Here is a 142,690-nt window from a genome sequence, read left to right as displayed (position 1 = left end):
AACCCTGTTAGAAAGACAACCCCAAGCATGACTCGTGGATAATGTACCAGGATCTTTCATTGTGCAGACAAGAGTGCTACTACATTCTTACTTTATGTGAGAGTAAACACAGAAAAATATGGGTGGCTCTAATGAATCAGAGGTCGTGGGTCCAAAGATCTCTAGGGCTTTACTTTTAGCTCCCAAGAGTGTAGCTGAGAGAGAAAGCTTCATACGTGTGATGTATATATGACGGTCACACAGTCCATTTCTACTTACCCTCACGAGGGAGACAAGCCATGTGGATATCTCTAGACAAAAGATAATACAAATATCACTCATATTTAGTTTGGAATAGATGATACAATGTAGGGACAACAGATTGTCCTTCTTAATTACGCCTTTCTTTAGCTAGCAGTGATATTAGTGAGCATCCTCTGAACATGCTGACTGATGGCAGGAAAAAGAGCCCAAATGCTCAGCTGGATAAGGAAGAGAGGAAGTTCAGGATTAAGCATGTGTCAGGGATAATCCACAGAAGAGAGATAATCCATCCCCATAAATCAAAAGCTAGCAGTAGCCTGCTAATTACTGAGTTGCCACTATCATTGTTAGAAAATAGAATTGCAAGTCATTGGTTGTCTCTGTCTCTCCACTCTCCTGTTTAATCCAGGTATAACTTAATCCTGGAGGCCAGTCTTAGGGACACCTTCTGGCCAGGTTATCCCTGGCCTCTTCTCCCTAGTGTCATCTGCACACTTATGCTCAATTGTGGTAGATGAATCGTGTCCCCATAGTGCTTCAGGGTAAGGTCCAAACTCTCAAGATCTAAAGTCTCCTGGGGCCTACATTGTACTGATCATCCAGTGAGTGCCTAATAATAATATGCCCATTGACTGACTGAAGTCAGTAAGGAGTTTTGAATAACAAAGAATTACCATTTTCTCCCCCAATCTGACAAAAATCAGCTCCCAGTCATTAGAAAAACTCTCTGAAAAATGGGAATAGAGAGAAACTTTCTCAACTTGCTGAAAGGCATCCATAAAACCCTACATCTAACAGTACCCTTAATGGTGAAAGACTGGATGTTTTCTCCCCAAAACCAAGGAAAGGCCAGAGTGCCCACTCCAGCACCCTGTCCAGCACCCCACTGGAAAGTCCACCAATGCAATAAAACAAGAAAAGGAAATACGAGCACACAGTTTGGAAAGCATGATTTAAAATGGTCCCTATGGTTGCATAATAGACAATCCCAAGGAATCCACAAAACAAACAAAAGTCCTAGAATTAATAGGTCTGTTAGCAAGGTTACTGGGCAAAAGATAAACATGCAAACTTAACTATACCACCATGTACTATCAATGAGCAAGTGGACACCAAAATTTAAAATGCAATACACTTTATAATCACTCAAGAAGGAGGAGGAAAAAACATTTAGGTATAAACGTAACAAAACGTGTAAGTTACTTGTATGCTCAAAGTGCTGATGAAAAAAGAGACCAAAAAACTAAATAACTGAATAGAGATAACCTTGTCCATGGGTTAGAAAACAATGTTATGAAGATGTCACTTCTCCCCAAATTGATGTATAAGCTATAAGAAACCCAGCGATACTTTTTGTATATCTAGACAAGATTATTCTCAAATGCATATAGAATAATAAACTAGTATATCTAAGATTTTTGAAAAAGAAAAATGAAATAGGAGAAATCAGTCTACCTGATTTCAAGATTGGTTATACAATAGTAACCAAGGCTACCTGGAATTAGTGAAGGAACAGATAGAGACACAGACAATGGAACAGAACACAGATATTCCCAACTGAGATTAGATCAAGCTGCAAAGGAGATTCATCAGAGGAAAGATGATCTTTTCAACAAATGGAGCTGAATAAACTGGCATATGCTTAAACAAGCAAATAAAAAAGAACCTCAATCTAGTTTCACAACTTATACAAAATGGGTCATGGTCTTATATATGGAAACTACAAAACTTGTAGGAAAAAAAGAGAGAAAACACTTAAAACCTAAGGCTAGGAAAGAGTTCTTAGGCAACAAAAGAATTAGCCAGAAAAGAAAAAAAATGGATCAATTGGACTTCATCAAATTTTAAAAGTTTGCTGTGTGAAAGACCCTGTTAAGAGGATGAAGACTGAGAGAAAATATTTGCAAATCATCTAATCATCTGACAAAGAACTAGTTTCTAGAATATATAAAGAACTCTCAAAGCTGAACAAACTCTTTTAAAAACACAATTTAAAAATTAGAAAATGGTCAGAAGACATAAAGAGACATTTAACTGAAAAGACTATACAGATGGCAAATAAGAAACTTAGGGAGACTCTGCCTCAAAATAAAAAATAAAAACAAAGGCCTGGGGATGTGGCTCAGTAGTTAAGTGCTCCAGGGTTTAATCCTTGGTACCAAAAAGATGATCAAAATCCATTAGGAAAACACAAATGAAAATCACAATGAGCTGCCACTGCACACCTATCAGAACGACTAAAATGACAAGTAGTGACATCATCAAATGCTGGGGAGGGTGCCAGTTGTGCCTTGTGGCAGGATTATAAAGCAGTGGGCCTCTCTACACAGTCAGCTACCACACAGCTATCCCTGGGCATTTGTCCCAGAGGGGAAAAACATGTTCACACAAAAACCTGCACGTGAGTATCTCTACCAGCTCCATGTGTCATAGCCCCACGCTGCCAGCCACGCAGATGCCCTTCCACAGCAGAAACGCTGGACATGGTGATTCATCCGTCCACACCATAGACTGCTATGCAGCCATGAAAGAGAACCAACTTGACACAGGCCGTGCCTGGGATGGACCTCCAGAGAGCTGTGCTGGGGAAGCAAGTCGAGGCTGGCGTCCTGCATGGTCCCCTTCATAGGAAAGTCTTGCAAAGAGCTATGGATGGAAGAAGGTGGGGAGAGAAGGGAAGGCAGTGTAGCTCTAAAGGAACAGCTCAAGGGACCTGCGTGGTGGTGGAGATGTTCTGAGTCTCCAGCAGATCAGTGTTGGTATCCTGCTTGTGATATTGTGCACGAGTTCTGAGGATGTTCCCATGGGGGGAAGCTGGTACACAGCTCTCTATGACTGCATGTAATCTACAATTATCTCAAAGTGAAAAGTTTAATTAAAAAGTAATCATCCCTTATTAAAAAATAATCACCTTCTGCAGAGAGGTGTTCACACCCAGAGACTCAGATCTGTGGAGACCCATGACTGCCCCCTCTTCGTCCTTCTCAGACAGCAGCAATCGAACCCTGGAGAAGGCGGCTGTACCGGGAACTGCTCCAAGGAGGCGACTGTCCCTGGTGGTGGGACCACCTGCCAGCATGGGCCATCAGGGCAGCAGCAGTGGTCACGAGGGTGTGGAGAAAGGCTAGGGCCCAGCAGGGGCTTCACTTCAGGAAGCTGGGTTAGAGATAGGTCAGCAAACAAGAAGATACTCAGGCATCTTAAAGTAAGTATTCACCAAGAATAAGGTCTGGCGCCTCCCTGGGGCCTCGGGGCCACAGCTTAGTCAAGTCGAGGCTGTGCTGAGCAGAACAAATGTGCACGTTTACACCACCTCATGTGTCTGACAAACGTCTCGTGAGGAACTACCAGGGGCCAAGCTCCAAGGCAGGTGTCAGGACACAGACCTGGCCACCTGAGCCAACTGCCACCATCTACTAGAGGAAGCAGACAGCCAGGGTGCGAGAAGCAGCTGGGTTCCATGCCAGGACCATTAGACAACACCTTCTGCAAGGAAGTGACATGGGAGGTAGGACAGAGGGGAGTCAGATGAGAGGTCCAGATGATCCGCATAGATGGGGCAGTCTGCAGAGACTGGGCATCAGGAGCCAAGAACCAGGGTGGTGTTCATGGGCAGCCCCAGCCAGGCCAGGGCTCAAGTCAAGGAAGCGCAGAGCAGGTACTGCAGAATGTTCTCATGCAGTGGGTCAGGAGGAACTGAAGACCCAGAGAGCCCAGGACCCGGGATTGTTCCAAGGACAGTCAGAGCTCTGAAAACCTATGAAGCCCAGTGAAGTCTTTTATCCTTGGAGCTCCAGGTCCACCTGATGGCCCTGCTGCATCTGCCCCAGAGCTTCCGCTGTCAAATGGGCCCCCACACCATGAAGTCATTGACTCCGTGGAGCTGGGGGCATTTAATCCTCTCAATAGTGTTCTGTCTCCACAACTCATAGAAGGCATCCCCTAGCCTGTCTGGCAACTCATAATCCCAGGGGGTCCTCAGGGGGCAGGAGCTCTCTTCCTCTGACAGCTCATTTCCTGGGGACCTTCACACTTGGCCCATGACCAAGGCTGTAGTAGTGCCAGGAGGCGATGGGTCAGGAGTTACTCACTCTTTGGAAACCAAGAGTCCCAAAGCTGGAGTAACAGAGTAACCCATTAACACACCCCGCAAGTGCTTATTACCTGTTCTCAACCCGCGCCAGCCCTGCTGACGAAGAGTGAGCAAATCAGGCTCTCGGCATGTAGCCATGCCCTGCTGAGTCAGTCAGAGCCTCAAGACGCTTTTAGATGGAATACGAGAGCAGCAAGAACCTCAGAGCAAGAAGGCTGAAACAAGATGGCACTTCACTTCCCTCACACGCTGGTTAAAGGGCAAGCAGTCGAGACCTGGTGTCTTCCATCCTGTTGCTTTGACATCTGAGTGGGTGGCTTCTCGGTTGACCAAAGTCAGTTAGTGCCACATCCACAGCCCAGTGTGAGAGAATGAAAGGAAGGCACAAGTCCCTCCCCCAAGGACCCAGAAGTCACAGGCACCAACTCTGTCCTCACTGCTTTCACAGAGATCATTCCGTGACCAGGCAGGCTGCAGGGTGCCTAGGAAGAGGGCTCTTCAAGGGGCAGCCAGAAGCCCAGCTGTGCTTTCAAGCATGGGAAGGAGGCCAGTGGGATGTGGACAGCAGACCAGGGAGTGGGGATTTTCTAATTAAGCAAGTTGTTGAGTAACAAGAGGACACAGCTCTCTACAAATAAAAGTCAGTGAGTGGCCCAAAGCTGGGAAAAATCACACCCGCACAAAACTAAAGGGCGGGAGAAAGGAGCCAGCAACCAAGGCAGGGGGATGCTGCTCCAGACCCAGGCTTGGGAATAGCCGGGAGCTTCTTCTGCATTTCCTCCTGAGAGGGGCTTGCCCCATGCATACCAGCAGCCCAGCACATCCTGTTGGGAAGCTGGGGAAGGGGGACCCCTGGGCAGCTCTGATGAAGTGTGCTCCCTAACTGTGAAAAGTCACTGAGAAGACTAACTGTGCTGCCCATCAGCCACGCCAACGTGCTGCCCTGCCAACCTTCCTAATGGCCGAGATGATGTGGATGCTGATGACACTGGTGATGATGGATGCACTATTTGCCTCACGGAGATAGCAGTGGATTTCCTCAATGTCCTCGGCCATGCTAGCCTCCAAGGGAGACATTCACACTACACCTAAGCCCCTCTCCTGTGGAGCTGGAGATGGAACGAGAGCAAAGCCACTCAGATGGTATGCAAGCCAGGGACTGGGGTGCACTCGTCTCCCAGCTTAGCCCCTGGCATGTCTCAGACTTCAATAGCGTTTGATATTTCCATGTAAAATGCACAATAATATCTAAGAACAGCATCCAGTGATGGAGGAAGAAATCCTTGGGGTCACATGTGCTAAGCATGCAATAGCATTTACAAAATGCCTTTGCACCCCTCATTTAGTCCGTGCTCCATGGAGTACAGTGGCAGAGCTATTCCCATGAGCTCTGTGAGGGAGGAAGTCTTGTATTTCTTTGTACCTGAGGAAAAGGGCCAGGGGTTACCCAAGATCAGCACCAGCCCACCGAGCGGGCAGTGCCAGTCCATGCTCCCTGCCAGCCACATCCACTGAGCCAGCTCTGGTAGTACCTGTAGGTTTGTTTCTGGGGTTTCTCCTCCAGAGCCACCTGGAGCACTTTTTGCATAGTAATTCTAAGATGGGTCACAAATCTCAGCAAAGGCAGGCTCCACTCACTGAAAACCCTAACGTATCACAGAGAAAGTAGAAGGCAACCCTTCTGTTGGAAAGATGATTCACAGTTGTCTTAACTAGTGGGGTCCTCTAGAGCAATTACAATCTGTCACACCCTAGAAGAGCCCCCTTTCCATTCCTGTTCAGGCACTCACCTGCTACAGGGAGGAAGCGCCATGGAGAACTCAACGGGAGTGGGCTGGGCCATGTAGCAGCGGCTCAGGGAGATGAACAGGAGCTGCCCTGGTGTTGATACTTGGGATTTTTTTTCCCCCTATAATTCTCAGCCAGTAGTACTGGGTAGCATGAAGTTGGGTTGAACTTCAGTCCTGTTCCTCTGTGATCTCCCAGGAGCATGTGACCCCAAGGATTTCTTCCTCCTTGAGACTCTTCCTCTCCTCTCCAGGAATTTCTGTCTGTTTTGTCCACTGCTATTCTCCTCACCCCATCTGGCCTGGCCTGGTGCTTGGGCTTGGCCGTAGCAGGCCCAGAGCAATAAATTCGTGTTAGATAAGAATTGAATGAATGACGCTTAGCTTGTTTCTCTTCAGCAGGACACTGGTCTCCCTAGAGTCCCTTTCCACTTCTGGTAATGAAGATGGGAAAGTCTACCTGGGTGTGGGTGCAAAGCCAGCTCAGACCTGCTGAGTGATTGTTCCTTGAGATTGTCACCGACTGAGTAACCCTTATCCAAAATGCTTGGGAGATTTTTCAGATTTGGGATTACTTCAGATTTTGGAATTTTTGCATATGCACAGTAAGATATCCTGGGGATGGGACCTACGTCTAAACTCGCAACTCATTTAGACTTCACATACACCTTGTACGCGAAGCCTGAAGGTAAATTTTCACAGTGCCTTTGCTGCACCTGTTTGACTGTGACCTTTCACCGGGAGTCAGGGCTGGAATTTTCCGTATGTGGTGTCTTGTCAGTGCTCAAAAAGGTTCAGATTTTGCAAAATTTCAAATATTGGATTTTCAGATTAGAGAAGCTTATCTGCACTATGATTTCAGAGGAAGATGGAGCCACTGAGAATACACAACACTAAACCCAGGAGGCCAAAGGCATGGAGCAGACCCTGAGCCCTTCACCTGGTTATCATTACCTGGAGCCTTCCCTGCCACAGGGTGGATCCAGGCTATAAGGAGCCCCTTGCCACTCTGTTCAAGAACTCAATGCAGCTGGGCACATTGGTGCACGCCTATAATCCCAGTGGCTCAGGAGGCTGAGGCAGGAGGATCACAAGTTCAGCCAAAGCTAGGGGCTAAATAATTCAGTGAGACCCTGTATCTAAATAAGATACAAAATAGGGATGGGGATGTGGCTCAGTGGTTGAGTGCCCCTGAGTTCAATCCCCAGTATCTAAAAAAAACCCCAAAAAACAAAACTCAACCACAATTCATCCACTCATGCAAGCAGCCATATTTATGGTATCTCAGAACCTAGGGTACAAAGAAATACAAGGCTTCCTCCCTCACAGAGCTCAAAGACCCTCATAGTATGGTCAGCCACAGATGTTTAGGAGCAGGTCTATCACCTATATAACACCCTTCACCCCTACCCCCAGCTACAACCTTGCATACAATCATGAAAACAAGGCAAAAATGTGATGCACAATGGCCCACCTGGTGGCAGGTATGCTAACTATTGATGGCAGAGAAGCTGACTAGTGAGAACTTAGACGAACAGGAACTTGAGGGCCCCATGGTGCCCAGAGCCAGAGGTCAGGTACCTCCACCCCAGGGCTTCACCTGCTATTCACAGTCTTGCACTCAGAGGAGCTGGCCCAGAGCACAGCAAAGGCCACAGGAGGGGGCTTTGGGGGCCTCTGTGAGTCCACCCAGGAGCTTTAGCAGAGGCCAGGATGCTCCCAGCCTGGGCCAGCCTCCCTGGTTAAGCCTGGAGAGTTCGTGCACTCAAGCCTCATCTGGCCACAGCTTCCAGTCCCCCATCTTCTCAGGGACAGCTGCCTGCCTGGGTCCAGAGATGGGTGTTGAAGATACAGACTCACAGGCCTGGGGCCACTCACTCCCAGCTCCTTGGCCCTGCTCCAAAGCGTCCCTGCTCCCCTTCATTTTCAAGCTGCTATTTCCCAGGGCCAAGGTGCCCCCCAAAAAATGGTTCATGGGAAGAATGCATAGGATGGCCTTGGGTAGGAGGGCTTTTGGATCCCCTGTGAATGTTTGAGTCAGAAGCAAAACCTGCCACCAAAGTGAGGTACAGGTGCCACTCTTCCCTTTCTGCCAAATCCTGAAAGCCCTCATTTTACTCAGGTGTCCCTCCATGGGTACAAATGCCAACTGTCCTACAGATCCCACTGGATAAGACAGGGCCGGGAGAGGGCAGGATGGGGGGTATAGGGGTTCTGGTTGGCAGCCTGCAGAACATTCTGGCTCTCCAGTGCTCTTGCTGTCATGCTCAGCTGGCTTCCTCTCACAGAACCCTCCCACCAGCACACCAGAGAGCATGTGGTTGGTGGAGGTTTACCCCCTTATGCAGCACTCCTCTGCAGCAGTGAGGGGCCAACCTCCTTGAGTCTGCTGGGCTGACCCACCATTGGAGCTTCCCTGAGCCACCCTGTAAACAGTGGACCACCTGGGGTTTGGAGTCGTGTTGGTGACTTCAGGTCCCCAAATGCATACAGGTTCTGAACTCATCATCCTGGCTTCCTCCAGAGAATGTCAAGTGTGGGTGTGTCGGTGGCAACAGGGGAGGAAGCTGGGCCTGCAGCTTCCCCACAAGGCCAGGGTCTGAAGAGTGGGGAGAGTCTGGACTTGCCATATCAGGTGGCTGTGCTCACATCTTCGCAGCTGTTGACCCTGGGTGAGTCATGGCGGTGCTGTGACTCAGCTGGAAGCGTGGTGTGGCATGGAAGACCAGTGTTGTGCCAGGCTGGAGGAGGCCTGGGCCTGCAGCAGCTAAGAGCATGGGGGACAGGGAAGTGCCAGGGAGTGGCACGTGCTGCCCCTGCTGTGTGAGGAGGCTCTGGAGGTGGCAGCCAGCTGTGTCCCACCAGGTGAACCCTGCAGTGCGGCTCACTCCTGCCCTTCCTGTCGTGAGTCTCCTCTACCTCCACTGGGACTCCTGGGCACACTTGTGTCGTGCCCCCCATGTCTTACCCTCTGGGGGTTGGCATTTATCTTTCCCACTAGTCACCAACAGCTGTGGTCAGTGTTGTCCCCTCAGTTCCAGTCCCCTTCGCTAATAGAGGGGCCCAGAAAACGTGAATGTGGCCCTCAGCCCCTGCTCCGCCTCAGAAGCAGCCAGCAGCAGGGGCCAGTGCCAGGCAGGGCCATGCATCTCTGGAAGGCCACCTCTTCATCATCATCACACACCTCACTCCTGTGAAGCGCTGGTGAGGTCATTGCTCATCAGCTGCAGGGAGGCAGGCGATTTATCAAGGGTCACTTACTAAATTAACAACAGAACCAGAATGCCAGTGTGTCAGCACCTGGAGCTCAGAGCCATGCTTGGGTGGTCCACACCACACTGCTTCCAAGGACAAATGGTGGACACCATGTGCTCCCGACAGATGTCACCTCCTGGAGCAGAGAAATTCTCGTCTAGACCTGGAACTGAGACAGGTGTGTCCAGTCTGTTTCAGCATGCACCCCCAGAAGGCTTTGCCTAACCCCAGAATCTGAGTTAGCGTTCCCTTGACCTACTCTGTCCACAGCCTGGAGCTCTCTAGCATATGCTTGCCATATAAATCATGTTTATTTTATTTGCAAACTTACCTGTTCAATAGCCAACTGTCCTCTATGCTGATGGATACGAGGATGGGGATGCATCCAAAGGGGTTAGCTTGCTAGCAAGTGTATTTTAAGCTCTCTCTTTATTCATTCAACAAGTAGTCATTAAGGTCTTCCACATGGAACAAATACTGTTCTAGATGTTAGTGAATAAAAACGACACAGGTGGATAAATGGATAATTTGTTACATTCACACAAGAAAACCAAATTGAACCATAAGGTTTTATCTGTATCCTATTGCTGCTATAACAAATTGCCACAAATCTGGTGGTTTCAAATAACATAAATTGACTTGCTGGAAGTGAAGCTCATTTACTGGGCTGAGAGCAAGGTATTGGTAGGCCTGATTCCTTCTGGAGGCTCTGAGGAGAGAATCTGTGTCCTCACCTTTCCCAGTTTCTAGAAGCAACACACACTCCTGATTCAGTTTCAAAACCAGAAGCTGCTCATCTGAAGCTCCCTCCCTCTGACCTGCTTCCCTCCTCCATGTCTAACTCGGACCCTTAAGATGACCTCGGCCCAGCCAGGTAGTCTGAAATGGTCTCCTGTACACATCTGCAAAGCCCTTCACCATGTCAAATCATAGCCCACAGGTTCTCAGGATTAGGATGTGGCCGTCTTTGAGGGGCCATTATTCAGCCCACCCCTCGGACCTAGGAAGAATATCTGGAAACCTTTGAATAAAAGAGTCTTCCTAAATTCCAAGCCTCAGATGCTTTAGTAAATCACACATCCTATACTTGTAATCATGTCTTACTCAAATCTCAGCCTTCATTTTCTCACCCACTTACATATTTATGAAATGGACATGTGATCTGATGATCTGCCTAGGAGCAAAGGGACCCCTTCTGTTGTGTGTTGAATTGTGGCCCCCAAAAGATATGTTGATGGCCCGGTCCTGGTACCTGTCGTTGACTCTATTTGGAAACAGGGTCTTTGTAGATGTGAGAAGTCGAGGTGAGGTTGAGGCGGTGGGCTGCGGCCTGAGTACTGCCAGGGCACCAGGAGCCAGGAAAGGCAGGAAGGACCCCCCCCCCCCCAGGGCTTCTGGAAGGGGCGTGACTCTGTGACACACTGATTGCAGATTCTGGCCTGTGGAAATGTGGGAGAATCAGTGTCGATTGTGTGTGCCCCCCAGTTTGTGGCAGTGTGTTGGAGGAGCTCCGGGAAACTCATGCCCCTATCCATGCTCTGCAGCCCCTGCGCCCCCTGGGAAGCCCACTAGGACAGCAGCGAGGCCACGCCGACCCTTCCGTGTCTCAGCCTCCCAGAATAGGGGCTGGCTCTGTGGCTGGGAGGGAGCCGGCCCCCCCTCTGCTTTCCCTGTCACACTCAAATTCACCACTGTGAGTTCAGCTTTCTCCTGGTTTCTTGGAAAGCACCTTCAGGACCGTTTCAAGAAAAACAAATTGTGAGGTTTGCCGGGGATCTACTTAAAGCGAATCATCAGTTCCAGTTCCAACAACAAACCAGAGGCCAGTTAGGTCTTTCAGACAAGACTGGAGCCACTGTAAGCCTGTGCGTAACCACAGGTCAGGAGGATCTCTGCGCACATGGCTGGATGTGCCCCTGGTTCACTTGGTCAGAGCTCTGCCTAAAATGGACACAGGCTCCAGTCCCCAATGTGAACCTCCAAGCAGTTTTGAAGTAAGGTCACCACCAAGGCAAGCTCAGCGGGAACATTTTGAACCTGGAGAGCGCCTTTCACCCAGAGATCCCAACCGCTCAGTTGTAGCTGGGTCGTGCGTGGCAGTCCTCCAGGGGCTGAGCACACAGAGTGCCTGCACCGCGCAAACCTGGAAGGGCAACAGAGGCCGGTGCCTGCGGGGCTGAGAGCGAGCCAAGAGCTGATTTTATTTCAACATTGGCAAGTTGTCCTCCATGGAGTGGCAGCAGAATGGACCAGTGATTGGTTCTTCACCCGCTCACGTGAGCACCACCGCAGGCCAGGCACTGGCGGTACCCTGTGAAACCATTTCCCTGCAGACATCTGCTGAAGAAGGGAAAGTAGGACAAAAAGGTAAAAACAAAAGCTAAGCAGACTAGCGAGTAGACACCAAGGTCCTGGGGCAGAAAAGCCATTTGCCAGTGTTGAAGGACCTGGAAGGAGATAGGTGTGACACGAGTGTGGAGCACCGGAGCTGGGGGTGTGCGGGGATCAGACCACATAGAGTTTTACTCCATGTGGAGTTTTCTCTAAGTGTAATGGGAAACCACTGAAGGGGCTCCATCTCCTTCTCCTTCTCCTTCTCTTTCTTTGATGATACCGGGGATTGAACCCAGGGCGCTTAACCACTGAGCCTTACCCCAGGCCTTTTAGTTTTTGAGACAGGGACTCGCTGAGTTATATGGGGCCTCACTAAGTTGCTGAGGCTGGCTTTGAACTCACAATCCTCCTGCCCCGAAATCCTGAGCAGCGGCGCTAAAGGATCTTAACTGGGGGGGAGGGTGATGGTGTAGGTCCCCCCTTCCTCCTCCATCTCATCTTCTCCTTCTTCTCCATCCACCTCTTCCTCCTTCTCAGATAATGGCTTGAGCAGCCACATGGAGAGTAGCCTAGAGGTGGGCGTCAACACATGCAGGAGGCCTTTCAGAGCAGATGCGGCAGGATAGACAGGCAGCTGCTGGGAGGAGAGGGCACAGTCAGATGTGTGCTGGAGGTGGGACTGGCAGGCCTTGCTGGTAGACTCAGGAGAGAGGGTCTCAGGAGCAGCCTGTGCTTGCCTGCCCACCCAGAGGGGCACACCCAGCTCACAGGCTCGTGGGGACCCAAGGAAGCTGTGGGGCTGGCTGTCAGGGACCTGCCCAAGCCTCACCCTGGACAGCTCTGCTTTTCTCTGGAGCCCCTCGGCTCTGGGGACAGTGACTGCAGAGCACTTGCCTCCTGTGGAGTGGGCAGCATTGTTCCCCAAATCTGATGTCCTCCTTTGCACATGATGGGGCCACCCTTCACTTCTTAACTGCCAGAGAAGATCTGGGTCTCCCTCAGAATGGATGATAGGCTGATAAACCAGCTGTCCGGGGCAGGAGGATGAAAAATCAAGCCCCGATTTGCTGTATCTGTGCTTCCGTGGTGTAAATACCCCACCGTGGCTACTTTCAAGCTATCAATGGCTAACTGACTCACAAAATTCCTGAACAGTGAAGGACTGGCTCTACCTGGTCTGTGGAGCCAACCCTAGGACAGGCTTGTAGGACTGCTGGCCCAGAACTCTTTACCAAGCCATTTCCCCAGCTTCTCCATGTGCCTGGCGGCCCAGGTCAGAGACAGTCTCAGGAAATGTGGTGATGGACATGGAAATTCACTCGGTGACCCACTGGGTGCTCAAGTGTCTGGAGAAGTAACCTCAAGCCAAACCTGTGACTCCAGGCAACTGCTCTGCCCTGGCAAGGGACATTGACCTGGCAGAACATTCCTGTTCAGTAGATTGGGAGAGTGAATGGAAGTCAGGAAATCTGGGTGACAGCTCAGGTTTTGCTGCTAGTCACCTCAGTGACCTCAGGCAATTTACCTACCCTCAGAGTCTCAGCCTTCAGGTCCCCTCATGAGAGGCAGATAATCACTGGGACTCGAGCTCGCAACACATGGTTGGGCCTGAGACTCTGTCCCCCAGTCTCCTGGGGATCTGCCTCTGTCCTGGGCACCTTGCAGAGCTTGTTCTAGACCATAGCCTGGCAGTATGACACTAGGGCCTCCCCCACAGGTGCCTCTTTCTCCTTAACAAGTATTCCTGACTCAGACAAGTGTCACAGAGGAGAATGGGAGGGGAGATGGAGACAGGGAGATGGAGGGAGGAGTGACAAGATGTGGTGGCCTTGCTGGTTTGGGAAATGCAGACAGGCAGGAACTCTGGCCAGCTTTCAAGAGTGCAGAGCCGACAGTTCCCCTGGCCGTGTGTGCAGCACCCTCTGGGTTTCCCGCACAGGAGAACTATGTTCCATGACTGCAGAGCCTGCACCTTCCAGAGATGATGAAGAACTTCCTAGAACATCACCCAGCACCCATCCCTGAGATGGGACCACACAGCTGTGACCTCATCCAGGGGCTGCGTGTGACAGCTGCTGCGGCCCGGTGAGCTGTGAGAGGCCATGAAGGTAGCTGCACGGGCTTTACTCCCCCAAGACCAGAGACCTCCGCTGGCAGACAGATCCCGCTGCCCCTGCCTGTTGCTTCCTCCCCACATGCACCCTGGAATGCCTTCCTCGTCCTGTACTCTGTGCACATAACATCCTCTTCTGCAACAGAGTCCTCTCCCTCTGAAGCTGAACCCGTGTGGCTGGCAGGGGCCTGGGAGATGCTGGGAGAGTGGGGGCGGAGCCTCTTTTCCTTCCTAGTTCTCAGACTTTGTGCACAGAATGGAGACACTGGCTGTTGACCCAGGAGCCTTGTTGATGCCCTTGGCACCTTATTTGGGTGAACGTGCCTTTTCAAAGTCAAGATTTTTTTTCCCCAATAAAAAACATGAAAATATCCCCAAAACAGAAAGGAGTACCAAGGGCAGCCACATAAAAACAATTTAAGCTGAGAAAATAACCCAATCCTGCCAAGACCCAGAGTGAACCTTGGTTTCCACGGGACAGCAGCGAAGCGCATTTCTCCTGGCAGTGGGTGAACAGCCCTGCTCTCAGTCCAGAGAAGCAAACATCCCTTGGATTGTGCTCCCAGGCCGTGCTTCCAGTGGCTTCCTGCCTCAGCCCTCCCCAGAACGTCTTCAACAGACTCCTTATTTTCATCCCCCACCTCAAGAAGCACAGACTTGCCTGTGTGAGTGTCTCGCAGGGAGACAGAAGCAACGGGCGTAAGACGTGAGGAGGGAGGAGATGCATCTCCTTGGAAATTTTCCAGCTCCAGCATTTTTTTTTTAATTCCCAAGATAAATGGGTTTTTACTCATAGGACTGAGAGCTCCATTATTTTTCAAATACTTTTTGCTGCTGCCAAGGAACCAAGAAAATTGGTCATGCACCTGGCCAGCTGATCCAACCTCAAAGCTCTTCCAACCTTCATGCAAAGGCCCTAATTTTTCTTCGCCTTTAATAAATGCTTCCTTTCTTCTTCCCAGTGGTGGTCGTCATGCATGTGGGGCCATTCAGGGCAGCCAGTTTATGCAAATGGGCGGGACACCTGTTCAGTGTTCCCCCCACTACCCCCAATCCAGGGATCCTCACTCCAGAGAGGGACCATGGGAGGAGAGCAGGTTCCTCAGGACTCCATCTCCAGGTGAGCACATTATGCCATGGATTTGAGTGTTTACACATCTACGTGTAAAACACGTATGTTAAAAGATCAACTTCTTAGAGACACCATCCAAAAAGCAAATACAGGTGAAGAGCATTCCCTGGCTCTGTGGATGCATCTGTTCTGCCTCCAGCACCAAAGAAGAGTAGCAAAGATGCGAATGCACCCAGGGTACAGCCCTTGAAGCCCTTTCCCAGGAGTGGATCACAGCCCCTGGGGCTGGGACAGGCAGCTGCTGTGAAATCTGGCTGCCAGGGCAATTTCAAGGTGATCAGCCCGCTGAGCTTCCTCTCTGCTCAGCTAAGCTCCGTCCCACTGGGTGCCGGCTCCAGGTAACTAATTATGACTGAGTACATGAAGCAGGAGGGTCTTTGCACATCTGTAATTACTACCTGGCAAGTTCCTGCAGAACCCGGGAGTTTCCCACAAGGCCAGTTGGGCCATTTCTGGAGATACATCAAGGTGGGTCCTGTGAGCAAGATCTAACCCAAGGAGCCAGAATGACAACTTGATATAACTTGACCCATACTTTGTCACTTAGCAGAAGGCTCAGAGTCACAGTTCCCGGGCTACTAAGCTGCTGAAAAACCTGGTTGAAATGCTCACATACATCTCTGTGTCTCAAAATAAACACAGCATGATTGCCTTAAAGCAGTGCTGTCCCATAGAGGCACAGTGTGAGCCACATATGTCATTTTTAATTTTTAGAAGCCCGGTGAAAGAAGAAACAGGTGAGACTAATAATATGTGAAACGCAATTGACCTAAAATACATGACTTCATCATGTAATCAATGTAAAATTTATCAGTAAGACATTTTGTATTTTTTCCATGCAAGCCCTTCCAGATCTGGGTGTGTGCTGCCTGTGTGGCACTCCTGGTTTGGACCCATGTGTTTCCAGTGTGAGAACTCAAGCCTGTGCATGCAGAACAGCGTCACTTCAGAGATGGGGGCTTCAGAAGAGCCCCTGGGCCACCGTAGTAGTCTCTTAAACACATTACATAGAATGAATGAAACTGCCACATGGGAAATTTGCTTTGATTTAAAATTCTAGTGTGCTTAATAAAATAAGAATTTCCAAAAATTGTTTTCAAACAACACAAGCAGGTCTGAAGCACAGACTTGGTTGGTGCTGTCTGTGCTGATAGCAGCAACCAAAGTATCCCAACTGAGGTTAATAATTTATCACCCCTCACAGTGGAAAAATAAATAAACCTGGATGCTGGCCACTCCGCCCTTTGGAGCCACGCACCCAGGCCTGGAGCAGCACACACATGTTCCTGAGCTCTCTGCCCTGGGCACAAACAACATCCTCAAGGACAGCACAGCCCAGGGATGGTCAAGCGGACCAAACATCTGGCTGTGTGAGGGCAGCACATTTCCTGGACAAGAGGCTCCAGCCCTGGATCCTGAGCAGGCCTGAGAGCTCCCCTGGAGAGGCAGGAAGGAACCCCAGGTGGTTGGACCCGCTGGTGTGGAAGCTTGCAACTGTCCAGCAGGACGGGGTCCCGTGGGCCTGGAAAGAGCCAGGCCATCATGGGGACAGTGTGGAGTGGTGCTGTCCAAACAAAGCACAATACAAGACACATGTGGCATTTTTTAGCAACTACATTTTAAAAGGACCAAGAGACAGATACAATTAATTTCACTAGCATATTTTACTTAACCCACTTTGTCTAAAATATTATCATTATGCATGAGATAATTCATGTTGTTTTTTTCCCTAAGCCTTTGAAATCCATGTGTAATAAGCATAGTTGTCCCCATTCAGCACCTCTGGGATTCAACTGCTACACCTCCACTCGGGGTATTGACCACCCGGGTTCAAACACGGGTGTGTATAATGAAGGATAACCTCTGCTCCAATTCTTAGGTCCCAAAGGGAGGTCACAGGAGAGGGCTAAAGATGAAAAGCAGAGACAGAGTCTCCAGTGTCTTCCAAGGGGCCAGGAGAAGGGTGAGGCGTGATGGCCAGGGTTGGAACGGGAGCTGGAGGCTTCTCCCATGGGCTCCCTGGAGTGTCCATGTAAATAGTGTAACTACGAAACACAGCCTGAGAAACACTTGCTAAATTTTGCCAAGTGCCTGGACACCAGATCACAAGGCTGACCCAGAAAAGAGCAAGTGCACCTGGGGGGGGAGACTGCCTGGGGCCACCCTGGGTCAGCGGGCGCCTCCCCTGCCGCCAGGGAGGAACGCAGCTGCCTAATGTGGAAATGTTTGGATATGGAGCAGCAGCCGCAAGAGCCGCCAGGAGGAGGCCAGGGTGACGGGAACCAGCCACACTGGAGCGGACGATGGTGGGGCGCGCCTGCCAGGACCCTGGCAGCTTCTTTCCTAATAAGTCTGGCGCTGCCTGAGGCCCCCTCTGAAGAACGGCCTCTCCCTCCGCCCCTGTCTTCTGAAGGACGAGGAGAGCAGGCAGAGCCAGCAGGAACTTGGACACAAGCCTGATCTCCCTGGCCTCCACTCTGCTGACCACTGTGTGCACTGGGGATTTTTCTCACCCTGCTGCCCTCTACCCTGTGGACATGCAGTCCACACTCCACATGTTCAGCTGGACTGGGCCACTTCAGCCCTGCATGGAGAGAGGGCCCTTGGGAGTGCCCTCCATCCTTCCTCCCTCCCCTGGAAAGGAGCTACCACCTCATTTCACAAGGAGGTCCCCCTCCCTGCAGCCTTGGAACTGCTGCGTCCATAGCCACCCCGGCTGGCTGTGGATCCTGGCCACTGGGCCAGCTGCTCAGGCAGTTTTCCTAGTCAGATGTCCCAGCCCCACACACAGGGCATGCAGATGACACCACATGTGTGTTTGGGTCAGGAGCACTTTTAACTATGGCTCCAAGAAAGAACAGCTTGTTCAGCCACTCCGAGTCTCCCAGCAACAAGGAATGTACCATGGATCAGCCCTGGCTTGCAAAACAATTTTTTTTTTTTTAAAGTGCAGCCTGGTCTCATAATAAGGTCCTGGAGCAATAGTGGCTGGATCAGATCGAGAGGAACAGAGTGCCAACGTCACCCGCCGTTGAGCAGTTTATGACCTTGGTTGACTAATAAGCCCTTGTAACATGATTACCGGAGGGTTTTGTAGGCTCGTAGACTCAGGTGTGGTTGAAGGTCAGCTGCTGGGAGACAGGGCTGTCCTACCATTGGGAGAAGGTTCCAGAGAGTGATTTTCCTGCCCCAGGATTTGAAGATGATTAACGTGCTCCTGTCTGTTAACCAGAGAGTTAATCGTTATTCAAAGCACTGTTTGATAACAGGGGAGGGGTGGGGGGGGGTAAATGTGTTAACCATTAATCCAGGGAAGTGCCATAAAAATTAGAATGGGAAGCACTGGATCTGGGCGATGAATCCACAGGCCTGGGGAGTGGTCCTGGCAACACTAGTGGGAAGGTGCAGAGAGTGGCGCTGAGGGAGGCCTTAACACTCACACCCACTCGGAGCTGGGCTTTGCTGGTCTGGGGAGGGCGGGTGGAGGGTTTTTTTTTTTTTTTCTTTCTTTTTTTTTTTCCTTTTCCTGGTTTCATTACTGAGGAACGAGGGGAGGAGTGACGGAATCACTGACATGGGAACATTGCAAATAAACCTGGTTTTATTGGTCTTGTTTTGCTCCAGCTCCCCACAGTGAGCCTCAGGACTCGTTCCCTGCAGGACTGGCTCTCCAGCCTATGTGGGGAGCAGCGGAGGCCAGATACCCGCACTGGAGGGAAATGTGCCAGCTCTTCCAGGGAGAAAGGAGGAGGCAGGGCAGAGAGGCAGGGATGGCCGGGGGGTGTGCCAGGAAGAGGCGTTCAGTAGAGAAGAGAAAGGAACTGACCTCTGAAGGACGGGGGAGGCCACCTGTGGACCCCAGCCCTGGCACTGGGAGCTGAGGGGATGAGAACAAGCCAGTGAGTCCCTAGGTCACCAGGGTGGTCCCAGGCCATGAGCAAGAGACATGCCCCCAGAAGGACTTGGTCCTTGTCAGGGCAAGGATCAGGAGTCAGGGAAGGGAATATATGCTGGGTCCAGAGAACACCTGTGACTCAGGGGCACAGGTGTGGGGGGAACCTGGTGCCAGGGGGCTCTGCCTTGCCTACCCTGGGGAAGGGATGGGTCAGAGAATCACACACCTCTGGAGACGGGGAGGCCAATGGAAGCCATCCTGCTCTAGGGGAGCCTGTTGGCCTCCACGTAGGGCCAGGCCCTGTGCTGAGAGCATAGCAGGGAGGGCCAGGGCTCCCTGGGAAGGAGAAGAGCAGGCCTCTGATATGGCTGGAAGGAGTGGGGAGGACAGCGATGGCCCAGGACTCCTGCCTGGGTTCTGAGCAGGGAATCGGAAGTTGGCCAGACTGGGGGGGGGGCCAGGGCGAACGCAAGGAAGGGAGTCAGCTCAGCTGAAGGAGGAGCAGGAGCCAAGTTCCCAGGCTGGGAGCAGACCCCAGAGGGAAAGAAGAGCTGAGGGCAGGCAGGGCAGGGCTGCGGAGGGGCAGGAGAGACGGGGTGGGCAGCATCTGCTTTCATCCTGAGGGCAGCCGCGATGGTATCCTGGGGTGGAAGCAGGAGAGCGGGCAGATTTGTTGAGCAGCATCTCTCCGGCTGAAGTTTGAGAACTGGGCTGGAGGGACAAGCTGAGGGACGGTGCCAATGGGAAGAGGTCGAGGCCATCCTGACCAGGAGACTGAAGGCCAAAACTGGGGCTGTGGCTGTGGGGAGAGAGACCAGTGGGGCAGCCAACTGGAGGGACACTGGACTTGAAGAGCCTCCTGAGAGGTGCAATTGTGCTGGGGAAAGAGACATGGAAAAGAAACACGCTCGGAGAGAGAGGAATTTAGGCTTCAGTACATTGAATGCTTAGGAGACACTCCACGAAGCCAGCTGTCGAAAGCAGCTGGATGTCAGGGTTTGAGGTACAGGACACAGGGCTGGCCCCGCAGATGTTTGTGAACACATGAACATGTGGAGCCTGGGATTGGCACGATGTTCAGGGCAGAGCTGGGCGACACCCTCTGCTTAGGGGTGCAGGAAGGCAGGCCAGAGGCCTAGACTGGCAAGGGTAAATGAGTCAATCCAGTAGGAAGTCTGCAGTCAAAGAGGGAGACCCTGAGGCCAGGGCACTGGCTGTGAGGCAGTTTTGGGGCCCTGGGCATAGCAAGCCTTGGCTGGGGATGTGGCCCGAACGTAGTCATGGCAAGGCTGTGGGCATAGGCCCTGGGCAGGGCCACAGAACAGCTGGGGCATGACCAAAGAAGGGGGGGGGGTGTGCTCAGCTCACAGATGGAGGCTGAGGACACTGACATTGTCCAGGAGACCCCAAGGGAAACAGTGGGTGAGCCTCCAAGGCCTCAGAGGTCAAGAACAGGGATGAAAACTGGTGAGACCCTCCTAGGGACAGACACAGCACAGGTGCAGATGCCTTTGGACACACCCCAACATCTGGTTCCTGCAGGGGCACAAGCCAGGGCAAGCCAGCTTCAGAGAAGGCACACCTGAGAGCCACATTAACGGGGCATTTGGACAGCGACTGACCAACTTGTCAGGCAGACACTGCTTCTCTCTTGAGCTGCATCCCTGGCTGCTCCTGCATGAGGACCTCGGGTTTGCATCTATGCAGCAGGATGCTGAGTCCTGATGTCCACCTGCTGTGCATGGACCCCGTGGGTGTCACATGCTGCCCAAGTGCTCTGGGCAGGAACGTTAAAGGAACAACCCAGAAGTGAGTGCTCTCACTGCTGGATTTTCTTGGATGCTGATCAACTTAAGTGGAGAATAATGAATTCTTCCACCTATCTTTGTTGAGAGATTAAAAGAGAATCCCATGAGACGTGATTCTAGAATCCTCTGCTCTATAAAGGCTCTTTTAAGAAAAAGGTCTGAGCATGTGTTCAGGGCTCACAGATGCAGGAGGTGTCTCTGGAATACTTGGGTTTTAGATAAACCCAGAGCACTGAAGAGTGAGTGTAGGGCTGGCCAGGACTTTGGAACCACGTGCAGATGCAGGGTGGACCCAGATTTGCTTACTTGCTCACTTATTCATTTATTCCATAAAACTTTATCGAGCATTCATCATAGACTCCCTGCAAAACATCCGACTACCAGCCCTAGGACCCAGCTACCACGGGCTGGCTGCAGATCCAGGGGTCCCTTGCAGGACAAGCCAGGTTGCTAGCCTTGAGGCTTTACCCCACTCACAGGCTCCTCTCTGTGGTCCACAGGGTGGGACAGCTGCCAGGCAAGAGGAAGTGGTTCTTGGAGCAAGAGTGGTGTGTGATGCCTAACACCCATGGAGGAAAGGAGAGGGGCTCCAAGTGACCAGGGCACCTCTCCAGCACCCCAAGGTGAGACTTCTGGGTGATATGTGCAGTGATCTTTTCCAGGTAGAATTTCTCACCTACCTACTGAGAGTGTTAGTCTCTCAAGCTCAGGGTCTGAACACCTCGCCCTGCAGTGCTATTGGCCCATTCTTGAATGCCTTTGCATTCCTAGTCTGTGAAATGGGCTTGACAAATAGAACCCCAAGCAGTGACTCATTTAAAGGGTCACCACTTGCCAAAGTTTGTAAAGCAGAGTTCAGAAAGAACCAAACAGAAGTGCCCTCATCAGAGCCTCCCCAGCCTCTCTGACTGCCCGCTGTCTTGGCCAGGGTGGGGACTGAGCGCTGCATGGGACTCACCTGAGCAGTCAGTCTCTGTTTCACCTTAAGGAAGGACAGTTTGCAACCTGATCCACCAACAATAGAACAGGAGGCCTCCCAAAGCAGAAGCAGGTGGCCCCATGTTTGCTGGCAAAGGCCACTGTCCACCTGGGATGCCGTGAGAGGGCCCACACCCTGCTAAAGGGCCATGACAGCAGCCAATCTCCAGTGCCCCTTTCAACTAGAAGCTTCTCTGACTCCATGATTTCAGGTGATAGGACTTGGAGAATATGAAGGCAAGTCCATGGGAAAGAGTAGCCGAGAATCAAAACTGACTGGGTGTGTGGGCATCTTAGCTGACGGCCACCTCTCCAAACAACCCAGTTCATGGGGCAGAAATTGTTATTTGAATGGCTAAAAAAAAAAAAAAAAAAAAAAATCAACGGGCCAGGGCTCCGTTTCAGCGACAGGGCACAGCAATGGCTCCAGGTGGGTGGACACTGAGATCAGATTCTGCAGGGCCCCATCCTCCCTCCCAAGTACCTTCGCAGTGGAGGCGATGCAGGGGGCACAGGATGTGTGTGAAGGGCCTCAAGTAAAGTGGTTTTATGGCTCTGGCATGGTTTGTAAGCCGAGCAAACAGAAAAATCTCAGGAATAAAAGGGGCAATAAAATAATTACATAATGCTTTGAACTCACACTAAATAGCACCTGTATTTCAAGGCGTTCAATGTGTTTTACAGGCAAGTTTAGAGCTGTAGCTGTATCCCCTTTTATCAGGGGGGAAACTGAGTCACTGCTCAGCAGGAGCTGGGAGCCCACAGGGTTTGTTTCTGGGAGACCCGTTTGTTTCTGGGAGCCCTTCCGGGGGTGGGCCAGCAAGAGCGTGTTTCCCACCACACCTTTGTTCTGAGCATAAAGATACAAATGCCTATCTCTAGGCATAAACTCTGCCCACACAGCCCAGCCATGTCTGAGTTCCAGGGGTGGCTTGCTGATGCTGGCATTGACAATGAGATTAACACCAAGCATGGGTTTTGATGCTTGTGGACACGGGACCATTGGCCCTGCACCTCCTGCGAGGTTGGTGCTGTAGTTCTCATAGTGTAATGGAAGCATAAGAAGTCAATGCCTGTCCCCAGCAGCAGCAGCCTCAGAACCTGCACTTTCTCCACCAAGGACAACTACTTCCAAGAAAGAGCCCAGATCAACAGTTTTGCTCAGAAGCCAGAAATTTCCACCATCCCTCCTGTCTTCCTGAATATGGAGAAGGCCAGGACAGATTTAGACACATTTCTCCTGGACTCCAAGAGCTGTTTGGGAGATAAGAACAAAACCATAAAATGGGCCAGACAGGCATTTCTAAAATCATAAAGAGCTGCAAAAAAAAAAAAAAAAAAAATATGAGATTGCTAAAATAATGGAGAAAACTCCAGGATGACTAAAAAATTGTAAGATTGTTAAAATTATGGAAAAGATCTAAAGTATTTATTTCTCTTATTTTTTTTTAAAAAAACTACTCAATATTTGGGAATTGTCATATTGAATGCATTTTGATGGTCCACTGTGAGAACAACCCAGGAATTCCAAGATTATATGCCATTGGCTGAAGCACCCCCACTTTGGGTTCTGAGGTGCCCCCTATTTCTTGGCATGCCACAGTCCCTCCTAGCCCCAAGGAACTCTGCTAGCTGCTCAGTGTCTCCCTGAGCATGCCAGGCTCTGTTTCCCAGTCTCTGACAGCTGAGTACAAACATGTGACCGGATGTGCAGGTCAGAGAACTGTGCACTGGCCAAGGTGCCTCTACCAACGACCTATTAAACTTCCTGGCGATCCTCTCCCTCCCACTGTCTCTGCTGTCTGCCTCCTGGCTATCAACACCCCAGTGATCTTGGAAGACACTGAGGCTGGCAGAGTGGCTGGCCACCTGGACCCTGAGGAGCTAGGTGGAACCCATCCCTGGGCCCTGCCGCTGACAGAACATGATTGATCTGGCCTTAATTAATAGGTCCAACATGTATAAGTAACTGGTTCATGGACAGACGCTGGTCATCTGAGTGGCTAAAAAAAAAAAATTAACCACAAAACTGTTCCAGTGACAGTTACATTCTACAAAATGTAGTGACGAACAGCATTCTCTTAACTAGTAGGTAAATTACAGATAACAATCCACCCTCTCAGGCCAAAAATGAAAAATTCTACGATCACCTTTGTCTGTTGCCCCTCTGTGGTCAGTAAACAAGTCTGCATGACCCAACAGAGTGAAACCTGAGACTCAGGATACTGTGGGGCTCTCCTTCTTGTTGAATTTGTGGCCTGTGATACAACCCCACTTCTTCAATACCCTTCCTGGACACTCCAGACTGGGCACAACAAACTGGTCTCATCTGGAAGCCACCTCCAAGGGACTGTTGCTGCCTGTGCTAAGGATTCAGGCCAGGCAGGCTGAGCAGAAGGAGCAGCCATGTGAGCATCGGCCAGGGCGCAGGGAGGCACTGCCCGGGGTCACGCCCTCCAGTGTCCCCAGACGTCTAGAGGGGGCAAGTTCCTGCAGCATGGGCGGGGGTGCCTCACCCATCCTTCATCCCTTCACCCTCCTGAGGTCTACTGGATTAAAACTTCCAGCTGTGGGCCTCGGAAACCCCCAGGGACTGCCCAGAGCCAGGCAAAGGCAAATGGTCTGCACCCCAGGGCTGGGAGGCCCTGGCACCTTAGTTGCCTCCTGTGTAAACAGGGGCAATAGTGATGGATTAGGAGGATTAAATGACAAAGGTGGGCTTTGACTACATGGTCTTCTAGGAGTCCAAGAAGAGCTTTGTCCACAGCCATGATAAAGATCCCAGTCCCCAGCATGTCCAGATGCCCTGGCAGTACCACTGTACCTGCAACATGAAGGACTGGCTGGACGGTCTGCTCCCTGCTGACTGCTGCAGGCTGCTCTGCCTCAGCTCCATGCCCAAGCTGGGAAGGATCCTGGACAGGGAGCAGCCTGCTGAGAGGCACCTAGGGGGGACCCATGGCCAGCTTGATGAGGTCTGTGAAGTTACTGTGTGGGCATAGCAATGTGGTATGGTGATGAGAGCACATGTGGTCACAGTGCATTGTGAGGGAGCCGTGCTGACCAATCCTGGTGACATGGCACTGGGGAGTCTGTCTACCCTTCTGGCTTCCGGTCTCACGCTTTGTCTGTTTCCCCTCTGTGGTCAGTAAACAAGCCTCGATTCTGGATCTCTCAACAGCATGACGAGGGCAAAGGGAAAAGGTCTGGAGACTCTGCTCAGGCCAGCTGGTTCCTTCGGACACTGACCAAAGGTTCTCCTGACCCTCGAATATCACCAGGAAAGGGATGAGCTGAAGGGATACCAAGACTTATGGATCAGTGCAGAAGTTTCCTGGATGGGCAGAAGGGAAGCAAACCAGGCCAGGCTGCTCTGGCCCCTGCCAAGGTCATGCAGGGTAGACTGGCCATGCGGTGACCCTGAGGCCCTGACTTAGGGGTCACCCTGGCCCCGCAACACTGCACGAACAGACACAGGACACTGGGCCTTCACTGCCAACCACCAGGGAGGGCTATGGTGTCCCCGAGCTGTTTTTCCCCACTCAGTCCTCACCAGGAGGCCTAGGCAGGGCCTCCAGGGGGCCAAGCTTGGGTCCTGTGCCCGCACCTCACTTCTAGGTGCTAAGAAATCAGGTAGCCAGTCCTCTCTGTTTCCCTGGTGCGGAGCCCAAATATAAGAAGTGGGCTCAAAGACCATGTGGCCAGAAGCCAGTGCGTGCTTGCCACACATGCCTGGTTGGCTGTTTTCAGCTGGTCAACACACAGGAAAGCTGAAAAAAAAACCCAATTTTTCTGCTCTATTTGCTTGTCCCTCCATGGACCACTAAAACCAGGTGCTGGAGGACTATGCAGCCATGTAGCCTGGAAAAAAGACCATGGGTGGTTGTGGGCACAGATCTTGGTTGACTCTTCAAAAAGTGAAGCCTTTGCCCTTGGAGTGAGGTCTCAGCCAGAGGACCTCAGCCAGTCCCAGTGAACTGAGGGGGCCAGTGGTAACATGGGCCCCCCGGGCACTTGGGGGTCTGGACCTGCCTAACACAGTGCATTCTGCAGAGCTGCTCACCAGCCCAGGAGCCAGGAAGTCTGAGCTCTGGCCCTGCCCTACCCCTGCTCCTGGCATGGCTTTGAGGAGATCTTTCAACTCCTGTGACTCAGTTTACTCACCTGCCAAGTGAAGATAATCATGTGGAGCTCAAAGGACTTTTGTGAGACTCTAATGAGTATTTATAAAGCACTTTGTAGGAGTTTACAGTTATGTGAGCTGGGAAAGGAATTACAAATGATTCAGGGGTAAACAGTATTTAGAATCTGAGTTTTCAACAGCCAGCAGACTTTCCTGGGTGTTTATAAGGCCATGGAATCAGGACGCCCTGGGGTTCCCTCTGTGCAGACCAGCCTCTCCTCCTGAGCAGCTTGCCGCAGGCCCAGGAGGGCCGCTCAGCTCCAGGCCGTGCCTTGTGTGGGCAGGAGCCAGCAGAAGGACTGGACTCAGAGGCAGAAGGCAGACACGCAGCTGGGTTAAAAGTTCTTCCAGAGATCAGGATGATTAGACCATGGGGAGATACTCTGCGAGCAGATAAACCTGATTCCTCCCCAACTACCCACTTCCAGATCGGATATGTGCTGCATGCCTTCAAGGCTCCGCACTGCTCATGGTAGTAATAGATGCTCCTTCGTGAAAGAAAGCACCTTTCTTCCCCACAGGAGTTTGAAATTAAAAAAAAAAAAAACACAGTGAGCAGGAGCACAGGGAGACAAAGAATGAAATGTGGTGAGCCCACCCCAGAGGTCACACTATGGGTGTCCACTCACCCTTTCCCTCCCCTATTTTCAGGGCTCTGTAAGGGCAGATGGGCATTGCCGTCTCCATCCTTTGCCAGGGACGTGAATCTAAGAGAGGCGCGCTGTCTGTTAAAGGTGCAGACAGCCAGCACCCGGTGGAGCACGTGCTCCTGCCCTTCACCCATCTCTGTCCAGTTTCTGTTTCCTAGCTGCTGCTCCTGCTTGATCCCCATCTCTAGCTGGCTCCTAATGGTGCTGGACGGGTATCCCAAACTCTGCCCTCCTCTCTTGCCCCACAACAACACCCAAAGCTGCCGAGCAGAAGGATAGGCAAGATGGGGAGGGCAAGAGAAAGAAAGTGTCCATGGCAAACATCTGTGCCCTCTGGCTGTTCTTGGGATGCTGCAGGAAACTCGCTAAAGTTTTAATATTGGCAGAAGAGCCCACTCAGTTCTGGATGGAGCCTCTGCTTCAAAGGTCAGCCTGCCCTGTAGAACCATTCGCTGTAGGCTTCCCCGTTAACCAGAGGCAGGAGATCAGAGAGTCAGGTTTTATTCCATCTCGTTCCCAGGAGGAGGGACGGCTTTCTACTCCTGATCCCACTCAGAAGAAGGAACCCTGGGCAGAGTGTCCCCAAGCTCTCCAGAGGCAGCATCCTGTCCACACTGTGTTCTCACATGGACGATTCCATTCCCTGTAAGCATAAATGAGCAGGAGTATTTTGAAAAGAGAAAGAGGCCATTGCCAAAAGGAGCCAGGTGCAGAGAGCTTCCCACAAGGCCCTCAGCCTCACCCCCACCAAAAGAGTGCAAGGAATCAGGGTTCCACTTTATTATCCAGTATTCACTTGAAGCCACACGCCAACCGGGGGTCTTGAAGGGTGTGAGGAGGAGTCCCTGGCCTCCTGGGGCTATGGTCTCCAGGGAACAGAAAACAACCATACTACCAGGAAACCACCTTAAAAGAGAGATGAATGAGTTCCGTGGGAAGAGTATTTCATTCTGCTGGGTAAACCCGGTTCCTCCCTGCTTGGGGACCTTAGGGGTTGGTCTTCCAGCAGGAGCTCTTGCCTGGGATGGCTTTCAGCCTCTAGTTCCGGTCAGCCTCAGTCTTGTCCTGCACACCAAAGACACTGCCGCCCCCTCCAGGACACTGTTCTCTGGGCCCCACCTCTGGCTCTTGGTGAATCTCCTTCATGACACCTTTTACTTTCCTCCCGGTTGTTCCATGTGTGTGGTAAGGCCCACGTAGCATCACGGCATACTCAAGGGCAGGAATGTGTCCTGTATGCACCTCAATAATTGTTTGTGGGATTTAACTAAATCCTACTGGATATTTTATCAATCAAAATAACGAGGATGTGAAATTACATTTACTGGGATTAAAAGATTCCTATAGTGGAATATTGTTAACTTTAAAAATCAAGTTATACGATGGAATGTTCTAGGACGGCCACAGCTGTGTCTTGTCACAGGGTCCTGGCAGGAAGGAGTCATCAAGAAGTCCATTTATAGGAGCTTCAGGGAAGAGGCCTCCTGGAGAGTGGTGGGCAGAGTAAAGTGTGAAGACGGGAGGGCGACTCCAGACCCACCGGGCAGAACACATGCCACTGGAGCACAGACGGGAGAGGAGAGCGTGGGGGACGGGGGAGGCCAGAGTCTGCCAGGTGAGTCTAGCAGTGGGTTCTGAAGCCAGAAGGACTGGACTGGCTTACACGAAGCAGGGGACTGTCCCCCGCTTCTCAGCCGCAGGCTTTGTACCTGCCACACCTCTCTGCGCTGACCATAAAGGGAAGCCAGGAAAAGAACTTGAGTTATGCCAGGAAGTTCCCCCCCTGGGGACAGGGGGACAGAGCAGGGTGGAGGGGAATGGGTCAGGGTGGTGAGCAGAGGCCATTTAGAGCACGTGAAGGAGGGGTGTGGAAGGATGAGCCAGGTCCATGGAGAGGTGTCTGTGAGGGCCATTGGCTGTCCCCCATCCCATTCAACGAGCATGTACTGTTTCTATAATCAAGGGGAAAATAGGTCTTTGGTTCAACACTCCAGCCCTCCAGAAGTCCACACAGGGGTGAAAACTGCAGCAGCCCTCTTATAATAAACAGTGACCGGCACTTTCAAAGTCTCCTTCAAATATTTCTATCCCTGACCCAAGATGTTGAAGACACAGCTAACTGTTCGTGGGTTCATCTGCTCACTGACTTGTTCACTCAACAGTATTTCTGAAAGTGTTCCTGCTGAAGCTAGGCTGCTACTCCACAAGGCAGATGTGGTCCAGGACCCCGAAGCCTGCTGACGTAGCCCACGTTGGAGGGAAGGTGCAGGTGGCAGGTGGAGGTGCTGTTGGGGCCCTCCCACAGGAGAAAACAGAGCAGTGTCCCAACACCCAACATGATTTGCCTCTTCCCTGCTGGACAGGGACATGGGGCTGCCCCAGCATCAGATCAGGTGTGTCACCCTGTCTCTGTAAGGCTGAAGTCAAACAATAAGTGTGTACCTTCACTTCTCCTGAACTAATCATACAGACTCAGATTGGGTCCAAGCAACACCAAGATGAATTTAGGTTAAAATTTCATTTTAAGGGGCTGGGGTTGTGGCTCAGCGTTAGAATGCTCGCCTAGCATATGTGAGGCCCTGGGTTCGATCCTCAGCACCACATAAAAATAAAATAAAGGTATTGTGTCCAACTACAACTAAATAAACAAAATATTTTTTAAAATATTTTATTTTAAAAATCAGAGAACAGGCAGTGGAATGAGATGGACATCTTTAAGTACATGCATGAAGACATGAATGGTGTGACTCTACATTGTGTACAACTAGAGACATGAAAAATTGTACTCTATATGTGTAATGTGAATTGAAATGCATTCTGCTATCATATATAACAAATTAGAATAAATTTTTAAAAATCAGAGAACAAAGTGGGTTTTGCACAAGCATGAGAGTGCGCAATGGTTCAAGTCCCCCCAGGCAGAAGCCCCACTGTGTGTCTCTGCTCCTGCACCCCATGTGGGCCTGGGCCTTGTGGCCATCACAGAGTCAACCTTGATGTTCCTCTTTAGCAGCAACAACTTCCATATTCCCAATCATAGTGATCCTACATAAACCCCAAAATATGTCAGACCCCATGAAATGCTTGTTTATTCAATATTTCTTGTGTGTGTGTGTGTGTGTGCGCGCGTGTGTGTTTTGCTGGGGATTGAACCCAGGGCCTTGTGCATACTAGGGAAGCACTCTACCAATGGCACTATATCCCCAGCCCCTTTAATATTTCTTGATCAAGAAAATACCTAATGACAAAAGCCTATAATGAATTTAGCTATTTGTACAAATAAGCATGCATTTTATTAATTATAGCCATTCATTAATATTCAAAGATTAGTGGCTCACATGGGTAGGAGGTGGTGTTTCTCTACACAGGCAACACTTGTAGGGCACACATATTCTCACTTACCAGCCCAGATTGGAAATCTCCTAACTAGACCAAACCACAGAGTGCTACCCCATCGACTGTTGTCACTCAGAGCTGTGAAAAGAGGGCCCGGGGTCGATAGGGTACTGTCCTGGGTCCTACTGGAGGATGTTAGAGATGCTGGTGCCTGGAGCCATTGAGGTAAGCAAACAGGATCTCCTGACAGCCATCTGTCCAGAGGTCGCTGTTGGGCACACCCAGAATCTAACTCAGAGAGAATGGAAATTGCTGCTCACTTCTCAGTGTGGCCCCAGGTCCTTGGCCAGAAGGCTCCATCATAATCAAGACCAACCCAAGTGGGCCTGGAGCTCTATGGCAGACAGGGATGACTGGCTCTTCACCTCCCGTCAGCTCCACCATCCCCAAAGGGGCAGCTGGACCAATGGTCCTACAGACTAACACAACCTGACACTGATGGTCCCACTGCCCTTCATCTCCAAGCCAGCAGGCTCATTGCTAACCTGCCACAGCCATATGCTCGGGAAATGTTGCAAGAGAGGAAGTGAACTGTGAGGCGCTGAGCTCCAGGTCCTCCCTGAAGGATGTCCCTGAGCAGACTCAGGCAACTGGAGGCCTTACCTCCAGAGGCTGAAGCTACCTGTGCTGCGTACTGCTGCTGAGCACCCTGCGTGGGACCAGTTGGAGTTGTTCTCTGTGATTTTGGAAAGGATGCAGCTCCAATAAGCCTAACAAGAGCAAAGCCTGCTCCATCTGACCTGGAATGCAGTCACCATGTTGTATGCAGAGGCTTCAGCTCTCAATTCAGTCTTTTATCTAGATAAACACACAAATTTTCTTGGTACTCAATGTCGGATGCGGGAAGGAGGTAGCTACATGTGTTCAGGGGGCTGAGACTCCTACTCTGGAGGAAAAAACTGGCTTCCTGGACAAAGCACTAAGCAGGACAGAATGTGGATAAATCCCATGTTTGTGATTGACAAGATTTAAACCCACTCAACCAGACCCAACAGACTAGTGGGAGTCCAGGGACTCCAACTCCCCAGAGACAGGCAGATGCAGTGTGGAGTCTGAATTGGGTCCAATGTGGGCTTCTCTGTAACACTCCACCCACTCGCTTTTCTGCATCTGTCAAGTTAAATGCCCAGCCAGACCTCGGGCAGCAATTCCTTGTCAACAAGCTCTATGGCTCTCTGAGATCTGGATGGACAGTCTCTGCACTGCTGTGCTTACCAGTTCTTGTCCTCATTATTTGTTGTCAGAGCACAATACTAATCCTCAGTCTCCCCTCCCCCCACAGTGCTTGATCACACTGAATAAACTGGCCCAAACTTCACAGGAGGCCACAGGAGGCAACAGACGCCTCTGAAGGGAAGGTCTACTGAACATAAGGGGAAAGTGCTTCTGGAAGAGCCCTTGATACACGGCAACACTTCCAGGTGTGGCCAAGACAGGAATGGGTGTATCTGGGGACACTGCCAGGATGATGGGGGTTGTGAGTGAGTTGCTATGGGGTGGAAATATTTCTGAATGTCACCCAATAATGTGCCACTTACCACAAAGATAGTATCAGCATCTCTGTACAACCAAACACAGAGCCACCAAGATCTCCAGATTCCCAGCGTATCTGCCAAGGAATGTGCATCCCAGTACTTCAGTAAGTCCATCTTGGGTCATCTGTCCTCTGATGAGAAACCTTTTCCCAGACTGAGTAGGGATTTCAGAAACTAGGTAACTATTCACCAAGGAGCCATTGAGTATGTTTCCTTGCCTGTGAAATAGTTGCCATAGGAAAGGAATCAGCTATGGACCATCTGCACCTCATTAACCCAAGCGCTGAAAAGGAGGCCAAATTCACCAAGTGAACCCAAAAGCCTATGAGCAGGACTCATGCCTCCCTGGCCCAGAGCACTTAGCACTGAAGAGATTCCACATCTGTGGAGCCAGAGTCCTGGATGCTTCTCACTCCTCAGTGCTTCTCCTCAGTGGGAATTGGGAATGGAGGCACTTCTTTTCTTCCCAGAAAGAGAGGAAAACATTCCACAAGGATCATTGTGGCCAAAAATCTTCTCCTGTGCTGATGAAGGAAACAGGGGTAGCTGGCTCATAATGTGAAACTCACATGTGCTGAAGATCTCTAAGGAGCCTCCTCTGAAACGGTACAGAGAGAAGCCCCTCCCTGGAGATCTATGGGAGTCCTGGGGCCACAACCCCAAGAATGATGTAGGCAATGATTTTAGGAGGTGCAGAGATGAATGACTTTCTTGGTGAGAGTTGCATGTGCCCTAATAGTTGGGCATAACTAGCACACCCAACTTGTGGCTTCAAGATGTTGCCTGGGATTAAGATGGAAGGAACATAGATTAGAAATGTGTAAGTGCAATTGTTCAAACCTAGAGATATGTGCAAAGGTGGTGTGCAGAGAAGCAAAAGAGGAAAGCAGAAGATAGCACGCAAACGGCCCCAAATTGGGAAATGTTGTTGAGGACTGGCACCAGGTGGGTTCCACGGTGTGGGCAGTGGGGTGGTGCACAAATTCATTTTCACAGCCCAGTGCCTGACTGTCCACCCAGGACCTTGACGATGTTGCTAGAGCCACTTGGTTTTTTGCACCATGTTAGGAAGTCTTACCGTGAATGACGTGAGCCAAAGAGGAGATTCCTTTAATGATCCCCACGCTCTGGGCCCATGTCCTTGAGGTTGAAACAAGTGTCTTTAGTGCCCTGGGAGACCTTGAGGACTGCTCCTCTGGGTTAGCTTGGCTCCTGCATAGGGAAGGGTTCCTGCAGGCTTCTCACTCTTCCTCCCACCCCCTTGACCTCACCCCTGAGAGAACAATCAAGGGTTTGGGGACAAACCTGGTCCAATTCCAGGACATGAAGGTGCTCTGGTGAGAGCTGTGGGCACCTGATGGAGCCATGGGGTTTTGGAGTGCCTGAAGTTTGATGGGAAGGTAGGCATGGGGAGTGGCCCAGCATACCCCAGAAGAAAGTTAGAACATGATGTCTTTTTACTTATTGCTAAAGTTCTCATCTCTGGTCAGACAAACTGCAGCCCATACCCACAGTGGGGTAGTATGGAGCTGTTAAAAAAGTGTGTCAGAGCACATATGGAAACAGAAGGAAAGAAAGGGGGCTGCAGAATAGCATTTTAGCATGATTTGCTGTTATGCAAAATAAAAGCATCAACCTATGCTTACTTATAAGCATAGGGTGTTTCTAAACCAAAATCATCCCAGTGGTTATTTACCCGAATAGGCCTGGAGGATCAGGAAGAAACACTGAAGCCCCACTTTGTGTCTCCGTGTTGGCAATTTTTTCAGTGACCTATATTGCTTTTATAACAAAGTCCTTTTAAAATAATGGCAAACAATGGGGTAATATTTAAAATATTATGTCCATGGCTCAGAAGGTGTATTTCATGGGACCTACGTTAGAGTGAAGTGTCCATTCGCGTTGACGTAATAATCACAGTAGATAATACATGTTGCTTAGTAGTCATCATGACACAGACTCACATTTATGTAACCATCACCAGGCAGGATGCATATTGCATGATGGTCATTGTGAGGCCTCTTTAGATAGAAGCACAGAAGGACATGGAGCACTGACAGCAGTTGTGGGGGTGGGGGCGGCCGGCCCATCGTGGAGCAGGAGGTGAGTCGCACCTCACCTCAGCTCTGATGCCATAGCAGCTCTGAGAGGTCGAGTTCCATTTTCTTTGCCTCACAGATGGGGCCATTGAGGCTTTTAGATTTGGCCCAGTGGTCATGGCAGGGAAGCTAACTGTCTGGTTACACTCACGTGGTCCTTTCCCTAGTACAGAATAGTCACTGGGGTTACGTTTCCTAGCCCCCCGGCTCAAGGAAATGTGACTGGAAGGGATATGTGTCACTCTGGGCTAATGTGCTAAGACACACCACCTTCTCTCTCACCATCACCTCTAGGCAGAGGTCTCCGGGGCCTTAGGGGACTGTATAGCCACCAAGTGGAAGGATCCTGGATCCCTGAATGCTCACCTGGAGGAGATCCACTCAATGACCTAAATGAGGAGATGACATCCTGTCACATCTCTGAATAAGGGTGTGTTTGTTACTGCTGCTAGCTACAGGGTGGTGACAGAGTATCATTGGGTTTCAAGGGCTAAAGAGTAGCACCAGGACACCAGGACCATTAGACTTCAAAATCCATGCCCATTTTACCATACTGAAATACCCCCAAGCCATAAGCCTCCTCTGCTTGAACAAAGCCAAGTGGAGAATCCAGAGGCCTCAATGCAGATGGCCCTTGCTCATTACACACCACGTCCCCAACCACCCTTCTCTGCACAGGGCATGATCTGGGGGTGGGAAGGGCTTCCCAGAGGGCTTCCTGATCAGAAGCTTTCCAGCAGTATGGCCAGGCGTCTCTCTGCCAGGGAGGGCACCGAAAGTCCTGGCTTTACCTCTAGCCCTCCTGCACCTACCACCTTGGCACCCTCTCTGCCTGAGCTCCTGTTTACATAACCAGAACCCAGGCATGTCCACTTCCAAGAACTGCCACCCTCATTCATGTGCCCTGCCTGCTATGGTGGCTGAGCTGAGCTGGACCCCAGCCCACATCGGCTTCTGCCCCTGGTTCTTGTCCAATCACTCTCAGTGGAGGGATGTGATGAGCTCCTGGAGGAGTCAAGAAGGTGATCTAGTCTGAAAGGGTTTGGACATAGTGCATAGGGATTGGGTCTGCAAAAATCTTAACAATACTCTTTCCCTTATGAAGCTCCAATGCCAAACACATTTGACCCTCGGATGTTGATTGGTAGAACTGGATCTGACAAAAGAAACTCACCATTCTAATGCACTGCGATCCATCCGGGCTACTCTGTGAGCTCCAGGCATGTAGAATGTTGGTTCTGCCATTCACCAGCTTTGGCTCTGTAAGGGCAGAAATGGGTCTGTGTTTAGATGCCATGGCACCACAAGCTCCCAGGAGACTACCCACAACACTGAGAGGACTTGGAAATGCTCTTGTCAAGTGAGGCAGCCTCTCAAGGAGACACGGGAAATTGGAAAGCTGTCAATTTGAGGAACATCAAGTTTTTCTTCCACTACAGCTATCGTCTGGCTAATTTGTTCAAGCTAGTAACCCCCAAAGAAAGGGAAGACACAGGAGCGAGGAGGCAGGTGGTCCCAGATGACTTGGGGAGCACTGAGATGAAGCCTCAGTCTTTGGACTGATCATGAGCCCTGGCCCCGCCAGGCCACACAGCTTCCTACATGCTCTCTGGAGAAGCACTTGCTGGGGACAGACACCACATCTGTGCAGGCCCTGGAGGAGTTAGTGAGAGCTGCGTCAGAGACGGCATGACTGGCTAGCGGTCAGAAACCGGAAGTGGGCCTGAGCCCCAGAGACGAAAGAGGAACTCCCCAGTGGAAGCCAATCACAGACGGCAGAGAAGAAAGCAGCGTAGTGGTGTGGTAAGGCCGAGAGAGCATCTTTCCTCATATTTTCCAAGACCTAGGCTTTTTTTATCTTTTTTGAAATTATGCAGGGGAGTATCACACAGAGGCCCTCTTACCACAGTGGCTTCACAACCCTTGCGTCGTTTGCAGGGCCAGCACCAGCCCTCAACTGTGACAGAGAGCCAGTGTCTGCACACACCCAGAAGAAACAAGTGATTCACCTCTCCTGCAGTTGGAAGTACTTCACAGATGCATCCATAAAACCAGAGGGAATTTGCTAAGGAAGGAAGTTACTCAGATGATTTCAAAATAAAACACCAAATTAAATCTTTTTACAGAAAAAGAAGACAGGAGTAGATTCATACAGAATATTTCTCAACTAAGGAGCATGAGTACCTTTATGGGTAGTAGCATTTTTCAGTTTCTAACAAAGCAATCTGGCTGATTGTTATATCCAAAGATATGGACATGCCAGATACTCTGCCAACTATTTATAGATGTCCACATGTGGTTCCAGACTCCCCTCTGCCTGGGATGCAGTGGTGAACATTAGCCCTGTGGTACTTATATTCTGATGGCGTGGGAGGCTCACGCCCACTCCCAGACCACACTTGCTGTAAGTCAAATCCACATGCCCAGAAATCCAGGCATGGCCTTCCTCCTGACTTCAAGCCTTTCCCGGACTCCAGCCAGACAATCTAAGATGTTCTGGACAGATCTGAAATCTATTAGGTGAGTCTAAAGGCGTCTGTGGCATTAGTTCTTGGTGAGTGTCTGAGTGGTCCCAGAGGGGAGATTTGGGATGGCCCAGCTCAGAGCATGCCTCTGGGGGCACGTCCTGGGATGGACTGTCTGTCAGGCATCTGAACTGCAGGGACAGCAGGGCTCTCTGTGAGCTCATAAAAGCAACCTACCGAGGCCAGGGGGCTTTGTCATTCCAGCACTGTGTCCCCGTGGGATGTTTCTTTCATCTGGCCACCTCCCATCCAGGGGGCCACGAAGGCCTTTGGGGAGCAGCAGCCTCATTGGGTCTGTGGTCCCAACAGCTGACCAACATCATACCACGTGGACGTCTTCAAAGAGTGACACTAAAATGGTTGTGGGATTGCAAAGCTGAGGACCCAAGAAAAGCCAGCCAGCGTTCCTGGCCAAACTAGGTGGCGAGTCCGTCAGAGGCAAGGCAGGGGCTTCCTGTTTCTCCACAGCATATTTCCTCCCAGATGTAAGAGGACAGATTCTGTATGTATGATTTCACATTGGTCCTGGAGGACCCAAACTCACAGAGACCAAGCGGAGGGCAGCGGCCAGGGCCTGGGAGGAAGGGCACAGTTACATTCAGTGGGAACAGAGTTTCTTGGCAAAGACAGGAGAGTCCTGGAGGTGATCGGTGGCACATCATGTGAATGTACTCCACACCATTTAAAAATGTCTAAGATGGCGAATTTTATGTTTTACAATAAAAAGTGATGGAAATGTTTATTTTGAGCCTATGACTTAATGTGTGAATTCATTATGCCCCTTAGCATCCTCTCTCTATTGAAGGGCTGCCCACCTTGCAAGGAGCTAGTCTGTGAGATGCTGAGCAGGACTGTTTGCAGCTCTCCTTTGGTAGCCACATCACCTAGGACAGAGCCCTCTGCAGCATAGTGCTGGATGAACGCTGTTTGAAAGAAAAAACATGGATGAACAAGTGGGCTCAAAATCTCCATGGCACTGGATCGTGATTTTTCTAAAAGTATGTTCACAAAATAGTCACAGCAATGAGCATTATCAAGGGCTTTATATGAGAGTAAATAAGATTTTCAACACAAACAAACAAAAAAGGTAAGTACATATTTCTAGCCACGTTGAAAGTTCCTGTCTGAATCCCCCACGTGGCCCTCACCTCACTCTCCTGAGAGGTTGGGGTGAAATAATAACTTCCCTCCTGGTCCGAGTGCTGAGTTTTTCCCACTCTGAACACCAGGAGCATTTCACACAGTGAGATTTCACAGCCCCTAGACAGTTCGGGAAGCACCTCAAGTCGCTTCAGCTCAAGTGCTCCCCTCCTGGGTGTCTTCTTCCTACAGGACAAGGCAGGAAGTGACCACTGCTGCCTTCCCTGCTGATTCAGCTGTGACTCTTCCACAGAAACTCGACTTCAATTCTGCTGCTTCCTTGTGTGAAAGCGTGCTCATTTTCTGGTAAAGATATTTAAGGGATAGGAAACTCGACAGCAAAAGAAAGGAATACAAGAGAGAAATCCTGGCACGTGTAAAGTTGGAGAGCACATCTGGTGCAAGGGACCAAAATGTCCCCTCCTTCTGTTTCCTTGTCATTGCCGAGTAACATTCTGCATGTCCACAAATTCCTACCCTTTTTTTAAAAAACATCTGTCATTATGGTAACAATCCAACCACTGTGTGCTCCAGCCATTTTTAGCAAAGAATATATTAGTTGTTTTCTCTGCAGAACAAAACCAAAGTCTCATCTAAATAAAAATTGCCTACAAAAGTAAGTGCTATTTCCTGCTTAGTATAACAGACATGCCAGGAGTTTGGAAAGGGCTCCTGCCCTGCTTCCTGAGGTGTTCCCAACATCTGTGGAGATCTCAAAATATGAAACCACAGTGGGAAAGCTCTTCCTGTGCTTCAAGACGCAGAATGACAGAACCTATCACCCATGACAACATCACAAAAAAGAGTCTGAAAGACCTTTTGGCCACAAAACATCAAAATATGCCATATGAGAATAACAAAAACGGCCTTCAGTGCAAAGCAGGGCTGAAACCTAAGAAAGTGTTGGCACTTTGGCTGCCTGGGTAAGGGGGACCTGGAGGGGACAGTTTTCTCTTCCAGGTCCCCCTTACCTCAAGCTGCCTAACCATAGGCCACACTTCATATATGTTTGTAATTTTAATTTACTCACCTGTACAGCATGGAAACCCAAGTCAATTAATTAACATAAAGAGTCTTAGTCTATTCAGAGTGCTTGCTAAAGCAAATGAAAAATTTCCCTAAAGAAACAGAACTTCAAACTCTGTCACACAAGATTCCCCTGATAAACAGTCTTTGAAATATAAGCTTATGATTAAAAATCACAAAATGCTTTAAGAGGCATGAACAAGAGTCTGCTGTGAATAGAGGCAACAGACCCAACAAGTAAGGCAGGTCATGAACCCCAAGGACTCCAGGAACATTAAACGATACAACTGTCAGGAAGAGCCAGTGAGTGGTGGCTGAAATCGTTAAAATGTAAAGGGAGAAATCAGAATTATAAGAAAAGAACCAAACTCTATTTAAAAATACCAGACATGTTTGAAAAACAACCATATATACCTTCTAGTAGTGAAGTCTGTATCATTAAAAAATAAAAACTTAATGAATGGGCTAAAAGTCAGATTAGATCACCAAAGAGAGAATTGGTGATCCAGGGAATGCTCTGGAAAGAGATGACCTATAATACAGCATAAAAAGATAAAGAGATTCTTTAAATGAAAGAGAATCTGAAAACATAGAAGATAAAATGAGACACTCTAGTGTACCATTACATTGGAACTCCAAAAAGAAAGAATGAGCAAGAGAGGCAGAATTTTGAAAGATAGTGGCTAAGAACTTTTTAGAACAGGATAAAAACCAGATTCAGGAAGCACAATTAATTCAAATCAAGATACAAAACTCTAGACATAATGTTTGAAAAAACTGTCAAAGGACAAAAAAATCAATCAGGAAAAAGATTACTTTCAAAGAAACTGGGGTTTTTTTGACAGCAGACTTTTAAATAGCAACAATAGAAGCCAGAAGTCAGTGGAATATTTTCAAAGCACTCAGACTTAAGGAATGATCTTACTCAGTTTGCAAGCTAAAAATAATAAAGAGACAAACTAAGACTAAGCCACTGCACATGCCTAGATTTATTCATAACTTACATTTGTAGAAAGAACTGGATTGGCAGGGTGTGACCTGGCAGTTATAATAGTACTCTGCTCTTTATCAAATAATCAGCTGTCACCAACTTGAAATTTTTTATAATTTTTGAACAGAGAGCTTGGTAGTTCTATATTTCACTAGGGCTTAAAAATTATGCAGCCCGCTTGGTGAAGTGGCACTCACCTGTAAACCCAGTGGCTTTGGAGGCTGAGGCAGAAGGATCATGAGTTCAAAGCCAGCCTCAGCAAGTTAGCAAGGACCTAAGCAACTCAACGAGACCCTGTCTCTAAATAAAATATTAAAAAGGGCTAGGGATGTAGCTCAGTAATTAAGTCCTCCTGGGTTTAATCTCTAGTACCAAAAAACAACAACAAAAAAATTATGCAGTCAATCCTGTGTGTAGGCTCTAAGAACTGGTACCACTGAGAAACAAGCAAGCAAGCAGCATCCTGTACATTTACACAAATTCAATAACACAGAGCAAACCCTATGTAGAAAAATGGAGGTCTCAAAGCTGGGTAAACACAAAGAAGGGTTTGCACAAATGTTCTTGATGAAATTTTTCAATTAAAAATGCTCCAATCTCTTGTACATGGGGAGGGAAGAGGAACCAAGCACATCAGGGATAGTCCCTGGAAGGAGTGAGAGAGTCACCCACCTCCAATGTCTGTCAAGCCAGGTGACCTGCTCAGTGCAGAAAGGGTGTGAACACACAGAGGTGTGGGTAGAGAGAGAGAAAAAAAAAAAAAAAACACACAGAGAGTCAGAGAGACTATTGGCAGAAAGAAAAGCATCTTTCTCAAAAATGTCTGTATAAATGTTCATCATTAGCATCAATGGTGATACCTAAATATCAGTACAATTCATCTAGAAACACAATAGCACCAATAAAAAATCTAGAGGCAGTCCCCGTCTAGTGCCTCAGGTAAGACACAGATCTGGTAATGGCCACGATGAGGAAGAGCTTTTGTTGAAGTTTCAGTGATGGATCTAATTGCTCAGAAGAATTCTGTATCAGAAGAAGCTGGTGATATTAGAATGTGCCTTAAAAGGCTGGGGAAAGTAGCAGTATTAGAATGAAACTCTCTGATTCATTATTTTTTTCCCAAGATGAGTTTGTGGCCTTAAATGGTGATGGGTTCTGTCCATTAAAATACTTTTTCACTAACCTGACTTACAAAGAAATGTGCTAATTGGTCTTATTGTGTTATATTTGTAGACATCTTGGTCCATTAGACAAAAAAAAAATGGATCTAAACATCAATTAGACAGTAGTATTTTTTCAGACTAAAAATTCAGAGTTTCAAAATAGATAGCCTCGGGCTGAGGCTGGGTGGGGGCAGTGGTGGAGACTTGCCTCACATGTGTGAGGCACTGGGTTCGATCCTCAGCATCACTTATACATAAATGAATAAAATAAAGTCCATCCACAGCTAAAAAACATATTAAAAAAAGAAATAGATAGCCTTGTCATATCAAAACTAAAATGGAGACTTCACTGCTACTTCTGAGGTTGCGGAGTGGGTTGAAGATGACGAGTCGGGGTGAAGTGGCAGAGAGAGAATTGGATGGTTTCAGGTCTGTCTGGGTCCCTGGGGCCAAGTTCATGGTGGATCTGGAGACAGTTTCGGAGCATCACCTGTGCTCATGCTAGATGAGGTTGGAAGTGGAGATTTCCTGGGAAAGGAGACAGATGAGCTTTGATATAGAAAGGCTTTTCTTTCAATGGGTCATTTCTACATGGAACAGGGTGGGGGGACCTCCTTTCTCAGACATCTCTCAAAATGATTTAGCTCTTCAATGGTCCAGGACATGCTTCCCCAAGCGAAGGTGGCTTAAGGAGTGGACATCAGGAGGGACTCTTCATCAGAATCCACACCACGCCTGCATTTCTCCTCCTGCTCACATGCTCCTGTCCCGGGAGGACTCCCTGCCATGGCCCTCAGCCAGCCTCTCCCCGTCCCAGGACCTGCCACGCGTGGAAGTATATGCATGGAAGGTTCCAGTAGCAGACACCAAGGATCAGCTGTAGCTAAACACACAAGAAATGGTCTTTGCATTGTGGACTCTTGGACTTCCCCCTTGGAAGGCTCCTTCAGATTGGCTTTGGTGACAGGCCCACTCTTTCCTCTTTCAGGCTTTGTACAGAATCTTGAGTCCACAAGGGCACCCTTTCCAGTGTTTGCTTCTCTTTGTGTATTGTGGATGTACATTTTGGGGAAATAAAAATAGAGAAACTCCTTCAGTGTGCCCTCCCACTCAGGGAAGGCTGACGTCCAGCAGCAGTTAGCTCACTGGCTGTTAGCCAGATGCCCTGGGTGAACCGCACTGATGGCCCAAGACACTGCATGAGGCAAGCACTCTGCAGAAACGCTAAGGGTCAGGAGAAGAGGGCAAGATGAGGTAAGAAACAGGTCGTTAATATAATAAAGATGGGGGTGAAGGGAGGCAATTTCCAAGCACTGGCTTTGTGTCCTAGAAGAGACCTGGCCAGCACCTTCCTTCTCCCACACGGGGTCTGCTTGCTGAGGACAGCCACTCAGGGACAAACGGTCAAACTTCTAAACCCAAGACCCTAAAATGCTATCAGGAGCTGGTACCCACATGGCAGAGAGGGGTGTTTTCCAGAGGTGGTACTGGTATGTGCTGCGACATTTCCAGGTGGAACAAATCAGAAAGCAATTCCACGCTCACAGCTATTGATCATTTATTTTTAGCATATTTGCTGGCTGTGCCTGTTGCCCTGGCCACATTTGCAGGAAGGATGATAGTTTTTTGTTTTTTTTTAAAAAAGGAAGTTCCCGCTATCTGGACTCAGAGTCCCACCCCTGGGGACGTGCTCCAACGGCAAGCAGTTTCAGGATCACTTTGCAGGCTTGCACAGCTTTGCTCCCATTAAACCTCTGATTGCGTCTGTTGCCATTTGGAACAGAGATTCTTCGATCAAGTCTTCAACAACATGACACTGGATCTGGTAAGTGTGTGCGGACCAGTCATAGGTGTGCAGATGTCTTCCACTCGGACAGAAGATGGTAACCATGTCCACAGGCACTGCCACAGACTGTCAGGGACAAACATGTTGTTGCTATTATTTTTCAGCTAAAAAAATAAGCTCTTTACAATGCATAGTTGGAGGAGCTTAGTCCACAGATTCAAAGCCATAGAATTACATGTTCTTAAAGACTCACAGGAGACAACAAAGCAGAAAACACATGTAGTGTTTTGTGGAAAGTCCTGAGGGCTGTGTGTCAGGGCCAAGCTGAATGGGCAGGGGACTTGCTCCAGCCACCCCCCAGGGACCCAGCTCCAGCCCTGCCTGTCCTTCTTCCACTTCCCCTTTATCTGAAGCAGTGGACAAGAGAAGGAGGAGGTGCCAAAGGACACCAGGGGTCCTGGAGGAACTGAAGCCACCACGTGCTGCAGGTGGAGGAGCCTGTAACCTCTTAAGGAAGAGTGGTTAGAAACTGCGGCCCTGATTTGAATCCTGAGGGCCCTTCGTGACACTTTCACTTCCAACAGCCACCACCTGTGATGGTGTCCTGCTGTGACTCGGGACTAAGCAAATGTGATCCTGCCTGTTCCCAACCCTGGGAGGCCATGCCCAAGTCTTCACCCAAGTTTCCTCAGTAAGACTGGAAGAAGGTGGGGCAGCAAAGCCCCTTTGACAATGCATAGCAGGAGTGTGAGTCCCGTGTCACAAGGGGACTCACAGCTCTGACGCCTTGACCAGAACAAATGATGTTTCTGACAAGAGGACTTGACAAGATCCTCACGGAATCACACAGGATGTCACCTCCTGAGCTCTTCCAGAGCACAGAGATGGAAGGGACACCGGGATGGCGGGAAGGGAGGTTGGGAGCCAAGGATCATGGCAGTGTCCTCCAGACCCCTGGGTGTGGACTTGTTGGCCAATGCTTCTGCAAACAAGGGGGATGTAGGTGATCTCACTTTCCCAAGGGCAGTGCTCAAGGCCAGGGCCAGGCCAGGGCCAGGCTGAGCTCTTACGCTTGGCTTTTGCTCTGGAAAGTTCTCTCTTGGTGTGCTGCAGAGCACAGCCCTGAAGCACAGGATAGTGGACAAAACCCCCGTGACGGCCCAGGCTCCACCAGGCCAGCCTTCGCCCACTCAGAGCCAAGAGAAAGCAAACAGGCCTCTGGACAGCTGAGTGGAGGCTGCATGTTCTCCTCACACACCACTGACTTGCTGGGCCCAGAGCCTGTGCTGAGGATACCCCACACACCCAGGACCCAGGCTGGCTTCTGAGGAGCACCTGGAACAGCCAGCTGGGCAGTGGGCTCAAACTTCTCTGCCTTAGTCAACTTGATTTTGGATGGACTGAACATGTCATGTGGCATGTGAATGAGGGACCACCCCCCCGCCCCCGCCCCTTGCCCTCTACCTCTTGGCTCCTGGTGAGCACATTTGGATCATGACTGGCTAGAGCACAGTCCTCCCCACATCCCTCTGTCTCTGGAGCACCTCCACCCCACAAAGCTCTACTCGTTCTGCAACTCCCACCAGAAAGACGGTCATAGACTTCCTGATACTTCCTGGTGAGTGGTAGGCAAGGACCAGATCAATCAACCAATCAACCAACTAACCAACCAGCCAACCCAGATACTTGGGATGCATTTTCCCAAAGACAGAGCCTTGTGAGGGATGCCCAGGCCCAGATGCAGCCCCCAGGGCTCCACTCCACATCTGTGGAGCAACCAGAAATCATGGATCCATCTCAACCCCACAGATTCCTCACAGCTGAACTGGGGAGCCAGTGCCATTCACAGGGCAGAGACTGGGTTACTGAGCATGTCCCTGCCTGGCCTTTCCCGGCCAAGACTTGAGTGGTAGGAACCCAGATGGCTTATATCGGCAGGGCCTCCAGTCTTCTTTCAGGATGCCCCTGGGGCTTGTGAAGGCCAAAGAGACTTGCCAAGTGACAGGTGCATTCTGTGAGTCTGTTCGTTCCAAGGAAAATTTCTGGTTTCACTTGATTCTTATCCAGAATGAGGCTTAGGTGCTCGTCACTATCATGGGGCACTGAGGGGGCATTGTAACCACTTTGGAAAGGCAGTTTTTTTCCCTCCTGATTTGCTTCACAGTAAAGGTGGCACTGCAGCTAATGCAAAACGAGTAAACTGTGGCAAATGTCATCAGCAGGCTCCCCCACCAGGAACCCTCGCTTCTTTCAGACTCTGCTGAGTCCCTCTGGGGCACTCTTGTCCTCTAGAGCACTTTGAGATACATCATAGTGTCACTGTAAAGCCAAACCCTTGTCCCAGTGCGGCAGAGCATGACCAGGCCAGCTAGAACACAGCAAGCCAGGGCTGAGCCAAACAAGGGCACGCTGACCTGTCACCCTACAGAGGCCAAGGCCTGGTGCTCATGCCCACTCCTTATAGTGCCATGGCCCCCAATCCCCAGTATCCACCATCCTCGGACCTCAGCCTCCTGGGAAGCTGGGATTGCAGCCTGCAGAAATGGGCAGAAGGGAATGGCAGCGCAGACCCAAGGGCCAACCAATAGTGTCAGTGCTTTCCAAACCCGATTGGCATAAGTTTTAACCAATAGCTTTTAGTACTTTTCCAAACCTGATTAGCATAAGTATGGACCAATAGTGTTGACCCAAGTGCTATATAAACCCCTAGACCAACACACTCAGTAACCCACCTGCTACTGGTTACTCTCTTGTCTTTGAGTTCTGTTTCTATGCTTCACACTTGAATAAATCCTACATCTCTCACTCTTGCTTTCTGTTGTCCCATCAATCTCATTCTTTGGACTTGCTAAAAAGAACCCGGAAAGACGAGACGTTGACAGTGAGCTTCTGGGGTCTGTTGCACCCTGGAGAGCAGAGTCCCACATACAGCTGCAACACTGGGAGCTGAGCCCACCGTTCCACGGTAGTGGAGAAGAATATGGCTTTCCACCCTCGACCCTCAGAGCAAATGCTGAAGTGGTGAATTAAGTTTTATCTCAAACTCTGGTTTCACTGGTTCTTCAACTGGCTCCAAGGCTGTCCCCACAGCTACTCTGCCGTGCTCACCTTCCCAGAGGACCTCTCCCCATCCCTAAAGGTGGCGTGCCACCTCTGAACACAGCATGGCACACAACGCTTCTGGAAGTCTCTCTGAGAACAGTAAGTCAAAGTGCATGTTTCACTGAGCTCTTGCCAACAGCACTTATAAGCACAGAGCCCAAGTCCTGGCATGTGGTAGATGCTCTGGGGGACGTTGAAGAGGTGGCACATATTGCACAATGAACCCTCCTATTATGCTGAAAGTCATGGTCCTCCCACCAGCCTACCACCCTCGGAAATGTGTAGCCTGGGTCCCAGGGCCCAAGCCAGAGCTGACTCTCAGGCTCAGCTCATTATTCACATGCCGTCTCCTGGGGCACATCTGCATTGCCAAAGTTCTGAAAGGGTCCGACAGCTCTCAGATGCAGTCACTTGTGTTCTGACCACCCACCTACACACCCCATTTGCCTCTGAAGAGCTTGCTTAGTGAAGCCCATAAACACAATTCCCCTGTCGTAGCCAGGATTCTCCAGAGGAACACAACCGATAAGTTGTACATAGAGAGAGAAAATGAGATTGATCTTAAGAAATCGACTCAAGCAATCATGGAGGTTGGCAAGTTCAAAATCTCAGAGTAGGCCCAGGAAGGAGTGGAGGCAGCTCCAAGCTGAAAGCCATCTGCAGGTAGAGTTCCCTCTTCTTTGGGGGAGATCAGCCTCTTAAGGCCTTCAACTGATGGGATGAGGCCCACCTACATTATAGAGAGCAATGTACTTTATTCCAGGGCCACTGATTTCAATGTTAATCTCATCCAAAAAATACCTTCACAGCAACATCTAGACTGGTGATTGACCAACAATGGGGCACCACAGCCCGGCGAAGCTGACACATAAAAATAACCATCATGCCCTGTAGTGACCACAACCCTTGGAGCTGAGTGCAGCCAGTGTGGCTATAAAGAGGGCTGAAGTCTAGGAGATGAGGCAGGGCCTGCCCGGGGCAAAGTGCCTCATAGACCATGGGCTGCCAGAGGGGAGGGACCGTGGTGAAGTGGACGTGGGTCCCCTCTGCCAAGCCCAAGGCAGAGCACAAGACAGATGCTTCATGAGGAGTAAGGTACATCGTGGACTCTGCCCCCAAGTGGCCTGGGATCCATCCCCCTGTGCAGCAGGTGTGCTGTGCGATCGTGATCCAATTACTTGGCCTCTCTGTACTTCAGTTTCCTCACCTGAAAATAGAAATAATGAAAAGGAAACAATAATTGTTATGAGGATTAAATGAGTTAAGGTTTGTAAAAGGCTTCAGTGACCCTCCAGCTGCTTGTCAAGTAGAGTAAAAGCTTCCCTAGCTATGGACCGCAGATTTCATCACCAGTTGGGTTACACCAGCGTCCCCCCAAATCTAAGCCTATTCCCTGGGAGGCAAGTCAAGGCCCTCCTGGGACAGGTCCCTGCATGGCCCGTCCACAAAAGGAGTGTGCGGGTGCAGAGCGGGAGGGCTGGGTCTGGCCACACCTGCGCGTGCACAACCCAGTCGCTGACCGCACAGGCAGCCGCCTTGCCGTGGGCTTCTGCACAGGACAGCAGAGCTTCTCTTGTTTGACCCTCACAGAGCAGGGACATACAGCATGGCAGGTCCAGGAGTTGCCTCAATCTCTTCAAGGAATGTGCGACTAGTGGCCGCCTCTCAAGATAGCATTTCTGTCTCTAAAATTAAGTTTCCTCAAAATTGGTGTCAAACTGGGTGCATTTGTGAAGACTGAATATTTAGTTCAGCACTAGTAGGAATGGCAACAAGGATGACCAGGCTGGCCTCGGCCATCCCTGTCAGACAGAACCTAACGTGGGAGACAAAGGAGGAGCAGGAGGAAGAGGAGACCAACACGAGTCTTCTTATTTCTAGGATTCTTGGAAACATCTGAGTAAGACAGAAATAGGACTGTTGAACGCAGAAAGAAATCCAGCCAGCCTGAGAACAGAACTATTCGGTGCCTTCGGAGCCTGGGTTGAGCAATCCCTGAGCTTCTAATTCTTACCAGAGACAGTGCTGCTAACATGCACAGCGGGTGGGAGAACACTGTGGCCTCCTGTTAAGTTGTCCTCACCCCAGCTTTCTCCACTGCAGAGCCTCCGGCCCAAAGCCACTATGGTGACAAGCTGGAGGGGACCAGGATGGGCGGGGAGGCGAGCCACCCTTCCCATCTTTGCCTTGGCTCCCTCCAACCCTGAGTCCCTCTGAGCCTTCAGCACTCGAGGATGCCTCTTGCAGGGTGGGACCCCTCAGGTCCAGTGGGAGAAGGGGATGGAGCAGGGACGGGAGGGGTGCTGTTGCCCCTCCAATGCCCCCCCCCCATGAGAAGCTTAGAATACTTGATCTTTCTGACCACAGTCTCTTCGTAGCCCAGCTCTTTCTTCAAAGCAAAGCGGCATGGGAATCTGCAGGCAAAGCGGCCAAGGGCGGAGCTGCTCTCCTGAGCCGAGCGTCCAGTTCCTGCCACAGGACAGGTGCCTGCTAGCTGAGTGGCCTTGCACCGGTGAGTGCCCCCTGAGCCTGCATTCGCCCATCTGGGAAAGCAAAGAGGACACTTTGGAGTCTGCTTTGAGGGCAAATCAAGAGCCGCACAGATGGCTTGAAGCATGACGCTAGCACCCACCAGTAGCTCTACCCTTCCCTTATTTGTGGGCGGTGAAGGCGAAGAAGATCCTCAAGTTGCTGGGCACGGTAGTGCATGCTGTAATCCCAGCAGCTCAGGAAGCTGAGGCAGGAAGATTGCCAGTTCAAAACCAGCCTCAGCAATGGCAAGGTGCTAAGCAACTCAGTGAGACCCTGTCTCTAAATAAAATATAAAATTGTGCTGAGGATGTGGCTCAGTGGTTGAGTGCCCCTGAGTTCAATCCCCAGCACCACCCCACAAAAAAAGAGCCCCAAGTCCCCTATGAAACTCAAGTCTTTGGTTGAATAAACTATCAAACACGCCAGGCCTTGGGGTGTTGGGGCTGGATCTGCCTCCTGCCCTAGACCTACACCTGACCTGAGCAGAATATGCTTGCTATCTCTCCATGGCCCTCACAGGCCACCTGCCAAGGTCACTTTCTCCCTATCTCCAAGGAATCAGATGAGTGACTGATCCCTTTCTTTGCCCATTTTCTAAGAGAGGAGGCTGTTGGGGTGCTGGAGCTCAAGGCTAAGGACCAGGACCTAGGTCGCCAATGCCACCTGAGCTGGAGGACAGGCAGCCAAGTATAACCCTGCTTCCCACTGCGTCTGTCCCACTCCCCTGGGGACACTTCCCAGTTGTGCTCTGAGGCTTACAGGATCTAAACACAGACACGGCACCCCTGTCACGATTTTTCCCAAGCCACTGCTTGTGCTCTTACACATTTCTAATCTTGGTGCAGAGTAAGCTTCTGATATTGGGTTGCATCCTCCAATCCTACCTTCTGGAAGGACCCCTGATTTTCAAGAGGAGAACTCTGGCGCATCACACCCCATTACAGTTTGCTCAAATCCTATTTGGGGCTGCCTTCTAGAAGCTAGAATACCCAATATGGACACTTGCCCAAGTAACATTTTTCTTCATTAAATTAAAGGTTTTCTGAAAAAAAAAAAAAGATGACAAACAATGAGAGCTCCATAGCATGTCAACCGACAGGCTGGACAACGCTGCAGACACCAGCCCACTGGGGCCAGGCCAGGCAGCCACGCATCCTCCAGGAGGCTTGTTTTGGGTGCATTCTAGCTGCACGTGTTGACGGGATTTGTCGTTATGTACCGTACGTGCACACAACACAGCACCATCATTTGGCCAATATCACCCCCCAACACTTCCCTCCCTCCCCACCTCCCTCCCTCTGGTCCCTTTCCTCTGCTGATCACCCTATGAGTTTTAGGAGATTCACCCCCCCACACACCTTTCTTTTCCTTTGTCCTTTCTATTCTCCACATATGAGAAAATCCTTAACCTTCTGAGTTTGACTCATTTCACTTGACATGATGGTCTCTAGCTCCATCCATTTTCCTGCAAATGACATAATTTCATTTTTCTTTATGGCTGAATAAAACTCCATATATACCACATTTTCTTTACCCATTCGTCTGTTGATGGACACCTAGGCTGGTTCCATAGTTTGGCTATTGTGAATTGTGGTTGCTATAAACATGGGCCAGCATGTGTCACTGTGGTAAAATGGCCCTAATTCCTCAGGGAGAAATGCTGAGAAGTAGCACAGCTGGGTCATATGGTGGCTCCATGCCTGGTCTATCCAGGAGCCTCCCTGCTGATTTCCATAGTGGTTTTGTTAATTTATGATCCCACCAACGGTGTAAGAGTGGTCCTTTTCCTCCACATCCTCTCCAGCATTGATTATTATTTATATTCTTGATGATTGCCATTCTTTCTGACTGGTGTGAAATAAAATCTTAGTGTAATAGTGTAATTCAACAGTGTTTTTACAATGTCAATTCAATAAAATACCTTCAAATAAACTTGAAGGATACATGCATGAAATGTCTAAGAAAAAAATGTTAAAAAATCAAAAGGAAGAGAAGAGCCAGTGGGAACACGTACCACATTTTAAGAGAGGAAGATTTATTGCCAAGTTGATTCTCCTTAAATTACTTTACAAATTCAATAAAAATATCAGCTTAAAAAAAAAAAACCTAGATAAGCTGACTCTAAAGTTCATCTGGAAAGTGAAACAGCCAGGAAACTGTTCACAATGACTGAGACATGGAATCAGTCCATGTGCCCACCAGTGCACGAATGGATAAAGAAGAGGTGTGGGGTCTTATCAGCCATAAAAAAGAATGAAGTCCTGCAGCCTGCAGCAAATTGGGTGAGAGTGGAGGAAATTATGTTAAGTGAAATAAACAAGACCCAGAAGTTCTATCCCATGTGCAGAAGTTTAAAAAAAAAAAAGTGGGCCTGAATGTAGAATAGTGATTACTAGAGATCAGAAAGGGGTGGAGGGAAGGTGGACAAAGCAAAGCTGGACTTGATCAGTGTGCACAGGTGCATATTATATTGAAATTCCACAAATATGTACAGTGGATACTTGTTAATAAAAAATTAGCTTCAAAATGAATATCCAGAAACGGTAAAAGAAAGGCATTCTAGCAGGGGCAGGGAGAGGGGGAAAGGAATGGAAAGAAATAGTTCTGCCTCATATCATGGAGTCTCCATAATGAAAACAGTGTGGTGCTGACTAAGGGACTGACAGTCCCAGCAATAGGATGAGCTAGAAGATACATAAGTACACCTAATTATGGTCAGAATCCTGTGCATTACACAGGTGCCATCCTGAATGTTGAAGGAATGGTGTCAGCCAATGGCAACTGGACAGCCAGGAAAGAGTTTAGCTCAATCCTAACCTTGTATTTGGCCCCAGCATCAGTTCCAAATGCAGCAAAGATATAAATATTTTTTAAAAAATGAAACAATAAATGTACTAGAAGAAAATGTGGGCAAATTCCTCATGAACTCTGGAGTGTGAAAGGCCTCTCTTTCATCCAGAATCCATTTTAAAAATTGCTGTACAAACCACCTAAAGTTTTTTGAATTTTCACAAAACATGAGCAAAAGCACCAAAAGACATTGAATAGCAACGCAGAGCAGCTCATATCACAGACAGCAGATTTACCAGCATACAGAGAGCTCTGAGAAACTATTATGAAAAAAAGAGCAAAGCCAACAGGTTTTGTTTAGATGGGGCAAAGAATACAAGGATACAGCTCACAGAAGAGGAAATGCTGGGCTGAGCTTGTGGCTCAGCAGTCAAGTGATCACCTAGCACGTGTGAGGACCTGGGTTTGATCCTCAGCACCATATAAAAATAAATAAAATAAAGGAATTGTGTCCATCTACAACTAAAAAATAAAAATTTTTTTTTAAAAAAAAGGAAATGCTAATGGCTCTTGAAAACACGGAGAAGGAAAAATGAAAACTACAATGAAATGCCCAGGTGGCATGGCTGTGGGGGAGGGGGCCTAGTGTCCATTGTTAGCAGCAGGACAGAGGGTACAACCCCGCTGACGGTATTTGGAAACCTCATCAAAGTTACACTTGCCCTTCGACCCAGTAATCCTACTTCCTGGAATTTATCCTTTGGGTGTGCCAATACATATAGGAAATACCTGGGTAGCTCTGTTTATAGTAGCAAAAGATTGGAGGCAAATCAAATGTCTATCAATAGGAAAGTAGTAAGATAAACTTATGGTGTGTTCATAAATAAGACACGTTGAAACTGTAAAGATGAATATGGCCATTCTTCCTGTACTGTACAGATTTGAAAGATGTCCAAGATACCCGGTAAAGTGAAAACAGCAAAGTCCAATGCAGAATGCTAACTCGTATCAACCTGGCTTATTTTATCACAGTCTTTGTTGGCATTTCTGTGAACATAAGGGATTGAATATCCTTCCATTCTCTCAAGAGCCATTGCATTTCCTTCTCTGTGAAAGAGGGAGAGAAAGGAAGACACCCTCCCCCCCACTTGCTTGTGTTTGACAAAGACACCCAAGGAACTAACACGTGTGGTTATTTGGGTAGGAGCTGATGGGACCAAGGATAGAAGCAACATTTCTTATAGTTTCAATCCTGTGAACCAAGAAAGAGTCATTGGTTCTAAAACAACGGTGAACTAATTGCCTCTTTCCCTGCCAGTTCCTTGGGCTCTTGATAAACCTATTGTTTTATACCTGCCACATATTTTTCCCATCTTAAAGTCTCTCTGGAGGAAGGGGGCAGGGTTGAGGATAAATGGGTAACCAAGGATGCCCACAAGTTGGATAGATGCCAACCACAGGTCATTTCTGGAAGATGAAGTCAACAGAGGGACAGCTATTTTTTCAAAAAGAGGACGGTGATGGCTTTGGAATGAAAATGGCTACTAATCAAGACATCTAGGCAAACAACAGACAGGTTCTATGATCAGCTGAGAAAAGAGAAGCCTCCCACCCCAGAATGGTTCCTCTCCAGGCTTTAGTGCTAAAGCTGGCCCGGCCCAGCCTGACCTCTGCTGTGTTTGAGCTTTTCCCTGGACCACAGATGTGCAACTGCTGTTCTGCTTTCTTCCTGATCTGCATTTCTCTTAGAGGCCTGGAATGGACAGCTTTCTCTTCAGGCTTTAAACATCTTTCCTGGTGAGGGTCCCCTGCTCACAGCTGGGCTTCACCTTCCTCTTCAGAAGAGCAAGAATCAGCCCAAGCACTGCAAGATGAGGTGGCACATCTGCTGCCTACGGAAAGGAAAAAGCAAACTAGAGTCTCCAGAGTCGCTGGTCCCTGCCGGTCTGAGCGCTTCCAGCTTCTCCCTGGATTGTTGTGAATTTATGAGCTCAGAGCACAGTATGTTCGAGGTTAGCAGAGCTGCTGCCCCAAGGAAGGATGCCGTTCCACCGCTGTGACTTCAAGGGGAACCACTGAGCCGTGGGGGATGGAGGAGGACAGGGCGGGGTTGGGGGACAGGTGCCAGGCCTCTGTAGAATGTCCAGTTCCCACCAGCCTCAGATCTCATCAAGGGAATGAGCTGAGTTGTCCTGATGAGGTTCCAGTTTCCCCGGCTTTTGAAGTGGCCTGGGGAGAATGCATTTGCTGTCACTAATAGAGGGCACAGATGTAAGCCCAAGTTCCAGCCCCAGCCCAGCCCATGCTGCAGGGGACAGATGAGGACCAGCCCAGAGGGTGCTCAGGCAGTAACACAGACTGCCTGGCAGGGCTTCAGGAGGCCTGACTGGAGTAGGCTCTGCCCCTGGCCATGATGCAGAACCACCAACCCCCTCTCCATTCCATACTCAATGTGCCCAAAGTAAGTGCAGAGTCCTCTCGTGCCTGGACTCACTGGTTTCTCCAGGGCCACCTTTCCCCATGATCAAGAACTACAGACAGAAGGAAGACTTGGGTCCAGCTCACAAGCTCAAGGGTCAAGAAAAGAACGCAGGCCCCCGGCACTGGTGCCGTGGTGTTTTCAGGAGTAACAGGGCCCTGCAATGTGTTTCCTGTCTCTCCTTGAAAATGCTAAAGAGACAAGGGACTCCTGTCCACAGAGGCAAATACACCCTTGTCGTCTGGAGTAGCCAGACCACACACAGTGAGATCACAGAGAGCCAGCTAGGACAGGACCTTCCCACCCAGCCCATTCAACATTCTGCATCAGGCCAGCGGCGTGGGGCTTCTCAGAGCCTGGTCCATGGACCTGGGCAACACATCTGTCCAGGAAGAACCATCTGGTCCTGCCACTCTTGGGCCCCCATCCCACGTGAGTAGGACTGAACAGTTCCTGGGACAGGCAGTTCGTCCCCTCCCAAGTACCAAGAGCTGCTCTGGAGGCCCATGATGTCCTTCTCTAGGCTCACATGCATCTGCCCTGGGTCCCTCCTACCAGTGGGGACCTTGGATGCCTGCAGGGCAAGCTGGACTTCTCTGACCCAGGAAGACCCCCTGGGGGCTTGCACCTGTAGGGTGTGCCTGTGGCCTCTCTCCCTGCACAGCAGCCTTCCTAAGCTCCGTCACCCCCTCCTCATAATCCAGAAGCCCCTCGCCTCCCCATTCACCTCATAGTCCCTCACCAGCTTTCCTGGGACAACGTGAGTCCCAGGACACAGCACAATCCCCACCCCAAGTTCCTCAGAGCAGAGCAGGTGACGTGAGGTCATCGCCCCTCAGTCCTTCACTTGTTCAGCCAGTATTCTTCAGTGCCTGCAGCGTGCCCACCTGCGGACTCACTGCGTGCCCACCTCCGGGCTCACTGCGTGCCCACCTCTGGACTCACTGTGTGCTATCTTCAGGCTCACTGCGTGCCATCTCTAGGTTCACACTAGCTCTTCTAGCATGGCGGGCTTTCCTGGTTTTTCCATAAGTGAAACAGAACAAGAACCAGCATCTTCTTTGGTTTGAATCCTGAAACTCACGTGAGACCATTCTCCTGCCATTTCTTAAATGGACTCTCGCAGACAGGGGACATCCCCTAGGAGGAAAACCCCGGGGCGGGGGGGGGGGGGCGGCAGGGCAGCGGCATGCCAGGGCTCAGGGTTCCCATGCACCCTCTCACCCACTTGCTGCCTGACTCTGCCCGTCACCCTTGGGCTGAGGATCTCTGTGAACTCTAGCTTCCACACGGCACAGAGGGGGAGGGAACTCCAACGCCCAGGGAAGAGCAGCCCAGGCCCACGGGTGGCAAGAAGCCTGCGGAGCAAGAGAAGCAGCACAGGGAGAAACGGTGGGTAGAAACGGGTGGGATGAGGACCAGGAAGGGAGACCAGGGCATGCACCCAGGCTGAGCCAGAAGGCCCGTGTGCCTGCCGTGGGTCTCAGTTAACTGGGACTCTAACAAATGAGCCACAAACTTAGCACCTGAAACAAGGGCATTTCTGACGTCACAGTTTCTGTGGACCAGGTCCAGGAGTGACTACTGGGGGATTCTGGCTGCTGCTGTCATATGAAGGCTTGACTGAGGTTAGAGGACCCACTCCAAGATGGCTCCATGGTCACCTCTCTGGCCTTTGGCAGGGGACTTGAAGTCCTCACTACGTGGGCCTGTCCACGTGGCTTCTGGAATGTACTCCTGAGGTGGCATCTTGTTTCCTCCAGCGTGACCCAAAAGAACAAGGCAGGAGCCACCACATCTCTATGCCACAGCCTCTGAGGCCACATCCGGCCATTTCCATAGTGTCCTAGCGGTCACAAAGTCAGCCCTCCAGTGTGGAAAGGGACTGTACACAGGCTTGAGCTTTAGGAGGCAACTTTAGGAGGCCACTTCAGAGGCTTCCTACCTCCTCAGGAGGGTCTTATCAGAAGGAAGTCCTGAGCACAGCTGGCCTCAGTTCCACCAGAGCCACGCGGCTCCACACATCTCTGCTTCCGTATCTCACTGCGTTTGCTTTCGTAACAGCACACTTGATAACGGAGTGTGTGTCAAAGGACACAGAAGGGTGGGGACTCCTGACTCATCCGGAGTAATGGGGCCAACACTCACTTCTGCAGTAGAGCAAATAACACCATGAAGAGGAGACAAAGGCCGCTGCCAATCTGCCCTCACTCCCACCCTGTACTGAGGGCTGTTGCCACGGGAAGGGTCAGTTCTGGGTACAATGCTGGGTGCTTTCCCATTTCATTGTCAACACAACCCCTGGACCTTTGTCCTAAGTTCCTAGAGGGCACAGAGAGCAGGGCTGGAGATCCTGAGGAACAGGGGAGGGCTGAGTGGGCCAGGTCTGCAGCGGTAGCCAGGAGGGGCTGTGTGCAGGTGGGGTCAGAGGGTGGGAGAGAAGGCCACCACCATACGATGGGAGGGAGATCTCAGAACAGCTTGGCTAACCTCAAGGTCACACCAAAGCCAAACCACACTTGCAGGATAGTAGCCCAAGGGCCCATCCAGAGAGGTAAGAAGCATGGCAAAGGCCCAGAGGGTGGGAGAGCTGGACTTCCTCCCTGCAGGCAGGCCGCCCTGTTCTCTGTTGGAAGACACTATTGGCTCACTTTGGGCTCTTCGTAGAAATTCTTATGAGTCCACTTCCGATTGTCCCACACCCCAGACCTTCCCCCAGGTGACTCCCACACCTCTACCCCAGCCCCACCCAGGACCAGCCTTGACCCCCCACTGTGACCTCCGGTGCTAGGTGCTAAACCAAGGCCTCTCAGGTCCCATCTTCAGTAACACCATCTTCAGTAGGTCTCCTCTCCCACGCAGTGAAGCTGCCCTGACTCCCTGCTCCTTCACCCCACGTCCCGTCCCATAGCCCATGTCCTGCAGGCTCCCTTCCCTGTGGCTCTCCTGGTTGCTTACTCCCTACACTCCTGCTGTGACCGAGATCTCTGAAAATGCTTCCTTCCCTCTAGAGAGGCGCACGGAACTCTGTTTTGCCGGCAGCACACATGGTGCCAGTCACCCTCTAGAACCTGGCGTGCCCATGCCTTGGTGGTCGGCCCAGCCCGCCTTCCACACCAACCCCCTGTTCTTCCCTCCAGCCCTGGCTGCTGCCTGACTCTGGGTTCAACCCTGCTCTTGAACACGTTTTTCAAATGACTTCAGTGATTCCTTTCCCTGGACAGCTAATAATAGCCACTGACATTTCCATGGCCCTTGCTGGTTTAGGGCACCGATCCAAGGGTTCTGCATACCCGGATTGTGGGGTCCTCGCTACAGCACTTGGGAGGACACTGTCATTCCCAACCTCACAGATGAGGAAACTGAGGCACGGGATGGTTAGCAAGTTGCTAAAGGCCACCCAGTCAGGGATGTTGGAGCCCAGGAGTCCATGTCCAGCCCCAGGCGTCTGGCTCCAGGGACCCTGGGCAGGAAGCCCACATGAACTAATGAGGCGGTTTGTGCAAGAGGGTACCTTTCAGCTCAGTGTTTCAGCATCAACCAAAACTAGCACTGTGTACGGGGCTCTTGCAGTGTGACTCCTGAGAAAAGAAAGTTCTCTATTGACCTTCAGGCCTGGAGAGGATGATGAAATATGAAGTCATCCTGCCATTAAAATTAAGTTCACCCACCCCTAATGGAATGTCACCTCCAAGATAGCTCTGAAAGCCACCAGCCTGCCCGACCGGCGGGCCCCATGTATATCACCATTACCCTGTCCTGCCAATGGCCATTTTGTCTGAGGCTAGGAAGGCCCCCAGAGACACAGTGTTGCTCAGATCTGCCTGTCAATGTCACCCAGAGGAGAGAAGGCTGTTGCTTAGTCCCCCGCAGGCAACGACTGTGACAGTGCGGTTTGGAGACAGGAGCCACAGGATTCAACCTTGCTCTGGCAGGGCTGAGCTCACTGCCTTTTAGGGGGGATCGGACTCTGTCACACAAAGGACTCGCCTGGTCACAGGCAGGATGCTGGGCCTCCATGGAGTCCTGTAGCAACTGCCATTCTCCAAGGGCAGCAGCTCCCCTCAGGTGGCCCTCAGCACAACTTCCTGGGTCCCCAGCCATCACTCTACTGTCCATGCCATCCCCTAACCTTGTGGCACCAGGAGCCCTCACAAGCCCTGTGCCACCTGCAGCTCCACAGCTGTAGACGTTGTTCCTATGTCCATTGTAGAGATGATGCGAGATTTGGGAGGCCAAGGGACCAGGTGGGCAGGGCACTCCCCCTCACACCATGCTACTTCTGGGGCACTCCCTTCCACGGGCCTTGTTCCTTAAAAGTCTGCACTTTGCCCTGTAAAGCAGAGAGCATTATTCCCAGTTAATAGACAGGGAAACGGAGACTCCAGCGGGCTGCAGGACAGTGCCCCAGGTGCACATCTAGCCAGGGGCAGGAATGGGCGCAGACTGCTCATCCAGAGTACCATGCCTTGGAGGGCCATGCCATCCCTCACTAGGGCCCTCCCTCACCAGCACCCTCCTCAGCCACGAGAGCTGCCGACCCCACCTGCCCAAGCCTGTTCCTCCACTGTGTCCCGCAGGTCCCATCTTGTTTACCAGCCCTGATTTCTTGGTTTCTGCCTGGCCTTTCCCACCTTGCCAGACTCCAGTGACTCAATTTTTCCCTGTTCCCAGGGGCCTGATCATCCTCCTACATATGACATTTGCTTCCCTGCCAATGCCAATACACTGTCCTCTCCTGAACAATGCAAGCCAGGCAAAAGGTCACTCTGGTTTCAAGCAAAGGTCCCATGATAGCAGTTAGCCTCATGGGTGCTCCCTGGTGCTGACGCCTGCTCCAGACACCCCCAAATCAGTCAGGCTTTTGAGGAGGAATAGTCCATGGTTAGCCCGTTTAGAAGGAAGAGAGAGGAGGCTCAGGGTTGTGGCTTTCCAGAGTGAATAGTGATCAGAGGCTGGGTTCAAATCCAGACAGTCTGCCTGGAGGACTCTATCCAATCACACACAAGTACAGTCGTGGTATGAGGGTCAGAATGCAGGACAGGGGACCGGACCTGCCACCACCCTGACGCACCGGCAGCCTACAAAATTTGGAGTCAGAATTCTTGTTTAGCTCCCGAGTCAGAATATTAGTTTCCTCACCTGTAACATCTGGGCTGATTACAAGGGTTTCTGGTGGGGCTCATGAGAAGTGGGATAGCATGGAGAAGCATCCAGAACACTGCCTGCCATGGAGCTGGGCAATGAGAGCTTCCTTACCTCCTCTAATCAAGCTTTCCAAGTGCAGGGCCCACTGCTTGGTGGTTGCTGTGGTGCCAAACACTTCAGGGCCAGCGGTTTTAACAGAATTCCTGCAACTAGGAGAGACGCAGGGGATCTGACCAGAGATTTGTAAAAAAGCATCTGGCTTGGGCTGGGGATATAGCTCCGTTGGTAGAGTGCTTGCCTCACAGGCACAAGGCCCTGGTTCAATCCCCAGCACCACCACCAAACAAACACACACACACACACACACACACACACACATATCATCGGGCTTGGAGAAGAGATGAAAAATCCTGATCTTCCTCCAGACTGCTTAGATTGATCATATTGATAATGACATTAGTAATGTATGCTCTAACGGTTTCACATAGCACATTAATCATCACCTACTTCTAACCAGGTGTTTCTGCCTGTTGCACCCCAGTTTGTTTGCTGCAGGAAGAGGAATATCCCCATCCTCTGGCCTGGGGTTCCAGCCCCAGAGGACCACAGGGATGTTGTGAAGAGACCCTGGGGCTGCTGCTCATGTGTAGACCAGGCCTCAGCTTGCTTCTCCAAATGTAGCAACGACGTCCACCCTGGTGCTCCAGGCCCAGCCCCCCTCTGTGTCCCTCACTGATGAGGGTTTGTCATTGCTAATCGAGAATGGGTGTTTTCTAAGCCTAGAACGAGGTCAGGGTACTGAGCCAGGTCCCACGTAGCTTGTAACCATCACTCTGATTCCTTGCACAAGCTATTTTAACCTCCACAAAGCTTGTATTTTGTGGATATCATGAATGAGGTGTGAATCCCATTGCACGTGTCTCTGGAAACATGGGGTAAGTGTGACTTCCTCTGCCCATGTGAATCCCTCTCCTGGGAATACATAAGCAAAGTTCTTCCCTCTTCCCCTCCCCTTCTTCTAGAGAACTCTGTGTATCCTTTAAGACTCAGCTGGGATGCCATCTCCCAGGAAGCCCTTGGGCTCCAGTAGTCTGAGATGGGCGTCCTTCTGCCCCCAGAACCCCTGGACCTCCCTCCACTGCACGCTGTGCATCAGTCTCTTTCATTGAACAGAGAAGTTCTGGTTAGCAAGATTGCTCTTGTCCATCTCTGGACCCCAGTACCTAGGCAGGCCCTGGAACATGGTAGACTTTCTAAAAGAACTTGTTGAACAAATAAATCCTAAAGCTAAATTCCATAATCCAAGCCATATTTTCTTATTTGCTCACTGATAGTGTACAGATTGTGCCTCCAGAAATAAACAAGTTCAGTGATGAGATCAGAGGGTTGTTTCAGAAAGCAGGGCAAGGGGCAGGGGCTGTCAGCAGCCTGCCCTGCCAGCCCCGACTCCAGCAGCCTCATCATATTCAGGAAGGGGAGGGCAGCCTTCCTGACCCTGGCCACACTGTGAAAGGTAATGGCAAGACCCTGGGCCCTAATCCGCCCTCCTCAGACCACACCAGCTTGTGGGATTCAACCACAGGAAAATTGATAAGTCCCAGAACAAAGGTAGAGGACAGAGTCCGTGCACACCACGTGCCAGGTTCCGGCCTCCGGAATTGCAGAGTCACAGCTGGTCTCCCGTCTGCTCTGTGTACACATCCCTCTGATGCAACGGTGACTTTTAGTTGTGGGGGTTTCAACATCTCAAGACTTTGTTTTAAGTGGCAGAGACAAAATTTACTCGTGACCCCTCCACACTAGTGATGTTTCTAAGAACCTCAGGCACTTCTAATGCTCAGTGCAAGGCCAAGCAGGAACACAGAAGGGAGACAGTGTGCCTCAAATGGCTTCTGCTCCAGAAAGGGACAGTAAAGGGCCTGATCCAGACATACATGAGGGAGGGGACAGGAGCCGTGCTGGGAAGTTCCACGGAACAGCAAACCCCATGTTTCAAACACAGAGCCAAGTCTAACTGTGGACTCGATTCCAAAACATCAACTGCTAGAAACTCTTGGCACAATGGGGGGATCTCAGTATGGACCGTGTTGGAGGACAGCAAAGGACTGGTGTAAACTTGAGGCCCGCCAACCATGATATCACTATGTCTAACAATGCCCCTAACCTTTAGGGATGCAAACAAGAATATAGAGATGAAATGACCTGATGTCTCCAAAAAATTCAGGGGAAAACACAACAGAGAGAGGAGTGAAGCCAGAGTGGGGACCTGGACGGCGTGGATATGGGGACTGGGGGGTGGAGGGTGAGCTTGCTCTCAGGGTCTCTGGCAGGGTTCATGACGTAAGAAGCTGAAAGTGAAAGGGAGGTGGCACAGAGGAGGACCTCATAGATGGCAAAGGACAGGAGGTCATGGTAGAGGCCGCCCAGCAGAGGCCTGAGGGGAAAGGGGCTGTGGCCCAGGAGCTCAGGAAACCCAGGTGCCTCTTTAGGGTCAGATATTCAAACATGGGTCCCACGTGTAAGGAGGGCCACCTGTGTTGACCTGTTTCTCCAGGATGTGGTAAGTGCTGATCCACAAATAAGGCAGAGGTCTCCACAAATACCAGGCCCCGTGCTCAGGCAGAGGCAGTAGGCGGGACAGCTTCCAGAACAACCTGTTTGTTCTCACTGTGTTGACCCTGGCCTCAAGGATGGTCCCCGGCACCCTTCATGGCTTGCATGAGGGTTCTCCTGAGGGATGTTGGCTTCCTCTAGAGAGACCACAGCCCTACTCCGTGGTATCGCAGAGGGCCTCTGGTTGGGTGGCTGCAATGTCCCACCACATCACCCTGGACTGATTGTCCTCTGGCTTCTCTGACACCATAGAAACCATAATCCTGGTCAAGTCCACAGAGTGGCCTGTGTTTGCCTCCCAGAGTAACTGCCATCAACAGGAGTCATTCAGAAATTGCCCGTGGCTCCCTCCCCACCAGCTTATCTCTACTTTGCAGCCCTGGTGACCAACTGCCTTGGTTTGCAAAATCAGAGAGAAAATATTTACAATGAGAGTTGACCCCAAAAGACTTTGACAGGGTCAGCTTGGCCCAACCTCTTCCAATGAGGTGACTTAGGACCAGGGATGTAATCTCTCTGCACCGCAGGGAGGGGCGGTACAAAGAGCAGGTTCAGAGAATCACACCCAGAACTGATTTCAGATCCTCTCTCCCCACTTGCCTGTGAGTTTGGGCAATAGAGTTAGTCTCAAGGCACATTCCCCATCTTAGAGTGCTTTTCAGATTAAACAAGGCTAAGGCCAGTGAGATGCATGGCAAAGGGGGGCCACCTCCACCCTCTCCCCCTCCCTCCACTCCTCCTACCCCTCCACACCCGCAATTCCTCTTCCCTCCTTAAGGAAGCCAGAGATGACCACCAAGGCCACCTTCAGCTCGGACCTCTTGCCATCCTGTGAAACCACAGTAGTAAGCCACTCTCCTTTGCCCACCCAGTGCCATGCCCTGGGCATGGCTGTTATGCAAAGCCTTGGGACAGGTAGAAAGCCCGTAGCGTCCAAGCCCCACATCCACTCAGGTTCTCACCCCGCCTGGGCTCCTCTACTCCATGGCACAAGACACTCCTCCTTCCTAACTCTACACTCTCTTGTGGGTTCATTTAGGTAGAAATGACTTCTAAGAAACCCAGATAGTGGCCTGAGCAGCCATGGCCTGGTGAGTAGAATGTCCCCTGTCAGACTCCAGGGAACTTCCTCCTCACAGGCTGGAGGTTTGGGGCCCATCTGCTCCTCAATTCCCTTGCCCCTCAAGTGACAGCCTGCCCATCCACCCTTAGACGGCTGGGTGGGATTTTCAATGGGGTTGGGGGTCTTGTGACAGTGTTTTGGAAAGTACAAAGCCCTGGAAAGATGGGAGGTCTTGTGACGCCTGCAGTTTCGGTCTCAAGCCAACTCCAGGGAGGGACCTTCTCCAGTTGAGCAGGCTCCTGTGATCCTTCCCCAAGATGCCTCCAGCGGTGGACCTTCCTCGATCAGAAATCCCGGGCTATTTCCACCTGTGTGCTAATGCCTGGTGATGTGGCCTGGCAATCCTGCAGTGGGAAACCACCATGTGGTCCATCCTTTATCACCCTCCTGTGACACCCAGGCAGGTGGCCCCATGTCCCCTTCACCCCCTTTATTCCTGCCAGCCAGATTGATTATTAATAGCACCTCCTTTCATGCTCAAAGAGATCTTGCACAAGAAACTGTGGCCACTGTACCTCTAGGCTGAGTGGCACCTTGGCAGACCTGCCACCTGGCCAATGCGGGTCACCTGTGCATCAAGATGGTGTCAGGGTGGGTCAGGCCCCATAGACACAGCTACTGTGGGCAGGTGCTCTGCCCCATTCAGGGCTATACAAGGGGCATGGCTTTTAAGGTGCCGCCGGCTACGCCCTCCAGCCCTGGGGGCCAGGGGGGCAGGAGGATGAGGCTCCATGGCATCTCTTCCATCCCTTGTCCACTTCCTTACTGGAAAGCTTCCCTCTGTCAGTATCAGTGCCAGGCTGCCCTGCCTCTCCTCGCCTGGAGCTGCCCCGGGCCTGCTAGTGGCTACCCCGGCCACAGTGGCTTTCCTCTGAGGATAATCTGTGCCAAACAGACTAAGGGGTCCCCTCCAGGCCGCTTGTCTCAGAGTTACTGCAGTAGGGCAGGAAAGCTGAAGAAGGGCCAGGGTGTGGGGGACAGCTGGACAGCTGATGGCCCTCCTTAGCTGGCGGTTGTATGGCTTTCTCATTGGTTGGAGAAGGTGAAAACACAGCCAGGTCACTTCGTATTTGCCAAGATTCGAGATCAGGCTGTTTCCTCTCTGTGCTCCTTAAGTGTGTCCAGGGCAGAGCGCTGGTCCCATTGTACAGATGGGAAGCCAGGCCCGCCTGAGGGAGGCCAGGGAATCAGACTCCCTCCCGGGGTGACCACGCCTGGGACCAATGATCAGCGCACTTGCTCTCACGTGCTAACATGGTTCCCAGGGGCCCCACCCAGCTCCCCTGTTCTGGTTTCCCTCAGGTCACCTTCCTGTTTCCTGGCTATGACTACACCAAGGTCAAGTGCAGTCTTGGTTTTACTCCATTGGCCGGAGAAGCATCTACCCAGAGGCAGCCAGAAGGGGAACGCCACCAGCTGGCCAGGTCACGGGGCAGCATTTTCTTTGTTTTCTTGGCTTTAGAGGCAGTGACGTTGTGCTGTCCTGGGAGGCCTGGCCCATCACATGCTCTGGGGCCCCTGAAGACTTTTCATGCCTACCATGGCTAGGGCCAGCCAAGCAGAGTTCAGAAGTTACTCTCATGCTAGATCCTGCCTGGACCCAGGCTGACAGACAAGAGCCCCTGGCTGCCAACCATCGGCCAGCTGTGGGAAGCCTGCCAGCTGTTTTCCCAAGGGGTCAAGGCAGACCCAGAGCCCACCTCCTCACACCCTGACCTCCACTCCTTACTCAGAGGCTGGCCCTCGCTATCATTATCACTCTTAACCAAGACACAACCATAGCTGCGCAGGGATAGCAACACCAACGTTGTCACTGGTGCCTGTGCCCAGGGCTGCCTGTGTCAGCACATGCAGCGTCCCCAGAGTGCAGGCCAGTTACCAAGAGGTCCTATCAGGACACATCACAGGAGGGTACACTGCCCCAGAAGGCTGGTGATGTGCCCAGAGCCACACAGCTACTGAGGGAAGGAGCCAGGACTTAAACCTGGGGCCAAACATTCACAGCATCTGCTCTGACGATGTCTTTCCGGCTCTGAGGCAGGTCATCTAGTCTAGGGCTTCCCACCTGGAGCACGGCTACCTGGACACACAGACAGTTACCACCTGACCTAAAGGGATGGGCCGGGAGACTCTGGACCAAATAAGTCTAAGAAATACTGAGAACCAGGACAGTGGTTCTCAAACATTTTGCCCTCAGGAACACTTTGCATGCTTCAAAATTATTGAGATCTCTAAGAGCTTGGTCTATGGATACTTACCCTCAAGAATCAACCTGGAAGTTTAAAAAATATGTATGGATTTGTTTTAAAATAATAACAATAAAATCACTACATGATAACATAAATAAGGTTTTTTTTTTTAATGACTCATTTCCCAAAACAGAAGCAGTGGAAAGAAGGCGCTGTCCCCGTGTCAGCAGGCCCCTCTCGCGCATGGCTGAACAGCTGGACTCTCGTCTCCACTCCTGGAGTCAGTCCCTTGGGCTGTCATGGAGCCTCTGGAAAATTCCACCATGTACTCGTGACAGTGAGAGTGAAATGAGGCCTTATTGCTGTTTTGGAAATAGTTCTGACTCCCCAGGCCCCTTAAGGTGACTCGGGGACCCAGGGTTTCTGGACCACACGTGGAAACGGCCACCCTGGGCCACATTCTCCATTTTGGAAGCCCACAGGGCACTTGGACCTGCAAGACTCCAAGAAGTCCTGCGTGGAGGAAGCCGGGAGGTTTAGCAGCCTTGCACACCTGTGAGAGGCATGTCCCTGCTCCTCTAGGAACCCCGCGACGACTTGTGGAACAGCTTCCCAGTTGAAAACCATGTGACCATCACCCAACTGCCAGCCTCCCACCTCAGGCAGGGGACCCTAGACCCTCAGGAAACACTTGCAATTTCACTGTCCTTGTTATCCCCAAGTCCTGTTGCAGCTCAAGACGTCACCTGCAGCAGAGCCCCAGGGTGGAGTGGAGTGGCCACAGATGCAGGGTTTCAAAATGGCATTACCATTTAACTGGCCCTACAGCTTCAGAAAGACATTGCAATGACCACAGTCCTTCTCACCTCAAAGCAGGAGTAACACGGAACAGTGAAGGTGCCATTGCCGCTGCATACTCAGCCTAGACAGGTGTCACCTCTACCTTGGTCCACTTGAATCTGCCACTGCATCTCTCTTGGCTGCTGTCGTTCTTGGACAGCAGTTTTGTTTGTCTGGTCCACACTGTGCCCACTATCTGAAATGCCCTTTCAGTCTCTGCCTGGAAAGCCTCACACATCCTTCAGAACCCGGGCCCGAGTCAACTCCTTTAGGAAGACTGCCTACTCCTCACAGGAGGGCTTCTGCCACATGTGTCCCTCTGAATTCTCACCGTCGTGTCCTTTCTGCTGAGCCCTACTGGTCACCTCAGACTCCCAGCCCCTGGAGCTGCTCTGCTTTGTCCTGCTTTGTGCAGAAACAGATAACCCTCAGAGTGTCCCAAGAGACCTTGTCCTTTCCTGAGGGACTGAGCCACAAGAACCCCTCCAGGTCTTTTCACAAGCCACCTGCACTTCTTGCCCTCCCCACCTGCCCTGTCTCCGCAGGTCCACGGTCTGCTTTGCCTTCCTGGATGCAGTCATCAGGTCTGCTTGGATGTGGCTTCAAATCCAGGACCAGAGGCTCAGGTGAGCAGGGATTTGATGAGATACCAGCCATGGGCATCCATCTCTGGGAACCAGCAATAGTGTCACACTGACTGCGTGTTCCAGGGGCCTGAGTGTGACAACCACCAGGAGCCACAGTTGGTGGGTGCTGACCCACCCATGTCTCACCTCCAGCAGATCCAGGACTGGTGGCTCTGCAAGGTCAGGTTAGCTGAAGGCCCCATTGCCACCTCCTCCACTCATGTGGCTGAACCCTCCAGCCCCTGTAGAGAGGCCTGCAGCCCCTGCAGCCCCTGGAGCTCTGCATGGACTTCACATAGACAGTCCTGAGCAGCTGCCCATGGACAGCAGGAGGGGATGGCCTGTTTACAGGAGCTCATGAGCCACTGTGGCCAGGGTCCAGCCACTGCTCACAACAGTGAGAAAGAAGGGAGCCTCCGTAGATGTCAGGACGGCGTGACGTGTGGGGAGATACATTAGGAGGTAGCCCTTTAAGTCACCTGTGCCTGTTCTAGTGTGACTTCAGGACACCTTTGCCCTCAGCTCCTGGCTTTATGAAGCCAAGGAGATGGGAGTAACTTGGACTCTGACGTACTTTCTGATGAGGTGTGCATAACTATTCCATATCCAGATAAAGGTGTGCAGGCCTGTCCTCAGGACCACTGCAGTTAACTACAAGTAGAATTCAACCTTGGCACGAGTGGGGGGGACCATGGCAATCAGGGCTCTTGTCCAGGTAACGCAGCAGTGGCAACAGCCTGCCGTTTGCCCACGTTCACAGAGGCCCTGCTGTGGACTGGGTTGCATTCAGACGACACATTCTGGGTGGACCCTCCAAGGTGCCCCGTGTGGGGGAGCAGAGGCCCTAACCAGGTCATCACACACACAGGACTCCACAGCACGAGTCAAAGCTCAGGGACAGACACACAGAGAAGTGGAGGTAGCCGTATTTGATGGGGGGCTGGAGGGTGTCCCTCTGAGGAACAGTATTTGGGTCACATCAGGATAAGACAGTGGCCGGTAGAAGAGACCTGGAGCAGATACACAGATAGCAGATGTCCCCTCCAGGCAAAGGGACAGAGGCCTGAGGAGGTTGGAAGGGCCCAGAATGCAGTGGCACTGAAGAAAGGAGAGGTGGCTCCAGAGAGACGGTGGCACAGACTGCTGGGGAGGAGAGAAGGGCTGGGCCACGGAGGACCTTGGAGGCCACCCAAAGAGAGGGAGGTTTAGGGGTTTTTGTTTTGTTTTGTTTTTGTCCCTGAGTGCAATGACAGTCCCAGAGGGCTAAGCAGAGTGACACATTGAGTTTCATTTTAGCAAGGTCACTTGGACAGGATGGACAAGGGACAGATGAGAGCCAGACAGGAGGGCAAAGATGCTGGTGGCCTGGAACAGGGGCCAGCAGAGAAACTGACTTCTGGAGCATGCGCCGTGGGACCAGGGGGGACTATACCCATTGGCACGTGCAGCAGAGGGGGCCTCTGTGACATACTCAGAGGGAAGACACTGCCAAGGACTCCAGGGGAAGTGCCTCTCCAGACACCAGGGCACCACACTCTGCACTGCCCTGGATTGTGCCCAAGACTCAGGAGGTGGGCTGGCCTGGGCCAGAGAAAGGGGAGAGAGCAAGATGAGCCAGGGCCTCCTGGTCCTTCCACGCAGCCTCCAGCCCCAGAGGACCAGGACACTGGAAAAGACATCAGGCTAGCCCCCAGCCACTGGAGTGGCAGAGCTGGAAGGCGCCAAAGCCAGGCTGCAGAAACTGCAGGGACCGGCCTGCAGGGTCTGTGTGGATGTGGGGTCTGCTGCAGGGAGCTCTGTAGTGCCAGGTGCCAAGATGCCCTCCTCATCCACGGCCTCTGTAAGACTGAGGTGCATGAGGGCCGGGACCCTTGTTGCTCTTTATAGTGTTTCAAGGAGCCTCATATAGAGCCAGTATTTAACAAACCCATGCCAGAAGCCTGGCCAGCCTTCCAGGACCCCAACCCAAGGTGCTCATGGGACACACTGAAGATTCCCCACAGGGTACCCCAAGGACAGGCACGTGTCTGAGGTCAGCTAGTCTCCCAGCAGGCAACGGGCCAGGCGTTAGCTATCCCCCGCAGCAGGCACCCTCAGTACCCCTCCTGTCCTCCCAGACCATCAACCACCCTTAGAGAACATCCCTGAGCGTCACTGGCTATTCTGAACCCCAAACCATGAAAACTCCCCAGAAGCAACAGCTGTGGAGAAGACACACATGCACAACTGTCCTGCAGGGTGGCAGGTGTTCCAAGAGGATTCGCTTGTCAAAAGCAAAAAAGGCAAGAAAGCCAGACCAGGCCTGCTGAGTAGAGGACCTGGGCAGCAGGGCCCCAAACCCTGCTCACTCACACCGCGGGGGACCTCGGTGCTGTACACGGGTCTCCACAGCCAGGGAGTCTACACAGGCTGAGGGTCTACACAGCCCTCAGGCAGGGCCAGCAGGTACTGGCAGGGACAGGAGCTCCTCTCCTTCTAGGACTTCCTGGATGCCCGTTACAAAGAGGAGCCCAGACCCCCTTCACCTGGAGTGTTGGGTGTTATGAGTGTTCCTGGAAACAAGGCCGCTGCCCAGGGCCCCTGGAGAGCCACGTGGGCTGTTACTCCCGAGGGGCCTGGTCCCGAGCCTCATGGGGCAGTACCACATTCTGAAGCACAGGCAGACCTTGGCTGTGAGGCAGCCTTGACTGTGAGATAGCCCCGCTATTTTTGGAAACTAGTTTAAAGGGAAGGATTGTAAATTACCTCTCTATCACTTGAAGGGCATGTCCAGGTCTTTCAAAGGAGGTTGCGAAATAAAACCTTGACGGTTTCCTCCTGATTGGGAACTTGTGTCTCTTTTAAAAGCACATGAGCTGCAGCCACTTCTAATCAGGCTCTGTAGAGAGGAGGCGAGCTGGCCTTGAACTGCACATTAGTCAGGTGATTCTACGCAATTAAGTCACCCCATCGTGCTGGGACCTGGGAGCCCAGCACACCAACTCCTCATGGAATGCAGAAAGCTGCTGATCTTCACAGACCCCACTGAGAAATGCAGGCACGAAGGTGACATCAACCCTCTGCCCTTGCTCCTCCTCAGAAACACATTTGATGGCTGGTTTCAGACAAGAAGCCAGTGCCCATGAGGCTCCCGGGAACCCGGTTCTGCCCATCACCAAGAACCTGGAGGTCACCCTGAACTCAGAGAAACATTTCCCCTTTTGTTTTGGTTGTGTTTTGATTCTGAGGTTCGGTCACTGGGAACCAAATGACATAATACAAGGGTAGGCTCCAAGCCCTTACTAGTGCGGGCCCTGGTCCACACAGCAGATGCTGCTTGGATGAAGTCATCGCAGGGGAGTGACGGGAGAAAGATCACCCTCTCTCAATTGGTCCCTCGGGGCAAGCACCATAGGTGGAAGTGAAATGCTGACCTTTCAGTTTAAAGCCCCTGTGCCTCGCAGGTCACGTCCCAGGATGTTTGGCACACTGGAAGCCAAGGGAGGACTGGGGATGGAGATGAACCCTTAGCCACAAGCTCCTGTGGCCCTGACCTTCTCAGTTCCAAGTAACAGCAGGAGGTACTGCCAAAGGGTACAGGCTGTGCCCTGTAACAAGGACTTGCTTAGTCACAGAAAGTTTACATGCAAACACATCTCGCATGGTGCACCTGTTCCTTTGGTCTTCCTCGTAATGAAACAGACATTTAAGTGCTTATTCTGCTTGAAAATAAGCACAGAGTTTCCAAGTGAGGCTTAGACCCAGTCCTCAAAGAGCTTAAGGTGGGGACAAGGCAGGCCCAGGTGGGCTCAGTGTAGAGCAGACAGACTTGAGGGGCTGAAGAGAGCTGGAGATGAACTGTCCTAGGGTCTGGGACAGGCGGCTCAGACCATGGGCCCCTGTGTCTCTCAGTTAAGGGATGTGAGGCGTGTGGAGCCACAGTCACCCTAATGGGTGGGCTCTGAGTGTCCCGAGACAGCCAGCCAGTGCAACAAAGCTCAAGCATAGAAGTAGTCAAGCCCCAGTGCCCTGTGGCCTCCTGGGATTGCCTACCCTGCCACTGGGGGCCATGTGCAGAGGGTCACATCCAGGCAGGGCTCTGAGGGGAGGAGTCTGTGAGAGGGAGCCGTGGGTTTAGGAGGGCAGAGAGTGAAAAGGGTACACTCAGTCACCCCCTTATCTGAAGGGGATTGTTCTAAGACTCCCAGAGGACTCCCCAGGCTGCAAATGCCACCAAGTCCTAGGTAGACTATGCTCTTCCTCTCCATGCCTCCCTATGAATAAGTTTAACTTACAGACTAGGCACAGTAAGATATGAACAATGATAACTAATAATAAAATAAAACAAATAAAGCAGTACACTGTAGTAAAAGCTGTGTGAGTGTGCTCTCCTTCTCAGAATGTCTTATTGTACCATAATCACCCTTCTTTACCCTCCATGATGAGATGCAGTGAGATGAATGACATAGTTGTGTGACAATAGCATTAGACTACTATGAAGGTCACTTGAAGGCAAGCATTGCAATGCAATAGTAGTTGGCCCAATAACCAAGAGACAGCCACTAAGTGATAATGGGCAGGTAGTGTATAGTGCATGGATACGCTGGACAAAGGGGGTGAGGGGTTGGAACAGATTGCTTCAAGATTTCATCATGCAGTTTAAAACATATGAATTGTTTGTTTTTGCAGTTTTCCATTTAGCATTTTCAGACTACAGTTGACTATCGATAACAAACCACAGAAATGGAAACTGTGAAAGAGTGGGGACTACTGTAGTCAGAAGCACCCTGGGTGGCACAGGGGTGAAAGAGAGGGAATACATTTGGGAAAAAAGAAAAACAAAGGAGCAGAAGGAGATGAGAGAGGACAATAAGGACAAGAGACAAAAGAACCAAACCAGGAAACAAGACCCATAATAAGCTCACTTCCCAGGTAAGCCCTTACCTGCACCCAAGTTTACCCACTGCACCAAGGTTTTACGATGGCCATGTTATCTGATGACCACGAGGATCCTAAAAGGGCTCATTCACTCTTGTCACCAATGAGAACCCCACTCCACCACAGTATAGGTCTGGCCCACAGTCACCATGGGTGGTGGCTCAGCCATATCCTACCCACCTCCCTGTTATGTGGCTCCAGGACCCCCTGTTGAACTGAATCCCAAATACAGGTCTTTCTGTGTCTTCATATTTTCTAAAACTACTGAACCAAGACATCAAAATACTCTCCAAACAAAACCATCTTTGCAGCCAATTCTGGGACCTTCTATATAGAGACCCACCCACCGAGAGCCCAAGTCTTCCTTCCAGCAGAGGGGATAAAATAAAGTGGGCTGCAGAATGGTGAACTTCAAGGGGGGTGAAAAATACACCTGCCCCTGAGCATTTGCCCTTGGGAACTGCAAAATGGCAGAGGCTGTAGCCACAAACCTGCAGGGGAAGATGAAGAATTAGGCTGTGGGTCAAAGGGACCTGGAAGAGCCCCCAAATCAAAGGGCACCTTCTTCTGGGGAAGGGCAAACCCAAGTCCAGCAAAGTCAAAGGCTACCCAAGGCCACAGAGCTGGCCTTGCAGTCAACCCAGCAGCCTACCTTGTCCCTAGTCTAGACCTCGCCTTCCCAGTCCAGACACCGAAGCCCGCAGCCCTACTCTGCCACACAGCCTTGGACGCCATCACATCCTCACGGCATGTCACCATGACTGCTACCACGGTCCTGCCACCAGACAAGCAAGGACCAGGAAGGGGACCAGGAAGCCAGGCAGAGGAGCTGAAGGGGTCCAGAGGGGTGGGCAGAGCCAGAGGGTGTTCAGTCCAGAGGAATCAGCCAGAGGCTGATGAATGTCACCTTGACTCCACTTTCCTGGATCTCAAGAACAAGCAAGGCTGACCCACGGTGACAGCATCAGAGAACTGACAGTGTGTGGGGACTGCTCCCTGGGAAGGTGGGGAAGCTGATGATGACGTTCTCCACCTTGATCTGGGCTATGGGTACACAGTGATGTGGGAGGGAGTCCCCCAGCTGTGTATTTAAGACTTGCACATTGTATTGTAAGTTGTGCCTTGAAAAAAATCCATGGGAAAAAAAATCAAGAGTAGATCAACCCCAGCTGTGGCAGGAGGCTGTGTGTCTGTCTCACGTACTCTTTGCGGCTCAGTGGAATCCCACCGACTGGGTAGTTTCTGAAGAGAAGAAACATTTCTCACGGCTTTGGGGGGTGGAAGCCCTGGGTGAGGGGCTGGAATCTAGGGGACCTCCTTGCCCCTCTCATTGGGGGACAGGGCAAGCGATCCAGCCTGGGCCCTCTCCTCTTCTGGCAAATCCAGCAGTGCCATGGTGGGGTTCCCTTACCCACAAAGGCCCCAGCTCCAAATGTCCTCTCATGTGAACGTGGGATTCGTTTCCAACATGTGAACTTCTGGAAGGACACGGTCAGGCCACAGCTTTGCCCTCAGAAGCGTCCAGACACAGCCTCTGCGGCAGCTGAGTGAACTCGAGGGGGATTTGAGCCTCAGAAGGGTACCATGTGGCATGACTTAAGGACCCCGGGAACCTTGCAGTCCAAGGCTCCAGAGCAGCCTCCTGCTCACAGGATAGCCAGTGGCATCTGGGCCTCTGCCCAGGCAGGGTCTCTCCTTGGGTCTCCTGGGGATGGTGGGTGCCACTGCCCTCTATGTAGAGGGCTCCCTTCCTCCCCTTGTGTAGATAGGCTTATTTAAACATGGAATCACATGCTCCTCACCCTCCTCAAATCCTGCTGCAAAAACAGTTGGTCAAATGTCCTTGTCCAGAGAAGGACAGCTGTAAACCCCATTGTTCAGTTTGGTGACATAACCAAACACAGGTTCAAAGAATTCAGCCCCAAGGTCGCTCTGTTTGAGGAATTGACTGTGATCAAGGATTTATTCATCACAAAGCTGAAGCAGAAGGACTCACAAAGAACAAACACCGTCACGGCAATAAATCAAGGATTAGAGAAACCAGTTCAGACATGGAGATCCTCCCCAAGAGCTGAGGAGGACAGGACCCCTGATCTGAGCACCACCACACACCTGTCTACATGGCTCGGTCAGTCTTCACTCCCACCTGAGGAGGAGACTAAATTCCCCTCTGAGCAGATGGGAAGCTGGGGTCTCAGGCCCTGAGTGCCAAAGGACAGCTGAAGGACAGTCTGCCAGCATTCAAATGGGTTTTAGAATATAGCAGGAGACCCAGAGGGTTGCTCACACTTAGCACTTGGTCCCTGAGCAGCCCCCTTCCTGTCTGCATAAGTATCGCCAGGCACTGTGCATTAACGCACTTCCTCCTCACAGAAACCCTCTCAGGGAAACCACCTGTCCATTGCCATTTTAAATCTGAAGAAATCGAGACCCTGAGAGGTTCCAGAGGTCACGCAGCTGATGAGCAAAATGCTGATTTTGGCTTCTTAACCATCATTTGCCAGTGTCTTCCTGGAGAATGAGGGCCAGGGTGGTGACTGCTGTGTCTTCAGTGCCCAGCTGAGCACCTGGCACACAGTAGGTGCTCAAAAAGGACTGATGGAATAAATGGCTAGCTGGGCCCAGACTTGGAATAGTAGTCTTCTCCCGACCTCAGCTCATGGTAAAATAATAGTGCAGAATCACAATCCACCCAAGACTGGAGTGCAAGGGCTGTTCCCAGGAGCAGGAGAGAAGGCAGGTACGTCTAAGGGAGACTAGGAGGGCTGCAGTTGCCTGCATGGGTAAGGATCTGGAATCCTCTTATCTGGAGCCTGGGACTAATTGAGGCCAAAGTCGCCTCTTAGCACATCTCCCTGTATGGGGCACCAAAATCTCCGCCTGGGCAGGGCAAAGGTGTTAGTCAGCCAGGGTCCCTCGAGGACAAGGGGGCCAGAGAAAGCCAAGGCAGCGGGTTGTTCTCACTCCTCCTAGGCCACTGGCCTACACGCTGCAGGAGTGAAGGAGGGGTCCCTAGCCACCCCCAGAGCCGTGAGCATGTGTGTCCCCTTTTGGCAGCACCCCCCCACCAGAGCTGGGAAATCCCTGGCTTTGTGGCTGGGAGTCTCCCCAGAGGTGAGAATCCACAAGCTCCGCTGCTCCCAGGTCTGGGAAGAGCATCCTGCACGAGCTTCTCTCCCTCATCTGCAAGGGCCCTGAAGACACCCGAAAAGTAAATGCTGACTCAGCCAGTCTGGATCAGGTCTGAACCAGTGTTTCTACCAGGCTCTGGGCCCACCCAGCTACCAGTGGCACGTTGAGAAACCAGACTGTTGATGATGCTACTTTTGCGGCATGTTTTTTTTTCCTCCCCAAAACTTATTCTTCAACTAATCTTAAAGAAGTAAATAATTATAAATAGGTACGATGACTGATGTTCCATGAGGATATTTGTTAGGGTGCTCACTGCTAGTTGAAGACCTCCCATGTTCCAGGACCTGGGCTAAAGGTAGATGTCTACAGGGAGACAGCTCAACCAGCACTCCCAGCACAGGTGGTCTGCCCCTGGGAGAACTCCCAGAGGAAGTGTCACCAAGCCAGTGACAGCACAGGGTGAGTTGGGAGCCCCGTCCAGGACCTGCCTCACCTGCTCTTACCCGGACGGACCTCTCCAAAGGGCTTCCCCTCCATTGTCAGGGCCCACGTAGGAAATGATCATACCCGTGGGAGGTGAGTGGGGGGGATGGAGGTGAGTGAGCCGGGGGATGGAGGGGCTCCCCCCCCCAGAGACCCCATCCGGAGGCCCTGCCAAACCCGCTCCGCAGGTCTCCCCCAGAGGGATGCCCGCCACAAGGCCACCACAGGCCACGTGGAAGGCACTTTCTGAGTTTCAAGTCACTTTCACCTAGGTTTTCTCGTTTGAGTCCCCAGCCGGGGCAGGCGTCATTAACCCCGTTGCACTGGTGGGAAAAGTGAGCCCGAGATGACTCAGCAAGGCACAGGGGCCCACGCTGTCAGCACCCAGCGGGGACAGGCCTGCAGACAGCATCCAGGGCCGGCCCGCAGCATGGATTTCACAAAGAGGAAGATGCAGGATGTGGACGTGGGTACCTCCCTTCCTGGGGAAAAAAATGGCCACTTTCCGTTTTTCTTAAGTGCCCCAGATTCTTCCTACCCTAGCACTCAGGTGATATCCCAGGGACATCGACAAGCAGGGGTCCTGAAGGTGCCTGTCATCTTTGCTTCTCTGCCAAAGCAGCACAGCCCTGTGAAGGGAGTAGTAGAGCATCAGGAAGTCACAGGCACGTGGAAGAAAGGACTGCCTGCAAGTTGGACTGCTTCAGGACACTCCCAGGCTCCTTCGAAGCTGCAGCAGCTATAGGAAGAAAGCAGGAGGCACGAGGCCCTGGCCCAGACCCGGCCCCTCCATCAGCAGAGCTCTGGAAGGAGGCCACTTCAAACACCCACGCTGAACAATGCTGCAATATCTCTTTGTTTCCAGGGAGGTTTTCAGTGAATAACAGCTGTCAACAACTCAGGAAGGCCATGGCTGGGTCCAAGGCTTTCTTCTTCTGCAAGTGCTCTTTTATAAACTTAACACGGCTCTTTTCATCAAGGGCAAAATAAAGCATGTGCAACTATTCCAAAGGGGCCCAACGTTCCCGCCTACGTCTATACCTCTGTGCTGTGCTCACGTCTGGAGGTCAAGCAGAGGTCCTGCCTCAAGAAAACTGGGTTCTTAAGTATACTCTTGAAGGAGGGGTTTCTTAGAACCTCCCACCACCTCCTTTTATCTCAGTCAGGGCTTTAATGGAATAAGTGGCCGTCAGGGGCCAAGGAGAGGGAAGGACAGGAGCTAGTGTTTAATGGGGACCGAATTTCATTTTGGGAAGATGGAAAAGTTCCGGAGACGGATGGTGGTGACGTTTGCAGAACTACATGAGTGTGCTTAATGTCCCAGACCTATGTACGTAAAAATAGTTAAAAGGGTAAATTTTATGTTATGTATATTTTACCATAATAAAAACCACACGAGAAAAGAAGCTTCAAAACAACTTAAAAAAACTTGTCACCATGCTGAAAAGAATCTAAAAGGTTTTACAAGTTCATTATGCTGCTCTGTTTCGTATTCAAGAATAGACCGTTTGATTTTACCTAATTATTAACTCTGCATTCAAAGCACCTGGCTTGCTGCCCACATGTGGAATTGATGGACACCTGGGATGGCTACAGCTCAAGTGCCCCCAGGCTGGGCCTGCATCTGAATCACCACTCTCTGTCCCCTTGTGCTTCTCCCAGAAGTGCTCTGTAGTACTCTACAGAGTGCCCATCCTCTCATGTCCCACAAAGGGTTCAAGCACCCACTGCATGCCTCCACAATCGTGTCTCCTTAGTGTGCCCAGGTGACAGGCAGCAGGGGGAGACAGACTGCACAGGAGCCGCACACTCCTGTCCAGGGAATGAGGAGGGGCAGCCCTCCCAGACAGGCACAGATAAGAGGCCCTTGTCTGCACCCAGGGGAGGACAGGACCCAAGGGTCCTACTGCCCTTTCTCTTGCCTCCAATCCAGCAAACATTATCCAAGCCCAGCTGACAGATCCAGCCCAGACTCACTGCCCTCCCAAGTTCGGAGTCTCTCCCAAGTCCCATTCGGAGGAAGGAAGCAGAACCAGGCAAGGAAATACCATGGAAGAAGAAGTTTGCAACATATCTCCAAGTCCGAGGTCTCTGGCCTTACCATGCTGTAGAACTTGCAGGGCTGTGAACAGTCAGATCCATGGCGTCACCCCATCTCTTTGGTTCCAACTCAGCACATGGGGAGAGGGTCTGACAATTCCCTTGCTCACAAGTTCCCAGGTGATGCTGATGACGCTGGTCCAGGGCACAAGTACCTTGCTCTGAACAACAGAAATGTTTCTGCCGATGCCTCCCATGTGCAGAGACTTGGCAGCCTTTGCTGTTCACACCCCTCCTGCCAAGGGAATCAGCACCCGCTTTTACAGACCAGAAGCTGGGACTCAGGAGCTCAGTGACCTCTCTTGTGATGCACAGCTGATGCCTGGCAGAGCTGAAATGTTAACTGAGGTCAGGCTGAATGGAGTCCCTCGTCCACTTCCCTTCCCATCTTATCTGGAGACTGGGGCAGGCATCGAAGGGGCAGGAGAGGGTTCTTCACAGGGCTTCAGCACTGACACATGCAGACAAGCCAGCACCACATGAGCTGGTCGAAAACCCAGCCCTGTGGCCCCTGGATAGGCTAGCACCCCTTGCAGGGCAGACATGAGGCTATAGGCATCTGGTGTCTCAGCACTAGCAGAGGCCATGCACTGAGCTGGGCCACAGAGACTCAGGTGACAGGTGGACCTTACATGAGGCTTGTCCTCAAAGGGCAACAGGGCTCTCATTTGAATTACACGGCAGCTGGCCGTCCTCAAATCTGGAGTGCATGGGAAACTTGGCTATGCGGTAGACAAGGTCTATGCTCCGGAGATGGGGTTGGTTGTCTGTGGGCCTCTGCCAACTCAAAGGAGATGTAGGGAAAGAAACCACTGTCCAGGACAAGCCCTGTGAGCCAGACTGCTCCTCATACCAACCACCTGTGCTGGGAGGACAGTACAGAGAGGGGAGTGGCTTGTCCTAGGCTGCACAGCAACAAGAAACTGGGGAATGGGACTTGAACTTGGGTCTCCTGGAAAACAAAGATTGTAACTAAACTCTGACTGCCCTCCCAGAACCTCAAGTTCAGTGTGGACCGTAAAACCCTCTGGCCCAGCTTCCCATTGTGCAGATGTGACAGGCAGCCTAGTCAGAACTATCACAGACGAGGCTCCCATCTCCAGAGTACAGAAGTGCCTAACCCTAACCCACCTGGGCCGCCTTCTCCAGAGGACTCTGTCTGAGCAGCAAGAATGTTCTTGATGCCCTAATACCTTCCCTCCAAGGAGGAGATCAGTAAGAGCAGGGTCTCCCCTGCCCCATGTGGCTCTGAGCCACTGCCACCAGCCACACATAGGGGTCTTCCTCCCTCTCACCTACTTCCTTTGCTGGGCAGAAGAAGCTGCTCCCAGTCCAGGGAGAGAAGGCTTTTCAGGAGGCACGTACACCCAGATACCCTGAGCTGGAAGCCGCTCAACCTGACCTGTGATGGCAGAGAGCCTCCCAGAGCCATGGACACTGTCCACAGGAAGCAGCAGAGCAAACAAGCCCACCTGCCCGGCCCCAAGACCACTGCACACCTGTGCTGCAGGAGGATGGCCCTCCTCACCTACAAAAGCCGGAGGCCAGCCCTGCGCTGCAGCCCCGGGCCTCCAGGGCCCTCTGTGTTCTGTCTCAGCACTTCTTTCCACATGGGCCTGGAGAGCTGCCCCCAGAATTCCACATTTGCAACCCCCAGTACCAGAGAAGCCCTGCAGGGCAGACTGGGCTCAGCCTAGACTCAGACCAGTGTCTGCAGGAGTAATCTACCCAGGCAGAGGACAACGAAGGTTTTTTGCCTGGGGTAGTGAGAGAGACTTCTCTAAATCCTGTAGCCACCCACCACCCAGCACACAAGGCATTGTCATTTTTCCCCTCGGTGACCCCGGGCACCAGACACAGCTGGAGAAGACGCTGTCCTCTCTGTGCTGGGTGTTGCGTCTGGCTTCGTCTGATAGTTAGATGTTTTGTGTCTCCACGCAAATGCGATATAGACAGCTCATGGCTGGAAAAGCAGCACTCACAACCATTAGCGTGCACAGCCTCTGCTCCCAGCTCACTGCTGCCGCGCAGTTGGGGGGTCCGCCTTCCTGGGGCCTCAATCTGTCTGCACTGCTGCCACCGTCGCTAACGGGAGGGAAGCCAGAACGCCCGGGGAGACCAAGTCCCAGCATGCGGCGCTAAATGAAGGCAAGCAGTTGTCCAAAGTGAAATATTGAATTGAAATGAACCTGCTGTTTCTGGGAGAAGATGCTTTTGGCTTAGGCCACTTAAGAATAAAATCCAACCGACACATCTGTGAAATCGGAGGAAGGAGTACCCTGAAACGGTCGGCTCACAGCACCACTGAAAGCCATTCTGCGTGACTTCAGACACCTGATTTCAATGGGCTCAGACCTCAGTCTGTGGAGGTCAGGGAACCATGGGTGTTGTCACACCCGTGTGTTTTCACTGAGAGAGGACTGGAACCTTTCAAAAAGTAAGGCTTTCCCAGGGTGACCAGAGAGGCCCTGAGCCAGCTGGCTGTGGAAATCCTACTAGTGACCCTTCAGTTACATCCACCCCAATCAACGTGCACCAGTCCTGACCATTGACTCATGCGCTCGTTTTCAAAATGTTTGCTTGTACGCTCACTTGTCTGTCTCGGTCCATCAAACCCCCAGAGCCGGACACTCTGGTCTCATCTCCATGCCTTTTGCCCTATTTGCAGGAGGGGAGCCACTGGGGCAAAGCTGGCCAGCAAGGAGAGAATCAGGGATACGGTTGAAGTTGCCAGGCAGTAGACCATGATGGAGCTCAGGATCTGAGGGAAAGACACAGAAATAGGAAGAGAAGTCAGGGACACAGGAGTGAGGGCCAGATGAGGCTCAGACCCACCAAGGATCAAGTCCAGCTTTGAGACAGTACCTGGGCAGCAGCCTCTGAGAGGAGTGCACAGACACATAAGGCCCACCCCATAGCTCCTGCCACCACAGAGCACCCACTTCTCCCAGGTGACCACACAACCTTTGTTCAGGTCCAGTGCTGCAACCACTCCGAGACTGGCCATTGATTGAAATTAATAAATGTCAAAAAGGTAAATGAAAATTATTTAAATAAAACTGGATTTTAAATATAAATTTATGAAAAGTAAATGAGATTTTAATAAATATCCTTGTAAACAATACCTCCCGATTCTAGCATTAGAATAAATTGGCATCGCCCAACGTCTTGCCCTTGGACCTACTCGGCTACCAGTTCAGAAATCATAGAAACCATGGGAAGCCACTCCACACTCCTCACGGCCACCTGTGATTGCTGCGACGCCATGTGACTTCCCACATCTTCAGGAGAAGGACCCTACTAGAAGAGCAAGGTCCACACAACCTTTGCTTCAGCTCCAATGCTGCACCACCCCAAGACTGGCCAGGGCTGGAACGAGCCCCCGGGCAGCTGGGACTCTCAGAAATTTCCTTCTTCCATAGAGGATGGCTGATCCAGAAACCGAGCCCTGCAGAGCCAGGTAAGTCACACCAGAAGGCAAGAAGAGTCACCCCAGTACCCGGGATGAGTGGTCAGTACGCCCAGAAGACTCTGCCAAGGGACACCTGACCTGAGTCCCGAGGTTCAGACCACTTCACACGGCCCCTCTGTCGCCTGGGGTCCAGGGCTCTGGGCATTCTTAACCCTAAACATCCACCCCCATAACCATGGCCACTCAGGCCCCAGGAAACGCGTCTCCCATCCATCTCCACATTTTGTGCCTGGTCTTGGAATGAAAAAGAAAGCCTCACTGCCTCCAAGTGCCCCAGAGTTCTGCAGGTCATACTAGGACTGTTGATGTCCCCCGGGACGGTGGCCCAGGAGGGGAGGGGACTTGAGCAGCTAACCCAACACAGGGAGGAGGAAAGACAGGAGCCCTTGGCCTTCTCACTGGGTGGCAGGAAGGAGGAGCAAGTGACACTTGCATAACTCAACCATCCAGGAGAGCTGCTGCTCTAACTGCTCCTGGAGATGCGGGAAGTCACACGGCGTCGTGACAATCACAGGTGGCGTGGCCATGAGGAGTGTGGAGCAGACTTCCACGGTTCCCATGATTTCTGAACTGGTAGCCATGTAGGTCCAAGGGCAAGACATTGGGCGATGCCAATTTATGTCAGTGGCTGGGTGGGAACCGAATGCTAGAATTGGGAGGTATTATTTACAAGGATATTTAATAAGATCTCATTTACTTTTCATAAATTAACATTTAAAATCCAGTTTTATTTAAATAATTTTCATCTACCTTTTTGACATTTATTAATGCTAATTTGTACTTTTGCCTTTCCAGTTTTAATGTTTTATAAGAAAAAAATAACTCTCTTTGAAAATATATATGAGAAAATACATTTTTTATGTTTTTACATATACTTTCACATTTGTGATAAAAATATATTTAAATTGTGCATATTTCAAATACATTAACATTTTTTTAAAAAAATCCCTTAGCTCATTGTTATAAATAGAACAAAATTATGTGAAAATGTTCATTTTTAATGACAGGATTTGTGGTTGTGATGAAATGAAGGCAAAAAATTAATTTAGAGAACTATAGAGTAATTATAAATTATGTGTATCTTTATCTTGTTCATCATTCAAATAGAACAAAAGGACATTTAATAATTAATTCAGTCATCTTTGATATCTGCCCGCTTTGGGTCATGTAAAAAACTACAGCTTTACACATTTTTCAGTTTTGTCTTGAAATATATGAAAAAAATATGTGACTATAGATATTTTTTTAGCTTTATTTTGTTTGTTTATTTTTATGTGGTGCTGAGGATCAAACCCAGCACCTCACACATCCTAGGCAAGTTCTCTGTCACTGAACCCCAGCCCCAACCCCTAGATTTGTAAAATATGAGAACAGAGCATATTTTATTTAACTGCTTGTAGGCTTGATTCATGTTCCCGTGTGCAAACTTTAGAGGCAGGTGCTACAGGCAGGCTCTGTGGTGTAGAAAGAATCGATCCTCTCACCCTACAAACACAGAAGACCCTGCTGCACATTTTTCTTCAAATAACCAACTTTAGAAACTTCGAAGCACCTTCAGCTTTTATTCACAGGGTCTTGGGGCCTGGCAGGGACTTTCCTCACTGGCCTGCATGCCCCATGCAATGACACAAAAGCCATCCGTCAACATTTGTTAAAGTCCCTGGTCAACCCCACACTTCCTGCTGGGACTGCCTTCTCACACTTGGGAAGAGGACGCAAAGCCCCAGCAGAAGAGGCCTGGACAGTTTCACCAACAGCCATGACCCCCAGCAGACCTTACTAGCTTGGATGTCACCAGGGTCACATCTGCCAACTGCTGCAAACTGCCACCCCCACCCCCAGCAAAAGCATGTGTCTCTGGAAACAGGCCAGTCTTCCTAGGCCTCCTAGACACGCTGAGGCCACTGAGCCTTGCCGTGCAAGAGAAGGCCCGTGGACAGCGCCACAACAGCTGCGAGTCCTTTGTAGCAAGAAAGCCAAGAGGCGACACAGCTTCGTCACCAGGAAAGGAGAGAGTTCCAACCACCTTCTTGCCCGCATATAAAACATCCATTCCTCCCAAATGGCCAGATACAGTCTTGTCTTTGTCCCTAGGAGCCAATTCTGGACCCAGGCTGCCGCAGGCTCCTGCCCAGCCAGGGCCACAGTGCACTGACTACTCAGCACACTAAGTGCCTGCACCAGGCTGTGCGGGGGAGCTCTGCTGCCAGAAGACCCCTCCAATAACAGAGCCCCAGGAAGCATTGGGGAGAGGCCGTCCTGGTAGATTAGGGCGCAAGACTCACCAGGAAAGGGAGGCAGGCCTGCGTGGGAGCAGCCCCCAGGACCCAAGGGGCACGGGTCCTTAGGAGGAGGGGGCGAGCCGCTGTCCTCCCTCTCCACACTTTCCCCAGCGGGTGCCTTGCTCCTTTAGCTGAGACCCCTGCATCCCAAGAAACTGCCACTACCACATCGGCATATTCAGTCTCTCAACTCTAGAATAAGAGAGGTTTTTTCCAGGAATTTCAGGGTCAGGAAATAGGGAGTTTCCTATGGTGAGAAAAAAGAACAATATGTCCCTGGTGGAAGGAATAAAGTGGATGCTCCTGAAATCACTCAAAACCTTCTAGAATGGATTTGCCATGGATTTGCCAGTGTTGGTCATATCATTCCTCCAGGCAAATCTTGTGGGGATAATAATGCCCCAGAGCATTTTCAAATTTTGATTAGAGGTGAGCGGCGCAGTGTATGGACACCGGAGCAGACCATGGCACGCACCCCTGTGCAGAAATGACTCACCTAGGAGCCACTCGATAACCAGAAATAGTCATCACCCCCTACATACGTTCTTTATCTTTCAAATAAACAATTTAGAAAGAAAGATGCCAGTGTTTAAAAATATCAATAAAATAATATATGAACCAAAATTTGCATTTACCAGACGAAAATGCTGCACTCCTGATTCATACTCTGTTTCACTGTGTTAAATTTTTAACATAAACAAAATCCCCAAGCAGTGACAGAATGAGAGAATTGAAGTGGTTTGGGTCTTTGTCTTTGCATTTCTGTGCTATCATTCTCCTTTTAAGTCTGCAAAATTGTTTATCTGTCCTTTGAGAGATTCTTCTCATGTACAAATTTCATGTGTGTACACACATGTAAGTACATGTAAATGCTACCTTTTAAAATATTTTAAGTGTTCTGCAACTTGCTTACTTACTTGAACACTGCATGTTGGACATTGTATGATATGTCCTCTATTAGATCATACACTGATCCAACTTCTTATTGTTGATAACTGCATAATATTCCATTCAATTTTGATACACCCACTTTAAAAAAAAAGAATATGTTGTATTGAGAAGGTGGACAGATGAACTATCTATAAAGTGAGGAGAGAAAGTTCCAGTCTATTATGAATTTACTCTCAAAATGAGCCATGTCACTGAGCAAGCACGGACTGGGGGCCAGCTGTTTTCCACAGAGAATGCAACTTCTCCTGAAGGATAAGTAAGTAATCAAAAGGCACCACAGAGCTCATTTATTTTCTTAAAACTCAGCAGCTCAACAGTAACTGTATCAATTGTTTAGAACTTAGAACAAATTCTTTTTCATGGAGAGGGAAATCCTCTCACAGATACTAACCCCTTGTTGCATGGCGATGATAAACAGTAGTCTCCGAGGCTGGTTGGTTTTTCTCATCTTTAAATTCTCTAACTGTGTCATCACTGGCCCCAGGGAAGGCGCCTGTCCCCACTCTGCCCCGACTCTGCCCCGGAAGCCTCTGTGGAGGCTGTCTCTGGAGTGCCTTCTCCTGCCTCTCCCACTGTCTAAACTACGAGCATTCACCAAAGCTATTGGGTCAACTCCCTATTTTGAAACGGGCTGGCCAAGTTGAAGGGTGGGTTTCTATAACAAATCCAAGTCTCCCCGGGGATTCCTGCCCTCGAATGCCAGTCCAGTACCAGCTCCCCTGGAAGACAAAAAGAACATCGTGTGGACAGCCTCAGCCCAGGTCCCACAGAGGAGCGCTGGCCACACACCCACCAACGTCCAAAGCTCCACCTGATCCAGGGAGCTGCAGGTTCAGGGTGTCGGCACCTCCTTTTCCAAATAGGAAAACTAAGGTCCAGCAAGGGGAGGGGGTGAAGTGCTGGGGGCCTCACAGCTAGTAAGCAGAAGGACCCTGCTTGCACCCAGCCAGCTCAGCTCTGGATCTGCACCTTGGATAATTCGAAGTCGAGCATGACCACTAATCCCCGACACTCCAGGATGGGGAGGCTTTTCAAGTTTATTGGATTTTTCTCCCTTAGTTGAGGGATTTGAGCAGCAAGACTCTGGCAAGAAAGATGGACTTTCGGTTCTCTTCATGAGACTACCTAAGAATGCGTCAGAGAGGGACACAGGAGTGACCCAGTGGCTCTTCCTCCTCGCCAGGCGTGACATCCCCCGTGCACCCTTCCCACAAACACTGCTGAGCACGTGTGTACACCATATGCCCACCCCCAGGAAACTCCCCACTTCCATTCTACACAGAGCCACCAAGAAAACTACCCCACTAAGAGACAGCAGGACACACGCAGGCTCGCCTGGGTCTTTAGTGGACGAGCCTTCAATGTGGAAAAACATCTGGCTGTCCCCACAAGTAGGAGACAGAAGGAGCCCCGTCCAATTAATGACACGCTTCCTCCCTGCAAATTCTCTCCCCAGCAAGGATGCACTTGGCCTGGGGGTTGTCTAGCCTCTTGCAGTGCTGGCCTAGCAGTTTTCTGCAGGGTGTTGGCCCTGGCCTCTTTTATTTCCTCAACTGCTCACCCCAAAGCACAGCCACCTCCAGAAAGGTTGGCACTTCCCAAGTACAGAATCCCAAGTTTCTGAAGCCATCTGGCAGTTCCAGCACTCAACTTTTCAGGACCGACACAGCGAGCTGGGCTTCTGCTACTCCAGGGATGCTCTCATATTCTGGAGACTGGAACCTCAAGCTTTGGAACTCAGACCCGTTTCCTTCCTAAACTCCCCTCCCAGCTGGCCTCCAGCAAGCCTCCTCCACAGGGGCCCCAGCAGGAGCAGCCCCAGTGCCTCATGGCTGGATCACTGCATGCAGTCACGTAGAGACCACAGCTGCTGCCTGGGCGAGCGACGGCCAAGAAGAGTTCAGCCTGAGATAAAAAGTTGAGGCCTGAAGGGGGTTTCAGGCCTTCTTTGCTTCCCTTCCCCTCAAGGGATCCATGTAACGGCTGAGACTTTCCCCCTCCTGGGGGGCGAGGGGGAGGGGGCTGCTGCAGTGTTTTGTGCCCCATTTACTCAGAACCCCCTGCAGACTCCAGAGCACCACAGGGGCTTCCCTGAGAGGAGGAAAGGCAAGGTCCCCTCCTCGGCTGTCTTCTGGATGACACCACCTCTGCTCCGCCCCTGTGGTGGCCGCCCTTCCCTCCTTCAAGCTCTGAGGCCACTTTCTCCAAGGCCAACCTTTCCTGGCCAGGTACCTTGGACGGAAACCCCTGCTGCTGCAATGGTCCAGGAATAATGTCCTCCCTTGGGTGCCTCCACGGAGCCTGCAGTGTCCTTCCCCCTGCACCCAGGTCATCAGAGCTGGTCCATGAGCCCCTCATCGTCACCAGGCTGCAAATCGCCTCTTTTGAAGAGCTGGTTCTGTGCCCACTAGGCTGCTCTTGGAGGCCTCCTGAGGAAACTGAGGCATAGAGAGTTGAAACGGCTTAGCCAGGGCCACTCGGGCAGCAGAGGTGAAAAGCCAGACCTGGGTGCTCCTGACCTACCTCTTCGCCCCACGCCACCATACCTCCGGGCAAAGGTTGAGAGGGGCTTGCTCTTTAGAAATGGAGCCTATGTATACTAAGGTGGAGGTGGCAGGTCAGGGGGTGGGCTTTGGGCATCTCTACAGATGCACCCACAGCCTGGTTTCTATTCACGGCTCTTCCCAAACACACCTTCTATATCCAAGTCGCTCAGCAGTGACCAAGAGACAGCGTAGCCCACGAATCACAGATCCCTGTGCCCAGCGAGTGCTGTGAACCTGGCTTCAAAGGAGGATTCCTGTCTCAGCCTCACAGCTGAGCCCCCATGAGGCCCATCCTCATCTTCCCCACCCTTCCAGGGCCTTGGGCCCTCCGTGTATGCCATGTCCAAGACAGCAGCCATTCACCACAGTGACCGGCAAGCACACGGTTCAAACTGAGACGTGCCCTAAGAGCAAAATACCAGATTTCAAAGACAGCCGGGGGGAAAGAATGTCAGACATTCTTAGTTATAAGTTTTATGTTGACTACTAAGGAAAATTGCAATATTCAGATGTGTAGATATAAATAAAACCTAAGGCTAAAATTAATTTCACTAGCTGCTGCTTCTTCTTCTTCTTCTTCTTCTTCTTCTTCTTCTTCTTCTTCTTCTTCTTCTTCTTCTTCTTTTTTCCTAATGTGGCTAGTAGGGAATTTGAAATGACACACGTGCTCTGCATTACCTTGCTCCTGGACAGTGCTGCTTTGGAGTCTTTGCTCTCCATAAGGAGCAGGATCACTCTCCATCACCCAGGATTTGCCGGCAGACACTCACAAAGCACCAGGATGAAGTCAGGGGGCCTTGCTGGCTCTCGGGCAGACAGGCTCCTGCTCCTGGGCTTGCCTTGTCCAGGGTTTGTCTGCTCCTACAGAGACACAGAACCACTTTCACTGAGGCAGAATCACATTCCTTGGAGATATTTTGGAGAGACAGGTTGGGAGGACTTCACAGAGCAGAAAGAATGTCCCGGATCTCAAGTTGGGGTCTCTAACCTGACCTATAACCCAAATAACGGCGGCTTTTGAGAGGGAGATCCACAGCTTCTCTGAGATGATTACACAAGCACCCATGGTCCAGGACTGTGGGGCAAGCTGCACCAACTCCAGGACCAGGCACCTTCCAACTAGTTACTCTGCCAAAAAACCAAGTCCTGACACCAACTGCACAGCCATACCAGCCAGAAAGGCAGGGGGAGGCTGGGCGTGGTGGTGCACACCTGTAATCCCAGAAGCTCAGGAGGCTGAGGCAGGAGGATTGTGAGTTCAAAGCCAGCCTCAGCAGAAGCAAGGCGCTAAGCAACTCAGTGAGATCCTTTCTCTAAATAGGGCTGGAGATGTGGCTCAGTGGTGAGTGCCCCTGAATTCAATCCCCGGTAAAGAAAGGAAGGAGGGAGGGAAGGAAGGAAGGAAGGAAGGAAGGAAGGAAGGAAGGAAGGAAGGAAGGAAGGAGTCCCCAGTCACATGGTCCACCAGGCAGAGAAGAAGACCTCACTTTTAGCTGTGTGTCCAACAAAACCTCAGGGCTTTTGGACCACCAGAATCAGAGATATGGGGAATCAGCTCACGTTCTCTACTGCTGAGGTGGACGTCATAGGTAGGTAGAATCTAGTAGGTGGAGAAAAGCGGGGAGATACCAGGCTGCCCCAATGGTGGTAGCTCCACACCTCGGTGGAACAAGGCCTCGAGAGTCAGCATGGCCAGGGGTGTGAGGGAGCCATCTGGGGGTGGAGAATGGCCATCCTCTAGAAAGTGCTTCTTAACAGCCAGAAGCATGATCTAGCTTCCTGAGCTGCTTCTGGAGAGCAGCTAAACATTCCTCTCAAAGCTCCGGGAACCTCCTTCTCCAGGAAGAGAGTAGATTGGGAGTCAGGGGCCAAAGTGCAATGAAGGCCCCTGAGCCTGTGCAGGAAAGGGCTGGAGGGGAAGAAGAAGGCCCTAGGGTCAAAAAGGGAGGCTGCTCAAGGCTGGGCACTACAAAGACCCCGCCAGGAACAAGCTGAATGGTCGAGAAGACCAGGAACTGCTGTCTCACTGCCAGCCTGGGTATGCCAGCCAGACTGTGAGTCTCTCCAACGAACTCATCTCTGAGCCCCTGTTACACCTACAGAGACTTCCATGACCTATGGGTTTCTTGTCTGTCCCTCTCACCAGAATGTGACACCCATTGGACTGAGGCTTGCCCTGCTGACTCTTGCATTCCCAACACATGGAATAGTGCCTGTCGCAGAGCAAGCACACAATACATATTAGTTAGATGAATAAATGAATGATTGGCATCACAATACAGCAGTTTCATAGCACCCATGAAGATACCTGAGAATACGATGCTCTGGTGACAAATTACTACCAAAATTGGTGGCAGACACAGTGATAACAGCAATCTCTGTGCAATACTTCACCATTGGCCCGTGTTCTCAGCAGGACGTTCTCCATTTACAAATGAAGGCCCTGACACTCAGCCAAGCTGCTGCACCTAAGGCCACCGGGGAGGAAGACACAAACCAGGATTCACACACATGTCTTCCCAGCTCCACAAGCCTGTTCTTTCTACCCAATCTCTGGACTCTGGATCAGCCATAGATAAGCCCACATCAGAGGCAGCAAGGTCTCTAGTGCAGGTGTTGAGAAAATGGGTCTTCCTAAGGAGAAAGACAAACTGGTCTTCACCAAAACTTGAGCAGGAGCCAGGTGCCATCGCAGGTGCTTTCTGTCTGCTGCCCCCCTTCATCTTCATGGTGACCCCATGAGACTATCACTTATTTCCATATGGGAGTTAGTAGAACTCTGAAATTGCCTTTGCTGGTCTCTAGATGCCAGATCACTGAACCACCAGAGAGGAATCGGGTAATCCCAGTGTTTGGAGCTGGCGGGAGCAGCTGGAATAAGAGGGAGACAGATGTGTTCCAGCCAAGAAAAAACCTGTGGTGGGTAAACAATGCCGGATCTTTAGTAGGGGATTTAATTTCTCCATATGCATTTTTCTTATATTAAAAATGGTTTCAGCACTAACCCCTCCACCCTCAGTGGCACGGTATACATGCTGCGCTAACATCTGGAAATAGTTGGTGGTATTACAAACAAATAGTTAAAGAGTTCACCCAGATAATCAGAGACAAATTTGACTCTAACTCAGATTCAAAACAGCACATAGCGAGTGAGCCCTGGGCTCCACGCTACACTACCCTCCTCTGTAGCAAAACGAACATGGCTGGTTCTGCTTCCTGGGCCTGGAAGATGTGCGATCATCAATCTGTTTCCCACTGCCAGGCTCAGTGCAATTCAGCAGACACCAGGCCACAGGAGCCCAGGCTGGGCAGGACCCTTCATGAGACAGGGTAGTGACCGAGAAAAACTGGAGGAGGCTCAGTCCAGGGAGCCGGGGGCAATCGGAGGACAGATGGGGGCGAGGGTTGGGAAAGGTCTAGGACTGAAGGACAGCACCAATGACTAGGCTCCAAGTGTTGGAGCCAGGCCATCAAGAGGACCAGCAACTGCTCAGGGGCTGGGTCATGGAAGCCCAGGAAGCCACAGTCAGGACACAGGCCAGGCTCCCAGTGCTAGGTAAGACACTTGCTCAAGGCTACCAATGGAGTCAAGCTAGACAGGCACACTGAATGCAGATCCCCACGGGACTGAACACACTCACAGACCCGGCACCACAGCCTGGACCTCCTTGCCTACTGTGGCTGGACTGTCCCCTTCCTTGTGTGTCCCTTGCCTCCAGAAGCCCAAGCTTCATCCACGCATCACCTGCTCCCTGCTTCAGCTCACCTCAATGGACCCCATCGGCTACTCCCAAGGTGGATGGAGATCACAGTGTCACTGGGGCCCTCCCATTGCTACCACTAGACTGATGATCTCCCAAGGAACACACCTGCCATGTCCACAGCCCAGTGGTACCAGGGCAGCCGGCGGGTTGCCAAGAGACCAGAGAAACCATGCTGCAGTTCATGGTCATGTCAGTGCCACATGAGGGAAGAGTCCAACCGTGGCTCCTCCTCTCTAGGGCTTGGTAAACAGACATAAAAAAGCTGGCAGGTCAAAGTGACCTGAGTAATGCTGGTGATGTGGCCTCACAGCAAAGAGCTTGGGACAGGAGACCCCCTCTGAGGAGGTGCATCTTCACTCAGACCCAAAGCCAAAGGGCTACTATTGCCTTGGCAAAAGCAAGATACAGAAGAGCAGGGGCTGAGCCAGTTGAGGATCTTCGCCATCCACAGTGACCATGTTTAAAGGGAGGGCGGCTGACCCCACTGGCTGGCTTGTGGCGTGTGGAGGTAACTATGTGGGACATTGCTCTGTACTCCCATCCAAGCCCAGGGCTCCCCGCCTGTACCAGGGAGCACCTTCCTGTCCTGCACAAGCATCCACTGGCGGTGATGATGCCAGCTGCCCCCCTCTAGACTGCCCCATCCTGATCCCACCTCCATCACACAGGGACCAGCAGACAAGTCACTCAGAGTCTCCCAGCTCCCTCCCTTCACCCCAGAGGCGAGAACACAGCCCTGCCTTCTATGGCTGCCTTGGATGCCCGAGGCCTGTGTGCCCAGGACTAGAATGCAGTGTGCCCTGCACATCAGCGGCTGCCCTGGCTTTGGATTTGTTCACTCCCCGGTGGATTTACGCAGTGTCCTACATTGCCTCTCTGGCCCGCCGCACACATAAGGGCTTAGACAGAAGCAGACACAGCTAAAAACCAGCTCCAGCCCTGCGAGGCCCAGCCTATGGGCACATACTCATGCATGGAGGTCCTGTGCAATGGCCGAAACGGAGCGTCCAGGCCGGGGACGGAGGGGCCTTGAATGAATACAAGCATTTCATCTTCAGGTGGAATCTGCTCAAACAGGAGCACATTGCCCCTCCTTTACCCACAGCCTTTGCTTCCCCCACCCTCAGGGTCCACCTGGAGTCCAGAAGGCAGTGAGGGCTCAGAGCGAGGATGGTCCCTCGTTGGCATCCTACTGGCTGGGCTCTGCAGAGGCAGCTCTGCTTTCTGCATTCTGAGTCCACAGCATGAGAACAGAGGCAGGTTCAGCTGGCCTTCTTTAATAAAACAAAATAGGCTCAGCCACAGTAAGTTGGAAACTGCCCTCTGGGGAGCAGCTGCCCGCCTCTGACACACTCCCTTGAGACTCACGCTTTTAAAAGGAGATTTAAAATCCACTGATAGTAAATGCACTCTTCAATCACATCGCCACAGACTAGGCCAGAGAGTCGCCATGACGGACTCATGGCCCTGCTGCGGGTCTCCTCCCTTCCCCCCTTGGCCCCTAGGTCGTAACCAGCTTTCTCGGGTTTGGGGTGGTTGCTGCTGATTTGGTTTGGGTTTTTCCAGGCATTTAGGTGATGCCTGCCCTTTTCCCTGCATCATGGACTGCCTGGTGCCACTTAACACGAGGAAGCCAATCACAATGCACCACCACCAACTGGCCCCACTTCTAGCAAAAGCTAAGGTGGACCAGCCTCGCCCCTGTCCCAAGAGTGCCAGGCCCAAGCCTCTGGTCACCATCCCATTCTGCACAAGAGGGAGTAAGAAGAAAGACACACCAGGCCTTCCCCAAATCAGCTATGGCAAGGACTGCTGGTGGCCAGACAAAGCCAGACCACTGCTCCCCAGAGCAAGGCCTTTTCCCTGGGCACATGCCACCCAGAGAAAAGATGGCATTCCCAGCCTCCTTTGCACCACGGGAGAAGCTAACAGATGGTGGGGTATACACAGAAGGTCCTGTGGCTGCATGTTGAGCTGCTTCTTTGTCACCCCCCTCCCACTGGCCTGAAATGTGGAGTCTCCTTCTTGGTTTCCCTAGGTTGCCAAGGCTGGCCTGGAACTTGCCATCCTCCTGCCTCGGCCTCCGAGTCACTGGAATGACAGGCGTGGCCACCATGCCTGGCTCATATGCCTGCTACTTATGGAGCAGTCGCTCCCCACTGAAAGCCTGGCACAAGAGGATGAGACCACACCCAAGGATGGGCAGAGCAGTGTATGGAAGGAGCCAGGTCCCCGAGGGCTTAGTGGCTGCTCTGGACTTGGTCTATGTGAGGAAATAAACTCCTCTCATGATATTTTGGATTATACTGGGTCATCTGTACTTGGAATTGAATCCCCCCCTTTATTAGAACAGTCTATCCTGAGACAACGTCACCATTGAAGGTGGTTGGACTCAGCAGTGTCTCAAGTGGGAACCTAACTGTCCAGGTCATCTCCAGGGAGAACTTCAGCGGCTTTGAAAGAGCAGAGCCGGGTTCACCTCTTCTGTCAGTTGTGAGGACTCCATGCCAGGCTCCAGGCAGTTCTAGTGACATGCCACAGTGGACAGACGGAAGCTTGCAGGCTCACAGGGAAAAGTCACCAGGAGCAGGTGGGATGGGTGCCATGGGGCAGAGCCAGGGCTGCGGCCTGGAGTGCTGTCGTGCCTGCGTCCACCATCCTGCTCCCACCAGATCCCTCACAGGAGTGCAGAGGCGTTTGTGGGATGCACAAGGGCTCGTGCAACCAAGGCGGATGTGTGCACAAGAGGGGCACAGGCTCTGCAGACGCTCACACCACCCGCTGCTGGGCACCTCCACACCAGGACTCCTGACTCCTCCTTCACCTCATCCAAGGGACAGCCCAGGCACAGGGCAGCTCCCTGTGGAGGTCACCAATATCTCTTGTGACAGACATGGCCACTGTAGTTCCATTAGCACTACCTTGCTCTGTCCTCCCCACCCCAGCTGCCTACCTGCTGGCCACGCTCAGGCCTAGCCCATGGATGGGAGCAGTGGCCCTCCTCAGACCTCTCCAACAGTCATTCCCTGTGGCCTTATGTCCACACCTCCTTCCTAGCCCCAAGCCCCCTCCTGAGCCTGACCCGTGCTCCCCACAAATGTCCACTGGTCACTCTTGGCAGTCCCGCTACTCTGCTTCCCTCTTCAGATCCGCACAATCCCAGAATCAGTGCTATGAACTTCCAGGAAAGGCTACTGATTGTTCCAGATAAAGAGGGCTAAAGAGACAAGATAAGCAAATCCCCTGGGGCAATCGTGGCCCTGGGACATCTGGGCAGCCATAACTATGGGCCCCGAAGAGACGACAGGATTGCAGGTGAAGAGAGCATGGAGTTACCTGGGGGCTGCAATGCCTACAGCTGGACCTCAAGCTGCCCAGACAAAGCTACCAGTAATGTCTCTGCCCAGAAGAGGAGGAAACCTGCGCCTCTAAATAGTCTTGCAACTTTCCTGAGGTAGGACTTTTCTCCAAAATAGAAAGTAAAGAAAAAAGGAAAAGATTATAAAACTTAGAGAAAATGAGAAGGCGCCCAGGGCCAGGCACAAAGGTGTCACTGGGAGAGGCATGTGGGCTCTGGCAGGTCCCCAGGCACAGTGACACCCTGCTCCGTGCCTGTTCCTCGTGCCGCAGCACTGGAGACTGCAGGGCAACCTACCAAGAGCTGCACCCAGCCCTTTCAACTTTTATCCCATGACAAGGTCTCCCTAGGTTGCCGAGGCTGGCCTGGAACTTGCCATCCTCCTACCTCGGCCTCCGAGTCACCGGGATGTCAGGCGTGGCCACCATGCCTGGCTCATATGCCTGCTACTTATGGAGCAGTCGCTCCCCACTGAAAGCCTGAAGTGGACACATTAGAGGAGCAGCTGGTGCTCCACAGGAGCCCAATAAAGCATCTGTTCCCCAGCAGCCCCACTTCTCTCCGCCACAAATACCCTGCAGTTCTGCTCCCTGCTATTCCCAGACACATTTGCATGAAGATGGGCCTGGTTCATGAAGAGCTGACCTCTCCTGCTGTTGACCACCGGCCAGAAGACACAGCCCCTACTGGTGACCGGGATGGAGTGGCACCCACTGACGCCTGCAGGTGAGGGGCCCCATAGAGACAGGGCGAAGCCTTGAGAAGGGTGCAGGTGTCCGGAGCCTCTGCTCCTCCGCCTGTGCCAACAAGACCAAGTCAGCACAACACGCTGAGTGGACTGGGGAGGCTCTGTGGGCCTTGGGAGGGCTGCTGTCAACTGGACAGGCAATGTCTCAGATGGCCTTGAAGGACCTTTTTCCCCTGAAACTTCCTGACCCTTCTTGTAAAATAGTTTTAATTGTCACCTAGTAATTGTACATGATTACCAGGTGCAGGGTGATATTTCAACATCCTCAGTGTGGAAGGTGCAGGTCAGGGTGTTTGGCATGTCTGTCACCGGAAACATTGATCATTTCTTTGTGTCAGGAACATTCAAAATCTTTCTTTACTAGCCATTTTGAAACGTTCCATACATTGCTACCAACAATAGTTACCTACCTGCTTTGGAATCTAGAAGTCGTTCCTCCCCTAGGGCTGCGTGCCTGTACCCAGGAACTACCCTCTCCATGTTCCTCCTCCCCAGCATGTCCCCAGATGCCACAGCCACTACTCTGCCCTCCACTTCTGAGACCACCTTCCAGCTCCCACCTGGAAGTGAGAACATGCAGTGAGAGTTTCATCTCTTCAGTCTTTCAGGTTTGAAGTCCCCCAGGGCAGGCACAACAACCACATCCCAGCTACTTGGGACACTGTGGGTCTGGAGACTGGAAGCAGAGACCACAGCGCTGGCTTGCTGGTTCCTAGTGGGGACCTCCTTCCCTGCTCACAAAGGGCCACCTTCTCCCTCAGTCCTTGCTTAGTGGAGAGAGAGAGCTCTCTCTGTCCCTTCTCAGAAGGGCACTAATTCTATTGGATCGGGGCTCACCCTAATGACCTCCTTTATCCTTGAGCATCATGACAAAGGCCCTTTCTCCAAATACAGTCACACTGGGGGTTGGGGCGAAGGGGTCACAAACATCCAGTCCTTGGCAAATGACAGGCCTGCTTTCCCTGAGGTCCCCTAGCCCTTCTTTTGCTTCCTCCTCTCAGCTACCTTGGCCCCCTGATCCTCATCTCATGCCAAATGAAGTCCATGGTGCCACCCGCTGCTGTTGACAAAGGGCCCACCTCCTGTCGAGGGGATGGGGAACCAGGCCAAGGCAGGTGAGGCATGAAGTGTGTGAGTCACTCCCACAGAGCGCAGCCCCAAGGGAAGGACTGAGTGTGAAGGCCACACCTCTCAGTCCTCAGTGGGAGCGCCCCATGCCACTCCACGGTGCTCTCTAGGATTCCGAAGGGCTGCTCGGCACAGCAACCTCACATGTGAGTGCCATTCAGTCCACCCGTCCATTGTTGTGTGCCCAACAATCAGATGTTTCCCCTGGACCCGTCATGCACTTCCTTTGTACTGAGCAAGTGTTGTTCAGTGGGCAGCCCTGATTGTCCTGGAAACGGGCGCCTTGGGGGGCTGGGGGCCTTGATTACTTTGGCCCGATTCCTTTATTATGCTGGGAGCTCCTTCTTCCCGTGTGTGTAGATGGGAAGTCTCAGAACCCAGCAGGTGGTGTGGGAGACCCTGGCCTCGACCAGCCTCAGGATGCCCTAGCAAGGCTGGAACCTGGGGTCCTGGAAGAGGCCAAGGGGAGGGAAGAGCAGGGGCAGGGCTCCTGGGAAAGCCACAGCAGTGACGCCATGGCCATGGGGACCTTGCCGGCTGCCTGGTGCTCTGGAGGCGGGTGTATTGAGTTCCAAATGCAATGCAGGGGCCTCTGGCCTTCCTCTGGTCGGTGCAGGCTCTGGCCCCTTCCTTCCTGTCCCCTGACTGGCCCTCCCTCCTGGCAGGCCCTTCCTCTCTCAGGGCATGTCAGCCTTCAATGGAAGAATGGCCATTGTTCCCTCCCTGAGGAAGGCAGGCCTTCCTCTCCTGGCCCCTCCATATCCTGTTACTGGTTTCCAGGCTCCTCTGCAGAGCAGGCAGCCTTTCCCCACCTGAGAGCCTGAAGCACTTCCTGCCTCACACTTCTTCCCACCCTCTTTGTCCTGGAGCCCGCTGGCCTCCCTCTCGGCCTCCCATCTCCTGTCTGCCTGGCCACGGGACTCCCTTTGTGCCTCCGCCTGGCATAGCCCTCACTTCTGACTTTCCTGGGCAGCTCGCCTCCTCCTCCCTCACCTTCATGCTCACTACTCCCTGGGCATTTTCCCTGGGACCTGGTGGGAGAAGATACACAGGGAATTCCCTCCCAGCACCCTTCATCCTCCTAGGCGGGTGTCACCTGGGACTCAGACCACAGAGAACTGCCACTCCCCTGGGAGCAGGCAGCGGTCTCCCAAGACCTCCAGCAGAGGCTCCTAGCATGGACCCCCAAGGCCACCTACTTGCTGCCTGCTGCCCCTCCCTGCAGGAACCACGTCCCCAAGTTGACTCACACCTGGTCAAGCACGGGTGCTCCCCACCCCAGGCATGGAGCTGTCAGACATGAGGGTGGATCCGGACCCTCCTCCACACCAGATGCAGTTTCCACTCAACCTTCTGGGACCTCTGTTCCTTCTAACCCTGAAAAACTCTACCGGGATCGTTTCTGTCCTGCCAGCCGCTCTCCTCCATGACCTCGCAGTAAGCGCACTCGCAGAACATCCAGAATAGAGCCGTAGGCACCGAGGCCCGCTGCCCCAGGCAGCCTAGTCCCCGTCACCATCACCAGGACACAGAGCCACATACTTGCCTCTAGGAGTTTGCCATGTGGTCTCCCTGCAATTAAGAAATGTCCTAACAACCCACGCTTTACCCTGTCTCAGAGGAAATCAGGAGTATGTCTGCACCTCAGTGGGCAGGTGGCCTGGGAGGAGGTGGTGCTCCCCTACACGGTGTCCTCAGCAACACGGCTGCCACCTGGGGACATGGGACAACATGGGTTCACCCTCCTGCAGCTTTTGCCTTCAGCGGGACATGCTCCTGCCTGCACCCCTGGGCGAGGGTCCCTTATCTGGCACTCTACTGCTCCTTGCTCTTCAGCCCTCACCCTGCCATTTGCTGCTGCCACAGCCACCTTCGCCCACCCAGCGCTCACCTGGAGCCACGGTCCTCTCCAGTTTCTCCAGCACAGCGGGGCCTGCAGCAGCCCTGGAAGAGGTCCCTGCCCCCTCCTGCCCTGCACCCTGTTCATAACAGTCCTCTCAGCTGAGCAGCTGGATACACAGGGGTCTTCACCCTGAACCCACAGACTGGGGCCAAGGTAGGTGACACCATCTTCCCAAGAGAGAGCAACACTGGGTGGGCAACAAGGCAGTGGTCACAGGGGCCATCTGAGGCCAGCTCCTTTCACCTTCTACCTCTGCTGGGGGCACTTGCATCAAGCTCCAGATGGGAGTCCAGGTGCCAGATAACCTGGTCTCTCCCTGTTCCATGGCCTGGGAAGATGGTGGCCCCCTGAGACCTGTGGGCAGGCCTGTTCCCCATCCTGCGGGAGCCTGGTCCACTCCTGATGTGACAGCTGCATCACTCACGGCTACAGTGAGCATTGAGAGAGAAGATGCGTCGACCGTGCATGGAACAGGGGCAGGAGGGCAGCAGGTGCTCGAAGGTGAGCACCTAGTAGGCCACCGTTGCTCATCCTCGAGGTCACGGCAAGACACACAGATATGAGCACTGAATGCCAAAGCACACGTGAAGCTTGACGTACTCTCTTGTTATTATCAGGCCATGACTAACCACCAGTCTGGGGCAGGTGACCTAGATGGTTCAGGGGACCTCAACCCCTGAGCAAACGCTGACATCTTGCCGAGTTCCTGGATCTACCAGGATTTTCTTTTCAAGAGCAAAGTCCAAAGTCGAATTGCCAGGAGTTGCCTAATTAGTGAGGTATGGTGACAGGAAGTTTTGGGATCTTTTGCACTTTGATCCTCCAGTCCCTGAAAGGGATAAAAGTCCACTCACCCTCTGGACCTGGGTCCCTGGGAGCCCCTCACCCAACTGACCCACCTCTGTCCTCTTTCCCTTCCACCCAAGGTGTGGGATGTGATACTTGGACTTCCTAGGAAACCCGGCTGGGACCTCAGCTGGCACCCACATACCCAAAAACTGTGTGCATGCCTCTGGGGTTCTCTCCTGTCCTTGCCCAGAGCCAGGGCTGTCCCCGGCTAGGTCTCTGTGAGCCGGAGGCCTTGAGACCAAGCCCCAGGTCAGAGAATACACTGGCTGGAAGACATCTTAGGAGAAATGAACCCGTGGCCTCTCAATGAGGCCAGAACCAGAGAGCACCTGAGGATTAACGGGACAGTGCAGAAGGCTTCACGGCCATTGAGAGATCCTGGGTAAAGTGGGCTGGACACGTGCTAACCTCCAACAGTACAGGGTGCACAGGACCATGTGACCTGGCAGCGCCAGCTCCAAGATGACACCTGAGAGCAGAGCAGGGAGGGAGTGGGAAGCAGGCCCCAGGTGGGCTCCGCCGTCCACGGCTGCTCATCACACACCTGGCACAGCTTTTGGGGTTCACAGGAAAATGTGTTCTAAACAAAGCAAAGTGTGCCTCTGGGTTATGTTTTTCCACCTTTTTCTGATCTGGTCCCTGCTGGTTGTTTCCCTTGGTTGCAAATTTCCTCTTCAGCTTAGCTCTCTGCTTCCTAGATGAGGACTTGGCCACTATCTTGCTTCAAGATATCCACACCTATTGCTCAAACTCTGACAGCAAAGCTTTATCAAAACAAGAGACACAGGTTCCAGCCTCTGCCTAGAAACAACACCAGCCAGGCCCGCGCCCTTGCAGAACAGCCTCAGATTTAACCCGTGGCTCAGAGGCTGAGGCAGCCACTGGAAGCTAATGCCCACTCCCTGCTTTGGGGGAGAGGCAAGGCCTGGGCCCATGTGCCCACAGCTCAGCATCCTGAGGCAGAACAGGCCTCTTCTCCCTTCATCGAAGCCCCTTGTGGACCAACCTTATGTCTTGACTGTTCTTTGTGTCTCTAGAGCCAAGCATAGTGTCTGTACACAGAAAGTGCCTAATAAATGTTTAGGAAAATAGGTGAGAGGAGAAAGAAGAAGAAAAGGGAGAAAGGGAAGGAAAGGAGGGAATAGAAAAGACAACAGAATGAACTAGAAAGTGCCCCAGCGCCAGTATCCGCTGTGAGAGGTGTGCACCTCAGTGGGCAGCACTTAGGCCCTTCAAGGGCGGCCCAGTGTGTGAACTGTCAGCATAACTGGAGCCCCCAGCGTCTTCTTGAAATGACTGGGGGGTGTAAACTGAGTAAGGCCCCATGCTAGGCTCTGGGAAAAAGAAAAGGAGCAAGAACATGTTCCCATCCTTCAGAGGCTCAGAGGGAAAATCTGGGTAGTAAGAAATTGCAAAATCTGACCAAAAACGTGAGGTTTTATCGGAACACCAAGGCATCCACCTACAGCTACAGTGACCACATGGCTAGTTAGGACAGAGACCCACAGCCCACAAGGTAGGAAATGCTTACTATCTGGCTCTTCACAGAGAATGTGCAAATGCCATGCTCCAGGTGGTAAGCCCCAGGAAGGCAAGCCTCTGCCTGTCCACCTGTCAGCACCATGCTGGGCCCATCAGTGCATCCTCGAGGCCTAGAAGCTCTGGGGTCAGCCTCACTAGGATAAGAACCGCTCCTGACCTGGTGTGTGCCTTTTTCCCCAAGCAATTGCAGCCGGTCAAGGGAGAGGCCACATCACCTCTAGCAGGACCAGCAGCCTCAGCATAGACCCCTGGAACTCATTTCTGGGATCAGCCCTAGATGCAGGGCTCTCCATCCTGCATCCTTCAGAGGGACTGAAGCCACAGACCCTCTCAAGAAGTGAGGCAGGCTTCGTGTGTGACATCGCATATGCAGCATCCGCACCATAAGGCAGTATCCTCAGCTTCCAGCAGAGGAGATGTTGCCCTTCAGCTAGGACAGTGAGAGCTTCATGGACCAGCAATGGTCTTGGTGAGTGTGTCCAAATGACCTCAAAATCCTTTTGTCCTCCTGCTCTGGACACCTAGTGACCATCATGGGACCAGAAGCCTGAGGACAGAGGACTGGCCACGCTGGCCCTGGCAGGTCAGTAGAGTGTGAGGACACACTTTCCCAAGGTGCCCGAACTCGGGCCTGTGACTGCCTCAGACTGGGGCCTTTCCTACAGTGGGCTTCTCTCAAATGGAGAAGAACTATGTGAGCACACCCCACAAACCTCCCCTCCCCATCCACGTGTCCATAGCTTCCGCCACTGTGAGCTGGTGGGCATGAGACAGAATGCCAATCAGCTACGCCCAGGATGCTGGCCTAGCTCTGGGAGCACGTGGTGGTGCTTGCGCAGCCCGTATCCAGCGAGTGTCATGCTGCTTCTGTTCCTGCCAGAGTATGTGCTGCACAAAAAGCTTGATGAGTTAGTCAAACTGTCGGAACGGTAGGGAACAGGTGCTCACAGGGAGGCGGAAGCCCAGTCTTCACCTTCAGAGGGCGCAGGGCGAAGGAAAGAGTGTCCCTTCAACAGCCAGCCTGTGAACAGCACTGCCAGGAGAGCCAGACAGCCCAGGGCCACCTCTCCACCCTGACTGATTGGCTTCTGCTGGCTGTCGGGAGGGCTGGGGCGGGAAGCTGCTGTGTCCAGGCCTGGTGCTGTGGTCGGCTCGTTGCTGGGAGAGGGGGGATCTCAGGGTATGCAGCCAGCCGCAGGATTCATTTAGTTGGAAAAGATCTTGTGCGGAAAAAATGGGATGCATCCTACCACCCCCACCTGCATAGCCATCTTTAATCACCAGCCCAGAAACGCAACTGCCGCTGGGGGTGCACCCCGAAAAATCACCATCCTGAGAGCACTTGTTTAGGAGTCTGTGATGACAGAAATATAACCCCCTGATATCCCTTTACATAAGATGTGTCAAGGGGTTGGGGATGTGGCTCAAGCAGTAGCACGCTTGCCTGGCATGCGTGCGGCCCGGGTTCGATCCTCAACACCACATACAAACAAAGATGTTGTGTCCGCCGAAAACTAAAATAAATAAATAAATATTTAAAAAAAAAAGATGTGTCAAAATGCATTCCCCTGTCATGTAAAACTAGTTAGAACAAAAGAAAAAGTAGAAAGGAAGAAAATATAAACTCCTGAGCGGCCTGGGAAATCGCCTTGTCCCTCTACAGGGCATGAGGCCTGGGGGACAGTGTCAGGGGGCACAGGGGTGGCGTCAAGACTGCCCTGGGCCCTGGAGGGATCCAGAAGGCCCTTCTTCAGGCTCCCACTCTCCTGTTCTGAGAGGCTTTGGTCTCCACTGCGCTCACTAAGAAAAATGCCTTATGAGACTGAAATCGGCAGGTGGAGCAGGAGAAAGCCCCAGCTGTCACCCAGGGGCAGAGTGCTCCTCTCCTAGGTCCAGTTCCTCTGAGATGTTCCAGTGCATTGGGCAGTGTGGCTGCCCCTGGGCTTTCCCGGGGCCATGGCTCTGCTCCAGGCGCCCTCCCCAGAGGCCATCCACCTGCAGTCTCACCTCCTGCAGGGTCATCCTGCACAGAATCTATATGTCACCACAGTCCTGGCCACTCTGCTGCCTCCATGCCCCCAGGGCCAGCTGGCTACTGAATGTCACCACCCTGCAGTGCCACCAGTGCTGCCCAACAGGGACCCCTCCAGGCTTCCCCAGTGCTGCTGAAGCCTGGCTGGCTTCCCACCCACAGACCTGAAGCTTCCTTGCACCTCCAGAGTCAGCTCCAGAGACCTGGTGATTCCCCCACAGGGTGCTGCCCACTCAGGCCTCCCCTCCCCTCCTCATGCCCACTGCAGTCCACCATGCTGGGCCTCCATAACAGCATCTGTCGCTGTCCTCTGGCACCTCACTTCCACCTGTCCCTAACTTCCTCCTGGAATGTGGCTCACTCCTTAGTGAGCCCAGACCACCCCTCAGTCAACTTTCCAAGACTCCGTGCCCAGCCAGCCCACCTCTCTGACCTCCTCTTTTGCCATGCTCCAACACAAAGCCTCAGAGCCATCAGACTGGCCCTGGCCACTCAGTGAACGCCTGTCTCCCACACCTTCAATCCCACTGATTGCACTGGAAATGCCTCTCTTTCTAGGCGCCTGGTCAGTATCTCCCCATAGCCACCTCCAGGCCCACCTCCTGTGTAGCCCTTGTGGGCTCCGCAGTGGCTGTCTCTGCCTTCCAGAAGTCCCTTCATTCTGCATACCTAGCAAGGTGGCAGTCTAAGGCAGTAAGAGGTGGCTGCTTCCCGGACTTCCCAGACCTAGCCAAGGCTCCCATACCAGCTCATTTGCAAACTCAGAACGTTTCCCCCCTCAGGTGATCGTCAGCACATTTATAAAGTCTGAGATGAACAGTTGCCCCCAGAACAATGGGTGCCAACCTGCCTGGACCCTGCTGTCCAGGGGGCAGGATTGCTTCCCGCATGCTGAAACCAGCAAGCTGCGATCCTGTTTGAGACTCTTGTGTAGACTTTGTCTGTCTCTAGCTGAAGCAGTCTGAAAAAAATCAAAGAGCTTTTGATTTGCAAAACCAGGCTGTATGGAGAGAGATTTCCTTAGAATTCCATAGGATGAACCTCACACACCAAGAGCCAACCTGGGGTGATGGTTCATGCCACAGAGTTTGGGGGATGTCAGATGTTGATAGGGAAGAGTTATTTACCTACCCCAAAGCAGATCAGGAATCACCAGTGGACAGGAAGAAAGGAATGCACAGAGAATCAGGAATGTTTCCCCAGCTGTCCCCTCCCTGCCCTGGTCCCTCCCCAGTGAAACAACAGCAGGGGGAAGCACCAGGAAGCCTAGGAGCCCCAGGTGGGTGAGGGAGGAACAAGAAGGGCTTTACCCAAAACATCACTTGTCACTTGGTGATTTCTTCCTCCCTGGGAGTGAACCTCTGCCACCAGACCATAGCCAGCCTCTGGGGACAACGGGGCACACGTGCACACATCTTGGGCCTTAGGTGCTCTGTTGCAGGAACCCAGCCACACAACTTCCTCTTAGTACATGAGCCACTCTGAATCAACAGGGTCCCGTTCCAGGCCACCAGCCTGGGACAAAAAAGAGCACAGGTCCCTTGCTTGTTGGGAGGGAGGCAGTAAGCTGCCATATCTCACAGGAGCGTAGTGGGGCCAGTAGTCACACAAAGCGTAAGGATCGAATGGCTGCATGGAAGAGCTGGGTCTTGTGGGATCCCTGAGGAGTGAAGGAGGTGGGTGATGCCTCTTCATTCTCAGCCTTCCTGTGGCCAAGGAAAGGGAGAGAGGACTCCCGAACAGGACCAGCCAAAGCCTTCCCTTGGGACCCCCACCCAACACCCTGCCCCACAGAGTCCTGGCCACAGCAGTTGCTGATCTTGCCCACTCTCAGCTGGAAAGGAGCCCGGTCCTCTCAGAGGAGGTCACTCCCTGTCCCTGGGAGGGGACTGGTCCTGGCATCTGCACCACCCTAGGCCAGCCCCCCAACTCGGCCGTGGCCGCTGGCCCACCAGGCAGCATCTCCACCTCTCTGAGCCAGTCTCCTCCTCTGCCGGCAGGGTTTCTGTGAGAAGTGAAATGCAGTAGTATTGGGTCTATGGCACCTGTTCTGCCATGGACTCAATGTCTGTGTCACCCCAAGATTCATATGTTGAAACCTGGCCCCTCCCAATGTGTCGGTATTAGGAGGTGAGGTTTTTGGGAGCCAGACAGGTCACAGAGTGGAACCCTAAAATAGGACCCTTACATACATGAACCCAGAGAGCAGCCCCACTCACCTTCGCATGAGAGGACTCTGTTAGAAGGCGCCATCTGCACCCCAGAAAAGGGCCCTCACAGCCCCCAGCCCCTCTGGCATCCTGGTCCTACATGTCCAGCCTCCAGATTTTCAAGAAATGGATGTCTGTTGGGCAAGCTGCCAGGTCTTGAGCACCCCACCTCAGCAGCCTGAACCACTGTCCCTCCTTTAATAGGGACAGCCGGAGACAGAAAGCTTAGGGGAACCATGGAACTCAACCTCTGATGGGCTTTGCCTTCTGGGGTGTTGGGTCAGGGGCTCCCTGTAGCCCTCAGGCCCCTGGCAGGTGACTTCTCACCAGAGTCTGGTAGGCCTGGCTGATGGCCCTGTGCCCACTCAACCCCATGGGTTGCAGCTCCTCCCCAGGCTGTCCTGGCCAGGCTAGGGTCAGCAAGCAGCACCCACCTGGCTCCTCCAGGCAGATTCGTGTGGCAGTGAGGGCCAAGGGTCTGGGTGCCAACCCAGAAACAGCCCAGCATGCACCTGCAGGTCCCTGGGTGTGAGGTAACCACACCGTGCCCAAGGCCTTGCTGCAGCCTGCTTGAGCAAGTCCTCCAGCAGCCCTCCCCACCCAGCTAACCCTGGCTCCACAGCCCTCTGCACCATCCTCACAACAAGGCAGGAGCTGGGGTGGCAGCATGGGGACCCTGCCTGCATTCGGGATGGGATTCTCACCATGAGGGAGAGCACATGGGAGAAGATCCCTCTCGGTCTCTCTGTTGGGCTTCCCTGGCCATTCCTACCAGGGGCGAATAAGGAACACTTCCCTGTGGAGACGCTGGCCTCTGAGAGCACCTCAGCCCTTCCCAGGCTGCTAGCAGCTGGCTCCCAGTGCAACAGACCAGAAAGGCACATGTGGGGGAGGAAAAGGGAAGTGACCTGATACTCGTGCTGGTTTGGGTGCCTGGGTCTTCCCCGGAGCCTATACCCTTCCTCATCATTGTATACCCAGCCGCCCCCTATTGATGGAAACTTCAGAGGCATATACTGCAGATATAGGCTGAGGATGAGTCCGTGCAGGCCTGGCTGACCCCAGGATAGGAGACAAAGTGTGCACCACTGGCCCTTGACCCTGATGGCATGAGGCCAGCATCAGCCCCTCCTGTCCCCGCAGCCTACCTCTCAGCCCAGGCAGGGGCTCAGGACCCTGGAGCCTGCAGTGCCCCCAATGGGTGGGGCATGGAATTCAGCCTCCAGTCCCAAAGACAGGGACGGGTAACATAGGGTCAGAACCTTAGCCTGCCAAAGTAGCTACTCAGGCAGCTATAGTGTTAACACCAATCCCAAACCTCGTGGGTGCATATAAGTTGGGCGATGGTCTTGGAAACTGAACTTCGTTGTGGGCAATAGAAAATGAAAAAGTGATGGCGAGCAAGGAGTCTATGCCAGGGAGCCTCAAAGAAGGACAAGTCCCATGTCTCCCACGCACGCAGGGCATGCACAGGCCAGCTCCCAAAGGCCAGGCTCCCATTGCTCAGTCAGATCCACGTTCCCAACCAGTGATTCTCGGTCTGTTGAAAGCAACCCAGGAGTTTGGATCCCTGAAAGAGCAAAGAACATGTTGCAGCCACTTCTATTTTTAACTCAGTAAATAGGATGGTTATTTCAAACTTCTCCCTGTGACACAGAACTGCTGGAGAAGGTTCTAAAGTGTGAGGGACGGGGCAACATGCTCATGACTCACCCACACATCCCCAGTGGCCCTCTGTGGACCAGACTGTGTTTGACTTGCATTGCTTTAATCTCTGCCTTCTAGTTTGTTTTGAACCACAGCAGAGCACGGCTGAGGACAAGAAGCCCGGGAGCACGAGGAAACTCCAGCAGGAAGCACAAGATGGTGAAGACACCACCCATCTCCCTCCAGACTGGATTTCTGGCGCTTCAAAGCTGTGAGCTGAAAGAAAACAGGCGTATATTGGTGGGCTTTTACTTAGTGGAAAAAAACCCACATACTGCAATGTATTATGAAAAGAACAGGTAAAATCCCCTGTCTTATCTTGTCCATTAGAAATAAAGCATCAAAAATTATAAAAATAGATCAGCTTAAGTACAAAATGTAAGCATTCCAAATCTCGGGAAACTAAAAACAGTTTTGCCAATTTTTTGTGTTATAACATAAAACATACCACATAGAATGTATATTTAGGAACTAAAATCAAAGCATTTGCCTTTTTTCTTTATTTTCTGGAACCACACTCATCTTATGTAATGCATCCTAAATCCATGTGGCGGAATGCATCCCATATGGAAAGGGAAACATGAGATTGCACAGGACAAATCTTCAGTGCGAAGCTGAAGGTGATGCTGGTCTACATGATGTTTTCTGAAAAATCATTTCTGTACCACTCAAAAAAGGGAAAGCACTTTTTTCATTCATTTAAGAGATTATATGTAAATCAAAATCAAAATGTGGGAGAAAGCTCACTCTCACCAGGACCCACCAGATCCAGGTTCAGTTTGGGGTTTTCTTTTTGAGCTGTTCTATATATTTGTAAGGACTGATACAATTTGACTTCTATTCTTTCCCCAGAAATTTTCCAAAGAAATAATTATCTATTTTTCTTATGACAATAGCATTTACTCTATATTGCAACCACTATGTGGATCCTTTAGACCCTTTTATACATCTGAGCTACATCTGAGGATCTTATGGTTTTGTTTTGTTCTGGGTTTTTTTTTGAGGGGGGGATTTGTTGTTGTTGTTGTTTTGGTACTGGAAATTGAACCCTAAGGCACTTAGCCCTGAACAATATCCCCAGCCCTCTTTTATTTTATTATATTTCATTTTTTTGGGACAGGGACTTGCTAAACTGCAAAGTCTGGCTTTGAACTTTCAATCCTCCTGCCTTAGCCTCCCAAACTACTGGGATTATGGCATGTGCCACCACATTTAGCTTAGGGTCATTATTTTACCTACCTCTGCTGAGCTGAGGGTCATTATTTTCCCTGTGTCTTGATACGTTCTTGCTAATTCATTATTATCCATGAACTATTGCAAATCATTCTCAAAGAAACAATGAGGCACTGGAGGGAGAAGACAGCCATTTCTGTCTTCTCATTCTTGCTGTCCTGTTGCTGGGCGAGAGGCCAAGATGTGAAAGATCCCATCTTTCTAATCTGAAGTTAGTTTGCGTTGGGCACAGTTGGAAATTCTGAATTTCTTTACTTTCAGTTTATAAGATCAAAGAGAAAAATAAAGGAAGATGTTTCACAAATCTTAGATAAATCAGATGGACTCAAGGAGATCACAGGTGTCTAGATTCCAGTGACAGTGGTGAAATTGATTACATAAGGCAATCTCAGACCCGAAGACTAAACGTGACATCAGACGCAAAGAGTTTTTCTAACTCAAAACGTGATGGGAGAATAAAATATTTCTGTGGACCAAAAGCAAGCACGGTATTCTCCAGGTGGTCATCCACCTAGAAGGGCTGCATCATGCCAATCTTTGTCCAGAGCCTGGACCATGCCATCTGGCTGAAAAAGTATGTGGGGTACTTCTTCCTCTTATGAGGTTTGCACCCTGACATCTACTTGATGTGTTTTGTAGCAAATGTTGAAAGCAGGTGTGCATACAAAGAGGACTGGCAGGAAAACAGTAGTCATGCTGGGTTGATCATCTTGATTGGTATTTATAGACCCAAAAATGAAAATGTTTTGCAATTATGAAGCAAAAATGACCATCTTCCTTTTAAGAAAAATATGTTATGGAAGACTTCAAATGATTCCTACATGCTTTCACAATTCAGGTAGCCAGAGAGGCAGAAGCAAGAACCTTCTAGAGATCACTGGAAGGCTGACTCAGTGTTTCCCATCTTGGAAATGTGATCCAGAGTCGGGCCCACCCAGGGCCTGTGCACCTTCAAAACCAGAACACGGAGCAGAAACTGAACCTGTGTGGTTCAATTCCAGTGTCAAAATTCCCATTAGAGCTGTTTTTCACCTCCTTTCATTCTTACTTCTTCAAATTACTTGTAAAATTACTAAAAATATTTTAAAAGGTCCTTTGGATCAGGTGAAAAATGAAAATTACTGTATTTCTTATAAACTGGCTATATAAGCAGAAATTTCCCAAAAAAATATTGTGGTGGGCACTGTTTGGGGGTCAAATATGTTTGAGAAATGTTGGATAAAACAGAGACAAAGGTGTTTTTAGCTGCAGAACTTTTTGACCCTTTCATATGCAGGATGTCCAAAACTGGTCCCACTGTCCCAGGGACAGGATATTTTGTGGGACTAGGGGACTACGCAAACTCCAAAAAAAAAAAAATGTTCTATGAAGTAAAACTGCTGTGTGCATGTACTAATTATAGCAACAAACCCCACCATTATGTACAACTACAACGTATCATTAAAAATGTGGAGGAAAAAATAACTCATAATAAAAATTATAAATCATTTTTTTAAAGAGGGCAAACCAGATCATTTTATTAGTTAAGGTTAAACTTAGGGAAGCTTTTTTCTCTCTTTCTTAAGGAAGAATCCATGTGAGAAACAGTGGTCCCCAAGATAAACCCCATAAGGGCACTGGGGCAAGAGGGAAGTCTGAGAGCCCCTCAAGGGTGAGTGCAGAGGGAGGTGCCCAGTCTCTAATGAGAAGCCTGGAAGGGTTTTGCCATTAGCTTTATTTCAAAGAGGAGGAGCAAGAAGTAGCCCACCTTCCCAGGGACAGGAATGCCATCAGGCCCTGGTCTTAGAAGGGTATGGCAGAGAGACTCCCCCATGCCCTGCAGAAGGGTGGGTGGTCATGGAAGGTAGGCATGCAGTGGTCCTCAGCCCTCAACAAAGAGGTATGTTCAGAAACAAATGTGTCTGAAGCTGGGGGTGCCTTCCCACAGGGGCTGCAGGGGGTCGACCCTCACTGCAGGGTCCCCATCTGACTTCCTTGGATACAGCTGCAGGACAGCCCTGCACACTCCCGAGCCACACCCCAGCTCCTCAAGGACAGCTCCCTGCCATGGCCCCTTTTCTCCCCAGGTCCCACACCATCTCTGAGCCATTTCTATGCTTCCTTCCAGAGGGAAACTTCTCCCAAGAGCTTCGGAGGCAGCTATCCCACCCTCACCTCCCAGTCAAGTATCTGTGGCCCCTCCTCCCTGCATAGGTGACAGCCACCCGGAGCCAGGGCAGACACTTTGTCTTGTTCACACTCGACCCTCCCTTCTGGAAATACCTGCTCCAGGAGACTTACACGGTCCACCTGCACCTGGATTTCTCCCGTCCCTTCCCATGTGCTGGCCTTCACTCTAGTCCCCTGGACACTGACATTGCCTGTTCCCTCTCCCACATCTATTCTCTCCTTTAGTCCCCAGACAGATATCGCCCTGTACAGATGACTTTCCCAGGGGCCTCCTCCCTAAGCCGACTTCTCCCTAAAGCCCTCGACGGGTACAGTCCACCTGCCAGCTAGGTACCTCCACCTTGGTTCCAACAGGAATCCCTCCCTTGGCACAAGCAAACCATCATTCTCCCTCCCAACTCAGGTCCCCAAGCAGCAGCCCCACAAATCCTGACTATGGTGTAGACCACAAACCCCATCTGAGCCTTCCCACCACGTCCACCCCACAGGTAAAGTCAAGGCCTACTTCCCAGCACACCTTGAGCCCCAGGGCTTCTCAGCACCTGACCAGCACGGCCACATCTGAGCATTTCATCTCAGACTGGACTACTGCAACCCCAGCCTGCTGCCCTGGCCTGGGCCAGGAGTTCACCTCTGGACCACAGCCTTGATGATCTACAGCACCCATCAGATCACACCACTCCTGTATTCATGGAGTGCCACAAACCCAGTGGTGCAAAAAACTGCTTGTTTCTCCCAGTTCAGGAGGCCAGAAGTCCAGAACCCAGGTATCCACAAGGTTGGCTCCTTCTGGAGACCCCGGGGAACAAGGGTCCCGGGGCTCCCTTGGTGTTTCCAGGCTCACAGACATCACTCCCTCCACCATCAGGTTCCCTTCTCTGTAGGACTCTGTGTGCCCTTGTCTGTCTCTCCTGAGGACACTCTCCAGGGACTCAGAGCCCACCCTAATCCAGGATGACTTCATCTCCATCTTTACTTTACTACATCTGCAAAGACCCTGTTTCCAGACAAGGGCACGTGCTGAGGTTCCCAGTGAACATGCGTCTTGGAGGTCACCGTTCAGCTCACTGCAGCTCTCCTGGTCACCTGGGAAGGTCCCCACCAGACGGGAGGTTCAAGGTCAGTAGATCCAGCACAGCTCTTGCCCTCCAGCACCCATGATCCCCAACTTTGGGGAGTCAGCTTTACAGGGGTGCCAAAGTGGTGTGTGTTCAGTAGGAGCCATGATTCACATTCTGAATCCTGAGCTTTTCCTGGACCAGTGGTAACAAGATCAGCAGTGAGCGCCAGTCAGCCTCTCAGTCACGGGGTACTGTTGCTAGGTGTGCCCTGAGTGGGTAGGTGTGTTAGCACTTGTTTCTCTTATGGCATTTTCAACTGCAGATGGGTTTCCTGGGTCCTCACCCCATGGTAAGTCCAGAAACAAAAGCAAAATGGTTTGTATTTTTGCCTCATTTAATGCATCTGGCAAATAAATATAAAAATAATACAATAAATGTTTAAAAATATTTCTTTATGAAAAATGAATATATTTGCTTTATATCTCATAGAATTGTTTGAAAAATAAATAATGACAATTAAAGCTAAGAAATGGGTTATGTTAATCTGTCATACCTTGGTGTAAACAAGATTTTAAAAACTAATTACTTTGTTGAGTGTTCTCCTGTTGTACATACAACTATAGGAGTTTGCCTTTTCTGAAAATAAATGATTTATCTCAGATTTTTTTTAAAAAAAATCTTCCCAGTGGCTTCTTCTTGCAACAAGAAAAAAATCCAAACTCCTACAAAGTCCCTGGGACCTAACACCTGCCCCACCCGTGACCTCATCTCCCTCTCCCTGCCTCCCTGACCACAGTCCAGCTGCTCAGGCTCCCTTCCTTCCCTGGAGCAGGCCCAGGTGTTCCTGGCTGGGCCTTGGCCTTCCGTTCCTGGCCCTTGAAGCACCCACTTTCCAGCCATTCTCATGGCTACCACTTCACCATGCAGATGGCTGCAAGAAATGGCTCAGCAACAGACGCTTCCTGACCGTTCTGGATAAAGCAACCACCACCCCACCATTACCTCATTGCACAACTTTGTCTGTGACACTTACTGTCTGAAATGACCTCACTTGTTGTGAACTTGCTGTGACTCTCAGGAGAAGCTCAGCCCCTCGCAGGGCCCTGTCCTTTTTGCTTGGAGCAGTGCTTTGCCCTTAGTAAGCGCGCACGTTAAGACAAGTGGTTGGCGCACTCGACATTCGTGCCATTGGCACAGTGACATTCATTGCAAGGGGAAGCTACCCTTCTGTGATGCAGAAGCCGGAACACTAAAAACCACACTTCCCAGACTCCCCTGCAGCCAAAGTCCCAGGTGCAATTTAAATTCCTCTAGCAATAGGCAGTCGCGCAAGATCTGAATTTAGACCTGGCTCAGTGGGGAGAGAGGGAGGGCATGAGGCATCCACTTTGGGGGTGCAGACGAGAGCAGGTGTCAGGCAGCTTTAGGTGAGTGGCCAGCTCCCTGGTGGTGGCAGGAGCATCAGCTCTTGGTGGCCTCGTCCCTGGAAGCTCAACTAGAACCTGTCCTTACAACAGTTTTACTAGCTATGTGATGTCTCCCCTTCATTTTCTTTTATGAGTGTATCTATGATGGAATTTATGAGCCCAGAAAATCCAGATCATCTCCCATCTGAAGATTATTAACTTAATCATATCTGCAAAGTCCTTTTTATCCAAATAAGCTAAAGGGCTTTATCCTTTCAGATACTATAACAAATTCATAAACTGGGTGGCTTATAAGCAACAGAAATTCATTTCTCACAGGCTAGAAGTTCAAGATCAAGGTGCAGGAGATTTGGTTCTGCTGAAGGCCTGCTTCCTGGTTCTAGATGCTGCTCCCTTCCTCTGCCCTCCCCTGGTAGGAAGGACAGCTCTCCACGTGTCTTTTAGGAGGACAGTAACCCCACCAGGAGAACTCTGCCTCATCTCCCTTCTCCTAAGATTGTCACCTTGGAGACTTAGAATTTCAAAGTATAAACTGGGGTAGGGGATTTTGTCAGTAATATCTATAGGTTTCAGGGACTTGGGGGCAATTGTCCAGCCTGCTACAAAAGCCTTGCTTTGTTCTGAGACCCTTCCTAGCTTTCTGCACCACTGGCCACTGAGAATGCCCACACCTAACCTTACCTCCATTTATTCCTCTGAGGAGATCTGACCCCAGGGAGGAGAGTAGGGAGGAGGAAAAGAGCTCATACTGTGGCTTCCAGATGCCATCTGTCAGGAGCACTAAAAGTGGGTGAACCAAGCTATGGCCAGGTGGTCTATACACAGCTGAGAGTAGAAAATGAATAACCAAATTGCTGGAACAGACAGAATGTCCTCCAATGTTTCTGATAGGCCAAGAGGGAGACGAGTGCTTGGCTTGCCCACCCCAGTGGGCGGGTGTGTTGGGCCTGATGTGCTCTTAGGAAAGGGCCACCTCTCAGTTGAGGGCTAGTGTCTCAGGACAACTACAGCCAGCCTCACCCACTTTTAAGACCAACAAGGGGGAAAGAAGTTGTGAGCTAAAATGAGAGCTGTGGTTGCAGGAACAGAGGGCTGCCTGGACCCCACAGGTTTCAACCAAGATCAAGAGGCCGGGCCTGATGCGCACACCTGCAATCCCAGCAACTCAGAAGACTGAGGCAGGAGGCCTGCAAGTCCAAAGCCAGCCTCAGAAACTCAGCAAGGCCATGAGCAACTTGCAGGACCCTGACTCAAAATAATAATAATAAATTAAAAGAGCTGGGGATGTGGCTCAGAAGTTAAGTGTCCCTGGGTTCAATCTCCAGTACAAAGAGAGAGAGAGAGAGAGAGAGAGAGAGAGAGAGAGAGGAAAGAAGTAAAGAGATGCAGCAATTTTCTGGATAAATTAAACAAAATCCAAAAGAGGTGATAGGACTTAAGAACCTTCTAGCCAAGGGCAGTTGTCTACACCATTAACCCCCCTGGACAATCACTCAAGCCTTCTGGTGCATGGGAAAGCAAGGGCAAACAGAGGGTGAGTGGGTCTAAAGAGCCTGCATCACTTCCCATCTCATCAGCCATCTGATATTAAGCCAAGCTGGTGGGAACAAAATAAGAGTGTTCAAGTGGTGGCTGTGTGCATCGGGGAACTAAAGGGCATTAAGCAGACTTGCTCTTTCTAACTGGTGAATTAAATGCTGACATCAGCACCAGGCTGTCTGGCAAGTTGTGCAGCATTCATTCATTCATTCATTTGATCACCGCTAAAGAAGCACCTGGGACATGTAGATTAATCAAAAAAAAAAAAAAAGACCCTCACTCCGAGGAGTGTACAGTCTGGTAAAAGGAGTAGAACATATTCATAAATAACTCATTCGACCTTACCAATGCACCCATGAGTCAGCCACTCAGGCTTCCATTTTATGGACGATAAATCCCAGGTTCACAGTGTTTGAACACCTTCTAGAGGCACAGTGACAGAGCCTCAATTTGAACAACGTCTCTCACTGCTGAAATTCACAGTTTTGTTTTGTTTTTTTTAAACAGGACTCAAAGCTTTTCTTAAAGAGGACGCCTTGAACTGGCCCTTTAAAGCCTATGGGATTTGAACGAGAGGAGATGAAAGGAAAGAGCGTGGTGTGGAGGGAAGAAATGAGAGTGGGAGGCAGTGGTGATATTAGCAGTCATGGGCAATGAGAAGAAAGAGGAAGTCTGTGGATGGAAAGTGTGAGCTCAACCTTTTAAAATGTTTTTTGAAGGACTCATAGGTCATGCAGACAGAAAAACCAGCCGTCATTCAGAAATGCAAAATTGAGACCCTGGCAAGAGGCCTGAGCCAGATATTTAGATCTGAGTATCCACACACAAACGGAGCTGTGGGAGCCACCAATTTACCAAAGCAGGGGGGTCTCGTCAGAGGAGCAGTGAGAGGAGGAAAGAAGAGAACCAGGAGCAGGACACCCTACCTTAGGACGTGGAAGAGAGGAGCAGAAGGTGGGAAAGAATGAGTGGGCAGGCGGCTCCGAAAGCCGAGCATCCTTGAAGCCAAGTGAGGAGAGAATTCCAGAGAAAGGGGCACACAGCACAGCCATGATGAGCTCTGCACCAAGACCAAAGAGAGTGGGGACTGAGAAAAATCCCACCGGAGGGGCAACTGGGGTGTTTTTGGTGACCTTTAAAGCAGTGTGCACATCATAGTAAAATTGCTGAAAATGAGAGCAAAGGGAAACATCTTAAGTGAGAGGAGAAGAGGCAGATTGTGGTCACAGGAACCACAGTTAGACAGCTGATGTCTCAAACAGTTAAATATAAAAGATAACAGAAAAGTCTTAACATGCTGAAAATGAATGACTGTCAACCTAAAATTTTATGCTCCCCGCCAATTCTTCAAGAATGAAGATGAATTAAAGAAATTTACAAAACCCAAATCAGCATATTTATCACTCACATTAAAGGGAAGACTGTTTTTCAAGACCAAGGAAAATAGCTGCAGTTGGAAAGCAAAAGACACAGAAGGAAATAAATATTTTTTTTAAAAGCAAGTATAGAGCTGGGTGTTGTGGCACACACCTGTAATCCCAGCTACTCAGGAGGCTGAGGCAGGAGGATCCCATGAGCCTGGGAATTTGAGGTCAACCTGGGCATCACTGCAAGATCCTGCCTCAAAAGAAAGAGAAGGAAGAGGAGGAGGAGAAAGTATTTAGGTAAATATAAATGGACAGTGACCAAATTTTTTTTTTTAATTTTGTCATGTTAAAAACATACATTGCTTAGGGCTGGGTTTTTGGCTCAGTGGTAGAGTGGCTTGCTTGGCATGCATCAGGCACTGGGTTCAATCCTCAGCACTGCATAAAAATGAAATAAAAGATGTTGTGTCCATGTATAACTAAAAAATATATTCAAAAAACATATATTGTTTAAAATGCATGATGATAATATAAAATTTGAGGAAAGTAAATGAAGAGTGGTCCAGATTCTTCAAATGCCTGAAGAGTAAAAAGTACCCATTGATATAAGAATACATACTGTAATCTTAGGCTCATAACCAAAAGAGTAGTAAAAAGAATATGCAATTTCCAAAGAAATAAAGTAAGTGTGATGCTTTAAAAATCAATCTAAAATAAGCAATTAAGGGGGCTGGGGCTGGGGCTCAGTGGTAGAGTGCTCACCTAGCACACGTGAGGCACTGGGTTCGGTCGTCAGCACCACATAAAAATAAAATAAAGGTATTGTGTCCACCTACAACTAGAAAAATACATTAAAAATTTAAAAATAAGCAATAAAGTTAGAGAAACATGATCATAAAATTTAGATGGGACAAATAGAAAACACTAACTAAGGGACTAGGTTTGTAATACAGTGATACAGCACCTACCTAACATGCACAAGGTCCTGGGTTCAATCCCCAGAACTATAAAAATAAAACCCAAGATTTAAAAGAAAAGCACTCAATTGCATAGGGTATTTAAATACAGATATAACAGGAGTTATACTAAATATGAATGGACTAAACACTCCAAATAAAAAACAAAGATTGCCAGACTGAATGGGTTTTTTAATTATTTAGTGTTCACAAGATAAGCATATAACACTTAAGAATACAAAATGGTTAAGAGAAAAGGTAGAGGAAAATATATATTATGCTAATCCAAAGAAAATTGAATTACCTATAAAAATTATCAATCAAAATGGAATTTAAAGCAAAAAACACATTACTGAATATAAAGAAGGGCATTTCTTAGTAATAAAAGTTCCAATTTCCCACAAAGCTATGACATTATAAAATTGTATATGCTTCAAAATACATAAAGCAATAAGCAGCACATCTACATATTGATAAATTCATGATGACAATAAGAGAATTAACTCACCACTTTCAATTGCCTGACCTAACAGGCAGACAAATGAGTAAAAACATAGAAGACTCATACAACTCAGCCAGCAACCATAACCTCATGGACATACAGAACTCTGAGCTCAGAACTACTTACTAATCATATTCCATTTAAGCACACAGAGAACAGTTTCAAAAATCATCCATCTATTGAGTCACAAAGCCTGTCTTAGTGAATATCAAATAACTGAAATGATACAAAATATATTCTAAATAATTTCAAGTAAGCTATAACTTGATGACCAAAATGATGAGGAAACTTCCATGCATTTGAAAATTCAAAAATACTGTTAAGTAACCCATGAAAAATCAAAATGAACATGTAAAATTTTTAATGGAATGATAGTGAAAATATTATATTTCAAAAGTTGTGGAATAAGTCTACAGCTGAGATGAATATTTATCATTTTAATTGCATATACTAGATTATAAGAAAAGTTTAAAATCAATGAATTAAGCAGATGTCAAGAAGTTAGAGAAAGTGCAGAAAATTGAACCCAAAGAAAAAGAAGAAAGATAAATCCAGGATTTAATGAACTAGAGAACAACAACAACAAAAAGGAAATGTGAGCAAAACTCAAAGGTTGGATTCTTTGGAAAGAGTGATAAAATTGATTTTTTTTAAAAATCCTAGCAACATTTATTGAGGGGGAAAAAGAGATTAAAATCGCCAGTGTCAGACATATAAAGAGACATTACAACAGAACCCAGCTTTATTAAAGATCACAGGAAGATACTAGGAACAATTTCATGCCAATATATTTGAAAACTTAGATAAATTCTAAATCCTTAAAAAATAAAATTTACAAAAAAAAATTGACACAAGGAAAATATAACTCAGTAACTATTAAGTAAGTTGAACTGATAATTTCAAAACTTTTCCACAAAGAAAACTCCAGACTTGAAAGTACCACCCTGGAAATGCTCACAAGCATGCACCAATATACAGCACAAGAATGACCGTAGCAGCATCACTCCCAATAGCCTGGCCTGGACACAGCCCAGATGTCCATCACAAGCAGAAGAGCAAGTTGTGCCACATTTGAAAATGCAGTACTATTCAGGGATTATCGCTCGACATTAATCTACACAGCCAAGTGGGTGGATTTCACAAGTGAAAGAATATATAGTAGTACAGTTGCATTTATAAAAAGTTGTCAAAATGGCAGAGCTAAACTTTAGAGTATAAGGATATGCATTTTTTCCTTCTGACAAAGCTCTGTTGGGTGAAGCAGGTTTAGGTTTGCAGCAAGGTGGAGACAAACATGCCCATCTAGCTCCCACCCGGCCATGCACACCCTCCCTCTTGCCCTCCCCTCCCACAGAGTGCTGCATTTGCTGTGCTGGTGATCTGTACTGACACACCATCTCAGAGCCCATAGCTTACCTTAGGTTCCCTCCTAGTGTCCCCCGTTCTGTTTTGACAAATGTAAACTTTGGTGGACTTGCCCTCGTAGCATCCTAGGAAAAGCTTCACTGCCCTAAGAACCCTCCATGCTCCCCCCATTCATACCCCCTTCCAGTGAACCTGGCAACCACCAATCCTTTCACTGTCTCCAGAGTTTTGTCTTTTTCAAAGTGTCATATAATTTGAGTCACAGAGTCTGAACCTTTTCAGATTGGCTTCTGTCGCTTAGCAATATTCATCTGAAGGTCCTCCGTGACTTTTTGCTATTGTGGTGGTGATGGTACTGGGGGTTGAACCCAGGGCCCCTTGCATGCTAGCCAAGCATTCTACATCCCTGGCACTTTTTAATTTTATTTTGAGTCAGGGTGTCTCTAAGTTGCCCAGGCTGGCTTTGAACTTGTAGTCCTCCTGCCTCCAGCCTCCCGAGTAGCTGGGATCACAGGCATGATCCCAGCCCTCCATGTATTTTTGTGGCTGTGTGACATTTGTTTTCTGGATGGACCTCCATCTTACTCATTCATCTATTGATGGGACTCTCAGTGCCTCCAAGTTTTAGCAATTGTGAAGAAAACTGCAATAAACATTAATATACACATTTTCACGATAAAAGGATAAAGAAAATTTAGGACATTTTTACCATGAGACCAGGGTAGTGCCCTCCTCTGGAGGACGGGCAGGCAGGGGAACCCAGAGTGCATGCACCAAGGGCAGCTGTATTTCTTCACCTGGCTGGTAAGCACCCCACAGCACTGACTTCCTGATAAATCACTGAGCTGAACAGCCTGTCTTCAACACTTTCCATAGTGCATTTAATTTTACATTTTTAAAAAAGTGATGACAGAAAGATTCAGAAAGAGGGAAGGAGGCAGGGACTGAGGGAGAAAAGCAGAGAGCTAGAGGAGGAAAGGAAGGATGTTGAGGCGTGGGGACGCACCTTATGTGGCCTCAGCCTTCTCAACAATGGAAGAGGCCAGACCTCCTGGAGACACCAAGGGCTTGAGCGGCCTCGACAAGATTTGCAATGACCTGGTGAGCAACACATAGGTTGGAGTCCACTAGAGGCCAGGAAATGATTGCTGAGAAAATGCCACTGAGCAGGAGTGGCCAACTGAGATGCCCAGTAGAGTCCGGCAATCACTTCCTGAACGAGGTGCTTAGGAATCGGGGGAGAGACAAGCCAGTTGGTCAGTGGCAGCTGATTCTCAGGCTCTGAGTCCAGGCAGACTCGTCCTGTCATCGCGGCCATGTGGCGTAGTGGACAAAGTGTGCCCCAGGGGCGGGGGCAGCCTCTTGGCTCCCACTAGTGGTTGTTCAAGAATAAGCCAAGACCCCATCCTGCTGGCTCTCCAGCTTTGCAAGTTGAGCTCAAAAAATCTAAATTTGTCTTGTGATCTCCTATTCTTAAATGTCAATAACTAAGTCAAATTATTTCAAATATTCTTCCAGCCAATCAAGACCCACTCTGTGTCCCAGATGAAGTCGGTGGGGTCGAGAAGCCCGGGTGTGCAAGTGGGGCTGCTGTAGATCCAGCAGCCACAGCCACTCTCAGTCAGCCACCCCATCAGTCAGATTTGGGGTGTGACAGGCTGAGTGACAGAAGCAAAAGAGAGACAAGAAGCCAAGGAAGGGCTCACACCAAGATCCAGGAACCCAGAAAGGCCTAAGGGCCCAGGCCCAGGGAAGGGTCAGATATGCAAGGTCCCCACAGAGACAAAGAGCACAGAAGTGGGAGGGACGAGAGGGTGCGAAGTCGGAAGGAGTTTCAGAAACCAAGGGCTCCAAAAATAAGCCTTTCCCTTTTATCACTTGTCTCTTTTGACGTTAGTTGTGTCAATGTGCTTTTTTTTTTTCTTTTTTTGCTTCCTCCTGATTCTAACATTCTGCAGGCACCCAGAGGTGTGAGGCTGGCAAAGCAATGGGACTTTGGAGCCACAATGCCCACCCTGAGTCAGGCAGCACACATCTCTGTCCCCGCACCACCTCTGTCCCTGCACCCTGGTGGCGCAGTCAGGTCCACAGGCCAAGGCCACCCGTGGTAGGGCTTGTGCTCCATCTACCTCGGGCCCCTGTGGCTGTCTTCCAAGAAGTGCTGGAACAGCGAAAGCGGCTCAGTGTGCACAGGAAGTGGTCAGCAGTTGGGAGCAGCTGCAGGGAGGAGGGCCAGAGAACAAATACCAGAGTTTGGGAAATAGGGCTTTGGTCGAACAAAGTTCACTGTTGTTTTCCAAGAAAGCAGAGCCCGGGTGAGCCACCCCGGAGACACGGAGAGGAGCAGCGGGACTGAAAGTTGCTCCACACCCTGGGCCTGGTACGGTTGGCCACCCAACAGTGACCAGGGCTATTGTTCCCCTCGGGACAGAGGGCCAGCAGCAGCTCAGGGCCAAAGAAGACAGACAGGCAGTCACAACAAGACCAAAACACCGCCAGGGAGACCAAGATGAAAGGAAGGAACAAAAAAAGTTCTAGCCTTTGGACGAGCTATGCAAATTAACACAAATCAATGTCCCATTAATGGCTCCATGGAAAACATGAGCTGCCCACCTGGGCCAGCATGAACCTTTGGAGGTGGAGAGTCCCACATTTCTAGCAGAATGGAGCAGAAACCCATTACCCCCCACACACACACCAGAAGTGCCATCAAGAGACCTGGCTGGCTGCCTTCTGGTTCCTAAGGCCATCATATTTTAGAACTGGACAGTCCCTGGCAAATCCTGCCCTTCGGAGGACATAGGTCATGGAGACACTGGGACAAACCAGACTGCTTACATGCACATTATGGGCAGATTAGCCAACTGAAGGCTTCCGGGTACAAAGCAGGGTTTATTTTAAGAAATTAATTTAGATAGCAGTTGTATTGAAAAGCAACAAGTTTCTCAAATGGTTAGAAATAAGACAGCTTCCCATTTTTCCTAATGCCATACATTTTTTTCACGTTGTTCCTAACAGACCATCTGTTAAGACTCTTCTGTAAACTACCTAAATATCCTTGGAAGTCATTATTACTTTTAACTCAATAGACGTTTGGGTTTTTTTTTTTTTTTTTTGCTTATCTAATAGCATATTAATCCCCATATTGACGTGTTTGTAGCCCGACCACTCCCAACCCAACACCTAGGAGTTCCAGGTGCTCAGTCGATGAATGAATGAATTAATCAGTTGCAAAAACCAAGCCTGCAAATTGGACCCTCCTGCATTTGGGGGATGAGAGAGCATCCTGAACACTCATGAGCTCTTGAACCATACCAACCCCTCCCCATTTTCCTAGCTCCTCCTCACAGCCGCCCCAGGATGGGGTCGGTGTGTGCAATGGTTAGGATCAGGGTGGCCCCCCGAGACCGTGTGTGGAAGGCTTGGTCCCTGGCATCACCGTGCCGAGGAGCTTGTGGAGCCTGTAAAAGGTGGGGTCTGGAGGGAGGTCTTAGGGACTTGCCTTTGAAGAGGTGGGAGGACCCCAGCCCCTTTGTCTTTTTCTCTTTCACCCTTGGTCCATGATATGACTGGATTCTCTCCACCCCATGCCACCACCATGACGTGCTGCCTCACCACAGGCCCCAAACAGTGGGACCAATCAATCATGGTCTCAGACCTCCAAAACTGTAAGTCAAAATCAATCACCTTCTCTCTCCTTATGTCTTTGAGCTGGGTGTGTGATATAGAAACAGAACACTGACTGCCACACTGGTTATCCCCATCTCCCAGATGACTTGGCTGAGGCCAGCAACAGGCAGGACCCAGGTTCAAGCCAGGCCCGCCCAATCCCTGGCCGAAGCTCTCAGGTGGACTGTTAAATTGAATCTTAGTCCTCAGCCCAGTCTATGTGTTCTTACAAACTGTGTGCAGTGTTCTCGGCAGACAAAATCGCCAATGAGGTGTGTGTGGACAGAAGGCCAGGAGGAGGCCTACTCCCCCTGGGGCGTACGGCCACCTCCTAGCTGCCCCTGCTCCTGGCCTTAACCTTGAGTCCTCCCCTCCCCCAGGCCCTAAACCATCCCTAGGCCCTTTGTTCCTCCCCACAGCTGCTCAGCAAAGTCTCTGATGTGAAATTATGATCACAGGTTGTACTTAAAATAATTCCACAAAATGCTCTGCCTCTCTGCGTTGATGAACATAATGGAGGAAAATTTTCTAGAGAAAAATAAAGAATCCACTTTGTCCAAGATTAAAAAAAAAAAAAAAGAATCATGGGCTGCATACATAGCATTTGTTTAGACCTGAAAGATTCTGTCCCCAGGAAGCTGGCCAAATGCTGGAACTTGGGAAACCTGGGCGAGGAAGAAGAGCAGGCTGCTGGCAGGAGCAGAGATCAGGCACATATGGGTCTGTTTAAACTGTGAGGGGGCTGGGAGACCCTGGGTTTCCAGTATCCAATTTCCAGAGCAAGTGGCCGAGCGGCACCTCGCCCCTTCCCAACAGCCTTTCATGCCACCACCACGCGGAACAAGGTGGGCGTGGGCGTGGCTTCTTTCTCCAAGCTAGCGGCCTGTGAACCTAGAGTCCGCACTGCAAGCAGGGCAGGGCTGAACACAGACCTCGAGCTCTGGCCCCTCGCTCCCTGGGCACCCAACCCCTGGGCTAGCCTGAGCCAGCCTGAAGCTCTGTGCTTGCCCTTTCTTCAGGATGGCCCTTCAGCTTGGGGTCCTGTCCCAGGGACCCAGTGATCAGGCCATGAGGAGCTGGAACAAGGCTCTTCCATGGGACCAGCTCCCACCTCAGCAGGCAGACTCCACAGAGGACATTTCCCCCATTTCCTGAAACTTCCTCCAGGGTTGAGCCCTGAGCAGCGTGCAGGTAGAGATGAGCCAATCCCCACAGAGATGATGGCAGGTTTTGCTCCTGTGCTTCTGACCAAAACACCCAGAAACAAGGAGGCACTTGGTCCATAGGCCTGCCTCAGGTGGGACTGCAGCAATCAATAAGGAGGTGCCTCAAGAGCCCCTGTACACACAAACTTCTGTGAAAATAAGTGCTGCCTCTCCCCAAAGCACACAGCAAAAAACAGCCCTTCTGGACACTGTCTGTCTGTCTGTTGAGACTCTCTGCCCGTCTGATAAGCTGGCCTTATCATGCTTGGGGCTTGTGCCTCCCCTAAAATGGTCAGTAGGCCATACCCAAGGCCTCTGAGGCCCTCGAGCACAGTGAGGTATGGGAGCAGAAGACTGGAGCCATTGAGTCCCAGACCCACCACTTCCTGACAGAGAAGCTCCATGCTCCTCTCTGGGCCCTGACTTCCTCACCTGTTAAATTTGGGCATGACTCTGTCCACCTCACTAGGTGGTTCTGAGGGTGCGATGTTGGTAGGAGAGCTTTTAGAGCACTTGTCACCAGAGTGGCAGAAGCAGCAGGGCAGGAGAACCCATGAGCACTCAGGTCGGAGGCAGAGGCATGGTCCGTGGCAATGCTACAGTTCCCTCGCCTCACCTCCATGCTGTCTGCCTGGCTGCAGGTCTGCTTCCCAGACCCCCCAAAAGGAGTGTGGCCAGCCAGCCTCAGCATGGGCTCCCTTCACACCATGCCCCTCTCTTCCTCTCTTAGGAACAATTTTGATGCCTGGGAAACCCTGAGTACCTGTCTTCTCCAGGCTTGCTTTTTAGAAAGAGGTGGGGGGGGGGGGATCCCAGTTTCCTTTGTCTTTGGGCCACATGATCTCCTTCTACCCCACTCAGCCAGGGTGCACCAGGAGTGGGCAGAAGCACTGGTTGTCCAGTGAAAGGAGATGGCATCACTGATACTATTTGGATTCACTGGTGCATGGCAATTAAAACTGTAAAAAGTGGCCTGGCTTTGAGCCTGTGAACCTACAGTCGATGGTCTTGGTCTTGAGACGCTCTGGAGATAAGGCACCTCTCACCAGCAGCAGACCTACCCTGAACATCTATGGCACTGCGTACCCACAGTGACCCTCCTGGGGACCCTCTCCTTACCCCAACGCCCCCGCCAAAGAGCGCGGTTTACTCGGTGGCTCACCACCGCAGCACTCGGGAGCGAGGCCACTGGAATCCCTGAACAGGGGACTCTCCCTCCCCATGCAAGCCCTGGGCCCCTGCAGACCAGCAAAGAAAAAGCAGGGACCCAAGGGTCACGGGGCTTATGACAAGGGCCCAAAGTGCCTCCTCTTTCTTCTCACATTTTCCTTGTTTGCAGACGGCTGCATGTAATGAGGAAATGCTGTCAGCAGAAGGGAAGGAAGCTTCGCCCTGACCCCCAAGGACCTGTGTCCTCCGGGCGTGAGGCAAGAGCATTCCTTCGCTCTGACCCTTGAAGGGCAGCTCCATCCACCCACATGGACCCAAATAGGAAAAGTGGAGAGGAATGGAGCACTCACCCACCCCATGCAGGTGACATCCTGGGGACTCTTCCACACAATAAAAATGACCTAAGAAATAACCCTGAGAGCTGCTATGCCTAGTCTCTCCACATCCCATGATCCCGTCTGACCCTTGCCGTCTCCTCACTGATCCTGTAAGCTTCTTGCTCTTGTTGAATGTCCCCTCACCTCATGGATGAGGGAACTGAGGCCAAAAAAAAGTGGGGGATTCCCCAGGTGGCACTGTAAGGGACGGAGTTGGGACCCAGTCAGGCCTGTCTGAACTCAAGATCACCTTTATTTCATCTCTCAGGCCCTCCAGGGGGTTCAACAGTGCTGTGGCCTGAGCCTCACCGCCTTTCCACTAAGGAGGCCCAATACCCCATGGACTGAGGGGCGTCCCCCTGGCACACAGGGAACCCTGGCCTCTGGAGGTAAGTCCCCTTCCAAACCTGGAGTTAATGATAAAGCTGGAACAACGTAAAGACTTGCATCCCCTCTCCTCCTTTATCAATATGTGACTTGGGCTGAATGCCAAGTCAAACCTCTCCAGAGCCACATCCTCAGTGGTAACTTATTAAAGAGTAAATCAAAGTTTGCTCAAAGAGAAAAGTAAACATCCCCAACTGTCCATGTGAGGCCGGACCCCGAGCTCACTTCCCGGTCGCTCTGTTGACACAAGCTGTGATCCTAGATAAGTGGCTACCCACTCACCGCCCAGGCCCAAAGTGCAAAACTGGGGCAAGAGCCCCAGGACAGCCTGCCCCTGGGACGCAGGAACTGGCAGGCGCGGCTCTGATGGGGTCTGCGGCTCGGAGAGGAAAACCAGACAAAGGCGGCCCGGTACAAAGCCCTGCGTGCAGGTAGCAGCTGCGTGCCCTGCGTCTCTGATTGTGAGGAAGTGGGTCACTCCTTTGTCACACTACCGAGGACCCCCACCATCCTTCGGATCTGTACTCACCCAGGACTACTGGGAGTGAGGAGGGCAGGGCCGCACTCTGGGACTCAGACGGCGGGAGGAGTAAGAACAGCATCCACAAGAGTCAGCCCTCATCACACCACGAGCGTTTTCAAAGAAACAAATAAAAATAGCCAGAAGTGGGTCAGCACTTACAGTGAGGCTGGAGGCAGGAAACTGGGGCAGAAGTTTTATTTCATAAATCCCAACTCGAGCGCTCTCGCCAACCTGAGTCCCTCTTATTTTTCTTCCTTTTCCTTCTCTGACTTCTGGATGCACCAGAAGAGTGTCAAATCCTGGCTTCATCTATTTCCAAGGCTCTTTGCCCTGAGGCTGAGGGGAAGATGCTAAAAGGAGCTGACTTGGAAAGCAGGTGGGAAGGAGATGGCACAGGCAGTCTGCCTCCCTCTGCAGCCTCGGCGTGTTGCCTAGGGGAAAGGGCAGCACCCAGGTGGGAAGCATGAGTCCTCAGACTTTCCTGAACTGGAGCAGGCCTACCCACACCAGCACCCCCTGTACAGCCCCACAGGTCTGTGGCACCTGGGATGGCACACACAGGTACACTTGTACACACAACAGGACACACATTTCCAAAACACATACACCCAGCACACATGCCTGCATAGTCCAAACCCATTCCCACACACACCCCTGACGGGCACACAGTTGTAGACTGTACTCATATACCCACTCAGCTCCCATGCACACACATGGTGCATACACATGGCACCCGTGCACATACACAGTACAGCTGGCTCTCCCCATTGTGAGTTCCATGTCCACGGATTCAGTGGGGGAGAAGAGCTTGTCTTACACCGACAGGCTTTCCCCTTGCCATCATTCCCTAAGTAATGCAGTATAACAACTTCTGCCCTGGCAGGCACACTATGGTAGGTACTGTAAGCAGCCTGGAGATAATCTGAAGTACGTGGGAGAAGCACGTGGACTACATGCAAAAACTGCTCCATTTTATGCAAGGGACTTGGGCATCTGCAGCTCCTGATGCCCTCTGTGGGGTCGTCAACCCCATCCCCTCTGGACACCCAGTAGCCACTTGCCCTACTCCTATGCACACACTGGACCTGCAGAAATCAGAAACTGGCTCCTGCTCTCTGTACCCTTGACCTTGGCAGCTCTCCTTGGCACCCACATTTGGCAGGATTACATTTCCTTGTGGCCTCAGTGACGTGATGGGGCAGATTTATTGGGCTTATCAAAAAAAGAGAGAAGGTGAGAGCAAACTCTGCGGTGCAATCATCTCAGCCTTCGGTTTCAGGCTGCAGGTCCCCAGAGCCAAGACGGAAGAAGGACAAAATGGGGTCGTTGGGTGAGAGTCTGTGTGTGCGGCCAGTGATTTGCTGGAGCTGTGAAATGCGCACTGCTCTCAAATGTATCGTCTTTGAATTCAGCAAAATTCATACCAATCTGGGTTTGGTGGGTGACATAAGCAGCTCGCACAGACCTGCTTGTGCTCCTGCAAACACACAGGCTCAAGATGGGCTAAAAAAAGAGCAGGCTCCGGGACTCTGGAGGAATGCCATGGAAGAGTGGCCCTCCCTCCTGCCTCTCCTCCTGGGGAAGGCCACCGCCCAGAGGCCTAGCGGTCAGCACTCTCACCCAGGCCTCAGGGCTGGAGGAGGGCAAGTGGCCCCCTCTGGGGTTCTGCTGGGATGCGGACTGTGCTCAGGGTCCCTGACAGCCCCATCCTCTAGCCAGCAGACTCTGCCGTGGGCAGTCAGCTTTGTCACCTTGAAGTGGTATTCATTTCCCTTACTCACAGCTCAGGGATGGGTCCTCGGAGCCTTTGCCCAACAGAGCCGCCTGTTGGCTGTGAGAGGGTTAGGATTCCAGAAAGACTCGACCTCAGCTTGTGTGTTCAGCTCCCAGACGCCCATGGGTGGACAGGTCTCGGGTGTTTCTTAAAAATCATGCAGTTTAAAAGATCTAGCAAGGATGGTGGAATGTGATGGACATCATTATCCAAAGTACATGTATGAAGACACTAATTGGTGTCAACATACTTTATATACAACCAGAGATATGAAAAATTGTGCTGTATACGTGTAAAAAGAATTGTAATGCCTTCTGCTATCATTTATTTTTTTTTAATCAATTAAAAAAAAAAATCTCCTGGCTCTGAATCTGGCCTAAAAGTGAGGAACCAAACACACACCAACTGCACAAAATCTTCAAGAATAAAGGATTTTTTTTTTAAAGCTTGGGGCTTTCAGGGTGGGATTTTGGGGGAGTGAAAAGAAGATCTCAATCAAAAGAAACTTAAGACCATGGCCGAAATTCCCTTTTCTACTACTAGCTTTTTTTTTTTTTTCCTTTTTTTTAAATGACAAAGTCACACAAGAGAGGAAATGAAAAGGGAAATTTTTAGACTTCTCATCTGTCCAGAAAGCCCCGGCTGTTTCAGAACCCGCCAGGGTAACCGTCGGGCCTGCGGTCACACTGCGATCCCAGGAGGCCTTGCGCACGGCCACTCTATCAATAAGGAAGTACCATCACTAAACCACAAGCCAGCTTTTTTTTCTCAGCCCACATGTTGCTCTACAAGGTTTTAAAACAAGCGACTTTCCTGTTTTTGAAACCTGTGAATCCTCAGGACTTCCAGGTTACCCAAATTATTTTATCCCTTGCAGCAACGACGGACGTGAATTTCAAAAGTGCTTTGCCCGGCCTTTCCTCCCCAGACTGCGGACGTCCACTTACCCATTGGATCCTTATTTACAGTATCGTGTTGCCAACCGCTGACACAGAGGAAAGAAAACACCAGTTATACATTAAACTTCGCAGTGCAGCATCTGTGCCAGGTGCCGTCGCGAGGCGTTTACTCACTGACCAGAGGTGGATGACCCCACCACCGAGAACGCGACAGAAACTACTCCTTAGGAGCGGCTGGCTGCTGTTCATGCAGACACACACATGCCTACAAATGTAGCATAAGGAGGCACCACAATTCTAGGGAAGCTATTATATTTATCACAGAAAGTGCAGCAAACCTGTTGGGAAATTTTTAAGTACAACCAAATGGCATTCCAAATGCCTAAGAGGTTGTTCAGGTTGCTGGAAAAGCAACCCAGGAAAGCCTAGGTAGAGGATTCTGCAGGGCGGTGGGTGAACGATGTAAACTGTCGGGCTGAATCCTCAGTGGTATGCAAGTCAGACTTGCTTCCATTGAGCAAATAGAAGCACGCAGATGAAAGGCTGCATTGAGAAGACATGAGACAAGTCCACAGGCTTCTCCTTCCTGCTCAGCTCAGCAGGCCGAGAACCGCGTGCCAGACCTAACAACTGCGTCTGATGGCCATCCTCTGGCTTAACTTCCGCCCTGGCTAGTGGCCACTTGGCCTTGCTCAAGCAGTGCCTGCAAACCTCATCATGTGCTCTCTGGCTGGAAGCGGCCATCCTCCCCAGGCAGAACTGAAGTTCACTGAGGACTTCCGGAAGGTAATTCACATTCTGTTTTCAGTAGCTGCCCAATGAGAGTGAGGATAAACCACGGGTGAACTATATTCTGCAGCTCCAGCCAGTGACCTCTAAGCCCACTTTGCAGAATTCCCCACGGCAATAATGAGCCCAGCAGACACTTATCTAACCTCACAGCTTTTGTTCTTTTTGGGTTAAAATGAACACTTAGTTCATCAACACATACACATACACACACACACACACACACACGCACACACACCCCTTCCCAAAAAGAATCTGCTCTCAGTTTGAGCACACAGGTATTCTGTTTATCTTCTTCTCTTCCTTCCAACAAACCTTCCAGCACTAAAAGGCTGGGACAGGCTCTGCAGGGCTCTGGGCTATGACCTCCGTGTCCGAGGCTGGGTTCTCTTGGAGCAGCCCTGGCCCCTCTCTGGTCAAGTGTGGAGTGTCACAGCAAGGAGCCTCAGGAACAGATCAGAGAATTTCGACCAGCCCACTGTGGCATAGCACAGTCCGCCCTTGGGGAGAAACATAGAAGCTAAGAATTCCAGAGAATTCCAGACTTCCCACACAGACCAGCAGTTATTTTTAACCACAGTCCTCATTGGCAGACAATCTGCTCTGTTTGTATGGAAAGCATCCTGTTCTTCCACCAGGTTTTTAAATAACCACGTTTCCTCTCCTCCTTCAGAAAAGCCCAGCGACACACTAACGCGAGGTAAACATGGAACTGCTTTCTGACCCCCAGATGCGGCGCTCAGGCCTTGGATCAGCACAGGGGCTGCACCATGAGTCTCACCCTGACAACGTAGAACTCAGCTCTTGCTTCTCTCCAGGAGTAAGTATTCCCCAGTGAAGAAGGAGATGCCTCCACTGACCCCACACACCCAGGGCCATGCTTAAGGCCTGCAGGCTGCATGCCCCACTCTCCTGGGCCAGCTCCAGGGCCATCATGGGCACTGGGCAGAGGTGCTTCTGGTGAAGCCTTTGCAGTAGGCCTGTCGGTCACCTGTGGGTGCTCTCCATCCTGACATCACCACCCCATTTTCTCAGGCCAGCAAAGCACAGAGGAAGATAGGCCATGGGGTGAATCCAAGATATCGCCTTATATTTGTGTCCATGAAGAGTGACTCATGTTATAGAGTCTCTCTCAATTTCTTTATTTAGTACAACAAAATACCCTGTAAGGAATTGAGATTCATGAACCTTCCCTTAGGTAGCCAAGACCCCACGAAGGTCTTTTTCAAAAGCAGCCCAAGAAGTCAGCTTTGGGGGGATCTCAAATAGCACATGGAGAGTAAGGACTGAGATAACGTTTCCAACAACACAGCCTACAGACTCAAAAAGTGCTAAATCTCAAAGACGATGGGCAGAGGCAAGAAGAGGCACCCTCAAAGATTGAGCTATGTCATTCAGAAAAGGAGCTCAAGTGCCACAAGAAGCCTGAGCAACGAGCAAAACAAAGGCAACATTTTCACACATTTATGCCTGCAATTCTACAAATACCTGTAATTAAATCAATAGGTTAAATTTTATAATGCAAGATTTGACTGTCACTTGTATCATTAAAAGTTTATATATCCAAGCTGGCCAAGAAAGACCAAAACTTTTGTAACCCGCCCATTGGGAAACGAGGCATTGCCTCATATTTGGGGTTGCATATATGGTACCAGCACCTGCCAAGCTTGCTCTTCCTAACAAGAGTATTTCTTGAGCACCCACCAGATGCAGGCAGTACGCCAAGCTCTGAGAATAAGCATCCTTGTGTGCATGCTGGTCCTGTGAGGGATGTCCTGTCATCCCCTCATTTCTTCAGGGGAGAAAACCAGGGCTTCGAAAATGTGAGTTACTTTCTCAAAGAAATAAATGGAGCACAGGTCTGATTTATTTTGCCTACTGCCCCTGAAAGCTCTTTTACTCTCCCTTCCCCCAAGTAACCACCAAGACCCACCCTAAACCATGTGGCAATATCCAGGTTTCTATTACATACTTGAAATAAGGAGAACTGGGCAGCTGGGGGAGGAGGGAGGAGCATCTGCCTGAGCCCAGCATAGCCATCACTTCACACTGTCATGGCTAAATCATGTCTTTGGCTATGGAGTCCACTGATGGATGGTGGATAACATCACCAATGATGGCTGGAATCTGCTTAGGTACTTGCAGGAGGCCTGGCTGGGGCAGCCTGTGGACTTAGACGTTGTTCATGATCCACATGCTCCTTCTCTCGTGTGCAGACACGTCGTCACGCTGAGTTCCTAAGTCCTCACCACCTCCTCTAATACCAACTGGCCATAAAGTGGGGGAAAGAAGCACATCAAACTCAGGCCTGCTCAGGTCCAGCATACAGGATGGTGTTTCCCGTAAAAGCAAAAGGAAAACATGGCCCCTCGTCCTGGAGCCACCCCGTAATCCCAAGCAGTCATCTCGCTTTCCTTCACTGCCGTTCCTTCATCATCAAAATGCCATATTTGAGGACCATAGCTGAAGTAGCCAAGTAACATTATCCAATCAAGGGGAGCACCATCTAATGGTCACAGAGGCTGCGGCGTCGGCAGCCACACGTGTTTCGTGGAACGCACTCCCATGCCTGAGCAAGCAGGAAAACACGCGAGGGAAGTGATCCGGCTGAGAATGAACTGCAAACTGATGAACACGCAGTTGCTAATGCAGTGTTTATTATTTTTTACTACAATAAAAATTAAACTGTACACCACGCTGGCCAGCCAACAGAGTGAACTCCACCGTCTGGATAGCGGCATTGGTGTCTCTGTAGCCTCGGGTTGCAGGGGACTGATGCCAGGTCCAATTTTATTTGTAAATAGGCCCTGGGTGTCTGGACAACAGAACCGGGAGGTTCCTGGGAAGCAAGATCCAACATGCCCATGAGCCCAAGACGGGCCCGGGAAGTAGGATCCCTTCCTGCATCCCCAGGCTCCTGCATTTCCCAAGAAAGAGGTTCCACACGCTCGCAGGAGAGTTGCCATCACCCTGCATCACCCGCTAGACGACAAAGTTGTGTCTCTCAAGGGAACCAGGGAACATGGGGCATACGGAGGGGCCTCAGGCGAGCCCTGGCAAGCTCAGCCAGGCCCTGTGACAGCAGCAGCAACCACGGCCCCCGCCTCAGAGCCGACCTCTCCTGGGGCTCCTCCATCAGCTTTGCAAGCAGCTGGAGGAGTCTACTCCCCCCGCAGCGCCCTGCGCAAGCAGGCCTAAATTATGACTCATGGAAATCCCCAGTGCTGCGGGGATCAGGTCGCTTTCAGACTCCCAGCAATTAATGGCCCTTTTGGTCAAAGGAGAATAGGAAAAACAAAACCAGCCTGCAAGGCTAAGGGCTTCAAAACAGGCTGTTTGGTTTCTAGTAAATTAGAGGGAGTGGGTGGAGAGGTACCAGTAATGCTGTCCTGTACAATGTGGTCTTCTTTGACGTCAGCAGCAGGTTTCTCTCTCCCTGTCTCCTCCTTTCCCTCCCCTCTCTCTCCCATGTTCCCTCCCTCTTGCCTCTTTGTGTCAAAGAGACAGATGACATAGGGTGGCTCTGGAAGACGACTCATAGTCCAACACTACAGTTCAGGGTCTCAGAAGACTCCCACCCTTGCGCGAAGGCTATGGTGAGAGGTGGGCAAATTAGCAAGACAAAAATGCACGGGACTCTGCAGGAAGAAGGGCAGGCCCCGGAATCAAGCAGCAAGCCCCACTGGCCGTGCATTCCTCCTGTCTGGCCTGAGGAGCGGTTCTGTCTGAGGGAACATTCTTCCTGTAGCACAGAACACACACTGGTCTCCAGTGGGCCTGAAATAGTATCCTGGAGAGCATGCACCCTGCTCTGTGGTCACTCTTCCTGGCAGCCAGCTGGGGCTGCTGGGCCAGGGTTTCTCCTGGCTCCCCCGCTTCTTCCACCAGAGCTGTTTTTCTCCACAGCAGTGCTGCTGCGTGTTAGCACAGAGCCATCTAGACTGAAGACTCGAGGCAGGCTGAGCGCTCTGAGCCCGGCCCTGCCATGCTGCATCTCCCCCTTTCAATGGTATCTTCCAGCCCCTCTGTTTTAACAGGGACAGCAGCTTAGACCCCTGGGAGCCCAGCCAGGTAGAGACACGGGAGTCTCTGTAGACTGGGCCACTTCCTCCGTGGCTCTCAGTTGCCACATGGCCTCAGCAAGCCAACTTGGTCTCTGGAGTAACGTGACTTTGCAGAAATGCTTTCCACAGGCAGCTCTGTGAGAGCAGAAATCCATCCCCGAGCCCTCGGGTTCTGCAGGGCGGGAGGAACAGGGGGCTGGAGGAGCAGGGGGCAGGAAGAGCAGGGCTCAGGCCTCGGGTACACAGCCTGATTTGTCTGTGCGAGATATGCCGCCTCCTCCTCTCCCCTCCTCTGACCTGCACAGCAAGGCCATCAGAGGGCCTCAGAACAAGGAGTATTTTGTAAGCCAACGCTTCCCAAGCTGTCTGTGGGCACCGGGTCCATGGGAAAAGCAGACTGGCAATGGGAAAGCACATGTAAGAGAGAACAGAGCCAGTCACATGGGTCTATTCAGAGATCAGAACCTGAAACAGAGCTGTGTGTGTGTGTGTGTGAGTGTGTGTGTGTGAGTATATGTGTGTGTGCATGCGCACACTTGTGCATGTCGGGGCAGGGAGTGCTCTGTGGTAGCATGAGCAGAAGATAGCTTCTCAGTGAGAGCACAGGCCCAGCTCACACAGGCATTGACACAGATGTGCAGTGGATGGATGAACCAGCAAGTGAGAGAAAAGATCTAGGAGAGGAGGAGGCCAGGGGCGGCCTCCACCAAGCTGTCTCACTAACAGTGCAGGGACCAATCTGTGCCCGTACCATGGGACAACCAGGAAGAAGGCGCCCTGGTGGCCACCTGACCCAGCAAATCACCAACCGCCACTAAACCACAATCATGATCTTCAGCATCCCTAAGGGGCTAGAGTCTCCCTACTGCCTCCCTGCCTGGTCCTCGTCCTGCCTGGCTGGTATCTGCTGTCATCATTCACAGCAGCAGTGTTCACTATGGCCCGTGCAAGAGGAAAGAGCTAACTCTGCCGAGCAAGTGTTACGGCGTGTGGGTGCGGAGTGTACTATTCCCACTCACACTGGCTGAGAGGTAAGCATCATGGCCCCCATTTTACAAATAAGGAGTTGCAGAGAAGTTAAGTCACTGGCCCAAAGTGATGCAGTAGCAGCAAAGAGACGCTCACGCTGACATGAGACACGTTCCTTCGATGAAGACAGGTCAGTGAAAGCTCAGCTCCCATTGCAGAGGAGCTCGGAGGACATCAGGGGACTCTGCAAGCCCCACACTCTGTGTGTATGTGCCCATGTGAGTGGCACACGGGTGAGCCCACTCAGCCCAGGACAGCACCTTCGGCTGGCACATCCAGCCCGTGTTCTACCAAAAGCCCGTGTTCAAAACCCACTTATTGAAAAGCTCATCTCTGGTTGGGCAGGACAAACGCTTGGCCTGAGGCCGTTCCAGGGGACTGTGCTTCTCGCCAGAGGTTCCTGCCCGGGAACAAAGCCCAATAACCACACAACCGAACCCTTGGAAAGATCAGCAGACTCAGGTGACGACAAGTTTATTTTAAGTAAATCAAGAGGGAGACGGGATGTGAAAACAGTTTCTGCAAGGGCTGGGGCTCATCCTCGTCCCTTCTCTGAGGTGGAGCCCACCCACCCAAAAGCACTGACTGGAACAGAGAGGAAGAGCCTGGTGGTCCCCATGAACCCACAGCTGCCCATGTGGAGATGTGCCCATGGGGCACAGGGGCTCTGCACAGTGGAAGCACCGCTTTGCTCAGATCTCTCCATGCGTCCTCCAGTTTCTGAATGAAGACTCTGCTGCTTTTCCTTCTTGGCAAAGCTACTCTCATTAAAAAGCCAGTATCCTAGAAACTGAAGTGGCCTTGGATGCCATTCTGTTGCAGCAGACTGAACTTTCCTTGCTGAATCAGACCCCTTAATATGTCAACGATGAGTCACACACAAGTAAATGAGCCACCAGGAGGAAGAGAGATAACGAGGCGATATTTATCAGTGGCTGTCTCTTAGCAAATGATGAGCATTGCCTACCCGCTGGTCATGTTGCTGTGCGTTACCTTCCCGACCATCACTTAGGCACTCCTGGGATGGTTTCTAACTGTCAATATTTACAGGAACTGGCCCTTCACCACCCAGGCCAAGTGGGCTGGATGTCTCCAAGTGTGAGTCCTGACGAAGGAAGCCTTGTATGGAAGGGTCCCTTCTCTAAGTCCTCCTTGGCTGGAGCAGACTTCGAGCCAATGGCCATCTGTCAGCAGAGCAGGCCTGACTGTCCAGCCAGTGCCTGGAAACCTGGGGCTCCACTTGAGAATGGGGGCGTAGTGATTTCTTGGGATTCTGAAAGCTCAGGGTCACGCATCTGAAACACAGCTACCCTCAGAAAAAGGGTGACTTACATTCTCATGAAGGAAAGGATTCTGCTTGGTAATGAGCACGGAGCAAGAGGAGGAGGGCAGGATGCAGGGGCAGCCATGGAGCCAGCAGAGGAAGGCGTTGAGGAGGAAGTGGGGCCAAGCACATGGTGGCTTTGGGACATTCCTGACGTGCTGACCCTCAGGTAAGCCTAGGGATAGGCACGTTTGATGGAGTGTAGAAAAGAAAGGGAAGTTGTGCCAACCACACAGAGAGACGCCACGGACTCCAGGAAGACCACGCTCGGCAGGAGGAGGCAGCAACCATACAAACCCCAACCCGGCTCTCCAGGAAATGTGTCTGCACAGGCATCCCATGCTGGCCACAGCCCTCTGGGGACCAGCACTATGCAGCCCAGGACCAATTGGTCGACAATGAGCTCCTAGAATCCCAGCCCCTTTACAATCAATGAGGTAAGCTGGCACTGCAGAAACCCATGAGACGGTAGGATTATCATTGCACTACATGATAGAAAGTGCTGGGTTCAAAATGGCAGACTCCCTAGGAGAACAAGAAATGGTAAGACTTCCACACTGTGCATAGGTTCTTCATAGGCTGGGCACGTTTGAAGTTGCCAGATGTTCCCAGAGATCGCAAGATGATTCCAAGATGAAATGAGCCACTGATGGCTGCAGACAAAGAGGTCACAGCACATGACCCTCCAGGACCACAAGGCCAAGGACAATCTGCCCGTCGCAGTTGCATGGGCAACCCCTGCCCATGGGGGAGGGGCAGCCAGGAGGAAGGATGCTTCCGAGTCTGTGAGGGGTTTCCATCCCATCCCAGGGCTTCTGGGGGCCTCTGCCGGGCCCTGCGTTTCATTTCCCCACGGGGTTTCCGCTTTCTGTGGAGGGCGGAGGCCAGGCGAGGCTGAATCGGGAGAACTCTGGAGGAGTAGATGAAGACCCACAGCCTTTCCCGGGTCCTCTTTCCATACTTCTCTGCTTTCGTCTCTAGAGTTTCCTGAATCCCCAGAGCAGGACATGTGCTGAGTGGACAGGTTGGAAGGTGGAACCAGTTTGCTGGGGCTGCTGCCACAAAGTACCAAGCCCAGGAGGCTTAGACAACAGAACTTCCTTTCCCCACAGCCCTGGAGGCTGGAGTCCAGGGTCAAGGTGCGGCAGGGCTGCTCCTCCCAAGGCCTCTCTCTTGGCTTGCAGACAACATCTTCTCCCTGCGTCCTCACCTGACCATCCCTCTGTGTGATCTGTCTTCTCATCTCCTCTTCCACAAGGACCCCAGTCACACTGGATGAGTTCCCACCCATGTGATCCCATTTTAGCTTGATCACCTTTTGAAAGACCCTGTACCCAAGAGGGTCACACTCTGAGGTCCCGGAGATTGGGACTTCCACCCTTACAAAGATGAAGCAGGAAGAAAGACCAACAAATCCGTGTGGAGCCCCCACCCTGTTTGGCTCTGGCCAGGCAACCGGGTAAAAGAACTGTCCGTGCTGTCTATCTCACTGCACCTGAAGGAGGACAGCCCTGGAGGGAGGAGGGCAGATCAGTTCTGACCAGAATGAGCACGCATCAGGCTTCCCCCAGGGCAAGAGGGCTCCACACACTGGACACATGCTGCATCCCGGGAAGACCAAGTCCAGAGCCAGAAGACCCTCCCAGACCACTAAGGAACCATGTGGCCACCACTGCAGGCCCAGAGAAGCCCACCAGCACCTTTCCAGATCAGGAACACGGTGCCGAGGTGAAGTGCCCCCAGTGAGACCAGGCCTTCCTGCTGCCCACCCTGCAGCCCCCATGAAGCCCGGGGGCCCACAGCTGCCTGGAGCCACAGAGCAGAACTGAAATCCCCATGATAGCATTCAGGTTGGTTGTGCCGAGCAGGCTACCCACCACAGACCACAGCCAGCTGCTGGGTGACAGGAGCTGCTCCTCCCTGGGATAATGTCATCCATGAGAGGAGAGTGAAAGTTTCTACATCCTCCCCTCCATCCCTTAAAACACCCAGTATTCTGTGCCCAAAACTGCACCCCTAGCAAGAAAGCCAATTAGAGGAACAGAGAGGCTGCCTGCCTGTGGGCGTGTTAACCAGCCTGCTCCTCTACTCCCCACAGATAACCTGTGACATCACTTGCTTGTCATTATCTGTTTTGTGCATGTTGCTTCATCTTCAGAGACATCTCCAGTGGGTGTTTGGGTGACTAAAAGGAGGTCAGAGTTCCTCTGATCACCAACCAGACAGCAGGGGCAAGCCAGGTGACCCTTGGCTGAAGTCGGCCTGGCATAAACGCAGAACCCTTCCTTTCAGTGTCTTTCAGGCTGTGCTCTCCACCTGGACTGCAGCCCCCAGTGAATCTCCCCTGCGAGGGAGTGGCCCTTTTGTTCTTTTCCAGCACATTCCTGCTCAGGTCCCCACGTAACCAGTCACCTGGTCTTGCCAGGAGTCTTGCCTTTGTGGCCGAGCACACAGGGCAAGAGTGGGAGTCAAGGTTTCCTCTGCTCCGCTGGGATTTTCACGGGGTTTTTATCTGGTTTCATTTTCGCCAGCCTTCTGAGAACGTTCTCGTGTTCCTCCTTCACGCACCCCGTCGATCCTCCAAGGCATTCTGCCCAGAGAGCCACACAGCTGTGCATCCCCCAGAAGTGGGGTTCAGAAAACCCCCTCACCCCAAGGATTTTCAAACCAGAAACAGCCCCTGCCCCAGACCATGCCCCTCGCTGCCAGGCCTGGGGTGGGCAGAGGTGAGGCCACAGGACCTGGCCTGTGTCTTGGGAAGAGCCTCGGTGCCTGGTGAGGCTGGTCGAATTGACTGACTGCCCAGGACAGGGGCCCTTTCCTCTGCACTGACCATGGAATCCAAAGTGAGCTGCAGCTCAGCTCTGTCATCTCCACAGCACCAGGATGGAGCCTCCATGCTCACTGGGTCCCAGTGAGGCCACCATGGCCTGGTGAGGTGGCAGTCCCTCTCTGGTGCAATGAGCAAAGCGTATCACCTGCCTGGTCGAGGAAGCTTCTCAGAGAGACGAAATCAGTGTTTGAGAGACAGCAAGCGCCTTGCAGGCTGGCCCTGCTGCGGTGTCCTGGCCACACCAAGCCCTTCTGGAAGCGCCGTCTGGTTGGACTTGCATTTCCCACACATGCAGCTACTCCATTTCTCGCTAGCCATGGGGTAGCCCGATGCTGGTCGTTGTACCTGAGCTAGTCAGCTGACCCTCTGCCCTGATGGCAGCAATGGGAGGGTCTAGGGTAAAGGAGAGAAGGCAGCTGAAGAAGAAGCCACCTTACCCAAGTGAGATGAGGACGCAGCCCCTTTGCAGAGGGTGTGGAGGGAGGCTGGAGGTCCTGCGCCCCAGGCAGAGGCAGGCATCTGGATAGCTGCAGTGCTCCTGGGACAGGCAGCAGGCAGCAGCTTTGGATAGCCACCAGGACCCTTCCATGGGGACGTGCTGGCCACACTGTCCTCGCCTGTCTCGTCATCTGCCAAATGGACAAGTGGACCACAGGAGAACTGGCTCAAGCACCTCTGCTGTCATACTGACCCCTGTCTGCAGGCCCTGGGGCCTGGCCTCCCTGGCACAGGCCACCCCCAGGGCGAGGTTGCCCCTCAGACGCACCCACTCGTGTCTTTCCACCAGAACCACAGGAAGGCCTGAGCAGGCTTGCTAGAGCCAGGCCCTGGGGCCCACTGACCCCCTCACTCAGCTCAAGGGGTCTGGGAGGGCCAGCAGACACGGGTCAGAGCCTCTGTTTTGGCTCCAAGTTCAGGGAGTCTAGCCAGAGCCACACAGCGTCCCCGGGGACCCCTCGGGAGCGGACCCAGTCCTGAGTCAGAGGAAACACTCACTGAATCACCATCCACTTCCTCCCACAGCTCGGCCCAGACAAGCGGCTGCTTCCCAGGCACAAACCAGTGACAGCACTCCAAAGGGGAGCCCACCGGCCCCACTCCCATGCATGAACCCCAAGCCCCATCCATGGGGCCCACCCTCCACTTTTCCAGAGTAGAGCCCCACGGCTTTAAGCAGCCCCATCCTGTCCTGTGCTGACCTGGCCATGCTATTTCTCACTTCCCTCTTCAGGGCACAGCCACACTTTCCAAATGCCATGAGTCATCACCACCACCAACGACTCCTGAGTGGGGCCGGAAACCGCCAAGCGCCAGACCTGGACAGCAACTCCCACTGTGCCCCCCCCGCCCAGCCGCTGGTCATGGTGGCACAGGGCCACAGGGAAACTGCTGGGCAGAACTGCCCCTCATGCACTCAGCCACCCCATCGTCCTCAGGGAGAACTCATCCACCCTCAAGATAACTTATGGGCAGCTCTTGGGTGCACTGGCAGAGGTGAAGTCATCATCTAATCCAAAGAGGCGGAAGAAGGGGTAGGCTGGGCCCAGACCCAGGGTGGTCAGATGAGAGAAGATCCATCAGCAGGACATGGGCAGCCCTCCATGGCGCCACAATTATACAATAAATGTCACCCTGTCAACCAAGGCTCTTAATGCCCAGAACCATATGCCTTTTAGAGGCCATTCTGCAAGTTCCCAGGAGCAGTCACCAGGGAGGCCACAGGTCAGTCAGTCCTCTATGAAATGTTTTGTCCTCAAAGAGTCATTAGACTTTTCTGCACTGGTCTCCTGGCTCCCGGCTCTCTGCATCTGCCCTTTGTCTTAGGTTCTCCAGCAGGATGAAACCTTGGGAAGCCATGATCCTGTTCCTGGGCAGCCATAGACAGCAGCATTCAACAGCAGTGGACCAGGGAATGCAAATCAACACACAATTAAACCTCAGCCTTAACCTATCGGACTTTAAATATTGCCGGGGTGGCCAGAGGCAGGGAGATGGGCACCTTCCTTTACCTGGATGGTTGGAAGCCTTGCACATTTTCTGGAGGGAATTTGACCCTGTGTGTTAAATGATCCATGATGGCCCCTTTAACTTCTTAAATTTCTAGGAATTTATTCTCAACCAAAACAAAATTGCAGAAAAATGTAAGTGCAAAGATAATTATCTCAGTGTGGTAGTCAAATACTTACAAATAATAATGATGTTGAAATAAATAAAATAAAGGTCTATCCACAACTAAAAAATATTAATAAATAATGACATTAAAAACAATCTAGATACGATTGAGCCAATGAATTATTATGCAGTTGATAAAATACTATGCAACTGTTAAAAGTAATGTTGGACATTTACACCCAAAGTCATAGAAAAAATATTCACCTGGCTCACTGTGTTAGATGAGACATAGGCAAAGAGCCACATGTTTAGCCCATGTAGGTAAAAGTGTGAGTGTTCAGGTCTAAGAAACACACAAGGGCTGGAGTTGTGGCTCAGTGGTACAGCGCTTGCCTAGCACGTGCGGACGAGTTTTGTACCACTGGGTACCACTTATTTTTACTTATTTTATTTACTTTAAATTAAATTTACATAAAAATAAGTAAATGAAATAAATATATTTTAAAAATTTATTTTAAAAAAAAGAAAAAGAAACACACAAGTGATGATCAAATTGTGAAGGTCACCTCTGCAGAGTGGGATTCGGGGATGGTTTTAACTTTCTTCTTCACATTTTCTGTATTTCTTAAAATTGTCCACAATAAATATGAATCACTTTTTCAACAGGAAAAAAAAAAGCTGTATTTATTTTTGTTTTAAAAACAAAAGCAACACAAATTCGCAAGTGACCTGCTTCCCTGAGCAGTTATCCTGTCTGAGACAAGCCTCATGCATTCACGCTGGGTAGGAGGCATCTCAGGACGTTCTGCCAGGAGGCTGGGCTCTGGGTTGCTTTCCCAGAGTTCTGAAGCATATGGCAGAACTGCAACTGTCCATGCTCTTCAGCAGCCTTTGTGCCTGCTGGATGAATCCGGACGGCTGGCTGGGGTCAGAGGTGGAGACTGGAGCCTGGCAGAGTTTTCTCCAACAGATGCCAAACACCCAATGTGGTAATCAAATCCCAGATTTCAGAGCTTGGAATTAACTAAATTAACCACCTCTCTGGGTGGCCAAGCAGATTTAGACGTCTTAAAAACACAAATCACAAACCCCTCTCTCCTCAACTCCAGAAACAAATTCCAGACCCTTGGAAATCAAGGAAACTTAAAGCCAGATGGCTCCTTAAGAAATCACCTATTCCTGACTTCTCCTGTGGCACTTGAGAGGACCAAGGCCGAGAGAAGTGCAGTGACTTGCTCAATGTCATACAGCATGAGGGTAATAGCCAAGAAGAGAGCTCGGGTCTCCTGACCTGTAATCCAAGGTTGCGTTATTTGTTTGTTTGTTTGTTTGTTATCACAACTGCAACAGATGCAGCAGGCAGGATAAGAGCCAGTGCAGATGTCCCCCACAGCCTCAGAAGCCGCACCTGGGACAAGCCAGAATATCCAGGTCCGTAGAAGAGCCTTAGCTGCATGTGGGCATTCTCAGCCAGGAAGTCATGCATTTGCCGAAAGGAGATGAAAACATAGCTTTCATCGTATTTTAAAAGGGACAACTTACATGAGAAAAGCTAAGAACTGGTAAGCACGAGCATGGGCTGACCATTATTTTTTTTTTTTAATCTAGGAGTCAACAAGAGAGCTTGGCAGGCATAGTCTCCATCCAGCTGCATCCCAGCTCCATCCTTGTAGTGGGAAAGCAGCCCTTGATCACACATGAGCAAGTGGGCACAGCCGTGTCCCAATAAAACTTTATTGACAAAAGCAAATCGTGGGCCCAGGCAATCCTGCCAGCCCCTGAACCTGAGTGTGTGAGCCATTTCCTTTCCATGACATCAGATTCGGTGTCCCTTCCCCTCCCTCATGGTGAACTGAATGACATCCACCTTCCTGCCCTGGATCCAGCCCTGACCAGGGACCACCAAGGAAGTGGAGAAACACATAAAAGGAAATCGGTTCACTTTTCCATTCAACAACAAGCTCTTTGAATTCCTAATTGGAAACTTTCACACACAAACAGAGGTTGCTGCAACTCATTTCCTGCCGCCTGCTTGCAGCATATTTTGAGCAGAACTTGGTGAACAGAGGCTGACCCATGACCTCCGGGGCTGTCTGCAAGGGCTTTCCTGACTCACTTGCACAGAGGCCACCGAAGACACCCTGCATGTTTTTCCCTTTTCACATAAAAATCTGACTTCTTGATAACTGGGGACTAAAATAACGACTGGAGACAGAACTTTAGTGAGGAACTGGAGTTTTCTCCTTCTGCTCCTATAAGACTCTTGACTCAAGGCAAGCAGTGGTGTGAGTCACCTCCCACCCTGTCCTAAGGCAGCCTGGCGGGAAGAGGCAGCACTGACCCCAGCAAGGGATGGACATCTGTCTCTGCCCTTGTTCGCCCCCTTGTCCTGGGGTCCCACCCGGGTGTTGTGCCCCTACTCACAGACACTTGCTACCTGCAGTTACGGGAAGCCACCCTGGTTGGGAGAAGGAGGGAGGGAGGCGGGCAGACTCCCTCTGGCCCTTCCACGTTCGGTGGCAAAGGGACCTAGTGCCTTTGCCCCATCAGGGGTTCACAGCAACAGCAGGTGCGACCCACGCTCTCCATCTGCACGACTAGTTCTGAGCGTGACCTGTCCAGATGCCCACTGCAGACAACGTGGATGGTGGTAGAGGTGAGTTGTTCTCCTGTCACTGCAGACCCCCTTCACACAGGCATAGGACATCCGTGAACACACCTCTCAAAGGGACACAAAGGTGACAAGCTTCCAAGAGGATATAGGGGGAGGGGAGTTGGGGCAGGGGGCCAAAGCTCTACGATGCTGAGCCTAAGGCCACAGTGTCCTGCCTGGGAGTCCGAATCCCCATCATCTCCATTGAGTGACTCCCGCTGAGGCCCATCACACCCCACAGACAGCCAAGGACACGGAGAAGCCTTCTCCTCCTTTCTCTTTTCCATCAGGATGTGCTTCCCAGCCTTCCCATGGAAAATCCCCAAGCTAGACCACTTCCTGTTTTTGTTTTGCACCCCCCAAAACCATGTACCCTTCAACCTTTTGTCCTTTGTCCTGATTCGCATCTTGAACTGAGAGGCCGTGCACAGGCATATCCACAGCCCCGCAGCTCCTGAGCCACTGGGGAAAGGGAGACTTCAGCCCGGCCGCTCACGCATGTGCGATGAAGCAAGTGGTGTCTCCTGGAGGTCCTTGACTTGCTTCCTCACCCAAGACAGGAAGCTGAGGTGACCAAGAGTCTCGTCTTGCACATGCGCTCCCCTACAGGTGCAAAATTTAATGCACAACTATTTCAGGGTCCTGAAACTTCTTGACCCTCTGTATTAGGGGCTTGGCATCCTCTGCTTGCTTTGCTTTGCCCCCAAGACTAGCCAGGAGCATGCCCCGTGTCTTGCCCTCCTGGACAGCCTGTCCGACGCACCCAGTACCTGGGAAGAGCAGGCACTGGCTGACCCAAGGCTGTTCCTCCAAGTCCCTTCTTTGCCCTGCTGCCCATTTCCCACAGTCTCTTTGCTTTGTTTCTCCCAGGCAGGTGCCAGACGCAGGTGGGGACCCAGAACCAGGTGACCACCAACACCCACGGAGCCTTGGACACCACACCACTGGCGGGGACTCTCAATGAGCTGGCTAGAAACTCTAGGACCCCAGAGCCTCCAAAACATCCGGCCCAAGAGGGGAACCATTGCCCATTTCAGGGCAACTCCACAGAGCTAGGGCCAAGAGAAGATCAAGAGAAGAAAGACTCCAACCAGAAGCCGCAGCCTCTGAGCCTTCAATAAAGCAAATGTCCCAGCAGCCTCACTAAGGGCTCTGGGCAGAGCACAGTTGATTCCTTGCCCACTGTCTCCTGGGCCAACCTTTGAAGACACACTTAACCTCTCTGTGCCCCAACTGTGCTCTCTGGAGGGACCAGAAGAAACTTATCCAGAGTGAGCAAGAACAGGGGGCTTTCAGGAGAACTCTGGAGGCCCCTGGGGAAACCTCACATTCTTAGTAACTGGCTGGGTCTCCTTCAACTCCAACCTCGAAAAGAGGTGAGCCCACGCACAACAGAGCCTCTCAAGTTGACTCAGCCTCTGGCTTGCTGTCAAGACCCCGGGGGAAGGAGATGGATTCACTTTGTTAATAACCAAAGGTCTTACTTTTCCACCTTCAGTCATATAAACGTCAGAGGGGAAAAAATGTTTGTATTCAATAGAAAAACAGTTCCAGCACTTTAAAAA

General features: G+C 51.1%; 5 long non-coding RNA genes across 12 annotated transcripts; 3 read left to right on the top strand and 2 right to left on the bottom strand.

Moving 5' to 3' along the window:
* Nucleotides 1-26,956: 26,956 nt before the first annotated feature.
* LOC124084671 (uncharacterized) lies at nucleotides 26,957-35,410 on the bottom strand. The gene is made up of 3 exons (XR_006849183.2): nucleotides 34,676-35,410; nucleotides 31,406-31,620; nucleotides 26,957-27,114 (listed from the first exon to the last, which is right to left on the bottom strand). It is a non-coding gene; the product is annotated as an uncharacterized LOC124084671 (long non-coding RNA).
* A 6,045-nt stretch (nucleotides 35,411-41,455) lies between these two features.
* On the top strand, nucleotides 41,456-44,937 carry LOC124084762 (uncharacterized). The gene is made up of 2 exons (XR_006849224.2): nucleotides 41,456-41,600; nucleotides 41,992-44,937. It is a non-coding gene; the product is annotated as an uncharacterized LOC124084762 (long non-coding RNA).
* Nucleotides 44,938-72,426: 27,489 nt separating this feature from the next.
* Nucleotides 72,427-126,789, bottom strand: LOC124084758 (uncharacterized). Of its 7 annotated transcripts, XR_009225651.1 has the most exons (7): nucleotides 110,195-111,828; nucleotides 105,938-106,185; nucleotides 104,705-104,914; nucleotides 96,347-104,561; nucleotides 86,136-86,318; nucleotides 76,208-78,967; nucleotides 72,427-74,588 (listed from the first exon to the last, which is right to left on the bottom strand). It is a non-coding gene; the product is annotated as an uncharacterized LOC124084758 (long non-coding RNA). The 7 variants fall into 7 exon arrangements; XR_009225650.1 differs by lacking the exons at nucleotides 105,938-106,185; nucleotides 110,195-111,828 and adding exons at nucleotides 113,658-113,744; nucleotides 113,853-114,757 and having other exon boundaries at nucleotides 72,427-78,967; XR_006849214.2 differs by lacking the exon at nucleotides 96,347-104,561 and having other exon boundaries at nucleotides 72,427-78,967; nucleotides 110,195-111,817.
* On the top strand, nucleotides 104,881-113,917 carry LOC124084760 (uncharacterized). 2 transcript variants are annotated; one of them, XR_006849221.2, is made up of 3 exons: nucleotides 104,881-104,997; nucleotides 106,770-109,219; nucleotides 112,635-113,917. It is a non-coding gene; the product is annotated as an uncharacterized LOC124084760 (long non-coding RNA). The 2 variants fall into 2 exon arrangements; XR_009225652.1 differs by lacking the exon at nucleotides 104,881-104,997 and having other exon boundaries at nucleotides 106,180-108,867; nucleotides 108,969-109,219.
* Nucleotides 126,790-126,992: 203 nt separating the features above from the next.
* Nucleotides 126,993-139,141, top strand: LOC124084761 (uncharacterized). The gene is made up of 3 exons (XR_006849223.2): nucleotides 126,993-127,107; nucleotides 127,784-127,930; nucleotides 129,327-139,141. It is a non-coding gene; the product is annotated as an uncharacterized LOC124084761 (long non-coding RNA).
* The last annotated feature ends 3,549 nt before the right edge of the window (nucleotides 139,142-142,690 follow it).

The sequence above is a fragment of the Marmota monax genome, unplaced genomic scaffold (assembly GCF_021218885.2).
Source record: "Marmota monax isolate L192 unplaced genomic scaffold, Marmota_monax_Labrador192_F-V1.1 WCK01_AAM20220418_F8-fsc00071, whole genome shotgun sequence".
Taxonomy (NCBI): Eukaryota; Metazoa; Chordata; class Mammalia; order Rodentia; family Sciuridae; genus Marmota; species Marmota monax.
Note: the sequence above shows the minus strand (reverse complement) of the source record. Positions and strands in the feature narration are given on the sequence as shown.